At 46.1% G+C, this 122,006-nt stretch overlaps 1 protein-coding gene and 3 non-coding genes across 7 annotated transcripts; 2 read left to right on the forward strand and 2 right to left on the reverse strand.

Annotated features, from left to right (window-relative positions):
- Positions 1 to 12,710: 12,710 nt before the first annotated feature.
- ATE1 (arginyltransferase 1) lies at positions 12,711 to 108,377 on the forward strand. Of its 4 annotated transcripts, none has more exons than XM_061556362.1 (13): positions 12,711 to 12,822; positions 13,024 to 13,175; positions 16,847 to 16,910; positions 17,636 to 17,698; positions 19,390 to 19,475; positions 20,526 to 20,702; positions 22,154 to 22,512; positions 32,680 to 32,808; positions 43,776 to 43,808; positions 62,990 to 63,171; positions 66,692 to 66,791; positions 85,789 to 85,909; positions 106,702 to 108,377. In XM_061556362.1, the coding sequence occupies exons 1-13, from the start codon at positions 12,803 to 12,805 to the stop codon at positions 106,887 to 106,889; spliced, it is 1,674 nt and encodes a 557-aa protein (XP_061412346.1). In that variant the 5' UTR covers positions 12,711 to 12,802; the 3' UTR covers positions 106,890 to 108,377. The 4 variants fall into 4 exon arrangements, with proteins under 4 accessions (XP_061412346.1, XP_061412348.1, XP_061412345.1 ...); XM_061556361.1 differs by lacking the exon at positions 32,680 to 32,808 and adding an exon at positions 31,931 to 32,059 and having other exon boundaries at positions 12,713 to 12,822; XM_061556364.1 differs by lacking the exon at positions 32,680 to 32,808 and having other exon boundaries at positions 12,712 to 12,822.
- A 2,892-nt stretch (positions 108,378 to 111,269) lies between these two features.
- On the reverse strand, positions 111,270 to 111,341 carry TRNAA-UGC (transfer RNA alanine (anticodon UGC)). The gene has a single exon. It is a non-coding gene; the product is annotated as a tRNA-Ala (tRNA).
- Positions 111,342 to 111,576: 235 nt separating this feature from the next.
- Positions 111,577 to 111,649, forward strand: TRNAR-CCG (transfer RNA arginine (anticodon CCG)). The gene has a single exon. It is a non-coding gene; the product is annotated as a tRNA-Arg (tRNA).
- Positions 111,650 to 112,134: 485 nt separating this feature from the next.
- TRNAA-CGC (transfer RNA alanine (anticodon CGC)) lies at positions 112,135 to 112,206 on the reverse strand. Its single transcript has one exon. It is a non-coding gene; the product is annotated as a tRNA-Ala (tRNA).
- Between the last annotated feature and the right edge of the window lie 9,800 nt (positions 112,207 to 122,006).

Raw genomic sequence — 122,006 nt, forward strand, 5'->3', positions numbered from 1 at the left:
TATATCCAACATCGACGTTTAAAAAAAAAATGTACGGTTCATCACATTGTGGATATGTTTTTGAAAAAAGCTAGATGTATGTATATGAATGTAAGGCATATACCCACCTGAGTTATATTCATGATATTTTATTTTTTTGTGCCTAACTTTTATAAAACTATATTCTTAGTTATTTCGGTAAAGTCATGTAGAAGGGAAATAATAAAATAATAAAATAATATTAATATAAAACAATAAAAAATCTCACGACGTTTCGACTGCAACACAAGCAATGATCATCAGGTGTGAAATCCACAGCAAGACAATTTTCTTGATGATGATTGCTTGTGTTGCAGTCGAAACGTCGTGAGAATTTGTATTGTTTAATATTTATATTATTTTATTAGTTTATTATTTCTCTTCTACGCGACTTTACCGAAAGAACCAAGAATATGAATCTCTGCAGTCACGAAAGCTTTAAATCAAAATGTTATAAAACTACCAATTCTTTTTTTAATAATTCACAGGCCGAGCAAGTGCCTTTCCTTTCCTATCTCCCCCACCAAGGCCTCAATGGGCCGCCATTGAGTTCAATGCTCATTTACGACGAGTTGCACTTTAAAAGGGAAGCAACACGTTTAGAGTGGTTTTACATGAACGATTGTCCAACATTTGAAAAGTGTACAGTACGTTGCATTTTAAATGGAAAATAACAAAGTTTGCAATCATACTGTGCGGAAAACATGGGGACGGTCGTCTTTCCAAACGCACATACATTTTCGCGAATTTCAAAACGAGTCATTTGTCAATTTATTTCCTCCCTATACTTTCCATTGCAGTGGAAATGGCATCAGCGGGCAGTTTTCCGAACGGAGCACTGTTTGTGTCTCTGCTGGTGATGAATGCAAAGTTCTATCGACAGCTGTCTGTGTATTTTTCAGTTTATCTGCCGAGTGTGTTGCATGAGGTTCGACTTTTCGACACACATCCTAGCAGTTTTGTTTCGGGAACTGATATACATTTTTTTATAAGACATGACAGAGTGGATATGTTTAAACTAAGACTAGATCCATCAATTGAATGATCATATATAATGTAAATTTTCTGATAGATCTCCAAGCACATGGACCAAAACGTCGGACATGAACCCAAACATTTACCGGAGAGTTACACGGCATGACCGCCCAAACTCTACGCAGTAGTAATTTCTTTCTTGTCATTATAAATGTCAGAAATTGAGTTGCATATTGCCGAAACAGCGCAATCAGAACATTTGATTTGGGTGGCTTTGACCAAGTGGGGCTGAGTTCTCTTCGTATGGGTGAACGACAACGTATAACTCCACCGGATTCAAGCAGCCACCCGCTGGGTTTCCATGAAGAAGTAGGAAAATCAGGTCAGCTTAAGTATTTCAAAAATTAGAGTTGTTTCACTCGATGGGCATCGTATGCTCTGATTTGTTCGTTGTTTTCACAGCAAAGGGTGACGGTGCAACCCTGCATTTGCTTCCTCGCACCATTGGTGGCAGAAGGGCCTCAAACTAGAGGGGGGTCTGGAGAGCCGCTTCTAGAACAGTGGATGTCTGCCAACGGCTCACAAAATATTCACAGACAATTGTGTTGTCATTCTATTGATTTTCCAAATCAATGGCGGATCGTTAAATGGTACGAAGTAGTCGACCAGCAGGTCACGTGTGGTGTGGTAAAGTGTGAGTGCTGCCTCATCTTCGAAGACGTCTGACCAGCATAGAAGAGGAGAAAATAAAAAAAAACGATTTAAAGGGACGGCTTTCTAGAGCTCCCAACAGTGGAGGTCCATATAGCAGCAGTGGCGAGAGCTAGAAATTACAGGGCTTCACTCGAACAAGAAAGTGAATTGTCTACCTCGTAACTGCCGTGAAAAGTGGACTCTTCCATAACAAATCTAGATTGAAAACTTATTTCTTAGAGCCGCTCTTTGAATGTCTTTCCTCCGCACCTTCGATGAGCATGGTTGGTTAACGTACATACATACAAGAAAACTGTTCCCTGAGGCACATCTGTCCCCCGTCGGTCGAATGGAACGTGCTGGCAAGTCACGAGCCCTGGTGGTTATAGCCGAGTGCCTTAACGAAGGACAGGATGGAGTGGCTCGTCTCGAGGTGTTACTAAGGTGCGACAACAATCCACAGCAACACGACCGTCATCATAATCAACGTCGCTTTAACGAGACAATTGCACAGAAAGAAAGAAGAATACTTCGTTCAGCCCACCTATATATAGAAATCAATCAATGGGGTACAAGAATGTGCCATTAAATAGCTATTCGGATATAAAGCCCGCTGTAGCCATGGAAGATTCTGTGCACCAAAGCACCACTTTTAGATCACACATTTTTCAAACGCATTTCTGCTAAATGAGATATACTCCCTTTTCTATGTCTCATCATGGAGAGACATTCACGATACATGCAAACATGTAAGAATCTATTCAGACCGACTCGCCTGTAACGTGTAGTTCTATTTTAAATTCAGGAATGCTTCTTTATTTATAAAACGTGAAACAAAGTGCAGTGTTTTTGGGGGTGGGAAATTCTGGAACGTGATTGGTTTATTTTCCAAAAAGAGTGCACATTACTGTTTTTGGAAAGTGCGATTTGAAGTAATGTTTTTAATCGACTCTTAAAAAATATATCTTCTGTTAGCCTTTTATATTAATTCAGCTCTCTTAACAAACGAGGTTGTACATTTCTCGCCAACATCATCAGAGCTGGGATCCAAGGCTGAGTGTTTGGAATGGTTTGTTTTCCCAAGACTTTCAGGGAGATGCTGTTACATAAACTGCGGCACAAAAAAACGTACGTCATAAATTTCCCAACGTGCTCTTGGCAATTTCATTACTTAAGCTCGTCTCATTTTCGCTACCATATTGCATTACTGCTCGATGCAAAGGGCAGAAAAGAAATAAAAGAAGCAAGCAAAGTTGCGTCTCGACGTCGGCCGATTAGCACGGGCATAGAGATACAAATCTAGTTGCAGCTTTCATTCTTGTAATCATGATCATATCATCATCATTTTCACTATCGTCGAAATCATCATCATTTTGAAAACTGCATTCCTCCTAAACCAGATGTCACGGTAAGTGACAGTGGCTAACAAATGCATAGAGAAGATCAAAGTTATTTTAAGAGATGACTTTATGATAATCGTTATAAATATTGCAGACTTTTGAAAAGAGATAAACGAATTTCCCACTGTTATAATTTTCCGCTGTAATAGATTGTTCGGACCTGCAGTCTATCTAAATGGCATCTCTGATTTTAATTAATTCACAACTCATTCTGATGATCTAATTACCCAAACAGACCTTGTAGTTGTGATATATGATATGTTGCGCATAAGAACAGTTAATTAAATTAATTGAATTAATTGCTTTGTTCAGCTCTTTTGTCAGTGGTGGATTAAGTATGATAGCACCCGGGGCTGTTGTAGTTTTATGGGCCCTTCTTAGCAATTAATTAATTTCACCGTTTTACCACTGCCGATACCAACTACCCCATTGCTATTCACCTTGGATGTTTCAGTTCTGTTTTTTTTTACATGTCAATCAAATTGTAAAGTTAACATACATTTCGGTACGCAAATCGTAAGTAATACACACAAAGTGATGCTATTATTTTAAATGACCAAAATAACTCTCGGATTGATCACAGTATTACTTTTCAACCATTATAAATCAATAGATATATATAATTTTTTGGAAGGGTGGGGGGGGTTAGCGGTCTGGAGTCCATAAAGCCATCGCGAAAATCCAGCGCGCTGTTTATTGGTGTTGACTCGGCACAAAGACGAACCGGCGGGTGTCCCTTGTAATAAAATAGCTTCGGAACTTGCGAAACGGCACTGCCCGTACGCTTAACTCACCAAAGTCGATGTTAAATCTCGTGCCCAGTGGTTTTATGTTGCCAGCTGGCGGGGGGCAGGGGATAGGGCATGTGCCGGTAAAGTTGATGCTTATCAGCGATGGTGTACAGTTATATTCTTTCCTGCGAGCAAATGAGAAGTTCTTAAACATTTAAATTCAAACTAAATTAAACAGTCGGCGATTTGCAGATTCACCTTAAATAAGGCATACGGAATTAAAATAAAGTGTTATCTTCAATCACGTGCTATTTTGTATTTGCAAATTCGACTGCACATTGTACATTGCGTCATGTGTTCGATTCTTTGCCGCAACTATCATCAGCGGTGAGTGAAATCTGGACTCATCAAGGCCCTCTCCGTTCACCGACGTAGCGAAATGAAGTATCGTCACACAACTCCTATGGCACCATGGGGAAGCCTTAAACCAGCAGTAATTTGACAAGGGGCTGAGCAATTTCATTCGCTTCACGGTGGACAATTTCTGTTGTTTTACCCATTAGAATACAGTACTGTCAATGTGTTTTTGTTGTTGCAGTTTTCTGAGAAAAATAAACTTTACTAAATTTTGATTTAAAGCTTTCGTGACTGCAGGGATTCATCTTCTTGGTTCTTTCGGTAAAGTCACGTAGAATGGAAATAATAAAATAATAAAAATAAAACATAATAAAATAATTCTCACGACGTTTCGGCCACAACGCAAGCAGCCGTCCTCAGGTGGAGAACAGGTCTGTCAGACTCTGTCTTCTCGACAGACCTGTTCTCCACCTGAGGACGGCTGCTTGCGTTGTGGCCGAAACGTCGTGAGAATTATTTTATTATGTTTTATTTTTATTATTTTATTATTTCCATTCTACGTGACTTTACCGAAAGAACCAAGAAGATAAACTTTACTACATCGTGACGAGTAATCGTGAGATAATTTATTCATAACGCACATCCAATTCGGAACATGTCTCGCGTCGATTCAAACGTAATGGAAATCCAGTTGCCCAGGAAAACGCACCCAGCATGTTCTTTGCGTGCAATGACTTCGTGTTAGACGACAAGAAGGCTTTGTAGGGGATTTGTTGTTGTAAACGTGTTGCCGTGCACCAGCCGTTCCTTTGCTCCCGGGCAAGAGCAAAACATGAAGTCCCGAAGCAACATTGAGCAAGCGTCCTGTTACACGGGGCACGGCCGATGACCCCTCGGTGCCACCGTTCTCCACTTCACTCCTCTCGCTTGCACAGTAGCGACGGCGAATTCGTGAGCCGTTTGCGGTGAAGCAGCACGTTCCCGTGGGCGTAGTTGCCGTGGGCGTCAGACGTAAATCGTTTCCAACAGACGGACTGTGAAGGGGATGGGGTTCGGGGACATCGCCGAGGCACGAGACCTCGGCTCGGAAGCACCCTCCGCGTCGCATCAGTCAGCCCGCATAGGCTGAAATCCGTGACCAAATTGGGGGGTCCCCTGGGTGATTCGCTAGGCGCGGTTTAATTAATGTGCAGTCCGTTCGTAGGCAATTTCGTTTCTCAGTTTTATTTGCGAGTTTCTCCAACAGTTAAACTAAAAGTTGTATACAATACTGTAATGGGTTTCGTCAGTGCTTAACTTCTCGTGGCATACTTTTTGGGGTCACTGGTAAGACTGGCATTGGCACTTACAAAAAATTGTCATTATTTACCTAAGTAATAGTTGCAACAGCCACGACCAGAGGTTTGTTTGTTGACAATATATCTTCATTCCGTGCTCTCTTTCCATATTTTGTCTGTATCCATGACTCTCCAGTACTGTGACCTCTTGTTCAGGGTCTCCATGATACTTTCACACATGACATGGTTGACGCATCTTTGTTTTTTCCATGCATCCCTGATGCAAAAACCCATTCTGGCAATGGTTTTCCTCTACCCGCTTCGAGTGACTCTACCAAATTAGTCTGTTCTCTCCTTTCAAGTAGTTATCTTTATCCTACCATGTCTCTTTTGCTTGTTCCTCATCCTATTCCATCCGTAACTTTCCTAGGTATGGTTTTGTTGCAAACTAAACTATGTTTTATTTTACCAGGTATGGCCAACTTAACTATATATAGAAACCTGGCCACAAATGATAGCTCAACGAAGTGGCTTATCATGTGCAAATGTATAGCCGCCAAATACTCTAAATGCATGTTTATAAATGTGGAGGGAAACACCAGAAGACCCGGAGAAAAATCCACGTGACCACGGGGAGAACATGCAAACACAAACTATACACGCATCAGGGTTGGGATCGAATCTACGACCTCCTGTATACCAGGTGAGGTTGTTAACATCTCGCCACTGTGGCACCTTGCCATTGGAAAAAAGGAATTATTCAGTCTGTACAATCGATAGTAAGTCACGGGATCTGGACTCCAAGCAAGGTCTCAAAGCACCCATAACAGCTTGTGCTATGACATTTTTTATTGAATAAAATTGCATGTATTCTAAAAAATGCTTATGTCGCTCGTAAACCAAAAAAAAATTGGTTAATCTCAACGACTAAATAAAAAGAACAAAAAAGTCACGCGTCTCGCATGCCATTAAAAAAAACAGTTGAGGTAAAAAAAGAAGTCGGAACATTCGTTGTGCTGCAGAGCAAATTACAAGTCGCAGTGAGAGGAAATCAATGAAAGCTGAGCACAGAGTTTCTTCATCAGGAGACCCAGGTGACATTGACCAGCCAACACTTCCCCTGGCTCAGATGACTCCACGACTTGCACACTCCGTGAGCCAGCCCTGCTGATAAAACACAATTAATACAACCCAAAGCTGAACGGCAATTAGGCTGCACTGGTCGATGTATTTGTTACGACGTATTTTTGCCTTCTCAATTAGACCTGTGCTTGAAGTGTTGCACCAAGCTCATTGTTTCGTGCATTCTTAAACCTTACCTGATTACAGTACAGTAAATTATTTATCCGCTCTCCAAATGTTGGCGGTTAGTGACTCACACACTTGTGTGGAAGTACATTGATTACTTAAAAAGCTATTAAAACAGAAGACACATTCAACATATTTCACTAAATACAAGAAACGTTTTCACACTTTTTCAGCATGTGCATATGTTGGTCTATTTATTTATAAATTACCCATAATTCTCTGCAACAGCGGTTGTGTTGTTTGCTTATGGTTACTGGAGCCTAAATGAATGGCTCTGCCGATGACATTTGGCAACAGGAGAGCAAATACTTAATTTGGAGCTTTCGTGACTGCAGGAATTAGAACCAAAGAGTAGGACAGCAAATACATACTCTTTGGTTCTTTTGGTAAAGTCACGTAGTTAAAAATAAAATTAAATTAAACAAATCACGACGTTTCGCAACACAAGCAATCGTCATCAGGTGGGACAACCACAGCAAGAAACAATTGCTGAAAAAGGCGAGAGAGCTGTCGTGGCACGAGGTTATAGAGACTATCTAGGTAGGATACAAGCAAATACATGTTTTAAACAAGTTACCCTCTCCTGATGAGACCTTGAAAGCCAAAACCGGTTGACAGTTTGCCTCTTTAAACAAACGAATGTTGCGAAGCATTGGACTGGAAGGCTGATTGACTCGAAAAAATATACTTTTCAAATTTTTAGACAGATGTTTGTTTATTTATTTTAAACAAATGTTGTGCACTGGGCAGGTGTCTAAACATTCAGGCACTCAGATGCCACTGGCCATACGAAGTCATTGTATTTGTTTGTAACAGGAGGATGTGCACCCTCGCAGCTGGTACATCGCTTTAGATTTTTTTTCTTCTTCACCTTAGATCCCCCCTGACAATTTTTTCGAGAGTTTTTTGTTACTTTTTGTATAATTGCAAATGTTCCCATTGAGCCCAGTTTTATCGGCCGCGTTCCTATAAGCTACCTGGCTTCACCCACGCGTGTACTTAGAATGCCATCCATGTCGCATGTGCCGGTGTGGGAACGGCTGGAGCACAGCATCGTACAGCGCTACCTGATTTCCTTTTCCCTAACCACGAAAAATGTTCTTGAGCTGTAAAAAAATTTGTTCGAATATCGCATTATTCTATCTTTATAACACTTTAACTATGGGAGACAAACGTATGTGTAGTGTACTTACATTTGGGTAATATATTAAATGCATGCAATCGTGCTGTATTTGGACATGACTGATGACGGAAGGTTACAGGAGGTTACTCTGTTCTACCTCGAAATAAAAAAAAAGAGTAAAGACCCGAATTTTAACAGAAAATGGGAAAATAATCCATCGCATATTCTATAAATTCATTTAACCTCCACACCATAAAGGCTTTGCCAACCAAAGTCAAACATGAATGTCCCCATTTTGATTCGTGACCAAGTGTCTGCTGATAGAATAGAACTCAATTACTGGGAATTAAGAGCTCTCCTTGTATCCAAGATCGGAGTTTTTTTTTATAATGCCCAAACGCTTCCATTTTTAACAACGCTTAGGTTTCTTTCAAAGTGGGCTGCACACCATATTTGTATTGGTATCCACGCATACATTTGAAGCAATCACAATGCGCTTGGGAGCATTAAACTGCTACGATTTACTGCATGAATTTGATTCACTCCTTTGAACATGATGAGGATATTTGTGGCGTACAATTTCCTTTCGACCATAATTGTTGTTGAAATGTCTACCGCTGCATTAAGTTAACGTGTTATTTTCTCAGTATGTAGCACATCATTATGCCATGTGTTTATGTTTTAAATTATTGGACACCAGTTTCTCAATGTGTCCCTTCAAGGCAGCCTCCCAGTGCCTTTAATATTGTTTCCTCACAACATCTCAGAACATGCAACGGTAATGCATGCTTGATTGCGTTAAATGAATTCCCTGAGGGGAAGAAAATATAATGGTGAAAAATGAGGCTTTTTTTTTTTACATAAATGTACGTTAAAGAAAGACATTAGTTCATGTGCTGGGTGGATTGTTACATCATGGAATCATTCGAAGTGGCAGCAGCTTGGGGAGGTCTTCAAACAGCAGTGGATTGACGTTGGATGATGGTCATTATTATTATTTTTTCAATCAGAAATTATACGTATAGATTTTTTAAAATTTGCTTTGTGTTAAGGAACAACTTTTTTCTTCCGTCGAAAATCATGAGCATCATCTTCATCCATGATTAATCCACTGTTGAATGAAGTCGTTGCCATCTCTCACAATCCGGTGAGGAAAAAATTAACATATCACCTGCATACGAGCTGATTAGAAAAAAAAACAGCTCCATTCAGCTTTCTTAAATGTTGTTTATATTTTTTTCAGTATTATTTTAAAACCAAAATCTAAGTGATTGTACAATAATGCTTGTCTATTATTTATGCGGGATATATAAATTGAGTACATGTTAATTGAAAGTTAATTTTGTTAAGTCTAGAAATAAAATCAGTGTAGTATAATGGCTGATGATGATGATGAGTAATAACGCCAATTGTTAAGCAAGAAAAGCCTCACTCAGTGTCAAAATCTTCTTAGGAGGGTTCTGCATTGGGATCCCTGGATACTTCCATGAATCGTTGTTAGACTTAATTAATGTGCACAGCAATATATAAATAACTTGCTTTGAAGGTATTCTATCACACGTGTTAGGGCAGTAATTTTCAGCTTTAAACCTCACGACCCACCATTAAATACACTTTTTTAGTCTGGGATTTTTCATTTCATTCACGTGTACGTACACCTAAAACCATTGTCTCTGTGAGTTGGGTAACATTGTCATAGATTGTATGTGACATTGCATTTGAAATACATGGAAAACTGGATGGGTCTGAATTTCAGAACCCATCTTCTTGGTTCTTTCGGTAAAGTCACGTAGAAGGGAAGTAATAAAATAATAAAATTAAAACATAATAATTACTTTAGTATGTTTTATTGTTTATTATTAATGATGTTATTATTGATTATTTTATTATGTTTTATTTGTATTATTTTATTACTTCCCTTCTACGTGACTTTACCGAAAGAACCAAGAAGATGAATCCCTGCAGTCACGAAAGCTTTAAATCGAAATTTCAGAACCCTTCATCCCACGGCCATAATCCTCCGTTGGTCAAGCATTGAAGATGATCGGCTCCTGGAGAGGTGACAATTTGGTAACAGCAGCACTGTAGACCCACCTAGCGGATATGAGTTTGAACTACAGCAACTCAAGCAAGTAAAGTACTGTTTTGGAATGAACAAAAACATTGTAAACATTTGTATGTAGCGCTGCCTCTAAAACGATGGCCTTTCTTTCGAGCATATGCATGTGCTATGTTGCGTTTTTGTTATTTAATTGTGCCTGTATCACCAATGCAGCATCACCAAATCTACTGTTTTGGAATGCATGATTCCTCACTTAACCACCAAACCACTTTGCTATCAGTGTAAGCAATCCCTATAATTCATATCACACACACACAGATATACATATATCCGCGTGTGGGATAATCAACTAGAGCTAAAATAAGCATGGTTGACTTTAACCTCAAAAAGGCAGCGTTCGTGGGGAATGTAACATTAACCAGATTTTAGATTGTGCTCACTGCTCTGCATTGCATTTGATAATGATTTTGGGGTCAGGAACCGAGAAATGCAAATACTGCAACCAGCATGGGTTGGGAATTTGGCAGGCATGGACAACGTTATTCGTGACATCTCACACAATACAGGCCACGGTTGGACATTATTGCATATTGCGCACCGTGTTTTGACAATTACGGCTGCAATTTATCATGAAATGCAATGCATGAGTGTGTGAATGTACACACTTTGTGTTTTCATAGTCTATATTTAATTGTGGCAATTTGTGTAAAATCGTAAATAAAATGGCGACACGTTTACAAGGCAAAGGCCTGCTCCCCAGATAGCATCGTTACCATTAGTGGAAGCACAAAAAAAACTTGGTAAGGACTACAAAAAGCTCGGTTGTTTGGGCCAGAACGATGTCAAACATCTGGAGTCTCATTTGTAAAAAAAGGAGTGAGACTCGCCAGAAAACACAGAGCTATGCGATCATGGTTGAACAGTTTCTGCTAGGAGCTACGGTGCCAGGTCGAAATACATCACTTCAAATACAACCCCATTCCACACTATCAAAGGCTGGCAATGGGCACGCACATAGCGATGTCAATTGGACATCCTTCGGGAGACGTTAATGTGAGCCGTAGCATGCCTGATCGCTCCCTGCACATTGCTTCCACGTAGTCTTGGCTAGGGGTGGCAGAACTGGCCTGTGGTTAAAAGGTCAGGGTTAGGAACTCAATATTTCAACAGTGACTGGCGCAGAACTATGCATCCGTGTCTGTCGCTGTGAATGCACGAGGTTACTAAGCATGAGCAATGATAAATCCTTGAGGACTCGTTTATGGAAAGCGCGACAACTCACCAGATTGCAGCCAGGGGGTTCATTTCTCACGACTGTCTTTCCTGCGGGGGATTAGGTTCTCGGGTCAAGAATTTAGAATTGCAAAGAGCGACCTGGCTTAGGTTGACCGTAATTGTCCAGCAATTCCCTTGCAACATTCAAGGATGCTCACATATTTGGGGAAATATTTTCGGAGTGTGAAATTCTTCACAGCGTGATCTGAATTGACCTATTAAGAGTGCGTTATTATTCAGTGTATATTTTTAATGCAGTGTTTTTGTGTTGTTAGTCACGAGTATTTCAAATGCTGTACTCATTTAAACAATTGGGCTATATACACGTATCACTGGTATCAATTATGCGGACTTTCCGGTGGATGTAATTTCCTGTAGGCATCAAAACATGCCACAAGCGTGGTCTTTATGCATCATGAAACTGATTTAACTCAACGTAAATTATTTAAAAGACAATTTAGTATAAAATGTTTAAGATATATTTTAACCTTTGAAGATACTGCTAGTGGGATGAGAGTAATTTCATGGTCTCTTGAGTTTTTCGCATTATGCTATTTAAAATACTCAACATACCCAGGCTCGCAAGTCTTTCTTGTGAGAGATGATTCAATTTGGGCCCGACTTAGGGGCCGTCCATAAATGACGTCACGCACTTGGGGGGGGGGGGGGGGGGGGGGTCAGACATTTGTGACGATGTGTGACAAGGGGGGAGGGGGGTGGTTGAGAAATGTGACGTCACATCAAAATGCGCAACTTTAAATACATACAGACAACACGTTCTACTTAATTAAATAGACTTTTGAATAAATGTTTTCTCATCTGCTTGGTTCTTTCGGTAAAGTCACGTAGAAGGGAAGTAATAAAATAATAAAAATAAAACATAATAGTGAGAATTATTTTATTATGTTTTATTTTTATTATTTTATTACTTCCCTTCTACGTGACTTTACCGAAAGAACCAAGAAGATGAATCCCTGCAGTCACGAAAGCTTTAAATCGAAATGTTTTCTCCTACAAACATCAGAGTGCAGCGGCACATTAAATACTCACTACAATGACAATAGTTTAAATCGATTTGAAGCATGGTTTTTTGGGGGGGGGGGGCAGAGCTTTGTGACGTCATATTTGAAGGGGGGGGGGGTCTGACTTTTTGTGACGCCGTGTGACGAAGGGGGAGGGGGGTAAAAAATCGTCCAAAATCGCGTGACGTCATTTATGGACGGCCCCTTAGCCCATAGAGGCCCCGGAGCAGAAATTACGTTTTGGGGCCCCCACTTTCAACACACACACAGGCAAGCGATAGCGATGATGTGAAATAACAGAAACATTGTATTGATTAAAAAAACGGAGTGGCAAGATAGATGCAGACGATATTTACCACGAGGTGAATTGCCTTTCACTTAACTAGCTTTTATTTTGGGATTTAATTGAACTTTTTGATGCACCGCACAATCCATGGGGGGGGGGGGGTGTCTCTTGAGCTACTTGGGGGTTCTACACTTTGCCCTTTGCTTCATCTGCTCGTGCCCCCCCCCACCACGTCACTCACTAGGGCAGCGAAACCGCCCAACAGGAATTGTTCAATGAGTAACTTCTTCGCAAAGTGAGACATTTTTTCTTTTTACACATCACTGGAAAAAGAGACATCAACCAAGCCACAGCACCAATGCTTAGCGGACGCGTCGCATCACACTCACGCACACACAAAAAGGCAAAACACGGCGGCTAAAGCGATTGCTTCTCCCGGCACTTTTACTGAGGATCGTGTTGGTGTGTAGTCGTGGCTCTTTGTATGTTTTTGTAGCTCGTTTCATATTCGAAGTCTTCGCAAGCGGCGAGGGACATTTGCGATGGCGCGGGAGGTCGGGGCCTGGGAGGTTTTGGTGCAATTCTCGAGGTGCGTCTCGGGATCCTACTGCGGCTACTGCGGCGGCGACACGGGCAAGTGGAGCAGCGGTAAGTTTGGTTTATATTAGTGGTATTGGGGGTTTTAACAATAGCGTCATAAATTACTTTTTAAAAAAACCCGATCGCAATAACTATAATTTGTGATGAAACACAACGGGCTTTGCATTTCGTAGCGCTGTTGCGCAGCACGTGCGGAATCCAGAGCTCCCATTGGTTGAGACTATGGCGACGCGTGCGAGTGAATGGCACGGCCGCTCTGATTGGTCGAGCGCCTACGCGAGGCGCCGCCCTTGCGGAGTGGGAAATGTAATTGCGGTGCCGCGGGTGGGATCGTAATCGGCAATCTAGCGCGACCGCGAGCGCTTTGTTGGCCTTGGGGGCTTAGAGGGAGAATCCGGCCCTAAAGAAGGATTTAGGGCCGTCCATAAATGACGTCACGCACCTGGGGGGGGGGGGGGGTCAGACATTTGTGACGTCGTGTGACGAAGGGAGGGGCGGGGGGAGTTAGACGTATTTTCAAGTGAATGTTATGCTAAATTTCAGCTTTCCAATAAATGTTTTCTTCTACAACATCAGAGTGCAGCTCCACATTTTAATAAATACCAACTACAATGACAATAGTTTTAGTTTAAAGTGATTTGAAGCACGTTTTATTTTCAAAATGGAAATTTGGTTTGGGGTGGGGGCGGGGGCAGAGCTTTGTGACGTCATATTTGAGAGTGGGGTGGGGTGGAGGGGGTTCAGACTTTTTGTGACGCCGTGTGACAAGGAAGAGGGGGGGGGGTCAAAAATCCTCCAAAATCGTCCAAAATCCTCCAAAATCGCGTGACGTCATTTATGGACGGTCCCAAAAGAGCCCTCTCGCCCTTGCCCAGTTCAGGGCGCTCTCGAGCCCCGCGCTTGAAAGCCGATTACGACCCCGGGCCCCGTTCCGCCTCCTCCTCCTCCTCGTCCGCTTCGTCCGGAAGGGGAAACTCGCACAGAGCCTCGCGTGTGTAGAGAGCACAGAGGGTGGTAGGGTGGTGGTGGTGGAGGTGGTGGTGGTGGTGGAGAGAAACCACCGCGAAGGGAGACAATGTCGACGATAGGGATGCGCAGCGTGGTCGAGTACCTGTCTGACAGCGGCGGAAACTCGTGTGGCTACTGTGGCGGAGAAACCTCGAGTGTATCGCATGGTATACTATTATCTGTTGTGCCCCCCCACACACACACACCAGCCCTCCCTCCGTCTGTCATGCTTGTCTGTCGCCTGTCTTCTCGGTTGTCTGTCTTGTGTGTGTGTGTGCTTTGACCGACCGTCGGCTAATTGTGCTTTAGCCTTTGTGCCGGCATCGGCTACAGCGATAGGGAATATTCATTCATTCATGCTGTTGCTGCTGCTGAATCTGGTGTTAGTAGCAGTAGCAGCATCGTTATCATCCCGAGACGGGCATTTGTCATCAACTTCTGGCACGTTCATACTCACTGCTGTTGCTGTTTTCAGCATCGTCTTCACAATCACTCCAAACATCATCATCATCTCTGAGATGTCATTGAGAGCAGCTGATAACACCCCTGCATCGCCATCAGCATCATCAGCAATACTTAAGGTCATCCTCACACGGGGTTCATGTCCTCGTGGAATTTGGGAATTGGGGAATTGGGGAACGCTTCTCGTGTTATTGCTTACATTGTAAATGTGATACTGTACGAATTGTGTGCTGTTTGTGTGCTGTACTCTGCTAAGTGATAAAGGGTTTTAGTCGTGGGGTTTCAATGGCTTTAAGGTTTGAATAGTTTGTGTCAGGGTTTATAGGGTAAGGGATTATTGGGGTAGAGTTTATATCACCATGTTTTTGGTTTATTGGGGAGCTTGCAGAGATTTGGTTTATAGAGCTTGAACTTGTAGAATTGTGGAAGTGAATTTGAGTGTTTTGGTTCCTGTAGATATTTTTAACTTACTGTGTATGGCTATGAATAGGGCTTATAAGGTCAAGGAGTTAGGGTAAGGGGCCGTTCATAAATGACGTCACGCACCGAGGAGGGATGGGGTCAGACATTTGTGAGGATGTGTGACGTCACATCAAAATACGCAACTTTAAATAAATATGAATTAAATAGAATTGTTATAACAACACTAATTTTTATTAATTTTCATTATTAACTATTTGATTATTTACATTTACTAAGGTCACCTTTTATTTACTTCATGAAGGAGCATTTTGCTTCTCCATGGGAGAATGGAGAAGCATACATTTTGTAATTTTTTTGAATGATATTTATTAAACATTTTGATTCTCATGATTCTACCAGGGCTTTTCATTCTGTGAAATGAATATGTGATTGTTATAATTGTACTCTCCATTATGCTTCGTTTTACTACAAAGTTTCAAGAATTTTTTATAGTTATGTGTGTCTGTTCGAAATGTTTTAGCATACTTTCCAACATGCTACAATCTTGAAATTTGCCATGTTGGGTAGTTTCCAGACTGTACACAATGCAAAACGTATAAAAATAGACTTTTGTATTGGGGGGGGGGGGGGGGGGGCGCAATAATTGATATATTTTGCATGGCAAGTGAGTATTAATCCAAGACAAAAATCCAAGTCCCGGGCGAAGCCGGGTAATAAAGCTAGTATTTAATAATTATAAGATAATTTCAATGTAATATTCTAACATCTGCAGTTTTAGTGAGATGTTTAATATTTTCAGGTGAATTTTATGCTAAATTTCAGCTTTCCAACGCCATTTTAATACATGTTTTCTTCTACAACATCAGAGTGCAGCGCCACATTAAATACCCACTACAATGACAATAGTTTTAGTTTAAAGTGATTTGAAGCATGCTTTATTTTCAAAATGGGAATATGGTTTTTTGGGGGGGGGGGGGGGGCAGAGCTTTGTGACGTCAAATTTGAGGGGGGTCTGACTTTTGTGACGTCGTGTGACGAGGGGGGGAGGGGGGGTCAAAAATCGGCCAAAATCGCGTGACGTCATTTATGGACGGCCCCTTACTATGTATAGGGCTATGAATTTAGGTTGTAGGAGTTAGAGTTGATGAGATGGTAATTATATACTTAGACTTGTAATATGATAATGGATTAAAAAATGGTATCTAAAGGTTTCGGTATGGTTCGGGTTTAATTGTTTATACTGTTCTGTATTCAATGTTAATATGGCTATATATTTTGGCATACTGACTATACCATTATTGCCTTACAGTACTGTAGCTTTTTAGGAATGCGTTGATTGTGTGGTAAGGTTCGTAAGGTTCTTAAGGTTACAACAGCATCAGTGGCGAGTGATAACCAAACCGGTCCCTGCACCCATCCCCACTCGTTTCACCAAAACAACTTGCTTGGCCGAGATGGTACAGGGATGTGTGGAGGCCTTCATCCAGCAGTGGATTGACAAAGGCCTGTAATTATTAATAGTTCAAGGGGCATGCGGTGCAAACCTGTTTGCTCTCCTTACGATCGGATGGTGCTTGATAAATTAATGCAACTGTTGCATTCGCAATTGTATTATTACTCACAACTTATTGTGAAACAATCTTCTGGTTATGATGTTACATTTACCTTCCATGATTTTGCCCTTTCCAGTCTATATAATTGGCGCACTGACACATTTTCGTTTGCTTTGGACATTATTACTGATTGAATCTTGCGTGGTTTTGCAGGTCATGTTTGGTCCGTAATTTGCATGTCTCTAATTGTAATCTGTGTGTCATGTTTCCAAGGGATGTGGGCCCATGCCTTAACAGTACATGATTACCAGGATCTCATAGACCGGGGCTGGAGGAGGTAAGTAAGCTGCTTACTTTTCACTTTGACCTCTGGGAAGGTTCAATCTTAATTAGATGTTGTAATTCAGGGGGTTTATTCTTAGACAAAGTTCATACGAGACGTGACATGTGACCGCTTGTGGAAATGATATTGGGTTAAATGAATTGCCATGACAGACGCAGTCTTAATAGTCTCAAATCCGTGTAATAATTTATGCCTTGATGAGTATCAATGATTAAACTCATCATGCATGCCGTTTCATATGTTGTATATGTTATTACCAACGAAAACATCAGTTAAGCATATCTCAAAGTGGAACCTTGCAAGCACTTGATTGGATTCCCATAATGAATGCCAGGTTGTCAGAGGCAGCACGTGGTTACCCTGCGCACATGCTGGTCCATCAGAGGACGGTGCAGAAAAGTAAATTGTTCTACTGTACTTCTATACAACCATATTTCTGCTCCCCGTCAAATAACCACCACGATCCACGCATTGCAGGGAGGCTCCCATCCAGCAGTGGATTGACAAGAAAAGGCTGTACATGCACAAATGAAATGTGTTAACATCATCGCCGTAGCCACATGGAGTCGCTACATTCACGGCAATATAAAACAAAGCTTAAATATCTTGAATCGAATCACAACTCTAAATGGCTGGAGAGCTGGTGATGTGCTTTCTGATACTAGATCATGCTGATTTTCATTAGTTTATGGTGATATGAAATGTCATCTTTTTTTAAGGAGTGGCGAGTACTTGTACAAGCCCATCATGGATAAGACCTGCTGTCCTCAGTATACCATACGGTAAGTTCTTTGGACATGGCCATGGACTGAAGTGGCAGAAAATAGTGTTATTCCTTGCCTTTTCTTTTATTATGAGCCATTTTTGTCCAATGTTGGATGAAGACCTCCCCCATATGGTTGTTATCGCTCACACTTCTGCGTGTGCGCTGATCTCATCTCGCCATCTATGCAGTGGTCATCCTGTCTGGTGTACTCTCCTTTGGCCGCCTTTCTATCGGCAGACTAGTCATCAGCCATCATCCTTTCTAAATTACACGTCCTGCCCAAGTTCACTTAACTTTCTTAACGGTCAATATGACTTATTTTTGTTTGTTTCCTGATCCTTTGTAGGAAACTGAATTGTATAAATAAGTAGGCATTGCAGTGTGTTTGGCAGTTGGGTGATGATATTGGCAAACAAAAGCCTGGGTTTATTCATGATTTCTCAACGGTTCTGTCATGTCCACTTGCAGTAGATGACATGTTTGTAATTTCCTACACTATTGGCTTTGGAAATCAAACTGTTGAGTTTTATTTTGTCAAATCAAATCCTTGGCTTTACAAAATAACTTAACTTGTCCTTAGTGATTTAAATCGCGTTTTTGTTGACTCCAAAAGGCATTTCATTGAATACTTGCAACACACACAGCCTTAGTTTTTTGTAAACAGATTTGTACCATTGTTCATTTGCTGCAAAGATATGAGAACCGTGATTTAAAATTACTGGTCCTTTGGTGAACTTTGAAAGAATAACACGTTTTTGTAGCAGCAGTGGGATTAGACCAGAGGCTCAGAAAGACAGGCATTGCAGGAATTCCCACGACTCTCCACTTCTATAATTACGAATCGGTTCCCTTGGTACTGATGTTGCTGAACAAATATCACCGTAATTGGGTGCTGACAAGTAAATTTAATTCCAACTACCAGTTTTAACAGCAGCATATTCTCTCGGGTTTGCCTGCATGGAGAATGGCAGTTACGTGGTGTTTGGCTTGCGCTAATAATGTACGTTGGGGCTGACCACTTTCAATTTGCGTATCCTGTATATTTGCATTTGGTAAGCTGCGGCTCTGGAGCTGCGTGCGGCTCTTTTAGGGACTGCTTCGTGACGTTATTCACACTCAAAATATCGATTTTGTTTGACTGAATTCGAAGAAAATGGCGCTTCTTATCTTCTTCTTGGTTCTTTCGGTAAAGTCACGTAGAAGGGAAGTAATAAAATAATAAAATAAAATAATAAAATAATTCTCGCGACGTTTCGGCCACAACGCAAGCAGCCGTCCTCAGGTGAAGAACAGGTCTGTCGAGGCGAGCAGCCGTCCTCAGGTGAAAACCAGGTCTGTCGAGGCGACAGACCTGGTTTTCACCTGAGGACGGCTGCTTGCGTTGTGGCCGAAACGTCGTGAGAATTATTTTATTATTTTTATTTGTATTATTTTATTACTTCCCTTCTACGTGACTTTACCGAAAGAACCAAGAAGATGAATCCCTGCAGTCACGAAAGTTTTGAATCGAAGCTTCTTATCTTGTTTTCCGTCCCCTAGTTTAGGCAGTAATGGGGGGAATATATGCTTTGTGTACAGGGGTAATGTGATGGTGTATCATTGTTGTAGAATTTTTATTTGACTTATATTATGAAAATTGAGTTAAGGAATGATCTGGCAGCGAAAAGACAGCATGGCTAAGAAATGTCCAAACTTATTTCTTCACAGGTGTCAAGTTCTGGATTACCGACTCTCCAAGTCCCAAAAGAAGATTCTGAAGCGAATGACCATGTACCTTACGAATGGAGACATCTGTAAGGAAAATGACAGTGAATAGTTATTTGGATTGCAATATTTTAAGGTGTTTGCTTGAAAATGTTTGCTCTGTTAGATTTCAAAGTGGCACGGTGATGTAATGGTTGACTGATCACAACGGCTCGTCCATTGTCTTGTATCATTGGAATATTACTCTTTGGTTTTTTTTCCGGTAAAGTCACGTAGGTGAAAAATCAAATCAAATAAATGAAAACAATTAGATTAAATCATGACGTTTCGGGCGCAACACAAGCGTCCTTCTTCAGGTGGGGACAACGTAGCGAAAGCACAACCGCTTAAGTGTGTCTAAGAGATGGCTGTGACGAGGAATTATATAGTCGCGGGGGATGGAGGGAGGGGAGGGGCCATGGTGAGTGTGGGCGATGTGAGGAACGGGGTGGGCGCAACGTACGGAGTTCAAACTGAAGCTTTGTGATGCCGGGGGCAGAAGTAGATAAAGAAGCTAAGATTAAGCAGCCTTTTGTTATGCTGCCGGGGGGTAAATTGCGCAAGCTGAAGACACCGTGTATATATAATATTGTCAGATCCCCTCAATTCAGCTGGGGAAAACATGATTTACATTTAAAAACAAGTATTTTCCCCCCAGTGTTATCCCGATGTTGATATCATCACGTTATGAGATGACGTATACGTTCTGATCTGTTGCAGTGCAGTGCAACTCTTAGATTTTTAGAGAATGGGCAAGAGAAGAAAATATTACAGAGCCATCAAGTAACCTGTTATGTACAATAGCGGCAGCACCTTCACACTCTGTCAAAGAGAGCAATGGTCACCACACGACAGTCAAACCGATATGTTGGATGATCAGAACTGGAATTTAGCTGATTTTAAGTGCAGAACCATATTGAACGGGATGTTTTTGTTGTGTGTTGTCATTGGTCACTGGGTTTAGATCATCACCTGGGTGCTTATCTATGGGCACCCAGGATGGATCTCAGTGGTGGCAGCTCAGCGCTCGGACCTCTGAGCCACCCGGTCAGTTCTGTCTTTAATATTTTGAGTGAGGTTTTGTTTGTTGGTTTCCACAGTACCCACTGAGGTGCCCATGGACGAGCACCCTTCTGCGTGCCACGTGCCACATCCGGTGGAAAAGCCATGCCAACTGGACACGGTGATTGTGGGAGAAGTCGACCAATCTGACGGGGCTTTGCCGAAGATATCTGGTTCATCGTCCGAAGAGAGGGCAAAGAGGCCCCCCAAACCTGGTAAACTCTAACCTGAGACATGGTTTCATAGCTTTTTTTGTTGTTTTTCCAGTAACACGCTGCGTTAATATTTACCTTTCATGTAAAAAAAACAACAAAAGGTGGGTTACAACATTACAAAACAACCCGTGATGACAAGTATGTAAACATGCTCTTGTTTTTCAAGGGTGACCGGCTTACATCAAAATATGGAAAATTGCGACACCGATTTTAAGCTAAACTGGTAGTCATCTTCTTGGTTCTTTCGGTAAAGTCACGTAGAAGGGAAATTTTTTTTTATTTTCTTATTATTGTGACTTTACCGAAAGAACCAAGAAGATGAATCCCTGCAGTCACGAAAGCTTTAAATCGAAATTTAAACTGGTAGTGTTAAACTCTGTTGCCTTGCTACATCGTGGGCAGCAGGGGGCAGTGCAGCAAATCCTTTTATCTCATCCAGCTTTAACCTGCCACTTGGAGGCATTAGGGAGGCCAACATCCATCAGTGCCTTGACAACAGCACCGTACTTGTACGCTGCAACATTTGTTTGCTGTTGGTGCATTTGTAGAGGTAATTTTATGAATTCTTAAAAAATTTGTCCACGTCATTTGCAAGATGAACATTTATCCAAACGAATTCCTTTTGAATTTGTTCAATTTTAACACGTAGGCTTTCACGACTAATATCATCCATAATCCATCATACAGGTTTTTTGGGTTAGATCAAACCCGCCCCCACCTGACACAGCAAATTAGTAAGGTTTGTCATGTAAACAGAACATGGCAATTGGTATCTCGTACAGCAAACCAGTGTGTTGGAAAGCAAAGCCACAACATTTACAATCTGAGTACGACGTTTCGCCGGTAGTTACAACTAGCTTCAACAGGCGACCGCCACATTTATATATTTACGCGATCTAACCCAAAAAAAAATCTGTATTATGGATGATATTTTTCGCGAAAGCCTACGTGTTAAATAATTCATAATGCAGGTTTTTTCTGGGTAGATTGCGAAAATATTGACGCGATCTAAACCCCCAAAAAAACCTCGTGTGTTTCGTATGTATTTAGTTTTTAGATTTACTCATCAGTTGCCTTGCTAGCCAGTAGGTGGCAGATTTGGACTGTTTCTGCCACTTGAGGGCATCTTATACCACAATCATGAGTATCATACATTCTGGAGTAAATTATTTGAATGTGAATGTATAACGACTTGCAATGTCATATTGTTGAGTTCATGGTGCTTTGGGACAAGAAACATAACGTTCTATTTTTCTATTGCACGTAAACAGCATCTAATTAATTGTTGGCTTAACATTGTCACAAATGACACCATCATAAAACCATCCCGCCACTGATAAAAACAATTTTTACGTTTGTAAATAAAATTAGTCGTGGCACAACGAAGATCCATGTGGTAATTATCAACAGCAGTTTTGAGTTTTGGTCACCGTTTTGATCCGTGGGTACAGGTGTGGGCGCTGACCCAAGCCGCCCAATGGCTCGTAAGGCCAAGGACCTGCGCAGGGAAAGGAGGATGCTGAAACAGCAGAAGCAGGACGGCATGGAGAGTGGAGACCAAGCATCGGGCAGCTCTCAGCCGGAGTCCTCCTCTGCTCAACGTCTTTCTGCATCGCCTGCTCCGTTTCCATCCGACGGCCTTGCGTCCGACGCTGGGGCACTCAGCAACGTGGAGAAGGGAATGCGTTTGGCCGGCCTGTCGCACCGGCAGGCCGGGCAGCACCCTGAGCAACAAGCACCAAATCAGCCAAAGACCTTGGAGGACTTTGTCACTAAGCACAAGGCGAGAGATGGCAAGCACAAGCTGGAGGTGAGCGAGAGGAACCGTTCGGTTGTTTGATCGTGGCAAGCCCTTGTTGGCGATGGCAGTGTGGTGGCCTTATCGTCTGCTTGGTTGATTTAATGTAATTAATGCCTTTCAGCCAGGAGGTGTGAGTATTTCATCTGTTTCTGACATTTTAGCACCATTGCCATGCATGTGTTGCTACAACTGAGTGCAAAAATATACAGTGTTTACATGGTATCCACTTGCAAACTACTTACATGAATAATTAAAGCGTTTAGTTTCTTGTCAGTTGGAGAAGAGGTCAGAGTATAGTTTACGCAATTGGAATATTAAAAAAAAAAAAGTGATCAACTCAAGCCTGTAGCCAAATTAGCTCTGGAAATGTGTCTGATCTCAAAAGCTAAGTAGGGTTGAGCGTGGATAGTCGACGTTACAAGAAACAAAAGTGACAGTCTTTCCCAAGAACATTTCCGGAATTAAATCTCACAGCCATTCAAGAGATAATGAGGCCTTTTAAAATAATTCTCATTGGACATTAACATCCCTCTTCTGTGTGAAATCCCCAAAAGTGTTATCTGTAAAAAAAGAAGGTAAAATTGCAGCCCTGTAACTTCTTGCTCATGCCACTGCTGGCAGAAGCACCTCCAGAGAGTATTTGACGTATTTTTCCACGCAGGCCAGACGTCTTATAAAAGGCGTGAATACCCGCACTTTATCCCAGCACAACCGAGCGTCCTGCCGATCCTACTAACCATGGTAAACCCATTTATACTTCATGGAGGATTGAGGCTGGGGGATTCAAGAAACGGGCTCATCGTTTCAACTCTCGCGCAAGGAAATCGAATTGAACCGGCGACCTGTGGAAATAAAATCCCAGCGTGCCACCATGGCAGCAGTCCGATAGAGCCAAACTGGGTTTACATTGAATTTGCCTCGAGTAAAAAAACACACCAATACAATATTGTTTTTGTTATTTTGCGTCCGCTAACGTTGCGCTCACCAGGGTCACGTTGCGGCTTCCTTCGTGAACCTTCCGCCCCGCGTGGCGTAACGCGGCCTTGCAAAAATACGTATGAAAGAGGATATTTGTCCGTACAGTGAGCTATGTGTTTTCTCCTACCGCTCCACAAGCACACGCACTTTTATATTTTGCAAACCCGGTGCTTGCCACACTCATGCTGTCGGGGATAATTCGTAAGTGACTTGCGTGTCGCTTGTGGGTGGCATTGCTTCCCCGGTGGGGGGGGGGGGGGGGGGGCTGACACAGGGAGTCTAGGGTCTGAAGTAAACAGCTCATTTGGAGTGTTGGGCAAAATGGAATTTATTCCCCCCCCCCCCCCCCCGTTTTTGTTTCCTGCGCAGGGGACAGCTCTGGGGATTTCTTATTGCTGTTTTTAATGACCACAAGCGTGTAAGCAAATACAACTGAACTGTGGTTAGTTGTTAGTGGAAACATGCCTGACCGCTCGCCGATTGGTTTCTGCGCAAGGGGGTAGAGCGTTTCAGAATGAACATTGTATAAACACAATCAATGTAATTGTTAATGGCTGCAAAGTTTTGTTATGGAAGTGCAGAGGTTTTATATAGGAAGCATTCAAAAATGCTTCCGCCCATGCATTTTTTAAGTCTAGTGTGATTCATTGTTTTAAACGTAAGTTTTTTTTATAATCGGTCTATATTTGCTGCATTCATGTATGGATCAGCAACCTGGACATTGTTGAATAAAGTGGAATATAAAACTGAAAAGTGCGCTAAGAAGCATGAAAAAGTGAACGCTCGGAATTACACTGGCAGAAAGACGATTTAGAGAACAAATAAAACCTACAGAAATTCATTATTGACTGCAAAGAAAACTTAAGTAAACTTGGGCAGGACACATCGTTACAAAGGATGACGCTGCTGAGACGGCCAAGGGAGTGTACGTGTCTGCAAGGACTTCTAGCAGAGCTGCGAGTTGAGCAACTGCGCAGGTGCCAGGTGGATCTTTGCATTGTGGGACCGTGAGAGATGGCGTTGGCTGAGGGTGGAGGCCTTCATCTAGCAATGGACAGATCACGGCTGAATAATAACTGCCGAGTATGTGCTAACGGCGTTTGGCGAACTGTCGAACAAAGACGGTAACTGCATCGCGCGTTTTCAGATGCGCTTCTGCGGCCATCTGGAATGCTCTTTTTTCCGACATTTCGAAGCCACCAGAGCTTTGCACTTTGAAATCATCATGATTAAAAACTAACTTCATTAGAACTGCTTTTTGTGTTTAGGTCGTTAACCTTCCCCCGCACCTCCGATTAGCACGGTTGGCTACGTACGGTGCAAAAGAAGTTCATCATACATACAACGTGCATCTTACGCATGACGTGTTCTGCTCTGGCTTATGGAATGGCCGGTCCCAGCGCCATGCGCGCTGCGTGTGTGCTTGCTTGCTGCATGCGTTGCGTGCTTGCGTGCTTGCGCCGAGGAAAGCGAACGGTAGCTCCGCGGGAGGTGCTGCGCGTGACGGGCGCCACAAGAGAGCGTTGTTGTTGCCGCGATTGCAAGTGACTGGGGTAATTGTTCAAAGTGGCGAGCCCCGAGGAGCGGCGGCACTCGCATTACCCGGAGACTGTGGGTCTCGTTGGGAAGGTTTTAACGTCTTACTTCAGAGCGGGTTGACGCCAGCGCTTTGACTGGTGAGGCCCACTGCCCTGATAATTACCCCAAATTACTTGGCGAGTTATGGCCGGGCTAATTCATGTTGTACGCAAAACCGTCCGATTTGCACGTAATATATGTCGTGAGTATGAGGTGGAGGCGTTGAGCAGGATGCCCGTGTGCGGCAGTGCGGCGCAGGAACACGATATTGCAATGAAATGTCTGCAGGGACTTTACGACTTGCGAGGAATCTCTCTGTGTCGAGAGGGTCACATCCATCACCTGGTCACCGCCGGCTTGCCGAAGGTGCATTCACTGCTTAAGCCCCGCCGTGCTTTGTGCTGACGCACTCAATCCATAGTGTCACCGACTTGTCCTGTAACCAGCAAGCGGATTATAGATCCTCGATGTGTTTTCGGGTCCTGCCGCGTGTCGTTTGGCACGATGTCCGACGTTTCGCTCCACGTGATGGGAGCTCCTTCAAGCAATTGAATCTAGGCGGTAACAAGTGGCTTCTCAATCAACTACGCCGACTCATCCGCTTCCTTTGAGCATGAGTCTCTTTCATGCGACTTTGGCACGTGTAGTCATGATCAAGAAGTCGTATGTATTTTCAGAGTTGTTGCTTGTCCGGTTTAGTCTCACCATCTGCTTGTGAATCTCTTGGTCAGTCGCTCCCAGTCTGGCCGGCAGTCCTTCTGGCTATAAATCTCTCCATCTCTCTGCCCTTCTGTTCCCTCCATCTGCCAGTCCTGGCATCTGTGGTCCATTTGTTGGTCAATTTGTCCATCGTGGTCTCTGCCAGCTAAGCCATGAGATTTTAAATACTTGGAAGTAGGCACGTATAGATTCTCACCCTCAGAAATAACATACATTGTCGTCACGTTTTAGACTGGTCATTTGATTATTTAATCAAATCACAGAGATCACGTGAAACCTCCTTAACATATAACACACGGGAATCTCAGAACGGTGATCTTTACACGCGCGATACGATGCCTGCATCGTCAGCTTAAGAATCGATATTTATCGATGCATTGTTACGTCTCATTTTGTTAAATCTCAGTGCTTCTCCACCTTTTTCTTTATCGAGCAGATACACAGATCTCCCTTACGAGGCCCCTTGTTCTACAGCAATGTGGCGCTGGGCCAGGCATGTGTGTGCGTGCAGTGTGATGGTGCTGGCCACGTTACCCCCTTGTGTGCTGCTCCGGCCTTAATAGGTGCTCGCTAACAGCACTTACCCCTTGAGTCTGACCAGGTTATACGGTGGGGGGGGGGGGGGAGGATCTTTGTCTATCTCATCATTGCATGATTTTGTTGAGAAATGCCAGCGGAAGCGAGGCCATGGGGGCGTGCATTATTAAGCTGAAATGTAATTTATTGCCAAACTCGTAATTGGAGCGCAGCCGGACTTGCACAATTAAATACATAAAACATTTCATTGCACTGTGGGACATCTAAAGTCATGCGCATTGAAACTTGGCCGGATGAAGTCTTGCTCTCTAACTGGTCGGGTTAAGTCATAAAGAACGGGGAGAGACCAAATTGAGCTTTGGAAGTTTATTGTCGTTCAGGGGACTGCATCATGCTAAACAGTTAAATCTCATGTTTGTGTACCGGGTAAGTAAGGAGCCCACTTTCTACATTGCGATTGCTTTACGTGGTCGTTTAATGTGGATGCACTTAGTCAGGTTGGTGGTAGGGGGGTGGTTGTTAACATAACTGGCTGAGTGTTCATTTACTTACATTGCATAAGGGGTGAAGCAGTGGCATAGTGATGAGCGCACTCCGACATGGATACCCGGCAACATAAGTTCTATTCCCGGCCACTTCTAATGCCACCCTTTCGAACCGGATTGACCAGTGTGGTGAAATATGGTCAGACATTTCACGGGGAGGACTTCATGAAGCAGTCGTTTAGCAAAGGGCTGTAAAATTACTATTATTATTATTATTTCTAAGTGTTCTTGTACCATATTGAGGGCACTAGGGTAATATTTTGACCCAGGGCAAGGCAGGTTGGTAATCGTTGGGGTACTGTGTAGCAATACTTCGTGATTCTCTGAAATATAGCACTCAGGGACTCCTTGCCCAGTAAATGCAGTCTGAGACTACCCTTTAAGAGAAACCTAAAACGTAAACTATGCTATCAAAGTATTAACCATGCAGTTTTTTTTTTACAGTAAAGTTTGAACATGTGCAATGCATTAGGGCCATGATGTATTGTGTGCTTTTAATATTGAATAATGCCACGATAAATATTGAGCCAGTGCACTGTTATTTACTGTCTTCCTGTAGGTTATGAAAGGCAAAAATAAGTGTGATCGGAGATCCAGCCCCAAAGGAGCCCAATGGCTTTTAAGGGGGAGAAAGAAAGAGGCCATGCGACATAAACAATGCTTAGTGTGCGGCTATTGTGGCTGAGAGATGTAATGATCGCTTTTCATACGAGTGCTCATTGTGAGCCATTAGTGGTGAACCTGTCTCGACGGAACCCGTCTGTCTGGGCATGTCTCTTCTGGCAGGATGCTGGCTTTATTTAAAAAAAAAAATCTCAACAATATTTTCAGATTTTATATTTTTTAAGATGTCACAAGGGGAAATGTTTTTATTATTCGCTTTCTAAATTGTTATTTTTCTCCTCCCATGTTGCATTTTGTGTACCGGTAATTATTTTTTAGCACTAATTATTCTTTGTGTGTGCGTGTGCGACTATCTGATTTTACCGTCTCAAACCTCTTGAAAGGAAAGAGTATAATTGTCGCGGCGGCGTCTCGCCGCCCATTCGCCGCGCTCGGCGGTTAAACAAAGCGACAAACAAACAAAACGTGGCCCCCTCACATTAACTTGTTCCTGGCGGTAATGTTTTGTTGTTGGCTTTGTGAGCCATGCGTGCTGCACGTCCGCCCGCGTTCGTGTGGAGACTCACGGCTGCCACTTGAGCGACCGTCGGGACGGCTTTGGGGAGACTGGATTTGCCGTCGCGGAGTGGGCTGGCGAGCGCAGTGCTAATGTGTTGTGTATAATTTCATTGATTTCACGGGGGCCTTGCCCGCCTTAGGCATGGAAATGTTGTCGGTGTTTGATATCACAAGCGCACTGCCGGCTCTTTGTTTTGGGGGCAATTTGGCTGGCGTATTTTTTCAAAAACAAACATGTTTTTAAGAAAGCCGACGCTTATTTACCAATGTTGGAATGTTTATGACTTTACTAGCACTTCGCTTGCACAGTTTCAGATCCGTTTTTTTTATCTGCTGCCAAAATTGCTTCATTTTGCTATTAATGTTTTTTTTTACTTCTTGGATTCTAATCATTTCCTTGAACTATAATATCGCGTTTTGGCAGCTTATTTTTCTTAACTAGAAAATCACATGTGGCCATTAACCATATAAATGAATAAATATATATATATTTTAAAACTGAATAAACAGGAAGAAAAATACAAAAGTAGCCAATGTTCATTAGGGATAATTAACATTTGAATATGAATAAAGCAAGTCTTTCACTTAAGGTTATGCTGCAATTACGTGTACTCTGGTGTAATTGCGATCATTGTTAGTTTATGTTTGTTTCGCTCAGTCGAATTTACCAACACATCCGAAACATTGACTCGCACTGCGTCGCCTGCTATCCTGCTTTTTAAATCCTTTATATTACGTACGCTTGCTTGCTTGCTTGCGTGCTTGCTTGCTTGCTTATGACCGTGCAAATCTTTCGGTCGTTTTTTAACCCACTTCCCGTGATCCAATCGAGCTGACATTTTGCACACAGACTCGTTGTGCGAGACAATTAATGTTCGTGAAAAAAAAATATCCAAAATTTTACACTGTTTAGGGAAAACAAATTAAATATTTAATTACCAATTGCTTAATACTGGCAGACAATCATCTGACTCATATGTGGCAGCCATCTCAAGCCAGAAGACGAGAGAACTCTAGCCGCCACGCATATAAAGGATTTATAGTAAAAAACTTTGTTTTTACGGGTTATACTTGTTACTCCATGCGCCAATGCACCTCCCTTGTTGGTCTCCACAGCAGTGGTTGTAGGTTCATAGATGCTCACTCGCAGCACTTGCCCCGAAAAGTCTGCAAAAGGCTATGTGGGAGTCTTTGTTGTAGATTCTCAAAGTGTTGATTACCCCCTTGCGTGTCAACGCGAGGTTAAGGTGCAGCCCTGCAATTGCTCACTCAACGCTACTGCTCCCGTTAGCACGGTTGGCTACGTACGGCGCAAAAGAAGTTCAAAATACGTACATACTGTTGGCAGAAGGGCCTCCACTTACATGGGCCCCCTTTGGAGAATATTTGGCCTTCTCTGGCAGGCTGGCCAGTTGTCTTTGAAGAGGCTTAAAGCAAACGATTCGATTGATTTTGGCGATTCGAGGGCTGTTTTGTAACGTTATTTCTTGTCATGTTCGTATTGTTTCTCATTCTTTCATGCTTGTCTCGTTTTGTTCGCTCTATTGGCGCAAATGTAACATTAACATATTGCTTGTGTAAAATTGCGTGCAATTTGTAAATCACAAGATTATTGCGTGTGGGATTGGAGTCATGTATTGCGAGCGTAAGAATAGATTTACATCTGCACCAGTGCATCTTCACATATTCATGCTATATATGTGGTGTACAGGTATAATGGCCCTTTTGTCAGTCCACCACTGTGTCGGTCTTGGGGCTTATTTGACCCTACTTCACCATGCTGGTAAGTACAGGTTGGTGACGGCGGTGAGCATGGCCATGGGAACGTAGTACAATACAACAATGGATTCATGCTGCTCTCAACGGCGGCTTATATCACTCATATTTTATGCACGGTGGTCACCCATCCAAACACTTTCCTTGTTCATTCGGAGGGGATTTGGCAATTGGCCTACGCACCGTTACACCCTTTATGCAGGGCGCTTCAAAAAAATGTTAACATATGGGACTTGTTTTTAATGGAAATAGAACGGATAATGCAGAGTAACATGATACCAAACGTATGTTAATCGCCACCGTTGTCAACGCATGTCTGGAATCTTCTCCAGGTGGTCTCCAGAGCCCGGAGGCACATCTCTTGTGGTATTATTACAAATTCTCAGAAGTGTTAACATTTTTTGAAGCACCCTGTATTTATACCTAAAATAAATCCACTTCACCCTTTGTCGTGCGTATACAGGGTGGGCGGCGGGGGGGGATCTTTTTCCATGACTCCTCATTCCGACGCCTTGGGTCTAACTCAATGAAGCCGCATCAGACGGGACGCTTGCTTCTTGATACCAGCTCCCGCGCGTCGTAAGGCTTCACGGTGCGGGTTCACAGCTCAAGGTGGCGGGGAGCGTGCTCTGTTTGTCCAGCTGATTCGTGGCCCACTCGCCCACCTGCTTGTCCGCTCGACCACCCGCTAGGCCGCTCGCCGACCCGCTCGCTCGTCCGCTCGCTCACCCGCTAAGCCGCTCGCCGACCCGCTCGTCCACTCGCTCACCCACCCGCTCGCCCCGCTCGCTCGGCCGCCTGCCTCCATCCGCCCTCCATTCCTTCACCAGCCACTACCACCAAAGACAAAGATCCCACCGTATAGCCTTAACAGACTGTTGTGGCAAGTGCTGTTAGCGTGGATGACCTATGAGGGCCAGCACAGCACACGAGGGGGTGGGTGGCCAGCACCACGCCCGGCCGCCTTTGTCTTTCGAGTGGCGATGTTTACACACCGGACCGGGTTACTCATTTGAGGCTGAGTCAACCTAGCGGAGGCCCAGGACCGGTTAAGACAATTGTCACTGGTGTTGGCCGTGAGCGGGAATCGAACTCGGGTCGCCGGGTTCGTAGCGCAGACCGCTAACCGCTACGCCACCGCTCCCCTCCGCCACAGCCGCTGCTGCTGGCGCGCACCGTGCTGGCGTGAACAATGCGCCCTTCAGTACTCCCTCACTGGGGCTGCCTGCGGGAAGTTCCCTCTCTCTGGTAAATTTAGCGACCCCGTGTGTGTGTTTAGGCGCCTGACCAAAAAGGGAAGATTTGCGGTTCGTTTGGCTTTCGCAGAGACTGGAGGCCGCAGCCTGCGCCACTGTTGCTGTTTGTGTGATGGGTGTCACTCATGAAGAATGCGATTTTTGACAGTGGCATTGTAACAGAAATGGCCAATTCACTTTTGATGTGGTGGGATTTATCTTCCTAAGCATGCTCGTACAGTATTCCGTGTCTTTCAACGCTGGAGGTGAGTCGTCAGCAAGTCAGCACTTAGCTAACGTGCTTTTCGCAGCCGCAGATTTTTTTTGTTTGTACCATTGAGTCATGATGAAAAGGAAACGATCAAACCAGTCCCGTATTATTTTGCACTCAGTTCTACTCCACGTGTATCTGAATGGTCACCACCTATTTCCTGCTATGCTCGTTAACATTGTCACAACCAAGAATTATTACGGAACCCAAAAAATTGTCATTTCAAACCAATGCCCTCAAATAATGCCGCCGTTCGTATGATGCTAAACGGAGAAAATGGCCTCTTTTTGATCAGATGGTTCGAGTCACTTTTCGAGTCATTCCTGCAGATATCCAAGACATTGCACACATAGTGGAAAATGGTGGTTTATACATTAAGATGGGTTAAGTTTTTCCCATCACTGAAATTATGATTTGTTTGCTCTTACGATGTTTTTTGTGCCGAGTTACAGTGACCTGGTAAGTACGCGTTGGCCCCGTGACAGTCTGTGTTTTTTGCGTTTAAACGTTATGTTGCCTTGTGTTCCCCCCTCCCCACTCCCTACACCCTCTTGAACCGTGTGGCCCTTCCGCTGCATGCTCCTATCGGTGGCCCCTTGCTTCAGGTGAGGCTAGTGAGGTCGTCTCCGCCCAGCTCTGAGTTCCTGGCCAGCTTCCAGGTGTCCTACCTCCTCTACAAGCGCTACCAGGTGGTCGTACACAAGGACCCCCCCAGCAAACCCTCGCAGGAGCAGGTTAGAGGCCTAGCGCGCGTCGTGGGCGCTCGGGTGACGAACCGTCGCATGCGCGCTTATCGGGACAGGGGTTATGGAGGAGGCTATGGTAGGCCCCAAGTGGAGCCCAATTCTAAATCTTGACTTCAACAAAAAAATATCCGCAAATTTGTTCCTTGGCCTGGTTGAAAGAGAGACGATCTTACTGACTCACCTCGAGTATGGAAATCCACTCATGAGCAAAACAGCTGGCTTTTGAATTAACATAAAAATACAAAAAAAACAATTAATCTACTTCCTGCGTGAACATTCTTTTGAAACAAAATCTTCCATAATACTCGATGGCCCGTATGCTTTTGCCATTGGACAAATTCCCAACGACAAGCTTGTGGAAATAAGTTGCGAATTGAAAATTCGAGATCAGGTTGATTTAACTCGATCCCAGCTGTTCGTGCTTATTGTCGTGTGGGTCCATTCAGAGTCACCGACACACCGCTCTGATTTCTTGTGACGGACTCTACTCTGAGCAGGTGTGAAAGATTGGTTGGGCTTCACAGTCGTTGAGCCACGCTGCCTTAAACTCCATCCTTGTGTGCCTCCTCCCCTGCCCCTGCCTCGCTGTGGCCCGGCGCCGTTCAAAGTTGAGGCTGGTGCCATGCTCGCTAGAGAATGACTCGTTTAGGGCCTCGTTTGACGCGTCGGCGGCTCTCTATGCCAAGTACCAGGCGGCCGTGCACAACGACGCTCCGGAGCAGTGCTGCTCTGAGGAGGTGCGTTTCTTTTCCTTCATCATCGTCATCATCATTGCCAGCGACCACATCGTTTAAAGCAAAAAATACATGTATAAAAAAATGTTGCGTTGTTTATAAATTTTGCTCATTGGATGCTTGCATTTTATGGGTTGGAGTGGTAATCTGGGGGTTTGTGCCACTGTGCTTTGAACCTGGCGGCCTGAGTTTGAATCTCAGCCACGGCTAATATCACTGGCGTGTGATGGTCTCAACCAGTCATTGGCTAGACCCCCCCCCCACCTTTTTGTTAACCCTCATTGACCACCATGGTGAAGTATGGTCAAATGAAGCCCTCATGATGAAAATAGCATGGGGAGACCTTCCAATAGTGAATCCAGAAAGGGCTGTAAAATATAATAATTATCCCCTGCTTTTTAACATCTTTCCTCATTATTATACTGCATATATATTTAAACAGTTTCGAGTAGCAGCGATATTTTTTGTTGCCAGTTTTATAAAAAAACTACATTTACTGCCCATTAGCCATATTGATGGCAAGCGAGTTCTAAAGCAGTACAGCTGCCACCAGTTACTTTGATAATGCCCCATAAAAATGAAATGGACGATGTCAAAATTAATAATTGTGTATTTAATGTGACGGCATTCAATAATTTGCAATGACATTGGGTAAAACCTCCCAATTCAAACTGCTGCCTACACTGGGAATGAGACAGAGCAGCACGTGGATCACGGGGACACAAATCGGTCAAAATGTTGACCATGGAGCAAAGTAAGTGGACGGAATGATGATGGGCAATTGTAAACATTACCGACAAAGTGGCGGCTAAGGAATGGAGCGTGGAGAAGGAGCAGCGAAGTCGGCTCGTGTGCAGGGTGCAAGGTGTGTTGCCAAAGGCTCATGACAGATGGCAGAGCCTTTGGGAGGCCTTAATCCAGCAGTGGATTGATAATGGCCAATGTCTCATTTTGAAAAACGTATTTCAAATATTGTGAAATTTTAACATTCCGTAAAGAAGTCTCGTGGTAGTGGTTTAACAGTGATTGGATTTAAGCTCCTTGCATGTGTCTTGTGCGCGGCAATTTATTATTTGTTGTTCGTGCGTTTTAAAAACCTGGCATGAATTCAGAACTATGGTGCCAGATCAATTGGCCGGCTTCCCACGCTGTGCCATGTCAGCGCAGAGCTTGTGGGCCAATTGGCAGCCTGTGTGACCCTTGCTATCCATCCCCATGTGCACCAAAGCATGCTCTTGTCACCTCCCTAAACAAATGATGTAGATGATGAAAATTATATTTGTTGTGTTATTGAACTGGATATTTTGTCGTGGTTGCATTTCCTGGAGCCTTTCTTCTGCAGGGATCATTTTATTGTGTTTTTTCGTTTGCAGCTTCCATTGTAGCACACAATAATAAACAAAGTATCTCATAAATAAACACCTTTCAGCTGAAAGACTAACAATGATCCAACATGGCTGTATGCATTCATAAATTAATATTAATATTAGATGCCTGTTCAGCAACTTCTTTTGGATTACTCTAATCTGTCATCATCATCATTAGCATTGAGGATCAATCCACGGCTGAATAAAAGCCACCATCATTTGCCGCGGTCCCCTGCGATGTAATAATACACCTAATTGTCAATCGACTATTTTCTTCATACGAACAACCGAATTTGACAGTTAAGCATCGATCGGCTCCGAATGAAGCGTGCCTAATGCGCTCAAATGTATAAGGAATATTAATAGTTTGTTCGTAATTGCCTATGAGTTTCTGTCAAAGCAGACTCGAGCATTCCTATCCCTTCCCTCGTGACCCGCTTAGTCTCTGCGCTAATTGTGCTCTTGCGCGTAAGTCCCTTGTCACGAGGCCTCGCGACTTCTGAGTCAACATGACCGGCGGCAGGTCGCTAGCGACAATGCAAATTATTTTCGGCGGTGTCTTTAAAAAAAAATAAAAACTCGCGCAGCTGGAAATACGTTTTTGTTGTAGAAAAGTGTAACAAAAATAAAACCGCTGCCAGATTTATGGATGATCTGATGCAACCCAGAAAAAAATTAAGCATTTGTAAGTTTGTTTTAGGGCAGAATAAAATGTTCGGCGCGCCGTTTTTCTCACGAGACTCCAGCAACTTTTTATATCCCTTCACCTCCATTAGCGCAACCCTCTGGCCAATGGCACTTGCCGAGGGCGTCTGGTCTTCCTGGCTACCTAAGCGTGTAATCGATATTGGTACGAAAGCATGGTCTCGACTCAATGCCCATTGCTTTAAAGAGAGATATACTGACTGGCCATTTACACCTGCAGAATCTGAGAATGGTCTGTTAGGGGTTAGCCTAACATGTCAAACATCGAGTGCCACACTCTGGTCTTTAAAAAAAAGATTTCCCCCAATTCTATTCCAATTGTTCTACCAATGTCGTGTCGTGAGAAGAGGCATCTATTTGGGATTCTCTCCGAGTTGTGCAAATCCTATTTTTTTTTCAGAACGATCCATTCAAATAATAATAATAGTTCAATTTGTAACGGTCACAAATTTGCAGACGTAGTGAAATTTCTTTGTCCCAAGTGAGGCATAAAGAGGTCCACTGCTGTGACCTTGCATATCACTCAGACACAGGGTGATACCCCACTAGCTGTGAGTTGTTCCAAAAGGATTTTGTCATCTTTTGTCATGCCGATATCACATTTGGAATGTAATGGTGGAAATGAATATGTAAATATTTAACAGAAGGGGAGACATTTTTTTAAATTTACAATTGTGTAGTCAGATCTGTGCGACATGGCTTTTTATTTTAAAAATGTAATTAGAGCAGTAGGTTCATCGTCATCTTCAGTTATGATCTCCCCACTACTGAATAAAGACCTCTCCCACATTGGTACCATTGCAGATGATCCTGCAATGCTGAAATCCATCTCTTGCACATTAGCAGATCTCATCACCTTTCTCTCCGCTGCAGTGATCATTCTGTTTTGCATGTGCTCTCCTTTCGATTCCATTCTGTCACCAACCTTGTCCATTGGTCATCATGGAAACAAGTTTTTTTCTTGATCGCATAGTTACTTTCAATCATCGTATATCTAATAAACCAATGAAAGCCATCGTGTCTCGCTTTTGTAGTCAGTTGAAATTGACACTGCCGACTCCTGACAAACACATTCAAAATGGGAACAGCTAATCTGAGATTACATTAAAGTAACGCTGCAAATCAGCAGAGGAGTCAGGCTCTCTTCAAGACTATTCACAGTGGAGATATAAAGAAGGTTCATAGCGTGCGTGCGTGCTTTAAACCCACCCTCGACGAGGGCTGCACGGAGAGATGAAGGATTATAAAAATAACCTGGCCTTCCTGTTCCCCATAAATAAAAAGGTGGAATTTAAGAGACACGCACTTTTCGGCATGCGTGTCATCATTTTATAGGCTGTAATGAATGCTTTCCTGTGTTCTCTGCTGGCTCGGTTCTTTATGTTTGTCTGAGCCTCTGGGGGCGTCTGTGGTGCATTTGTGTATTCCGCACAAGTTGCAGACGGCTGTGTGCACGTGTGAAGTCTGTACATTCAGACGCTGGGGCAGTCCCATACACAGTCCACAACTTAAATACTGCACTGTTGAATGCCTCTAGCCACTACAGACAGTGGCCAGCTTTTGTTTATCCACTGCTGGATGAGAGCATCACCATGTGGCTCATGGGAGATATTTTACCACACTTCACTTTACTGGTCGGTGCTGGTTGGTCAAGTCGCCCATATTTTATTCACTGCCACATGCATTTGCTGCACATTCCATGATTAACAATGTAACGATTTGCCCTCCTTGCAGTATGATCAATTCTCATGATCCAGGGACTCGATTCAGTTCCAGATTTCATTATTTTTGCCATTGTGGTACATGCAGAGCCTCCATTGGCTCAGGGCTCATGTGGTCCACATCGGCAAGACGCGTCGCTCAAAGGGATGACGTCCGGTGGCCGAGACTAACGACGGCGTGGCAGTCAATGCGGAGATGGAGCAATGAAATCAGCTCATTTGCAATTACTGGATGGATTTTTGCATAGCAAGACTGAGAGATGCTGATGGCTTGTCGAGGCCTTAATGCAGCAGCGGATTGAGCACGGACTCGTATCATTAATTAAATAATCAGTGCTTTATTGCATGCCTAGTTTTATTTATTTGTTGATATATGCTGAAAAGAATCAGCAGGTACTACACCAATAAACATTAGGATTTGTGTATTTTTCTGGGTTTGAATTGTACATTAATCAAAGCCATATTTTTACAGAACCAATTATTGAACAAGCCTTCATATGGGTTATTTAGTTTGGACCAATACACAGCCATAGTCTAGCCAATTAACAAATCTTATTCTCCACTTTACATCTTGTGCTATTTATCGACCTGCACAGGAGTGTGTGGATCTTTGTGTAATTGCAAGGCATATGCTAAAGCTACGAGGTAATTCTCATTTTTCGTCAGCCTGTGGCTTCTGGGCCCATTTTTTGTTGCTGCTGCTGCTGCTTTTAAAGTGTTGGGACATTTTCCGAAATGGCCTGTGAAAACTGCACGGCACTGCGAAATTTTTCTGCAGTGAAGCTTTAGGATTTTTATTTTTAAATTGATAAAAAAACGTGAAGCCTACCCCCCCTTCCGCTTTCGATTGGCACTCTGAAGATGGGTGCTGAATTCAGATTGGAGGACTGCAAAAAAATGGGATAGGATTATTGGGCAATAGATTCCCATTTCCTGACTTGCAATCTTGTAAATATTTCATTCATGCGACCTTTGCAAATTACCATTTAAACTGGCATTTCTCCCGGTTTAATCGCTGTGCAGCAGATTCAAAGTAAGACCACCTCTCTCCCTCCTCCCCCTTTACTTTAAATTGCATTTTTCTGGCCAATTTTTTTTACTCGCCATGCACTCACCAAACAAAGTGTTATATACCCTGTTGAAATGGGCCAAGAATAGTTAGTATGCAAACAAATTGATCTGGATGCATGCTTCGTCATGTCATATATTTTTTTGTTGGTGGATTTTTGTGTGCACCCACCGGAATTCACACTAACTTGCTTTTAAAGAGCCTACCTGGCATTGAATCTGCAGAGGCCATACCGACATTTTATGCACATGTTAGTATTACGTTTACATATGAGGAAAACAATTATCTAAATAGTTAAAAGAAATGTAACTACTCCGGGGCCTGGTGTCGTGCCACAACTGTGAAGATGGATTTACATCTTGGTTGCAGCCGGTTGGTTCAGAGGTCCAAGCACCGCGCTGGCGCTGCTGAGTGGTGGTGCCGCGGTCAGCGCGCTGCGCTGCTGCGCTGCTGCGCTACGAACCCAAGTTTCGATTCCCGCTCACGGCCAACACCAGTGACGATTATCTGAACCGGTCCTGGGCCTCCCCTAACTCGACTCGTCTTCAAATGAGTAGCTGGTGCGGTGTGTAAACATCACCACTGGGGAGACAAAGGCAGCTGACCGTGGTGCTGGCCACCCACCCCCTCTTGTGCCATGCTGGCCTACATAGGTACTCGCTAACAGCATGTGCCCCAACAGTCTGTTAAGCTATATCCAGCTTGACAGACTCTTATATGGTTTCAGCTCAGTTACCAATGACTGTACAAAAATCCCCATCACATTAAATTAAGTTTTTAACATAATTTGGCAAATTCGTTATGGGATTGATTGTCATATGACGAACAACCGTTGCACAGCATGTAAAAGGTGTGCCGCGGGTGTAGATAAAGAGACCTGTTTATGACCTCGGAAAAGTTATTTGATATCATCTTCGAGGGCCATCCTCCGATATTAGGGGGCGCGCTGCAAACTGCAGACTTACGAATGGAAATATCTATGGCTCGTGACATGCCGCTGATATCACAGTTGGAATGTAAGTTGGTTAAACAGCAATAACAATATGGATCTGCACCTCAACGTTTACATTTATACTTCTGTCATCATCACGAAGCCCCTTTGTCATTGTAAACACGTCTAGTTTCAATTCTCTTGGCTGATGAACTGAACGACCCTTTGTACTCGATGGCTTGCATGCCTAGACACATTGATGCTATGAAAGTGTTTTATATAGTCGAGCTCGTGTAAGGCCATCTGGCAAGAACTTGGCAAGAAGGACTTAGCGTCCTTTGATAGTCTGGCACGGATTTTAGTACTCACGGGAACAAAGATGGCCCCACCAAGTGGGTGTTTAATTTGATTAAAAACATGTTTCTTTCTCAAATCTGTGATAACGAAAAAATGCGTTAATGTGTTGGCCCGTGCATTGTGTTCCACATTCTCAGCCTGATGTATCTCACAAAACACATAAAATAATGAATACAAAGTGATATTTTTTTCAGGAAAGCCACTGAATGTAATGATTGTCTTTGCATTTCCATGACCGACTACTTTAACCATAGAACATGTTCAGCAGCAATGAGTTAAAAATGTAGCGATGTCATTGACAGGAAATTATACATGCTTCCAGTCATCTCATCTTGCCTATTGTTGGATATGCCTTAAAAGATTCACCTAATCCGTATGAGAGGATCATGTGAACAGTATTTTTACGAGCCCATGGGTATCATTATTAGCACAAAATATATAAACATTCACTTGGCTGCTTATTGTGCCCCGGGCTACATTCTGCATATGTGAATAAGTTTCTGCTTTGCCTGGCATGTTGTGATGATGGTCTGTAGGTTTAACAGAGCCAGTTGTGCCATGCCCTGCCAGGCACGTGATTCCCCAAAGCAAATCCTCCCGAGTCTCGCTTGCCGCAACGGGAGTCGGGCTACATTTGCAGGATTAATAAGGCAGGATGATGATGATGATGTGGCGCCAGCCATGTTGGGCTGCAAAACCAAAGCAAAACAACCGTATTCTACGTGACCCGCCAGCCCACTTGGCAGCCAGATTTATGCAATCCTAATGCCGGAACTCTAATTTATATCTGAGCACGTCCTGGCTAAAGCTACGGCAGAGAAATACAAATTACCTTTTTAGTTTTTTCCAGCCACCTCTCTTATGGGTGTCGGTGCCTTTTGTCTGCCAAATTCAGAAAAGAAGGGCAGTCTCTCTACATCGGGATCATGAGCATGCTGATAATGTAGTGCCCAATGAAATTTAGCCAGTGCCGGGTAATCCATCCTTGCTGCAGATAGTTTCATGGCTTCGTGCTGCCGTTGGCTCGGAGTGCTGTTGCCCGTCTGTTCCAAGCCATGTGCTGCTGCTCGTAGGAGTGAAGGCCATCCTCGATCTTCATTAATCACGCCGGTGGCCTGTCATCGATTTGTTAATCTGGGACAAAATGTAGAATTTGGAATGGGCCCAGCTTGCTTAGATTTCCAGTGTTGCTGCGAACCTTAGCACTCGTTTTTTGTGCACTTTGTTCTTGCTGGCTATGTACTGCATAAATCAAGCAAGAGAACAAAGAAAATTTACCCACGCGAAAACCATGGCGGAAATAAAAACATTCCACTTTGGAAATTGTGTGCGTAAAATAGGGCTGGGGTTAAACGGACTTGAGATGTGGCAGCGAGGGAAAGAGGGTAACATGGAACATTGTGTAAAAGCAACAAAAATAAATAGATGCCAAAGTGTTGATAATTCTTGTGCATTGCAAACTAAGCAGTTGCACTGCCCAGCATTTATATTAACTGCATATTCTCACGTGATTCCCTCCCAGATGACTGCAACAGCGCATGCCCTCCCTGCAGAGTAGTGCTAGCAGCACGTTAGTAATCCACCAGGCCTGTGAATCTTCAAATAACTCCACTTCCGTCATGGCCTAAATTTTAAATTTAAGGTACCTAAAATTCCATGAAGGCAAACTTGCCATTGTGAAGATGACACGGATGTATTTTTGCAAAAACATGCCCCACACGCCATTGTGGCAAGTGTCCTCTTTTGTGCAAAACCCAGGAAAATGTTTAAGTAACGATGCAAGTATATCATTAGACCTCCTTTGCCAGTACCAAAATATAATAATAGGGTTTTTCCCCTTTTTTTCTGGCAACAAAACTGAAACCTTTTTACAAGGAATCATGTCTGCATTAACCACAATACCTGTGGTCAAAATGCAAACCAAAAAACACACTAATAATATATGCATTGTCCTTGAAACTGATTGGTCCACACCAGACGGCTTTCTTTTGAGCCTCGTCTCAATTGGTGCTAGACCAGAGGACGCAAAAAGGCGTACAGCTCAAAGACGATGCACTATCAAAATAATGAGGGCTCGGGGTAAGCATCTACATCATTAGACCTCCTTTGCCCCTCCAATCAAGACCAAAATACGCAGAAAGATCATATGTCCAAGGCTTTAGTCAACATGATGTTCGTAAGGCATTTTATTTTTTGTTGTATATTAGTTTGTCTTCTAATCTACATCATGGTGCTGATTTCCACCATACACAGTAAAATGTCTCCTGCATAGTATTCATGCCACAGCCTGCGCCCCTCTTGAAAGGCTCTAGCACCTCCCTGGGTAAGGGGGTGGAGGTGGAGCGAGACCCACGGATTGAGAACCGCTGGATTTGGGCCCTTACTGAGACGCAAGCGAGATTTTAAAAGAAGCAGGCTGGAGTAGGGTCTCTTCTTATGGGAGTTCGTGACAGAGGTTGACTTGGGGCGTTGGTGTGGCTTTAATTCTGGCTTGGCTGGAGGTGGTCCTTGTGATGCATCAATTCTGTTAACATTGTGCCATCGGTGTTACGTCATGAGACACTGTCCAGCTGGAACGCTCGTGGAACCATTGCAGCACGCTGTGAGTTGGCAGATATTCTAGAACTACGTACTTGTGACCTGTTTTCACTTGACTTTCTTTTTTAATCCGCACACTAAGCGGGCGCATTTTCCCACGTGCCCTGCTACGGAGAAATGTTTGCAACATGGCGCTCGTATTGATATTTTCATATGAATTGTCAGAGCTGAAATGTAGTAAATATCATGAATGCAGCACGTAATTGGGTTTTTCTTTTGCCGTCATTGGTGACTGGACTGTGAGGCCGTCAAACCAACTAATCGAGAACTCAGTTCAAGCAATGGTGGCTCACACCCAGATTGAGACCCTAGTTCTCAGAAGTGCCATGTCAGTTCTCTGACTCCTGAACCACCCAGCTTCCTGGTTCACTGTGTTTTGAAATGCCACGTTTTGTATTATACACAGAGAATGTGATAAAGAGATTTTAAGCTCATCGGATATCTCCGATATAGAAACCTATTCTGATCTGATTCTGAATGTGCATTGTTTCAATATAAAGATCATAATTTCCTCTAAATTGTTTTTTTATCTTTCCTTTAATATACCTATGAAGTACGTCATCTCAAAGGTTGTTTGATGTATTTAGTAGCCTTTATTACGTGGTTTCAATTGAGACTATTAGCGAATACTGTGGGATGGAGCAATGGTGCAGTGGTTAGCGCACTGCGCTATGAACCCAACGATGGGTTCAAACTCGGCCACAGCTCTAATGTCAGTGGCGAGTGGTATCTGAAGAAACCCGCACTGACCAACATGGTGAAGTATGGTCATACAACCTCCATGACCGCCATAGCTTGGGCAAGGTTTCATGCAACAATGGATTGATAAGGTTTAAATAATGTTATTTAATTGAATATCAAATACAGTAAAAAAAAAAAATCTAATTTTTAAATCCTTTATATTAAGTTCGCGTGCTTGCTTGCTTGCTTAGGACCGTGCAAATCTTTCGGTCGTTTTTTAACCCACTTCCCGTGATCCAATCGAGCTGACATTTTCCACACAGACTCGTTGTGCCAGACAATTATTGTTCGTGAAAAAAAATTCCCAAAATTGTACACTTTTTAGACAAAATTTTTTTATTTTACATATATTCAAATAGAACGCATTGATAGCTTTGGCTGAACATCACAGTGCAAGAGCCCAGAGCGTAACCCCTCCACAGGCCGTGGTGGAGTAGCGCAGTTGGTAGCGCCCTCGCTTCCCATGCCAAAGGTCGCGGGATCGATCCCCGCGTCCTCCACAGGCGAATATATTTTTAAATCCTTTATATTAAGTTCACTTGCTTGCTTAGGACCGTGCAAATCTTTCGCTCGTTTTTTAACCCACTTCCCGTGATCCAATCGAGCTGACATTTTCCACACAGACTCGTTGTGTGTGACAATTAATTTTCGTGAAATTTTTTTTCCAAAATTTTACACTGTTTAGGGGAAAATAATTAAATATTTAATTACCAATTGCTTAATACTGGCAGACAATCATCTGACCCATAGATTGCAGCCATCTCAAGCCAGAGGACGAGAGAACTCTAGCCGCCACGCATATAAAGGATTTAGAGTGAAAAACTTAGTTTTTACGGGTTTACTTGTTTACATGCTGAGTTAATGTATGTGTTACCTTATTGTTTTAACATTACAGTTGTGTTTGGTTTAAATTGAACGAAATAAAAAAAATGAAGTGAATGTGGGCTAGACACCATGACAGAGGCTTGCCTTACTGCAAATAAATGTCACGAAGCTGCATGCATTCAGGTCTTTATGCCATCTGGCTGCCAACCGTGCTTGGTGGAATGGAAATAAAAATACCGATCCAACAGAAAAATATAAACAAGCAATGCCATTGGGGGAATTTCTCTGGTGAAATCTTTCTGCGGCACTTCAGCTGAGTGTCTTGTTTGACAGTTGTCAAAGGCAATAATGAGGTTTGAATTGCCAAGGCGCGGGACAGCAGGGGGTAGTTCTGAGACGGGGTCAGGCCACCCGTAGGCCCACGCTGGTTAGGGTTTCAGCAGAGATTGCGTCTCGAATAACCTGCCTTGTTAGACGCCCGTTAGTACAGGGTTATTGACCCTATTAATCTTGTGGCATTTTTCTCCCGGCCACTTTTTCTCATTCGTCCCCCCCCACCCTTCTCCACCGCTACCTCCCCTCCGCCGCCGGCCGGCCGGCCGACCGACCGAACGCCCCACGCCTGCGCCGTCGTGCCAACGCCTGGGCCCTGTCAGTTCAAGCGGTTCCTGTGCAACTCTCCTTTCAAGGTAAGGCCGTGGCAAACGCGCTTTAACCCGCCTGCCGCCACCGCCGCTCACTTTTGTGGTGCGTAAAGATTAGCTCCCCCGCCTCCACCACCACCGCCACTGTGATTATATGAATTGTAATGAGTTGGGGGCTGTCATTTTGATTCAAGAATCGAGCCTTTAATGCCCCATTTGTTCAATCTTGTATTGCCTTGTTGGCGCAATTAACCCCAATCTCACCTGAGCATGGGATTTGCATAATCTGTCAATAACCGAAGTGCGTGGTTTGATGCGTGTGTCAATGAAATGATGCATCATTCTGTGTCTACTCAATTGCACCTAGTGTGGTACGGTGAGGCCACATGATTGGTCGGTTCCTGTAGGTTGGGGAAACTAAAGGAGGTGGGACTGATTGGTCAATATAGGTTGTCACATGACCTTGTGTGTAATTTTGCCACATTTTGACTAAATAAGTTATTTATTGCGGCTTAAAATAGATCTTTACCACAATGATATGTATAGTACAACAATTTTAATGAAAATATATATAAAACAGTTGTGGGAGGGACACAACTGGAAAACACATCAGAGTGTTTTATCTGTGTATGTTATTGATAAATGTGAGTTTTTATGTATATCTCAGTAAATTATTGGATATTTGAGAAGGATGAAACTTGTAAAATAGAGATGAGCTAGAGCAGGTTGGAGTGCTTTTGGAAAACATATTTCGATAAATAAAATGCAGTCTGCTAGTGTGCCGAGAGAGGAAAGTTTTCGATAGGTGCATATCACCAGCTGTGAAGTAATGGAGCACAAACGTGGACACCGACAGATAAATTGAACAAAAGCTCATACAAATATCCAACCAATCCTCATTCACAATGGTACATTGCATCAATCGTCATCATCAGAATCGATTTCAATCAATGAATCTTCTGAGCGGTCACGTGGCTCTTCATAATCCCACAGCTTTTAAATCCTTGTGCGCCCAATACAACTGAAGATAACTAATGCTGATTCATCGAGGGATTTGTTAACAACTTAAAAGTGTTGCTTAAAGGCGAGGGTCGGGCTCCAGGGCCATGAACCTTTGTAGTACAAGTGTTATGGAAGAAGACGCAATGGCAGTGAGCCCTTCTCACGTAAGTGGCCGTCTTCTGCTCTCTTGCGTGCGATCGAGTGTAGCGTAAGGCGGCCGCTCCCGAAAAGCCCGTCAGCCTTGCGGCTTTGAATTCTGAATCCACCCAGGGCTGTACGCGATGACCGCAGTGACCTCTTTGGTTTCTTCTCGTCCTGCGCTTGCCTTCCGAGAAGTGCATTGCTGACATCCCCACCCTCATTTGGACGAGCCATTGAATTTGAAGTGGCCTCTTTTGGATGCCACGTGGATTCATATTTTCGTGTTATCTGGCAGTGGACTTTCCCAAGTCCTTGTGATAAAACCCGGTCGAGTAAAGTAAGATTGCGTGTAACCAAATGGCTCGCAATGTGCCCGATTTGTCAGAACTCATAAATGAAGCGAGAGTGTAGACTGACTCGTGCTTGGATGGGCGACAGCCGTTCTGGGCCGCTGCGGGGGCTATATTCTGGGCAGCGCAGGAAAAAAAAAAAGACATTTGTTGCAATGTCCTTTTACACTCCCACGTCTGTGATCGCCATCTTCACCAGACTACGCTGAGCAGCGTTGTGATCTTCGGCCGAATAACCCCCGCGACTTGCACGGCGTGGGGGAGACGCTCATCCAGCAGTGGATTGACACCCAGGGCTGCACACGTACAATGAGTGACATCCTCATAACTGTTTTCCGGCCGTACATAGAGTTTTCAGATGGTGCCCGTCGGTGTGGGCTTCCACTCAGCTGCCCGGCGCGTTCAATGGGCTACTTGTGAAATGAAAGACAGGCGGCGTCAATATGCGTACGCGAGCGGGCATTACTGTTTAGCCAACAGAAGCTTTTGAGATTGAAAAGTGCCCGCGGGCCCCCGCCGTTTGGAAAATGCGCAGAAAGTAACACGACCCCCCCATCTCTTGCACTTAGCCGCACTGTGGTCCCGTAATGATCTCGACCCGGCCCAGCCAGGACCGTCGTCTCGCGATTGAATGTGAAGGGTTTGGCACTTAGTAACTGTACATTTCCCGGTCAGTTTTTTGGCCGTCGATTTAAGGGGTTTGATGTACGACTTCCTCAGCGGGACACTTCTCTTCGGCCGCGTTGACGCCGGTTTTCCCCCGGTGCTGTTTCCAATTTTCTCCCGCAGCGTTGCTCGCGCTCACCGTCCCTGCTTTGCCCCGTCTGCTCTGCCCGTCTGCTTAGTCGCAGGGTGTGACACTCTGTTTGAAGAGGTGGCAGAGCCTGCGCGTGTGTGCGTGTCTGCGAGTGCGCACGCACGCGCTTGGTGCGTACCGGCTACGTTGATCCCCACGCGCGGGGACATCGAACCCCGGCGAGCGTGAGCCAAGCGGATTATTCTCGGGGGGCACCTGGCGGTCGTAGGGACGGGCTTTAAGTAGGTAGGCGTAGGTGGCCAGGTGGGTTTAATTAAGGGAAGTCGGCTACTAAAGGAAACAGGAATGTGTGGGCCAGGAACTGCCTGCCTTCTCTTCAGACTTTCATCCCGGCCACTCTCGCCGGTTTAGCGCATATTACATGGCTTTGCCGTGTTGCCTTCAATCAGCCACTGCATTACTCCATTCTTCTCTGGGAAGCCGATACGGAGTCTGGCCCATTGAACACTATTTCATCAGAGTTGAACCTTCGGCTGATCAAGTCAAGATGCTCGCGATGTTCTTGCGCACTGTTACTAAGGGGTGCTGTAATTGCCTTATGTGTGTTTTCTAGAATAAAAAAAAACACACGTCGTCAATTAGAGATTGTGGTTTTTCTTGTGCATGGATTTAAGTGTAGCCGTCTCGATGGTTCATCACAGCAAGCCATTGTGTGCTGTTGGCAGTGCACTAACGCGTCGGTACCTTAGGCGTTTGGTTTTTTTGTGTAAATAGTGCACATTTGTCAATGAAAGGGGATTTTGTGCTTTTGACACTGCACTCATTATTAATGTTGCAATTATTAGGGCAATGTTTTAATTGGTGCGGGGAGCTCATAACTCACGTCAAATGGAAAAAAAACTGAAAATCTGTGCAATTATTGCCGGAGTCAGGCGAGGCTATGCGACTGTAAATCGCACATTTGTGCATCGTGGATGGTTCCTTGTGAATTGACACACGTGTGAATGTACCTCTTGTGGTGTAACGGACGTGGCTATTTGTGTTTTTTCACCTCGCCGCATTGCATTGGACTATGCAGAATTCACTTCCATATTCCACGACACGACCGTGCAGGCGTTGGCCTTCCTGTTACTCATTTACGCGTCTGTAATGACCAAGTACATGTTTCTCCCTCCCTCGAAGGAGTCACATGAAAAATGAGTTCATTTTGGCTCATTTAGAGCTTCCCGAAGAATTGGTAAAGAAAATAAGCAAGAATAAATAAAATGTGGCAGGTTGACTCAGGGATGAGGGGAAGGGGGGTGGAGGGGGGGAGGCTAGTGAGGGGGGGGGGTGGGGGGCTAATATGCATGTCAGAGCAGTGAGGCACCACTGCTCAGATCCTGGGTCTGAATCAGCAGAGCCACCCGACATGAAACTATAGTCATTGCGGTTTACAATGCCTGCAAAACATGTAAAACAGTTTTCCCGTGAACTCGTCGTTTGAATTGTGCAGTGGGTGTGGGCTTCTGTGCCTTGAAGCCGATTCGCAAAGCCCCAAAAAATCGACAAAATAGGTCTCGTAGAAATGAACGGTAAAATGTTTGAATACAGCATCACCCGACGCCTTAATACTGTTGCACGTAAAGAACACGCCGGCAAAATAACCGTCACCGGCACGAAATGAGAAGAGAAGAAAATGCTCGCCTGCCTGCCGTACTTCCGGCGCGCCACTTGTGGGCAGCCTCTCGCCGTTGCCGTCGCACTTGGGGCGACGTCGCCCTCAATGCGTCCGGTCGCGGCGGCTCGCGCAAGCCAAGCAGTTCTTGAGTCTGGCAAGCACTTGGAGGACGACTTGCCTGGGAATATAAGGTGTCGTCGGCCTGGGCTCTGCGGGAGCCAGGAGGTGGCAGTGCGGCCAATGTTAATTCTAGCCGTGCGGAGATTCGAGTGCTTTTTCGGGTTTCCTTCCGCGCGCGCGGCCAAAAAAACATCATGAGTGGAATTGGCCAAATATCCCAATGCAGGGACCCACCTAAAAATGTGCTTTTGGACTCATCGAGGCTTGCGAGATAAGTGAAGTGATTTATTGCACCGCTCCTGAGACAGTGGTGGAAGTTTGACATTTCTATGGTGGGAGTCGTCTTTATTCATCGGGACAACCTCCGCTGGTTGCTTTCCCACACACTGTTGCCCATTTTACCGACCCTGGAGGGACGCTTTTTCCTAGGACAATCCCCAACCAAGATTTATTGTTATTATTTGAACTCGCAACCTTTTGCGATTGCGAGCCGCTCTCTCTCTTCCACTGAGCCACCTGGCGGAAAAAATAAAGGGCGACGTTATTATGACCGTACGCCACTTTGGCAACCTGGAATAGAGTGCAGCGCACACGGGCAAGGCGAGAGATAAGACAGAAACGGCACAAGCGACACAAACACAGGGTCACACATGCGTTTCAGTGGAACGTAAATAAGAGAAACATGTTACCATGTTCACGCGCGTCACGGGCTTGCAAAGATACGCATCTGGTCTGTCACCCATTATCTTGAAATAAATAAGGCATGAGACTGCATGTGAAAATGAAAACAATATTAGCGCATTTTGTTGGCGCGCTGTTCATGGACTGATGGTGTTGCCTCTGTCACGCGGCTTGGCATTTCTTTTTCTCTCCCAGCTTTTTCCAGAGGGCGAGAGATATTTTTGCTGGCTCATACGTCTTTCAGATGTATGTATATGTGCTCTTTTAAAGGATATTTTAATGAGAGTTATTCCGTGAATAGTGCAAGCATTGCAGGAAATAAATTAAACAGCGGGAAAATAGTCATTGCTAGACCAAACGAAAACTCTCGGCATGCTGATACAATTTCTTTCGGGCGCCATATTCTTAGTGCATTGCAAAAGGTTTTCATTAAAACTCCCAAACAAGAAAACTGTTATCGTGTATGACTTCAAAGTCAGTGACCTCAATCTAATTCATTACCTTTCCTGTAACCAGGTGAGAGCCCATTGTGTGTTTATTTATTTTTCAATCATTATAGGTTATTTAAAATGTCAGGAATCTTGAGAAATGCCACTTACACTGCTCAACATTTACAAATAAATATGGAATTAATTTTGTATTTTTTCCCATACTGACATAGGAAGTGTGCTGTCGGCACCAGGTAGACAATCGGAACTCTCGCAGAGCCGTGCATCACCCCTCGTGCCAGACATTGGCCCACAAAAGCAAATATTGGATGATTGTTTTTACTTGTTGATGTGGATAAAACACATTCAGCTGTAAGCTGTTTTACAAGATACATCAGAAAGTACTTGTGAGATGCCTTCAGATGACCTTTTTTTTTCCACATGGGTTATGGTGCCATTTCGCCAGTTGCCCGGTTATTTTGCACGAGAGGTCCGTGGGGCAGCATGAGCACAAGCAAGCAACAACAAGAAAAGACAAAACCATCAATATTGCGGAGAAGACCACTGAAGAACACCACTTCGTGCCCATTATGACCATTGGATTACTCAACCAAGAAGTGTAAAATCATTCATTGTCGATGCACGCTGCATTTTGGGCTGTGAGCCGCACGTTGGAACTTCTGTTCACGTTGGATTCCTGAACACACGAGTGCGAAGAAGCAGGGTCGGGGTTATAAACGGCATCGCTTGTTTCAGTAGCCGTTAACCTACAAAAGAGCGACATTCACCACATCTCTCGTGAACTCCCTGGCAAGAGCCCAAGGTATCGGCGTAGGTTGTGCAACTGTAACGCCATCTTTTACAATATTCCACGCGATCTGTTAGGTTTCATTTTTCTGCAGCGAGTGTCAATGATGATTAGTTTCTGGGCCAGTTGCTAGCACCTAGGTTTTAATGCATCCGCGACGTATGTAGCACCTCTGTGTTTTTACTCGAACAAAGGTGCCTTGTAAAGGTTGCTTAAAGTATTTTTCTGGAGAATCAAAAAAAAAGAATCGACTGTCCAAACCATTTTTCATGTGGCTTGATCGTTCCAGCAAATGCTGGTGGCGCATGATGAAGTTCGTGCTCTGAAAAGTAAGTTCCTTTTGGTCACGCTGTTATTAAAATTTTCAACAAATATACAGATATTTTTTAATAATACTAAGATGAATGCGTGATTGAAAAAAAAAGTTAAATTCATCGTATTATTTTAGGTGCAGGCTTTTCACACAGTTTTTGAAGGCTACAGTACTTTCATAATAATTCAGAAAAACTATACTTGCCGCAGTAGTTATTAACGCTATCCCGAAAAGAAGCACAATTTCTTTCAGAAGTTTTCTTTTTTAAGATTCCAATGTATTATCTGCGAACAGTAATTCATTCCCAGGGGAGGCCTCTTACTTAAAAGCGGGCTGAGAAAAAAAAACGCCAGACTACGCAGTGCACAAGGGTCGTGCTGGGCTGAGCCTCCTCGCAGAGAGAGAGAGGCGCTTAAAACGGTGCCGATTCTTTATTTTTTTTTCCTATGTAACGAAATCGCACCTTTCCCTGCACCCGCCTGGCTCCGGGCTTGACCCCGCTGTTTGCTTAACAGGCTGCACACTTGGTCTGCATTAAGGAAGGCCTTGGCCACGTTGACCTCGCACATGAAAGATGGCTTCACATCGACCGGGCGAATCTGGCAGCGCCAGCTCCCATTGTGCGAGCGCGCGCTGGCGTCACGGGTGGGGCCTGCCGGACGGAGCGACCCTCGGCAAACACCCTCACCGTGCGGTCCCACCTCACGGTCACGCTGTGGCGGTGGCGGTGACGCGACCCCGGCGCTATATGCATTGGTGGAGGCCGATCGTTGCAGAGAGTCGCGGTCCGGGCCCGGCAGCTGCTCGTGGTTAATGATGCGTGTCTTATTAATCGTAAAATACGCACCGTCGAATTCACAGTGGTTGTTATAGAACCTCGTGAAAAAGACTAGGCCGTGTTTGCCGGTGTCCAAATTGGCAACATTTTATGGGCTACTCGCAAATTACTTGATTGGGAAAAATCCACTTCGCAACATGGCCCCCTACTGGCAGACTAATGCCCATATGCAGGCCGGTTCCGTGTTTATGTTGTGCTGGACAAGGACATCTGCTAGCAGGGGGGTCTCCCTTGGCTAGACTGCCGCAGCGCTTCTCGAGATGTACTGCGTGGGAAGTGCGGTATAAATATGATGACAACGATGACAACGGGGACGATGGAGACGCCGTTTAACGTTACCAAAGCATGGCGACGCGTGACGCGTCGGGATATTGAATCAACCTTTCGCGTTCGCGGTTCACGCTCGTGGGGGGGGGGGGGGGGGGGGCGGGTGCTGGCGTGGCTACGGCTTGCAGCGAGCGAGCGCGCCGTTTGATGTTCACCGGAAACCGTGTGTGCCCTGCATCGGGTTCCTTCGGGGACGAAATTACAACTGACAAAAAAGTCCTCAGTGCCTCTGCGGGCCGAGCGGGGCTCGCGCCGGCCCCGACCCCCCCGCCGCGGCACGCGGACTGAGGCCCATTGACCGCGCGCGCACGCGGGGTAATGGCACCCTCGTGGAGCCAGCAGCGAGAAGAAGGAGGCCCATTGAAAACACGCGCGGGCGGCGGCGGGCCGCCGACCAGACCGCAGTGGCGGCGTCCGCAGGGCGCGCAGAGGGGGGGATGGGGGCTGGGGCGCGGGGAGGGGCCGTGGACAACGCTAGCGCCAGAGCGGCTGCCCTCGGCCTGGGTCCGTTTTTCACGCGAGTTCGCGCGTACACCGTTTTAAACCATCGCGCGAACTCCCGGTCATCCTCTCACAGCCAGGGGCTTTTGGCTCGCCATCGAACAACGACGATCATCGCACCGTGCGCTTTCCAGGTGCGCTTCTGCAGGCCGTCCGCAACACTCTTCCCTCCGATGAGTGGAAACCAGTGGAGCGATGCACTTTAAAATCTTTATTTAAAACAAATTTTCTTTCGAACTTGTCCCTTTGTGTTTAGTTTGTTGTCCTTCCCCCAGCGCCTCCAATTAGCACGGTCAGCTATGTACGGTGCGAAAGAAGTTGAACGTGCGCACGACGTAGGTACGCTGTGAACGAAGGCGCGTGCGCGTGCACGGGCGCGCGCCGCCACTGCCCGGCCGGCTGGCTGCGCGCCAGCGTTGTTGTGGCGGTCGCACGGGGCCTCCTCACGTGCGTCAAGGCAATTTGGCCCGGAGAGCTGGCAGCCCCTGACTGGCTTATCTGTGCTCGAGCAGAGCGAGGCGTCATGCTGCTCCGCTCGAGCTGTAGCCGCTGTGGCTACGCGCGTACGCTCGGCAAATATTATTATTTATGTGACGCCGGCCGGTCGGCCTGCTCTGAATAGCGCAACGTGTGTGTGTGTGCGCGTGTGTGTGTATGTGTGTGGGTTTTTTCCTTCTTTTCCAGAATCTCATTACCTATTGCTTTACGAGAGCCAGTTAAAACAAGTCAAACAGAACCAATGTCAGCATTTAAAATGTAATTATTGCGAGGAGCCATTAGGCTGCAGACCGTTTAACAGAACGTTTTTGTGTATATACATGCGGCATTTGAGAATTACACAAACTAGCAAGGTAGTTTATCTTTAAATTGATGCCTGCAACAAATTGTTGACAGTGAATGATAGCCTTGAAACTTTGCATGGAGCATCAACACTGCTTGTACGTACGTGTACTTGTCAAACGTTGACCTCTCCGCTCTGGGTCAATTAATGCACCTATGCCTACTTTTCAACATTGGAGGTCATAAATGTCGCGGGAAGTGAAAATGTTTCGGGTGCCGCCACTGGCACCGGAGGAAAAACAGACAGGGAATAAATCTGGGCTCTCATAGCAATTGATTAAAGACAAGTTTTGTATGGGGTGATGTGTGTGAATGCTTCACAGGAATACAATTTATGAGGCCCCGTCCACCCATATGCCAAGTCCCCAGATGAATGTCCAAACAGTGCCAGTTCCCTCAAACCGGTCTTTGATTTTCCTGGCCCCGGCGTTTTTTGCGTGGGCTACTGTGAGCCGGCCGCTGACAGACCACCAAAATGGTGTCTGGCTCGTGGGGTTTGTTTGAATTGTGACGTCTCTATTTGCTTGACCTCACCTTATCCCCCAGTTCAATTCAGACGGGCTCTCCGCAGCACACCCGCGTTTCCCCCTTTTTCCATCGCCACACATCACGCGGCCCTGAAAGCCGAGCGTAGCCCCGAGTGAATGCCGTCCGGCGGTATCGGCGTTTACACAAGGCAGGGCAACGTTGAATGTTGCAGATATGCCATGCCAGGCGGCCGTATCGGAAAAACACATCAAAAGTGCTCGGCTTTCATTTTACAAGATTGTTCGTGAGAGAGACTGAGCGAGTGGGAGAGAGCGAAGTGAGGGGTGGTGGGGGGGGGGAAGAGAGGGCCCGTCACATTAAGCTAATCTTACGTGCCGCTCCAGCTCCGCTCTAATGCAAACAGGATGTGAGAGGAAGATGAAAGTTTAGGGCAACGGGACGGATTCAAAGGCCTGAGTGTTGCGTGGACGGGCAGATGGAAAGGTGCCTTAAAAGCTCCGCACGAGGGACGGTGCTTCCACGAACCGCGTCCGAAGGATGCGTCACGCGGCGCGGACAGCTTTTCGCATGTATAAACCCGGGCTGCATTGGCACGCATCCCCGTGATTCATCAGAGTACACCGCGGTGATCATTGGCATCGCCGTACTTTGAAGGATGGCATTCAGTGGCTGTTATGCTGACTGCCATCGTCACGTCACGTATTTCAGAGATTATTATTTTTCTGCGTGAGTATGGGGCACGTCGGTGCCGTAAGTGAATTGTTCACATCAGATGTATTTCTTTAAAACCAAATGAGACCTGAGACCTGAATAACTGAACATTTATTAAAGGACTGCTACATTTATCAGAGCACTCTACCAAGAATCCAACAACTTGCATTCCATTCCCAGTTACGTATAACATCAGTGATGAGTGATACCTGAACCGGTCATGGGTTTCCACTTCAACCTTTGCTAAGCAGCGTGGTGCGGTGTGGTCAAACAACTCAGAATGACCTACATGCCATCGAGAGGCTTTCATCCACGAGTGGTTTGACAAACAACTGTAGAGTTATTAAGTTGATGCATTTGTGTATTTTGCATGCGGTCATTGTTCTTAAGTGTAGGATTTAGGCACAAATACGGCCACTGAATGGGCCTACTCTTTACCAATGACGTTACAGAATCTCGAATGTCCCCGACCAGGTAGGGGATTAAAGACATCCGACCGTGACCTCGAAGACAAGTGAATCCACGTGTGTTCCCGTGTCGTTTTCCTGCAGTAATTTTTTTTAAAACACTAGAATTCTCGTTGACGATGGTGCAGACGCTTGCACACCCGCTTGTGGACCCTGTGGACCCCGTGGCCACGCTTGCCCCACGCGCGTTGTGCGTGTAAGCGGGCGCTTGTGTGTGCACCCGGGCGTGTCAGTGGTCTGGCGTCAAATCCGCGCGGTTACATAAAATGTGATTTGGCTGCCGCCTTTCAGCTTTTTAATGTTCATTAATATGACCGCGTGTTTGATTCCCTGAAGTAACCTTCCAGTGGTTGTGGCCAGCCTATGACAAATATAAGCCGCTAGTTTTGAGCCCATTCAAGGATAACAGCTTTTTCACAAGTGCGACAGGATTCGTGGGCAATTGGGATTGGCCCGGGTGGCCGCCTGACTCTTGGCGATTGGTCACCTCGAGTGATATTCTGCTTGTAGCAGCGGTGGCACAGAACGGTGTCTCCCGGTCACAAAGTCGTATTCATTAATTTCAGCAATACGAATGTATTCCGTTGTGTGTGGTAGAAATGTATTTCTGTTCCCTTGTGGGGTATTCAGCTACACTGCGGAGAGCGAGCACGCCCTGAATGAAGCAAACCTGAGTTTGATTCCCAGCCACGATTAACATCAGTGGCAAGCGATATCGGAACTGATCCTGGATTCTCCATTCACCAGCGTGCACAAACAAGCGTGGCGAAGTTTTTACGCAAGCACAACCCCCGTGGCCAATATGGTATTGGGATGCCTTCATCCAGCAGTGGACCGACAAAAGTTACGTGCATAGTAACAGTTTAGGGATGAAGTGTAGAGCATCCCTTTTTCCAAGTATTGAATTTCACAAAGAGCTGTAAATTATTATGCATTATTCTTTTATTGCCCAGCACTGCGTACCATCAAGTTAATGGCTCCAGGCTTCGGGTGCGAGGTTTCTGTGAGCCGGGAGCGAGTGGAAGGGTGGGTTCTTCGTGCAAGCCCGATGTTATTCTTATTCTCTCTCCGGCGAGCGACCAGACACAGCCATTGCAGGATGGTGAACTTCAAACAACGCTGTCAATCCTTTATTTTTTATTAATTTGAAGTTTGTGTTGTTTGAAGACGACCATCCGGCCTTTTGTCTCGTCGCCGCAGTGCCTTGCCCCTGTTTCCGATGGAGCTGCCCTCACTTTGTCAGGGCACGCTAAGCACTTGGTGTGGGTGACGGTTTCCTGCTCCCAGACTAAGCGTCGAGACAGAATTACGACCAATGTCGCTCTCAAAAAAGTTATTTTTTTTTTTGCAACAGAAACATGGAATTAACTCGTGTTGTGCAAAGGAGTACTGTATCGGATATCTCCAATTCACTTGTGTAAATTCCCTTGCTTACCTATTTGTTTACAAGCGCATATGCTAAATACATTCTATGATTGGCTCTCTCCAGAGCTCCTTCTGCTGGGGGTCTTTCCCCCCGGCAGTGATGTGAGCACACGATTGCAGGGATGCACCTTGAACTGTTTATACACGTACAGCTCTTTTGTCAATCCAACAACCTCCCTGTGCCACGCTATTCGTGGGGGTTATTTAGCCCACACTTGACATTGGAGCATAGAAGTAGCATTCTTCACCTGAAGACGGCTGCTTGCGTTGTAGCCGAAACGTCGTGAGAATTATTTTATTTTGTTATGTTTTATTTTTATTATTTTATTACTTCCCTTCTACGTGACTTTACCGAAAGAACCAAGAAGATAGCATAGACAATTGATTAATATGCACTTGTGATCACTTGCGCTTGCATATTTAGACTGGCTCTCAGTTTTGTATCTTGCACTCATTACAGTATTGATTGCATTGTGTGATGATGATGATGATGAAAAAATTTGATTCAACTATGAACATAGATTGTTACACACAACGAACAAGTGTGTAATAATAATAATTTCGTTTGTATTTATTTTTTCTTGTATGTGATGTGAGATAGGTTCACGTGGCCCTTCCAGTCACTGTGAGTGGCCACTACAACAACCACAATGCCAAAAAAAAAAATCCGCTATTTGAATTGAATCGCCACCCTGAATCAGGGGGATTATAATCATTACACCTCTTCCATTGTGTATACGTGTTCACGTAGCACAAATATGCAGAGCGCATTTGCAGAATATAAACACAACATTGAAATAAGTACTGATGTTTCCAACGGTATTCGTGATAGCGTTAATGACAAACATTTATGCCATTATACTTTAAAGCAAACACGATTTAATTGTATGGCCCTGTGTATTTACATGGCCGAATTTTTTTGTTGTTCAAGTGCTTGTTTGTCCAGTTTAAATATTTAAGCTTTTTTTATGGAACATTTAAAGCCAATTTCTGGGAACTGGTGATCTTTTTCAAAAGTAGTAATTTTCTTGGGAGTCAGGGTGTTATTTTTGGATCTCTGATGCACTTGTGTACCCGAGAATTATTGCAGGGCTTTTTGAGAGTATTACACTGATGAACTTTTAACCATCTCTCATAGATGCTTACAAAGTATTCGTAAATCAATAGTATTATTTCCAGCAGATTTAAACTTACTTCAAATCCCGCCCCCCCGCCCCCCCCCAATTAAACCAAAACATCATTGGCATTTAAACGTCTCTTTAAAGCATTGGTTAATAATGCTTTCTAAGGTGAAGTTGAAAGCGTTTGTGCATTCGCTGTGTCCTTCCATCCGTCTGTCCTTACTACTGTCTGCCTGCAACTGGGAGGCACGATAAACCCGTAAAAGACGATCCCACATGAATGAGACTTCAGTGTAAAGTTGTGTTGCTGTCGGAGGCGAACGCTGTAGAAAAACTGGCCACGTTGGTCAAAGGGTCGCCCAAAACCAGGAGACCTAAAGCTGAAGCGTGCGTGCTCTCTCTGGGCAGAACCGCTATCCCAGCACCGCTGTCTGATTGCGACCTACGGACGTACTGCTTCCTGTGCTCCCTGGCTCGAGTCCTTCCTACGATTTGTTATTCGCAACTGTCTTAATTGGCAAATAGAAGTTATTTATTGACACCTGCTCATGTGCAGTCGCAGCAGCACGGCCCTTTTTCTCAATCCGCTGCTGGATGAAGTGCCTCTCCCCACGGCATGTGGGTCATCGAGGTTGTTTTCACCGTACTTCACCACTGTTCGGTGCCAGCCTGTGAATATGGGGGCAGAGAAGCATGGTACGGCAATGTATTTTGCCTCGCTGCCCTACGCTGACCTCTGCTAGACTCCCAGTGTAGCCCCACAGCAGCCTATGCATGGTGGTCACCCATCTACGCACTATCTCGGCTAGATCCTGCTTAACTTCTGAGTTCTGAAGAGATCGGGTACAGTCTGGGTGATTTGGTCATCGGACCCCTTATGTATACATTACGCACCTTCGAATGCCTTTGTATTTTTCCAGCTTATTAAAGCCTTGATTTTAAGCAAAAGCACCCAGATTAAGTAAAAGTCGTTCATACAGAGGGCTCATTCAAGGCCAAAAGCAAAGGAAACGTTTCCACACTTGTGGCATAGGTTATCAAAATATTTATCCCACACTGAGAAACTGTTTCTAATATTTTCCAGGTTCCTGCATGGTTTTTTAAAAGTATTAAACAGGTTATAAAGTGTAAATAACACTGATCGCCACATGTGCTGCGCTATTTAAAATCCGGATAAGTTGCCGGAGTTGGGAATTAAACTCGGCATTAAGTGAATTTAATTTTGTGCAAAAACAATACACATCACAGCACAAGATATACCTTTCTCCGTGAAAGCCGGCAAAAAATTATACGCAGAAATAAAAATATTCTCGAATTTAAGCAAAAAGCTAACTGTAGGCGTAATTCAAACAAGCACTTCAAAACGGCCATTGTTGTTCTTGGTGGTGGAGGAACGGGCTGCTCCAATGCCACGCTCCCCCTTATACTTTTATTACTGGTAACGATCCTTTAAATCACTTGCACATGTGCGAGTCAATTACTGCCAGCAATCAACATACCAAAACACATCAGCGTGGCATAATGCGCAATTGTGTCAGCTTTTACAATTTGCCATCAATTTGTTTCCAGATTGGCCCCTTAAAGATGAAAATGCATTCGCGCTCGTGGACGTTTCCCCGCACCGCCGTGAAAATGCGGCCCTGAATCGGCTTTAGGCTAGCCGTCCAGCAAAGACGGTCACCGCATCGCGCGCTTTCAGATGCGCTCCTGCGGCCGTCTGGAACGCTCTTCCTTCCGATAATAGGAAGCCACCGAAGCTATGCACTTTTAAATCATCATCTAGATTGAAGACTTTATAACTGCTTTTTTGCATTTAGTTTGTTGTCCTTCCCCCGGACCTCCGATTAGCACGGTTGGCAACGTACGGTGTGAAAGAAGTTCAACGTACATATATACATACAAGCGGCGGTGGTGGAGGAGGCTCCCGCTTGCCAGCCGGGGATGGCACCTTTTCAAATGCGCGGCGCGGTTTATGAGATGCGCCTCGCCTGGTATGCAGGAGGTCGTTGGTTCCATCCCAATCCTGACACTTGCATGTTTGGAGTTTGCATGTTCTCGCTGTCTCTCCTCGTGGTCGCGTGGATTTCTCTCCAGTTGCTGCTATCCGGCTGCTATAAATTTACACACGATGATAAGCCACCTCGTTGAGCGTTCATTTGCAGCCAGGCGGCTTCTGAAGAAGAGCTGTATAGCTCAGTGGGCCTTGCCTGGTCAAATAAAAAGTTTACTTTTAGTTTCTAATTTGAGAGATAAACGGCTGGTAATGATTTTTCAGGAGCCGCGTCTTCCTTGATCGGCGGAGGCTCATTGATAGTTGACAATGGCTTGTTTGTTATGAATAAGCTTCAAGCGCTTTTACGTTTTTTGTTACTTGTTGTGGCATTTCGTTCTCTAAAAAAAACCTACTTTCCGTAGAGCTTACATAATTGCGTTTTTATGTGTGTGCTTAATGGACGCATAATGTGTTGTTTGGCCTTTTCAATGAGACGTTTTCCATTCCTCTTTGCACTAATCGTGACTCCTGCTGTTGAAATTTAGTGGGAAAAAAGCTGGAAATGTTTCTTGTTTGCTGCATCCAGTCAAACTATGGCTTTATTGAAACTGCAATTGAAGGTGGAAACAAACACACGCACACACACACGTATTTTCGTTTTGAGTCTTCATGCACCATTTAGATTTCTCAACGGGAGAGGTGCATTCCATGAAATACATGCATGGCCAGCATATACATATAAATATACACTGCGAGCTGCATTCACATGTTTACTTTTCGTAACATTTCATAAACCCCTGCCAAGAAGCACAGCCTACCCCCCCCCCCCCACTTCTGGTAACCATGGGAACCGTACAGATGGTTAATTGATCCGCCGTAGGGGTTCCGTGTAGGGTAATGTGCCCTAAGTAGAGAGTTGCTGTAGTTTTTACGCTTTTGTGAGGGATGGAGCAGTGGCACGGTGGGTAGTGCAGTGCACTATGAGCCTGCTGTCCTGAATTCAATCGCCTGTCACGTCTAACAATCAGCGGGGTGTCAAATCTCCACTGGTCCTGGGCCTTCCCCTCCACCAGCTTGGAGAAGTGTGGTCAAATAACCCCCGCTACCGGCAATGGCGTGGGGAGTTTTACATCGTGGTGAATCTACAAAGGGTTGTGAATATACATTATTTTGGGTCGTGTATACGGTCATATTCAGCCATGATCTGTCCACTGCTTGATGAAGGCCTCCAAAAGCAGGCGGCGTCCCTCAGGGTTGCGCTGTGAAGCAGCATTCCACCTCTCAGTGAATTGGGAAAAGGCTGTAAATTAAAAGCCCTCATCAGTTGACTCATCTAGATACAAACTGTTTCTTCCTGTGTCCAGGGACCAGTTAAATATTTCGCCAAGACCTCTGCGCTTGCTCTCTCTCTCCGAGACACATTGCAGTCGCATAAGCGCATATTGAGAGATTTATTTTGGGGCATGTAAAAAAATGCAAGTTCTCGGTGACTTGAAGCCAGAGATGGTAGAACACCACATTGTTCCACGCTGACTCTGCTAGCGTGCCCTGTTTGAGTTGGCTGAGTGTCTCGCCTTCCTTAACAAAACTTCCCTTCCATATGAATCGGGGAAGTCACATCTGGAGGGGTCGGGTTTCAGTGCTCGGTAGCCGAGAAAGCCACACAAGCCATGAAATTGTATTAGGCTGTTGCTTGCTTGCCACCTGTCATTAGGTCTGCTGTGAGATAAGTTGTGCTCGAGTGACCTCACTCGTAAGTAGTGAAATGTTTTGAACAAAAGTGGATTGTTCACGCTTTTCGACCAAGGTTGACAGCGTTGATGCATTAGTTCTGTCCGTCTGTCCGTCTGTCCTTCTGCCTGTGTCTCTGTCATGGGGTTGCTGGGGTGTGACGAGGTGGTGGGGTGATTATAACCTACCAATGTTGGTACTATTTGAGTCAAATGAATTTAATGCCAACTTACGTGGTATACATTAACTGGAGCCTTACATTTGAACTTAAATTATACTTTGAACTACCGTGCAAATATTTGCTCTTACAAACCCTGAAAACTTTTCTGAGTAAGAATATTTCAAGAAACAGTTTAAGTCTTTCAGAACCTAATAAAAATAAAAATTATATCACAAAGCATATTTCCTAGTGTTCAGCGGTACACATTTCAAAACACAACCCCTAATGGGCCCCAAAGATCACGTGACAACTCCTTCACCGTGCTTGCGAACTCTAGCCATTCGACAATATTTGCCACGTATTACCGTGCGTTCATTTGAAACGTCTTGCGCAAATCACATTTTTAATGCGCAACAAACGGCCCCATCGCTGTGATTATCTGGAGCGCTGTGGCCCTCCTGTTTACAAAATGCTCACTTGACCGGTCTTGCTCGATGGGGTGCAAGACCAAATAAAACAGTCCCCTCTGTGAGCTCCTAACAGCAAACCTGGCTGACATTTTAAAAAGTGGGAAAGCATACAGTTAATAAAGTCACGTTGCAAGTCGAGAATTCTGAGTTGATGGTAGCAGGTAAATATTTACGCCCAAGATGTTGGGAAAGCTGTCCCATTTTTACAACGGTCGTCACTTTAAGGACGCGTGGCAGCTCTGGCTAATCGTGAGGTAGCGCCGCTCACGCACGGTTGTTTGTGGCGCCGTCCTCACCGCCCGTCCTTCACCTTGTGAGAGGTTCCTGCATCTTTTGTTTTGTTTAGCGCATGAAAACAAACTATTAAGTTACACCAATTAATTATACGAGTGTATTTTTTGCCAGGTTACAGATTGCCTACATGTGTTCAGTTTTTTTCCAAATACATATACACTTTAGTTCTATGTACTCAAGTGTTTTGCCCGGGTTTCTGATGACGCTTAATGGGTCTGACTTGGCCGGGAACCTACACTAAACAGTAACACAATGCGAGCATTGTAATGCTTGCCGGCCTGTGGAACGCGGGACCGCGAGCAACGTAACGTGCGGCTTTGCTACGAACTCGCAGAACGATCATCCATCATTCGCCGGAAGGACCACCTTTTTCGCGAAGGGCGCGCATCGCATGTAACGATTGTGCTGAGGGGGGCCCCCGTAACCCCTGAACAGAGGGTCACTTGGGGTGAATGCTCATTTGTGGCTCGTACGGGGATTAAGGTCGTTAAAAATCCACGGGTGCGCCCCCCTGCTTGGAGTTGCATTGAAAGAGGAGCGTTGTGGATTATAGAAGATACGCAGGTAAAGTTGACCACTTTGAGTTTTAAGAATAGTAAGTGGGGTCGGGTAGGACACTTCGCTGGAAGGTGTGATGGATGGTGGGCGAGAATAACAACAGAATGCCAGCCAAAAGGTAGCATCCTCCCCCCCCCCCTTTGTATTAGTATGTCCACCGCAGTGATGTAGATGATGAAAATTAACTCGTGTGCAGGTGAAAGGTGGATTGTTGCGCCGCATTGTGGAGAGCGGTAGTTGTGGCGGTTAGCGCGCTGCGCTATAAACCTGGCGGCCCGAGTTCGATTGTCGCTCACGGCCACCGCCAGTGACGATTATCTAGACTGGTCCTAGGCCTCCCATAGGTTAACTCAGCCTCAAATGAGTACCTGGTGCGGTGTGTAGTAAACATCGCCACTGGAGAGACAAAGGCGGTCAGACATGGCGCTGGCCATCCACCCCCGGGGGTCTTAGTTACACCGCATGACCGTGAGAGATGATGACCACTCAAGGAGGCCTTCATCCCTCTTCACTTACCAGCGTGATTTGCGCACGCCAGTCACGGGGAATTTACCACCAAGCCGCTCGATTGTGGCCAAGAGGCAAACGACCCAGAATGTTTCCCGACCTCATCTTCAGATCTGAAGAGCTAAATAGGATTGAGATTTGCATGGGTGATGACCATTTCCAAATAGGTTGCTTATAGGGATGCGGGGCCATGTGGTAGGGAGGAGAGGGCAGTAAATAATAAAATCCATTGTTGTCTTATATTGTACTTCTCTGATGCATTAATTTGTGCTACCCGCCTTTACCATCCCATCCCCTTTCCCCCCAGCTTTTGTTGTGATTCAGAGTCATGATTCGATTTATAAATAAATTTCGTTAGTGTCAGCCGGGCCACGTGATCTGATCATATACAATGTACACCGCATGTATTGCTGTATCGTGAGTGAGAGACTACACACGAATCGATGAACCGACCACACTGGGGCTCTGGAATAATGTGTATACCTCCGATATATATATATGTGCCTGTGTGCGTGTGCGTGTTTGCGCACGCAGGACGAGTACGCGACAGATGGCCCTGACGTGGGCTATGGCTCGTTCCACCAGCAGTACTGGGTGGACGGGCGTCTGATCGCCGTGGGTGTCTTGGACATTCTCCCACGCTGCCTGTCCTCCGTGTACCTCTACTACGACCCCGACTTTGCCTTCCTCTCCATGGGCATCTACTCCGCGCTCAGGTGCGCTGGCGCGGCCCCCACACCCCCGATGTTACACAGCCTCCTTTCTACCGCAGTGGTAGTCCCCTGTCTTCTGCTCCCTTTAGAACTGCTTGTTGTGTTTAGTTTGTTGTCCTTCACCCGCACCTGCGATTAGCATGGTTTGCTACGTACGGTGCGAAAGAAGTTCAGCACACATACATATGTGGATGATCGGTTGTGTGTCCACTCAGCCTTACGCAAATAGTCATTATAAGTGCTTTCGATATGGGTTGAGGAGCGGTGGCACAGTGGTTTGCGTGCAGCGCTATGAATCTGGCGACCTGGCCACGGCTAACATCGGTGCCGATTGATATGTGAACTGATCCTGGGCCATCGCGTCTTCACCAAGCTGTATTGAAGAGTGTGGTGAAGTATGGTCGAGCAACCCGTATGACCGAGACAAGGCATGGGGGGGCCTTCATCCAGCAGTGGATTGACAAAGGGCCGCAAGTAAGTGTAAACATAGGTCATACATTAACCCTACTACCACTTCACGTGGAGTATCAGAGTTTGTTGCGTCTTTGCGGCGCTTTATCACTTTAGTTTATCTGACTGCAATGCCTGCCAAGTGTTCACAATCATTGCGTCTTAATGGTGCAATGCACAATGCATTATTCATACACCTAAAGTGTATTCCGCTGTGGACTAGTATTGATTGCCTTGCCTATTTATTGCAACACTTTGTGAACATAGTCGGTGCTTGGATTCTTGCGATAAAAGTCATTTGTTTGCACGGGTTTCTTGCGCTCAAAGTATACTGTGCGGGCTCACAACAGAATTATCGTGAAATTGATGTGAACAGCACAAAATGATGAAGTATCAAATTACGTTCGCATCTGATTTCAATAATGAGAAGCTGGAAGTTAATTGCGTGCGTTTACCCTGGAGACTGGTTCACCACAGTGTTTGGTAGCTCCCTACGCATGCATTGGAACATTTCGTCATTCCCTGATTGATCTATTTGCTTCAGATTTCCCCAGTGCAATTAACTAACGAGGCTCTTGCAGTGTATTAAAGGGGTTCCCTAATTTAACATTTCCTTTGCTTAAGATTCTCGATGATTTTTAACGACTAAACTAAAAAAATCCACCCAAAGGGATGTCTTTATAATTCTGCTCTGAAAAACCCAACACTTATCAAACAGGTATTTTGGAGATCTGTAAAGCTGTGGCCACAACACTGCTGCATCTGTGACTTATATTCGGGTCCCTGTATGTCACCCCTGTAGGACTTTCTGAGTATTCACACGCCATGATTGAAAGCTCTGCTGAGAGCAATTCATACAACTGAAACCGATACGGAGTTTGCCATTATTTGCCAATGCTCCTGGAAAACATTGGTTCGGAAGGCGAATTATTCTACTCTGTTATAACCCACAGTGGAACGGTGGTGCAGCGCGTTGAACCATAAACTCACCGACCCAAGTTCATTTCCCGCTCACGGCTAACCTCAGTGGCAAGTCGTATATCTGAACCGGTCCTGGGGCTTCCTGCCCCACCCTTCACTATCCCAGCTGAGCAGTGTGATGAGGTGTAGTAAAACAATGCTGACGACTAGAAATGGCATGGGCAGGCTCTAATCCAGCAGTGGAATGACAAAAAGCTGCTCATTATTACCCACAGTCTACCACGACAGTATGTAATACTTGATTAAGTGTTTGAATGCACGCACAAATACTTTTTAATTTCGCGTACTGCTTAACTTTGAACACTATCGCAAGGATTTGAATAGCCACCCGTCTGTCCGTGTGTTAACGTCCTCAAAATCACGTAATCAAACGGAGCACATGCGGCGTGGACAACCTGGAATATTAAGCCGAGCGGTGTCCGTATAGCAGTGTACCAGATGGCACAGCCGCTTGTCTGCTCGTGCTGTGGAGTGGCCCAGCTGTGCCGCTCACTGCTTTTACATTAACCCTCAAGTGCCACCAACCGGCTAATGGAGACACTCGAGTTGTTTTAGTGTCCTTTTGTTTGTCCACATTCCAGAGCCGCTGTGCGGTGGCTTGATAGCAGGCGCGCCGCCCTGCCCATCGCTCGCTCGCCCGCTTTGGCGCGTGCGGGAGATGCCCTTCCGAGCATAACACTGGTCAACAAAAAAAAATTCTGGCCTGGACTTTTGCAGCTGTTTTAGACTAATTTCAGGGTGCTGATTCCAAATCTGATTTCAGATTTGCTCGATCACATCTCATTTTTATGCTATCGGCATACCCCATTTTCATTGATTTTACCCGAAATTAACTCTGTCGCTTATGATTGCAAGTTGTTGCGAGTCAGTGACTGCTTTATTTATAAAATATGGTGCTGTATTTTTAGGATGGTGTGTTTATAATATCATTTTATGTAGATATCCACATTTATTTAATATTTTTCTTCTGCAGTTTTTATTGAAAATGTAATATTTGATATGCCAGATTTGGAATCAGCACCCCAAAATTACCTTAAAACCGTTGGAATACCTTATGCCAGAAAAAGTGTGTTGACCAGTGTTATCGGAGGCCGTGGCACATAGCAACGCGCTCCCCAGAGCTTCGTTGAGAAGATGCCGTGGTCAATATAGGATTTAAATAATTAAGCATATGATTAGGTTATGGTGTCTCTAAATGGGAAAACAAATTAGTTCTGGAGGAAATGTGTGAAATGTTATTTTTCTGTCCCATCAGCCAGCTCGCTAACTGAAATTTACATGAAATATTAAAAATGTTTAACGGCTCTGGTTTATTAAATCTACTGTCATCTGTCCGGTACAATGTGTTTATTCCCGGCAAGATGTTCTCTGGAAAAAGGCGTGTTTATGATTTAGCTATTCCCTGTTATAAGTAATCGTTATTTATCAACGTTATTTAAAAAAAATCCCTGAGTACTGGGCATCTAATAATTTCCCTTCGACCTCCCCCCACACTAGCGTGCTGTGTATCTCTCCGATGTGTATTCTGCTTTTACCGCTTATCATTCAGCGTGATGTGCGGTCGTGTTCCCGGTGAGCGCGCTGCGTGACGAACCTGGCACCCTGCGTTCGATTCCCGCTCAAGGCCAACAGAAGACGATTATCTGAACTGTTCCCGGGCCTCCCCTAGGTTAATATTTGCGTCCGTGGTTAAATCAGGAGCCTACGTGCTTATATTAGGTTTCAGAATCGCGTGAGTTATTTACTTGCTTGCTTTATAAGTGTAAATTATTCTTCAAATGAGTACTCATGTGTAAACCGTAACTATGGAGACAAAGGCAGTCGTGCGTGCTGCTGGCCACCCACCCCCTCGTGTGCCGTGTCGCCCTTTATAGATACTCACTAGCAGCACTTGCCCCAAAATTCTGTTAAGTCTATACGGCGGGGTGGGAAGCTTTGTCTTGTCTTTGTTCGACACACTACACTCGGTGTAACTCGAAAACTAACCGGAGCGCTGTAGCGCACGGCCAACCGACCCCGGAGACCTTTGCAGAGTTTGCTTGCTTCACCCAAACTTCTCTTGTTGTTGTCGGTCTTGTTTTGTTCGATGCAGAGAGGTGGCGTTCACACGGCAGCTGTACACGCAGGCGCCGGCACTCCGCTACTACTACATGGGCTTTTACATCCATTCCTGCCCCAAGATGAGATACAAGGTGAACTCAGCTCTTTGTCTGTTGTTGAATCCGCAATTCTGCAACGTCAACAAATTATACAAGGGGCGCAAAATTGCAGAGGAGAGGCGGTAAGCGGCTCAAAAAAGCGTGCATATTATCCATCATTGACATCATCGTCATCACTATTCAGTTATTTAAATGTGCCTAGCTTTCAGATTACGTCTCGAGAACATGAACGTTAAATTTCGATTGAAAGCTTTCGTGACGGCAGGGATTCATATTGTTGGTTCTTTCGGTAAAGTCACATAGAAGGGAAAAAAAAATTATCACGACGTTTCGAATGCAACACAAGCAATCATCAGGTGTGAAAACCACAGCAAAACATTTATTTGCTTTGGTTTTCACACCTGATGATGATTGCCTGTGTTGCAATCGAAACGTCGTGAGAATTGTATTGTTTTATTTTTATTATTTTATTGTTTCCCTTCTACGTGACTTTACCGAAAGAACCAAGAATAACATGAACGTTGTACAGGGATGAGCAATGCGGGGCGTGAACCTTGACTGGTGAGAGCGGGGGAAAATAGTTCTCTCGCCTTGGAGTTGGAAAGAATTTCCCACCGTGTTAGATTTTACTGTTCGTCACCACTAGGGGTCGCTTGGTGCATCCGATCGTAAATCAAACCCGCAGATTTGGCCCTATATGGATGCGGTGGGGTAGCCGTTCCGCATTTAACTCGAGAATCAACAGTAGTAGTCCGAGGCGATCACTCCCTGTGTGCAAGGCCTCAGTGTCGTCTCGCCACCGAATGCATTGTATTCGGCGTTCAATGTTAAGGAAATACAGATGTGTGAGTTTATTGAATGGAATCAAAGATGGCCTTTTGCACGTCCCGGACGTTCACAACGCCTTAGTTGGAGTGTTTAAAACTCTACAGTAGGTCCGCCTAAAAAAGGTCAGGCCTGTTTATCCAAGTTGGAGTGGATCAGAGTGTGTTTGTTCTCGCTAAGCAAGCATATTTTTAACTTGAAGAAATTGAATCTCCGGCAAGTCATGAACTCTGGCTTTAAATAGGTTATTTATCCTTTCCTTTACCGAGAGGATATTGCAGCTACTCGCGCCGATTTTTATCTCGAAAGCTTTTAAAGGATTTAATTATTTTTACACTTTCTCCACTGTGTACTGCGGAATACAGTGTATTACATTGTGTGTGCGGTAAAAAAAAAACGCGGCGCCTTTACGAGCAGGGAGACGTTTTCGCTGTTTAACGTGTGGGCTGCAGAGCACAGACGAACAAATAAAAAATTTTACCCGTAAAAACAAAGTTTTTCACTCTAAATCCTTTATATGCGTGGCGACTTGAGTCCTCTCGTCCTCTGGCTTGAGATGGCTGCCACCTATGGGTCAGATGATTGTCTGCAGTATTAAACAATTGGTAATTAAATATTTAATTTGTTTTCCCTAAACAGTGTAAAATTTAGGAAATTTTTTTTCACGAACATTCATTGTCTCGCACAACGAGTCTGTGTGCAAAATGTCAGCTCGATTGGATCACGGGAAGTGGGTTAAAAACGACCGAAAGATTTGCACGGTCGTAAGCAAGCAAGCAAGCACGCAAGCACGCAAGCAAGCAAGCAAGCGAACTTAATATAAAGGATTTAAAAATAGTGCAAATGTGAGCTCGGGCATCACTCGGCCACCCTCCATGGTACACGCTGCACGCCACATCGCCCGACCGCCTTCTGTGGCCACACGCTGCCCACCACATTGCCCGGCCACTTTCCGTGGCACACTCTGTGCCCACCACATTGCCCGGCCACCTTCTGTGGCACACTCTGTGCCCGCCACATCGCCCAGCTGCCTTCAGTAGCACACCTTGACCGTCACATCGCCCGGCAGCCTTCCGTGGCACACTCTCCCCGCCACATCGCCTGGCCGCCTTCCGTGGCACACACTGACCGCCACATCGAACGGTCCCTACGCTTGAATATTCGCTCGTAATTCCGCAGCGGTACGCGGCAGGCTCCGGCGCAACCCTAAAGTGCAAGGCAAATATGAAGTAAGATGCAGCTCTCATGCGTGGACATGTGGCTTTGGCGTGAGAGCTTGACTGTATGCCTGCCACGTGCTACAAAGGGGGCCATTGTACCTAGGCCTTTGCGTATTTTGGCGAGCAAGTGGCGCATTTTGAGTAATTGCCACCTGCCCATCAAGCATGAAGGCTGTGAGGATGTGTGCACAGCACGGATTCACGGGCGGGGGGGGGGGGGGTGCTGATTTGTTCAGTGTGAAAATCATACGCGCTTATTGTATCATGAATATATGGTTTCAGGGTGGTATTCATTTGTTTTAACTCGCCGATGGTGATTATTATTATTAATGATCATCAAAATTCACGATCACAGATGAAAGGATGCGCTTTAGCCGTAGAGAATATTAGAATTTTCTTTCATACAAATTAATTTTTTGGAGCGACAAAAAATATTTTCCAAATAGTTGAAGAACAAATGCCAGCGGCAATGCAATTTTGAGGGACGGATTTGTGGAGATTGCGTGTTCTGTTTGAGCTGTGGCAATCTCTGTGGCCTTAAAAAAAAACCCAGAGGCCGGTTCCGTGGTGTATAGGGTCGGGTCAATGACCCGAGCACCGGGGGAGAACCCAGGAATGCCGACCTGGTTGCCCGGCAAACCTTGACATTGCCACGTCTGGCCAGCTAATGGGACGAGGGTCAGCTACTTTCACTCGGCGGTCAGTGTCTGCGTGTCTGCGAGCCATCTCCGGAGCTGCAACCTGATTAGCCCTGGCACGGAGGCGGCACTCGCCGTGGCATCTGTGGCGACGCAGTGAAAGGGCAGCGGTGGATTTTCTGCGAGGATGGGTGGGTGGCTGGGGGGCCGGCTCGGATGAGCTTAGCTCACTCGATCCATCCACTCCGTCTTGTCTATGACATCGCCGCTTGACAAGCAAATGGGCGATCGCCTTGTTTACATTTTCTGTTTTTTTGGGTGTAATCTTGTATGGGTGTGATAAAGGGCTTTTTTTTATATAAGTTAGGCTTTGTTTTGGAATGTTTACATTGAACACAGGGGTGCGACGTGCTTTGCCCATAAAATAATTTTTGATTGCATCTGTCTTGTGAAAAAATTAGCCGCCAGCATGTTTAATTGCAAGCTGTGCAGAGATTTCATTAAATTGTCTTTCAAAATAATGTTCACATTGAATTTGAAACACACGTCAATGTAAATTTCAGTATTACTGTACAAAGTTGTATCAAATGCTTAATTATTTAGTTATACCGTTGAGCTCTCCACCAGCCGCGGGTGGGTGTTTAATTTATAATCCAACGTTGGATGCGAAACGTGTCGAACCCTGCTTCTACAAAAGGGGCAGCACGTCAGACAAACACAGCCCCGGGCCATTGAAATATATATTCCTTCAGCGTAAAGCCAACTGATTCTGATAACCTCATCTCATATCACTCTGCCGCTTCACCCGAGCTACCGGTCTCTTTCATGTCCCCATATCACCCGTGAAGCCGGTCCACCGCTCGCGCTGTTCCCTCACCGTTCTGCTGGAAACGTTCACACTGCCCCCGGACCGGCCGTCCATTGTGCAGGGCGATGAGATTTATAAACAGAGACGGAAGATTATGCCCTTGTCGCGGCACAGCTGGATGGCTTTAAGGAACGGGGCAGGGTGAAATTAGGTGGCGAGCGGTTCTGCTGCACCTGGGTTTTTTTTGTCTTGGCTATGTGGGCTACCTCTCGTCCGCTGACCCTTTTGGCGATCGTGTGATGGAATTCAGGCTACAAGGTTGTCTGCGCTGTCCTCCCCGGTTGGTTCTGCCCCGCTGTGCGTTTGCGTTGCGTACGTGACCAGACTGCACAGCCGCACGCGGATGTTTGTCCAGAACGCTGGTCCATTTGGATTGCTCTATTAGTGGACACCTTGGTAATGGTATTTCAGTCAATGTCTGAAAAGGGTCTGCTCTCTTAATACATCCCAAGGAACCCAATTAACTTGGCTTATCAGTCTTCAGCCATAGTTTCAGGATGGGCGGACTGAGTTTAATGGGTTTTTTTGTTTTCAGGTTATTTTTGGGTACATGTATTGCGCAGTCATTTAGCAAACTGCCCTATGAACCCGACGACCCGAGTTCAATTCCCCGCGATGGTTAACATCAGCGGCGAGTGATATCTGAACCGGTCCTGGGTTCCCTCTTCGCTGGCCTGCATTGACCAACCCGACAAAGGATGGTAAGACAACCTCTATAATCAACAAGGTGTGGGAAGGTCTTCATCAAGCAGTGTTATAACAAAAGGCAGAAGTTTATGACAACTATATATTTTTATCGCATCCTTGGAATTACATTGAGAGGCGGAAAGATGAACACATGGATTAGAGAACATGCGTGTGTTAAAGACATCAATCAAACTGTTAAGAAAACTAAGTGGGCTTTTTGCAGGAGGTGTCTCGTAGGGACGATGGATTAATGGTCAAAATCGTGATGGAGTGGCAGCCAAGGAATGGAATGCGTCCGAGTGGACGTGCATTGAGGGGATGGAGCGATGAGATCGGCTCGTGTGCAGGTGCGAGGTGGATTGTCACATCGCGTGATCGTGGGGGTGACGGTGCCTTGGGGGAGGCCTTCATCCAGCAGTGGATTGACCATGACTGATGATGAAGAGTATTATGTTTCTCCTTGGCTAACTTAGCATTTCCACATTCTAAAAGTTTAAACGCAAAACTTTGTCCGGCAGCGAGTAAAAAAAAAAAATCAAAGGCGACAAAACACTTTGTGCACCTAATTGGGTGTTCTCGACGACTTGAATCGCCTGTGACTCGGCTTTAGCCACCGGAACCGAGCGCCACGTTGTTAATCTTTGGTTGTGCGGCTACAAAATTGGAGATGGCGTCGGGTGCAGAAGGCACATGTGCCAGGTGCTCAGGAAGCATGACCCGGCAGCCCCGCAGGATGTGAACCGTTGTGCCAAGAGATCACGGCTTGAAGTCCCGCACGCCAACGCCTGTACCAAAAAACCTGGTCAAATGAGAAGCAGCCTCGCGGTACAAGGGATGCCTCCACGGTGTAATGGTTAGCACATTGGATGCTTAGCACTTTGGATTCGCAAAGCCACGGGGCGCCGGTTGGATTCAATCTCCTGGCGTGGCAGTGGATAAACCGGTGCAGGTTTCTTAACCCCCCCCCCCCACCCCCCCGCAATATAAAATGGGTTCGCAATAGTTAGTCGATCGGCAGGTTTTGTGCGGCGGGTCAAAGAGTGGTTACTCCCAGCTCTTCCGAGGCATTTGGTCAGCATGGCAGAGTTAGGCGAAACACTATCTAGAGGAGGCCTGTCTCCCACTGGTGGCGTGGGCAAGCTTTTTTCTGTGGCTACACCTGCCCCCTCTGCCCAGTGATACACCAGCCAGACAAAGCTACAGATCGTCCAGCACTCAGTCTCCATCGACGCTGAGCCGCAGCTTGCCCGTCCGTGGCCTGCGTGTGCAGTTTTATGAATGGGGTGTTGTGCGCACGACCCAACAATTGGAAAAAAAGCTATCGATTCAGGTTTGCTCGGTTGGCCCCTGGAATTAGATTGCATGCTAGATTGCAGGGGTGAGCTAATTTTGCGTGAAAATCTGCTGTGGGTTGGTGGGTGGAGGGGTGGGCGTGTGCGGGGGGGGGGGTTGAGAGCAGCCCGCAATTTTTGCCAGGTACGTGTGTGCCCTTTGACCTCGGCTCTCTGCTGACGGGCCAGAGTTGAGACCCAGAAATGTGGCAGGCCTGGGCGAAGGGTGATGCCCTCGGTGTCTGGCTGCCTTGGTCGCGTCTCTCAGGAGGTAGCCCACGTGCACGCAGATGCCTTCTCGGCGAAATTGCTTCCTCGTTTTATTTCTTATTTCTTCTGGATTTGTGTCAAAACCGAACATTTCAGACTGCAAGTCTAGCTTTGGAATTTGAAATCACTGCAGTTAATATTTATATATGAGTATTTACAACTAACCTTTGTGGGGGCGGGGTGGGGTGGAGGTCTTCATCCAGTAGTGAGTAAATCATTACTGTTGCTGCTGCAGCAGCTCATGATGATGATGAGTATTTACAGTGGCAATTACCGGGGAAATCCACGTTCCCTCCGTTGACTTCTATTTATTTCAACATTTCTGTTAACCCAAATGGCTGTCGCAAATGGTTCGCGTAATTTAGACTAAGACATTTTATTATTTGGAGAGGCTGCGGAATCGGTACAATGCTTCCATTATGAATTCAAATTGCAATTTGTGGCCGGAGCTAAAACTTGAGCGCTGCCATTCATTTTTTGCACCTGGCATTGCTTCCACGGTAGAGTTTACAGGACTTCTGCAAATCTGGCATCGCCTGGCACTGTCTCTCGACTCCGGTGTCAGGTCTCGTGAACCCCAGTTGGGAGGTTGTCGTACAATACACTACAATTGGATTCATCATCAGCAGTAGTTGATATGGTCAATCTGGATTAATGTCTCCCCAAGTTTCCGCCACCTATTCACGATCGTGCGATGTATTAATCCACCCAGCACCTTCACGCGGGCTGATTTATCTAGTTAGTGCGGATTCGTATATCGTCTAAATACCAACCGCATCTCGCGACGAACTTGTGAGTGCGAACGTGTCCGTGTGATGAAAGGTTTTGCCGAATTGCCCTTTTCCGTTGTTCCTCTTTTCCCCTTTGAAGCACGGGCATTTTCATCAACTCTATGAGATGTCCATAATAGAGGACTATGAGATGTGTTGTGCGTAACAAGTGGCAATATCTGAATGTGTGGCTTAAAGTGAAAGTTCTCTTGGGCACGGAGAAAGGATTACTATCTTTAGGATCTCAGAAGAGCTTGTAATGCCCAGCTGCTTTGCACCGTCCAGGGCTGTGGGAACATTGCCAAGTAGTGGTCAGCCCTTTGTGCGCTTTCAAAAAAAAACATTTTTTTTTATCAGAGCGGTTGTTATTATTTCAGAGATAACACAGAGCCGGCAACGTTGTTGTTCCGATAAGCTGATCGCCGAGTAATGAGATTTAGAGAGCCCCGGCAGAGATGTTTGGTGACAGCTTCTTGTGTTCGCTTGATAAGCTGTTTTTTTGTTGTTGTTTTAGTCAATATTTAAACTTAGTAGATTTGGTGAACAGACCCTCTCTTCTCGCAGGTGTGCGTCAAGCTTATTTGCATGATAATTTGAAGACGCAATTCTTCTTCAACCTCCTTTTTGGTCTCTGACAGTTGGGCGCCTGGTGAATCTGTCAGAGACGTCGTTACGAAAACAGACGCCAGTTACAACATTTCTCTTTGGGCTTTTATATCTGAATAAGAGGCTATGAGCAACGTTACGTGCCTCTTATCCTGCGCGCGGGAAAACGCGCCCGCACTTGTTTGTTTATAAAACAACAAAAGCCAAATTGTGTTCGTGTGAAATGAATATTGTTTGCAATATGAGTAATGTGAAACGCGTGTGTTTTTCCAATACCTTTTCCAATGCTCACTCGCGCGCGCGCGTGTGCGTGCTCGCGCGTGCGAAGTGCATGCACAAACAGCCGTGCATTCAAGTTTCAGGGTGTTTTGAAAGCTGTGTTTTATTTTGTGCCACTCGCGTTCTTTTTGAACATAATATTAATAATATACCTGGGGCCATATCGACTCATTTTGCACTGCGCCCAAATGTAGACCGGCTAGGGGTGGGCACTTTGCGTCGCTGGCAAATGTGTTTCTTAATAATTTTATTCGCGACCGGGTTTTGACAACTTCCTTTATTCCACTTGACTTGAGTATTTATGTACCATTTATTTATTTAAATGAATACCAGTAGCATTTGGTTTCCCTTTATTTGATATAAAAAAACGAAGCCGCACAGTGAAACGAAACGTGCACTTCGCGTCCACGTTTAAGGGATTATTGTTTGTTTTGTAACACGTGTGCTTTGTTTTTTTGTCTTGTACAGAAGCCAGTTAATGTCACATTACAAAATGACAAATGAAGGTAGAAACACCGAAAGTTATTTCATCACACCAACAGACCGATTGTAAAAAAAAAATCAATATAAAAGAACCTGCCCATTCGGCAAATTCAGACCTGTAATCTTGGCCATGTGTGCGTCAGCTCAACGATTTATCAGCGTTGTCAGTGCGAGTGCATGTGGGTCCCGGCAGTTCTCTACGCGTAACGCAATTCGCAATAAGAGAAGCATAACGAGAAGAATAATTTGAAATACAAAGGGTAGCATTGAGTTTTCATTCTACATGCACAAACCAGATACGTTATATTGGCTGAAGAGGAGTAAGTTATGCTCGGGCTAAACAGATCGCTGGAAAGAGTGGCTGATGATGGGCAATGGATAAGATTGGTCAACGCAATGGTAGCCAAAGGAGAGCAAACACGTCACAGAGAACACCCCATCACACAGATAGAGCACTGAGATCAGTTCATGTGCGGCTGTGGGATGGACTGTGGCATCGTACGACTGGGAGTACGACAGTGGCGAGATGTTAACTCCCTTGGCTGGTATGCAGCAGGCACCGTGGGTTCGATCCTGACCCTGTGAGGCCTGCTGTACATGTGGAGTTTGCGTGTCTCTCTCCCTGTGGTCGCGTGGATTTTTCTCCGGGTCGTCCTGGATTTTCCCCTCCACGTTTAGGAACAGGCGTTTAGAGTATTTAGCTGATATATGTTTACAAATGATAAGTCACTTCGTTGAGCTATCATTTGTGGCCAGGTCGTTTGTGAAAACGAGCTTTATCGCTCAGTGAGCCTTACCTGGTAAAAAAAAAAAGTTGTTAAAAGTTTAGTTGAGTGAGGGTTGATGCCTGCATGGGAAGTACTTGATAGGGCACTGTGTATACATTGGCTGGTCCTGGTGATTTAATTTGTAATCGAATAAACATAATATTACAAAAACATTCAAACTGACAACAAATATGACCCTCGTTTGCCCTCTCTGTGAAACTAATGCCTTGCTGACCTCGTGATTTACAACAAAAAAGCAGCATATTTTAAACCCCAACCGTGCTTGGCTTAGACAGGGAATTATCGTTCTCCATGTATCAGCAGGAGACCAAAACACACAGTATGCGCCGATCACATCAGATCCCCGGAAGCTAAGCAGGCTTAAGCCTGGATAGTTCTTGTGTAAGTGGGACAGTTTGGTCGGCGGGTTATAAGGCAGTGCAGCAAAATTCGTCGTTGTAGTGTCCTCCGTTTTCACGGTGATGGCTCCCGTGCCTTCACCAAACCCACGCAGATCAATTTTGGCGAATTGTTGCCAAGTAACCCCCAAGTGTCTCACACGGCATGGGGAGGCCCCCGTCCAGCAGCGGACGGACACAGAGGCTGTGTGAACACATCGGCATTTGCCGTTTCGATGAAGGCAACTCAACTCGACTCTGCGGCGGTGGCTGTACGCGGTGTGCGCGTGGTTCGACGCTGCCGCTGCAGGTCGTGCGTCGTGCACCTGCAGCAGCTTTTGCAGCGGAGCACGTTATACGGCCGCGCGCCGTCACGCAGGCAAAAATACCAAGCGTCGGTGCGCGGGCCAATAAAACGACATTCTCACGACGATTACTTGCCTACATCGCGCGCGCACCGCTCTCGCGAGGTCGCTCGTGCAGACCTGCTCTCTCTTTGCGCGTTGGCCAGTGCTCCTGAATCGTGGCATCGCATTAAGTGGCACAGAGGTCAGCCCCGAGTGGTAAAGGTGCACTACGCGCAGCTCCAGGGAGCCCACCTCCAGAGGGGATTTTGGCCGAATCTTTCACGCTGGCACACACAATCTTGACAGAGGTGGGAGTACCCACACTTTACCCCAGCACACCACGTGACCTTCCCATCGACCGTAAGGTACCCATCTATTTATACTGCTGGCGGCACAGAGGCAGGAGATCGAACCGGCGACCTCTGCAGTGCAACTCTGGTGTGCCAACTATGGCACCATGGCAGCACCCACCATAAACAAGTCCCGCATCTACTACGATAGTAGTGTGCGCATTTGTTTGCAGGTCGATAATTTCACGGTTAATGTTAGTGCGTTTGATTAGGTTAAAATGACAGTCTTCTTGTTAATGTTTACTGCAGTTGGGTTTTATTCCTAGCCAAAGGCTGACATCAGTGGCAAGCGATATCTGGACCGATCTTGGGCCTCCACTCCTTCACAAACTTCGGACTGACCACCATGGTGAAGTATGGTCAAATAATTCCCATGACCGAAAGGTGTGGTGGCGACTTGCATTCAGCAGTGCATTGATGGAAGGGCCGTACATTGATGATACAGGAGCACGCATCTTCCCTGGAAAGTAATGCATTGACCTTATGTGCGACATTCCCCAGATGAGAAAGGCTCAATTGTTACAATTTGAGGTCCTATCTTTTCCCCTCCACAAAAAAAACTGATTTGCTCCTCATGACCCCATCCTCTCCGCATTTGTAAACACTTATGCAACAAGCGAGCAGTCTAGCGTAGTACCGACCACCCATGCTGCGTTTGTGCTTCAGACCTAGGAACAAGTGCCAGGCCGCAGCATCATCAAGGGTATGTTTTTTTCTTCCTCCGAATCCTTTGACTTAGCGCGACGCTCGGTTTGGATTTTCATGGAAACGTTCGTTATTAAACCGCGCGTGCGTGCATGGAAGGAACTCTTTAACTCCACGGCGAATTTCGTCTCAGATGTTAAAACCTTGCGACCGTCGTTGACCGGCAGCCTCGGGCTCTCGGCGTGTGTCCGCGGTAGCTTCACGCGAACGCTCGCGCTACGCAACCTCGGAGCGCCTCGGCTGCTCCTGCGGCGATTCCACCGTGGATATATTTAACCAACGGCGGTGGAGAACGCAGTGCTCGCTGAGGAAGGCTGCTGGCGACACGCCGAATTGCACGCTCGTCTGCGAGCGAGCACCTTTTTCATCTTTGCCACGCGCCTTGGCTGAACCATCACGAGGCTGTCCCACGCGCGGTGCAAATTTTACTGAAGTATCCGTACGTCTACCCACGTTGGAGCAATTACCATACAATGTTTCTTTTGCCCATGGGGAGCTGGCGGCTAGCAGATGAGACAAAGGGGGGCATTTGTCAATATTGCACAAGATGTGGATTTTTTTTTCTTTCTCCGATTTTTGCATTTGCACGAGAACACTGTGGCACACCCGTGCAATGATGTCACGGGTCTTCGCTTTAAATTTTCATACAATTGCACGTGCGTGTTCTCATCTCGTGTTGCCAAGACCGTTTCCTTTGCGCACTGACAGGTCTCATCACGTGGAGTGTTTCATTATACAGATAGACTTCTCCCTGTGTGCCACATCCCGTTGAAGGCTCTCCTTTAATTGTTTGTCAGTCCCTCCTGGACTGGGACATTTCTCCAAGCCTTTATCAGTATCCCACAGTCAATTCTCAACCACTGCCGCAGCACCTTCAGTGCGAGATGCTTGTCATGTCGGGTTTAAGGTTTTTTTTTATTACTATTTTTATTTTTCGATTTAAAGCTTTCGTGACTGCAGGGATTAATCTTCTTGGTTCTTTCGGTAAGGTCACGTAGAAGGGAAATAATAAAAATGAAACATAATAAAATACATTTTATCTTACCAGATAACCTCCCCCCCTGAGCTGTATGGCCACAGATAATAGCTCAACGAAGTGACTAATCGAATGTTAATTTATAGCAGCTAAAAACTCTGAACGCATGTTTCTAAATCTGGAGGGAAAAACCAGAGGGCTCGGAGAAAAATCTACATATACAAGCGTCAGGGTCAGGATCAAACCCACAACCTCCTGCATACCGGACGAGGTAGTTAACATCTCGCCACCGTGGCACCCTTCACTGTGCCTATGATATTTCAAGGACATTTCAAGGGCACGCCTTCACGCGACAGTATAAAGTGGAAACTGCGCAGCGCGTAGGGAGAGAACGGCAGTCTCCCTTAGCCCGTAGCGTCTGGCTATTACGCATGACGTAATGTCTTTGTGAAATCGCACGAGAAAAGTGGGAATGCCGGCTTGCCTGCCTTTGGGATTATTTCACAATTCCAGTAACCTTTGTGACTGGTGCAGAAAAAAAAAATATTTGCGGTATGTCTGAGTCATTATTGCCCTGCTAATTACCCACAGAAATGCTTATAAGGTCAAAGAAGGAGGTCAGATAATTTTAAGTCCATTAAATTAATATATATTTTCATTTTCTGCATTTAATCTCTGAAAATATTCACTATGTCTATCCTGCTTGTTCATGGCATACCTAAATAACTAAGCAAATGTGCTTGATATAAGATGAGCTTTTTCAAATTGATTTTTTTAAGCTCCTTCATAGGCGTTCTGCGATGGTACAGACTTTATACAATGCCTATCTTATTTATCATCGTGCTTGCATAGGCCGTGACGCAAACAGCAAAGTAATATTGTGGTCATTGAATAATTAATACGTGGCCCATTCGAATGTTACCATGAGGGTCGCGTTGAATGCAATTGATGGGTTTAGGAAGACCGCACAATCAAGCATACCTGTGTGTGGCTTTGGGCGCACGTTCAGGAATCGTTCAACGCTGAACGAGCCTTTAGGGAAACATTGCCAGAACACCTTCCTCCTATTACCGCCTAAGGTCTCGGGAGGACTGGTGAATTCCTGAGTGCCTCTAAATTTACGTCTCTTTGGTGTGGTCGGTCCTTTTTCTCTCCTTTCAATTATATATTCGATCCTGCCAAATTTCTCGGTTTGCGGTGCAGTCGCACGTTCTGTTTGGGTGGCAAGCAATTTTCTCAAGGCTGTTCTCATCATTTTTTTCCTGATTGGGTTGTAATAAAAAATTGGTTCCCATTTGGCACCATTAACGGTGCATTGCCCTGTGTGTCTGGGAATCTGCGAGGGAGTGAGTGTTTTGCCGACGATTTGGCGACGGTCACGTATGCGAACGGAAGACAAAAATTTTGACGGATAAATGACACCAGGAGGAACGTGCAAATTTGGCTAATCGATTTTTATCCGATTTTAAAACCTGAAATTCACCCAATTTCCTCCAATTAGCATGGTTGGCTACGTACGGTGCAAAATAAGTTCTACATGCATGCATACATTTCGGAAGCTGCAAACTCCATGTGCATGAGTGGTGAAAAAAAACCACAACCATCTCCTGACATCATCCGCCAAAGCCTCATGCAGTCGTGGGTGTAATGTAGGTGGATGTAATGCAGTCTCTCTGTGGCAGAGTGACCGGTCTGCCTAACACCTGTCCCATTTACACAGCCCCATCGTCATGGAAGGCACCTGTAGATTACGCCAGCGTAAGCCCACAAGGGGCCTGCAATTACATCACTCGTGACTTGCGGTCTCGCAGAGGCTCGTGCATGCAAATACTAGATCGCGCATGCACGCGCACGCGTAACCACGCGGTGGTATGACACACGCGCGGGCTGCGCAAACACGCACGCGTGATTACCCACGTGTTTGCGCGTACTGCCGCTCACACGCTGGGCACATGCGTAAGCGCTCGCAGACAGACGTGCGCGCCGCCGTCAGACACTGGCGGCAAAGCCGGGGCAAAGTAAATAAACCCTGCGTGGCCAGGCTGACCTGGGTAACTTTACAAGCAAACACGGTGTGGCTGGAGAGGTGGGCGGCAGATAGACACTCATCTTCGGTTTCAAAGATTTTAAATTAAAACGTCTTGGTGAAAGCAAAACACAGTTTTAAAGAGGTGGCGGGCAACTGTCACGCTCTCGTGTAATTGCCGACCAATTTTTGTTGCGATGCATTGCGAGTAATGTGTACCGCGTGCATAATGCAAACATTACATTGTAATGCTTTGTTTTCAACAAAGCGTTGAAAAAAACCATAGCCCCTTATGCGATGCAGTTATTTCCACACTTCAAAAAAAAGGAATTTTTTTTTACGGATGAATAAATTAATGAATGCTGTCTAATCTGGGCACTCATTCTGTTGCTGAGCCATGTAAAAGCTTTATTTCTGTATTGTTCAACATGCTTTTGTTCCGCGTTTTTTTTCATTCATATTTAAAAATGTCATCCTTGTCTTCTTTTTATACTTTTCATGTCAATTGCGTTTTCAATTTTTTTTAAAGTGCATCTGATTTGGAGAGGAGACCATCGTGGTTTGTGGTCTCAGTGGACGCGTTTATTGTTGTCTGCGTGCAGGTATGAGCCTCGCATACCTTTGCGCGCGTGAGGACGAGTCTGCGGGCCCATGCCGCGTGTGTTGACTCAAGCGTAATGTGGGCCCATGTGGACAGGATGCTTTGTGCTCAAATTGTATTTTGAGCAAACACAATCGGATTATTTTTTGTTGAACGCAGCGCGCCGCAGCGCACGTGCCTGGAAAGTTTTTTCCCCATTTTCTTTGAGTGCGGCGAGCGTCGGAAGGACATGAATAGTGAAACGAAAGCCATAAAGTTGCCCGATCTGCAACCCATTGAGGCGTTATGCCTCCTAGGCTGCTCACAGCCGTGATAATGCCTCATAGGCCCCCGTACAGCTGTTTCTCTAAACGTCTGGCTGTGTGGACAAAGGTGGCGTTTCATCATTGAATGAGATGCCATTGGACAGTTCCACGATTTCAAACGCTTATTTCAGACACTTCAACTGATGTTCACGTGCAAGATTAAGTACGCACATCACGCGTGTAGGATTTTATTAACGATGGACTCCTCAATTGTTGTATGGCCCTAGTAGCCTGCCAACCCATTTTTTGGGATGCCCACAGTGGGGAGCTGATCCAGCTCATCGGAGATTGCGTCCAAAAAGCTGGGGGGGGGGGGGGGGGGCAAAACTTGTGGCAAAATACCGTAGGTTCCACAGTATTACAAGGGAATCGCGTAAGCGCCGATTACGATGGTCACAGCTTAGTCACCAATTCACTGGGCACAAAGCAAAAGTAAATTTGGCGTGCGCGTTGGACCCTCGCTCACGCTTCGGGCGGTGACGTGGCAGCCCAGCGGCAGCGCCCTTCGCCGTTTGTTGCAGAAGTTCACAGTTCGAAGCCAGTGGCTGCCCTGATTAACAATGCCAATGCATTGCCATAATAATAATAACAACGAGCCATCTGCTTCACAGCGGACGGTAAAGATCCCCGACGACATTCTCAAGAGCGAGCGTCGGGGTACAAATTTGCCGAATTTGAAATTGCACACAAATTGGTCAATTGGGATTACACGTAGCAATCACCACCCCCTAGTGGAAGACGAATGCCCCAGGTGATTCTAGCAAATTGCACTATTATGGTCTCTTGAGTTTTCAGCTGGTTAAACAAAATAAACGTGGTGTTAATTGAGAGGTTACATGTATAAAGTGGGCAAAGGAGGGTAATTCCTCTCAAGTATTGCCTCCTTTTACCTCAAGCAGGGCAATTATTTGCAAAAAATATCAACTTTGTTGAGAGAAATGTTTATAATATTTGCGTCGTTTATACAAGTTAATATTTTTTTATTGTGCCCCCCCCCCACCCCCCCTTAAATGTCGCTGCTCGTTAGCTCGACCAGAGTGCCGTGACTGAGAACTAATGCGTTCACTAACACCTGGCAGACATTAAGGCAAATTTAACTTGGCAAATGTTAACAGTGACAGAGTCCATTGTGGATTGCAAGCAACAGGATTTTAGGCGAGCGAACAGGCCTTGGTTGCGCCGTTTGTTTTGCTTAGTGTCACTCCGATGCGGCACGCGCCGTTTTTTCTTTTTTGGGAAATGTGCAATACGAGCGCTCGGGTTGTGGCGTTGAATGGCGCGACACCGTGCGTGTGGCTCCGTGAGGTTGTCCGCCATTTGTGTGTTTTAAAATAAACACCGCTAATGGCCTGGTTTCTGTGTTTGTCAGAGGCTGAGTAAAACCACGCGAGAACGCAATTGACAGTTGTGTCCCTGGTACAGGAAATTTGGTGTAAATCACGCAGGCAGCATTTATTTAGTTATTTACCTTGCTGAGCGGGTGAGATCTGCGGGCATAACGGAAGAACGAACGTTTTTCTTTTCTCTCGGCATCACCGCGCAGTTTTCGCCGTGAGGGTCGGTCATATGCGGAAGCTTCTCAGTTATGGAATGCTGGAGCGAGTTTGGCAACACAGCTCTATTGTTGAGCTACGATATCTCAAGTTGGTCTTCGCAGCCCCAGAATATTTACACTGAAAACCCCCCCCCCGCCCCTTGAGTAGTCCACCCATAAGAACCACTGTGAGCTAAACATCGTAATTATCTGCATCGTCCTGATCCTTGGTAGATCCAGATGACTTTATGAGGCCATTGCTCACTCAGTTGCTATACACAGCTCATTTATGTCGGTTGCTTTGCTTATCTTTGGCAAACGATTGTTTGCATCATCATTCACCAGCATGGACCAGTTCAAGAGTACACGTCGGGTGGGCAGAGCCGACACGCACACACACACACGCAAATGCACAAATGCCCGACGTTATGTTTTATATGTGTATAAGTTTGGCGCGAAAGAATCACTTCATGCGCATGAGCCAATGATGAATTACACGCCGGTGTTTGACACTTCGGGTAGTGAAGAGTTATGTCCCGCGTGTGAGAGGCCCGCCACAGGACTTTTAATATTGTTGTGCTGCGAGCGCGGACTGAGGCGTCTCGTCCGGGTAACCTGAAACTAACTTCATTAAAAGTGGCTGAAGTGGCAGAAGGATGAGGGAGGGTTTGGGCGCAGAGCGTGGGGGGACATGGGAGGCTGGAGGGGAGTGGGGGGGTAGTGCGGGGAGGATTTGGATTGCATGGGAACCCCTGGTTGACTGGCAGGTCCACTGCGGCTGTTGAGCCACGGGGCAGGTTTGAGTGCGACTGCTTAAGCCAGTGGCAGCTCTGTATGCCCTGCTCGCCCATAGGGCAGATCAGTGTTCTCGCTCGCCCTTAGGGCTTGTCTGCATTATATAATTGCTTGCACGTGGGATATGGCTATGCGTGACTGATTTTTTAAAATTATATATTTTGTTCTGCAATTACATCCCGATGGAGCCATCCCCCTGTCACGACATGAGACGAATCATCACTGTGATCTCTTGCAGTCACAGCAGTGTTAGACAATTGGCCCATGCATGGCGGATATCACACATGCTACCTCTGGCCAGAACATTTAAGGGGCAGCATTTTCTCACGTGCCCTGCCACGCAGAGAAATGCATATGACAGTCAAACCAATATATTTAATTTCGAGAGCTGGATATTAGGCAATTTAAATGCAGAACAAAATAAAATGTGATTGGTTTTCGTGCAATCATTGGTGACCATGCTGAGTCCGCCAGCTCACTCCGCTTGAGGCTCGTGACTGCCTGTGCCGTTACGACTATGCAGGTTTGTGCGGTTGTTGCTATATAACTCTCTGATTTGTTTACGGGCTGCTACATCAGCTGCTCCATCCAACTCCAGCAGCAGCAGCAGCAGGCAGTGCTGTCTAATCGAGGGAGAAGCGGCTGAGGTCGTGGTGGTTTTCTTTCTTCATTCCTTTTGCTCTATGCCCCCCTGTACTGCTCCCATTGTTCTGCAATGTGCACTGTTGTCTCCTTTGTTGAGGGCGATATTGCCGCGTGAAATCAAGACTGATTCGATCGATTATGGTTCATTCATTTCCTGAAGAAGCTGCCAGCGCGTGGAGCGAAAACGTCGCATATCGTGCCGACGCACAGTAAAAACCCGATAACACATCCGAGAGCTGCCCGCGTTGCGATCTATGTCTCGGTTGTGGAGGGGAAGCCTGTGAACGGTGAGCGTGACCCCTGGGTGAGCGTGACCCCCGGGGGAAAGGCGGGCGAGGGTCCTCCCCTGCCTGCGTGCCCATGCAAGCCCGCCCACTCAATCACGCCGCCCACGATTGCGCTGACTCCCTCTGATGAGTCAATCATTAAACCCCACTGCAGTTCACACGCCGTCATCGTCTTCGTCTCGCTACGTGGGAATTCATTATGGGTGGGAGAGGAGAACAAGTCACCGCAGGCCCACGCATTACGGCCTTCGAGGCTGCCTCTAGTTCTGCAAATTGGAGCCTTTTTATTTATGCGCCCTGTGTCAGATCCTTGTCGTGGTCGTCGCGGCCAGTGTGAAGAAAGTTTGACGAATTGATTTCCGGCACGGTCGTTTCGTGTAGCGAGCGCAACGAAGTCTGTTTTGGCTTCACATGAGAAACGCTTTGTTGCTGTCCTTGGGCTATTTTGCGTGGACTGCGGAAGGGTACCCAGTCCTTGCTTGATACATTACTACTGCATTAGGGCATAATGACATTCCGCTTGTTGACACAATGCACCGTGGATGTTTATCTTTTTTGCTATGGAAACTTGCAATGTGTTGGTGTGGAGGAGACCGGTGCGGTGGGCACAACAAAGTTGATGAAAATTGCAATGCTGTGGATTTCAGTACCATGTTTGGGCAGGGCAGCAAGTGGCCCAAGATATTAAAGTTGAGTCTGAAAGACGCATGAATCAATATAAAAAATGTAATTACAGTTTTTAAAAATGTATTTCACATTACCCCCCTCGCCACCATCCCCACCCTTAACAAACAAACGCCGCTGGAGTGAACACGCCCAGGGTGAAGCTCATTCAATTTTCTGGTGCAAATAAGTTTTCCGACAAGAAATAAAACATTGCTTAAAAACGTATTAAATAAAATGCCTCGATGTGCTTGAGGCTGCCACCATGAATATATTGATGAACAGTGGCGCTTTTCCCGACGACATGCCTGATGAAGGTAACTGTTTAGCTCTCCTTGGGAACTGAAGAAGCTCCGAGCTCATGGAGCAAAACGTCGGACAACACGTGGTACATTGTAAAAACGCATCAGTGCAATCGAAAAAAAACCTACGCAGTAATCAAGGACATCATCATCATCATCCATGGTCAATCCACTGCTGGACAAAGGCCTCTCCAATCCGGCGCCACCTCTCACGATCCTGCGACGCAATAATTTACTTCGCCTCTACACGCGAACTGATTTAGTAGCAGCAACGGTAAACGTTGTAAATAGGATGATGATGGGCCGTCAGGTTTTGTTTATAAACGTTTGTTTGTCTCGCGATGTTTCGCAGGCCCAATATGGCCCAGCTGACCTGCTGTGCCCGGAGACGTACTCCTGGGTCTCTGCGCCGCAATGCCTGCCCAAGCTCGACGTCAATAAATACTCGCGGCTCAACGCGGACGCCAGCGCAGGTACGCACGCGCACACGTACGTACACACACGCAAGCAACTGAGTAGCACCACGCACGGGGCGGTAAGATCCTCGGTGGCAATCGTGCCTCGATCGCAACTGAGGATACGTGCCAAGACAGATGTTCGATATCTGGCCCTCGTGTGTCGTCACAGGCTGATTGACGAATGTGGTAGAATAACCATCTCTCTCCCACTCTGCTTACAAGGGCCCCAACTCCTCTGAGTCTGCCTGGATATCTTATCGGGCCTATCATTCTCTTTATTTATGCATGTATATATGCTCTGTGTATTTATATTTCTTGACTTTAAATATGTCTGCGTGTTTGTATTTTTGCTGGATCGAAGGCTTCACACCATTAGCCTACATCAGAATCACCCAGAATGCACCTGATCTCAGCTGTTCTCAGAAGCTAAGCAGAGGTTGAGCCTCGATAGTGCTGGAGTGGGCGACCATCATGTGTAGCAGCTGTTATAGGCTGTGGAGCTACATGGTGAGCATCTGAGCGAAATGCATGAAAATAAATGTTTGTATTGTACTGCTATGTGGGGAGCGGTAGTGTAGCGGCTAGCGCGCTGTGCTATAAATCCGGCGACCCGGGTTCGATTCCCGTTCACGGCCAACACCAGTGACGATTATCTGAACCGGTCCTGGGCCTCCCCTAGGTCGACTCGGCCTCAAATGAGTACCTGGTGCGGTGTGTAAACATCGCCACTGGGGAGACAAAGGCGGCCGGGCGTGGTGCTGGCCACCCACCCCCTCGTGTACCGTTCCGGCCTTCATAGGTGCTCGCTAACAGCACTTGCCTCTACAGTCTGTTAAGGCTTTGACAAATGTCTGTAGATGTAGAGGCTCGCCTATTTAACGGCCTGCCAAACCCCATCGCAAAGATTCGTATATGACACCTCATTTACAATGCGTGTCAGTTTTATTTTGCTGAGGTTATACAAATTTGCGCGCAGGGAAACATGTGACGGAAGCCGCACCCTTTTGATGTTGCAGTAAAAAAAAAAGCATTTTAAGCTTTCACACTAATAGTTTTCTTCCAATTGATGAATACATTTTAAAATAGTATCTTGAATATATATTAGGAGGGGTCGTGTGTGTGTATGTGTATATATATATATATGTAAAGAACATTTTTCAAGTTTCTTGTGTCTGTGTGCGCGAGCAAAACCTGTACTTTGTGAGTGCGGAATGCGCGATACTTGCTGGATCCCGTTGCCCCCTGGCAGCAAATTCTCCATCGATAATTGATAACGTACGCCCATTACATCTGCCTTGACTTCAATTAGTTCTAGCTTTCGTTCTGCCAAACTTCCGATGGCGAATAAAGGCATCTCGGGGCCCGTTGTGCGACGGGGAGCCCCGCGATTGAACGCGCGACCGTGTGTGTGCGCTTAACGGAATAATCGGAGTGGCACTCGGGGGCATGGGAGTGCGCGGCGGCCCAGGTCGGAGCTCCCCTTTGGCTCTCTGGAGATTACGGAGCTTTGGGAGCCGGGCGAGCTGTGGGCGTAATCGGGATCAGTGCTTCACACGCGCGCGTGAATGCGCCCGCCGCTGCCCCGGTAATGTGGGAATCGGTGTGAACTGAAGGTGGCGTGGGGGGGGGGGAGAGGACCGGCTTAGGCGTTGAGAAATTAAGTCGGCTATTTGGAGAAAACTCACGGAGCTGGAAAGCCCTGGCACCACTTCATTCTCTGTTTGCTTTAATCCCGCCAGGCATGCATTCGGGTAATTATTGGCTTCATTTACATAAAGGCTCATCCGTCCCCCGTCTGCTGTTTGAGTAAGAGCCAAACCCGGGTTTTGGTTTCGCCCTCCGCCAGCATCGCCCTCCGCCCCTTTGCTCTCCCCTCATTGTGCGGTCTCATAGTTGCACATTTCTTCCGTCCATCCGCTCGCGAGCGTGCGCCGCCGCCAAATTAAAGCCCCCCCCCCCCTTCCGCCGCGTACCCCCTCGAAAAGGAGTGGTTATTTATTTATATGTTTATTAGCTCGCTCAATTTATTTGTGGATCTTTTGTGCCCGAAGGCTGGCTCAATTTGGCCCGTGGAGAGTTGGGGACGCTTACAATGACGGCCCCTGTGTCACGTCAGCTCCGGCGAGACGGCGCGGCCCTAATGAGAGCGGCTCAAACGAGCGGCGGCGGCGGCGGCGGTGGCGACGCCCTCCTCCTGTCGCCTCCTTTGAGGGCCCCGTTCATCGCGCCGGCTTCGCCGCCTAAAAAAAAAAAGGCGACAACTTTATTCACCTTTTTTTAAATGAGAGAGAGAGGAAAAAAACGAATCGGCGCTTCGTTTGCGAATTCGTCGTCCTCCGCTCCATAGAAGCCATCGTGAGCATCGTCCTCTGCCACCGGACGAATTGATGTAAGGAAGCGTGTCTTAGGGGGGGGATAAAACGACGAGAAGTCCTTGAATGGGATTCTGCGGGAGGAGGACCAGGGGAATGTTCTTTTTATCTGCACAGCCGGCAAAGGCCCCCCCCCCCCCCCCCCCCGTACAATAGAACAACACGAATGTGAGATGTGCAACTGTGGCGGTGTTCCACCCTGGGCTGGGCCTCCTGTGGGCTCCATTTTTAAGGGTCAGGAGTTCAGGTCTGTTTTTTGTTTTGTTTTGAATACACAGTAGCACTTCACCGTACTCTTTAAGGTCTCGTATCGCACGGAAAGTATTGGCCTTTTTTGTTTTGTTTCAAGTGCGTAATAGCCGGCGGAGAGTAACGACGGGCAGGGAAAGTTCGGCGTTGAGGAAACGTGGCAACGTCGAAATATACGGCAGTTAATGAAGCAAAGCGTGGAACATATACGAATCAACATTTTTCCGACCGAGCCTTCATCACTCTTCATTTTTATTGTTGTTGTTATGTTTTTTTCATGTATCTTTGCCCTCGCAACGCCTCCAAAAAAAAAGTGGAAAAAGGAATACCAAGGCGCCTGTAAATTGCGATCGCTTGCGTACCTTGCCTGGCTTCCCGTAGGGAGCAATCGCAAGAGCCGGGGTATACAGAGCGCCTCCCCATAGTAACAGTGCACAGCTTCTCTGTCACACGTGCCAATCTACTGCTGGATGAAGGCCCTCCCACCCCGCACCTAGTGGGTCAAGAGGGGTATCCGTGACCGTATTTTGCCACGCTGGTCGTTGCGGGTTGGTGAACACGGAGATTATAGATACGGGAGCATAGAAGTACAGCACTGCATTGCATTTTGCTGGGCTGTTCTCTACTGCCCACCGTTTATTCCATGCTTGGTGGTCATTTTTTTTTATTCACTAAAAAAAAACCCTCAATATTTCAAGAGCTGCAATGGACAGCGCATACGAGAGATGGTGGTCTTTAATAAATAACGTGTGACGAAGCAAGTCTTCAGTGAAGTGCCGCAGGTTGATGACCGCTGGACCAGACACCATCCAGGCTCAAGCTTGCTTAGCTTCCGAGACCTGTCGAAGCCACAGATCCGCTCAGCTGCGCTCGAAAAAAACTTGTTAACCCCCCACGCCTCCCCTCCCCCCACATCTCTCTATTGGGACACATTTTTTGCTTAAGTTATAAATGTGCCCAGTGTGTTCTCTCATTGTGATTCAAGTGCAATCGACATTTTTTGTTTGGCGTTAAACAAAGCGACCGCAGATAACTTGGTGAAACGTTATCGCAGAGAGTGCCGTGCGTCGTTAAAGTGTGCAGGATAAAAAACAATTATTCGAACTGTCTGTTTTATAGAAAACGTGTCAGAGATAAATAGAGAGATACAGTAATACGCGTTGGTCCGTTTTTGTTCTGGCCTCTGTTAAATAATAGCTTTAACCACTGCTATAATAACAATGCCATCACCGTTGGCTACTTTCTCCCAGCTTTTAACAGAAAATCCACTTCTTGTGAATGCCCCGCAATAATAAATCTGCTGAAAAGGCAACAACAACAAAAAAGTTTTGGTGAACCGAAGAAGAAATATTTCTACCATTAAGCTGAAATACGTATAGCTGCACACAATAGAACAAGTTAAAATATAATTTCAAGTAAATAGATGGATTGATTCCATTTACTTAAAACTAGGTTAAGAGCGCGCAAGAGACCACGGCTCTCATTTTGAAAGGAGTTCTGGGTAACTTCGAATTATATCAGCGCTGGCTTTGGGTAGGCAGGGTGGCGTGCCTCACAGCAAGAAGGTGCTGGGTGCGATTCCCAACTCGGGCACTTTTCTGTGTTGGGTTTGTATGGGTCTCCGCCTTTCTGCACGGGTTTTTACCGGGTTCTCTGGTTTCCTTACAATGCAACTGGAATTGCCCAAATATTCCAATGCTGAAAACTTACCTTCGAGTATTTGTCTGCGATACATTTCCACATGATAAGCTATCATTTGTGGCCAGGTTGCGTCTGAAAAAGAGCTACATAGCTTAGTGGGCCTTACCTGGTAAAATAAAAAAAGTAGTTAAAAGTTTAGTTGAGTGAGGGTTGATGCCTGCATGGGAAGTACTTGATAGAGCACTGGATATACATTGGCTGGTCCTGGTGATTTAATTTGTAATCAAATAAAGGGAATAATTGAATGCTTGAATGACCCCCGAGATATAGCCTCATTGACGCCACCTTTGTCCATCGCACACCTCCGATTAGCACAGTTGGCTACGTACGGTGCGAAAGAAGTTCAACCTGCATGCACGCATTGCGGAGTGCTCTTGCGTGTGCATACGTTGCCCATGCTCGTACGTTGCCTGCACTCTCGCCTCTGTTTATTTGCGAGTGAGCTGGTCGCGCTCAATTCAGCAGATTCTTATCAGGCTTATTGCGCCTTGATGGGCTTGTTTTGGCTTCAGCAAGTACGAATCCGGCAAATTTGTACAAATTATACCGTGGGTCTTATTTATGACTTGCTTTTGGGAATGTTACGGATTTGTTTTTTCTCTCGAGTCACACGCCCAGCTCTGCGATCCTTCACAACGCCACGGAGTGCGCGTGAAGAACCGTGCATGCTGCGCACATGGCAACAATGTTTAGCTTTGCAGTGGCAACAAACATAACAGGACAATCATTTTACTGTTGAAGATTTTTTTTTCGTTTAATGCACTAACGCTAGATCTAGTCAAACGCAAAAAAAACCGACTGGAAACTGCATTTTTTGTTACGTTTTATTTTACACTTTTACGAGCAAAAACTTACGAAAATTAATGAGGGTATATACCGGGACCACAATTTCATGGCTAAAAAGGTGGGTGCTTTTGGAAAACTGAACTCGTTAATGGAAGCTATGCACCCAATGTGGTTAAAGAAAGTTTTCTTGTTTTCTTGAGAGCATATTAAAAGCTCTGACATGTGGCTCAGAAACATGACCATTGACAAATACAATGGCACAAAAGCAGAAAGGTTTACGGAAAAGCACGGAGAGCGGCACATGCTCGGAATTACACCAAGTTTGTTGTCCTTTCTGATTAGTACGGTTGGCTACGTACGGTGCGAAAGAAGTTCAACATACATACAAGAGCAACACGTGGATCAGAGAACAAATGCAAGCTTGAGACATCATATTGACGGTTAAGATATAATTACGTGCGCCTGGGCAAAACACGTTTCTGGAAGGGATGAATGGTGGCTGGAGGTGGAGACGAATTATGCAATGGCAGCCAAAGAAGGGAATGGGCCTGAGAAGATGTTCACCACAACGATGGGGGGGAAGAGATGAGCTGGCGTGCGGGAGCTACATGGATTTGTGCATCACAGTTCCCAATGGATAGACCATGCACGTTCGATTTTTATTTTCTGGGATTAATTGTTTTTTCTAGATTTGAAGCTTTCGTGACTGCAAGGATTCATACTCTTAGTTCTTTCGGTAAAGTCACGTAGGTAAAAAATGAAATGAAAATTAATAAAAAATAAAATAAAAATCACGACGTTTCGGAGGCAACACAAGTCTCCGTCATCAGGTGGGACCGTCACAGCCAGATTTGCTGCAAATCTGGCTGTGATGGTCCCATGCAGCAAATCTAGCTGTGACGGTCCCACCTGATGACGGAGACTTGTGTTGCCTCCGAAACGTCGTGATTTTTATTTTATGTCAATTAATTTTAATTTCATTTTTTACCTACGTGACTTTACCGAAAGAACTAAGAGTATTAATTGTTCTTGTTTTTTAGGTTTTCTTAAAAAAAAATATCCAAAGATGCCTACACGTAAAAAAAACCCGTAAAATCTTAACAAGATGAGCTGAGCCACGAACCCCATCTAAAAGGAAAAGAAACAGAAAGTTGACACTAATTGGGTTTAGGAAAGGATAGCGAGTTGAGAGATAAGTTTTTTTTTGTTAAGACGGTATCTCTTTCAATTGGATATACTCGGCCGCGCCTCGCTGCCCTTTATCTTGTCGGTGTCAGAGAGGACGAATTGCCTCTTTGCAATTGTGTTTATTTTCACTTAGCCTGCGCATGCCATGCATCACCGGCTATCAAGGCCCCTCCGCGCTCGGGAGCGGCGTCATCAGCGAGCATCAAACGGCAGGCGTAATTAAATGCGCGGCGGATGCCCTGCAAGGATTTCTAACAATTAAATGCAGGGCCGGCTCGGATGTCCCTAAGGGGATGAGGACCCGGGCTCTGGACTCGGGTTGAGGGACCGGCGAGTGAATGTGGAATGCAGTTCGGTTGCTTTGCCATCTCCACACCAGATCCTTTTGCCCTTTGGGATTCATCCGTATGCATTTTGGCTTGTTGGTGTTAAAATCCGTGCAAAATTATTGGGGCTTTTATACGCACAATCTTGTTCGTTATTTGGTTGATCTTTGGACAGTATGTATGTGTATGTACGTTGAACTTCTTTCGCACCGTACGTGGCCAACCGTGCTAACCGGAATTGCGGGGTCTCTGCCTTGGTGCCTTAGCACGCTGACGCCGGTCTGATTCGAGCTCCCGGTCGTCGCAGTTGTAGCAACGACCCAAGTTTCCTTACTTTCCCGGTTCCCGTCCACCCAGCTGTCTGTATAGGCGGGTACAGCACAGTAGATTGGCGTGTCGCGTACGGTGGGGTGACATGTGGGTACTTTCACCGCTTCCAATAGGTCTCGCCCCGCAGTGAAAGAGAAGGATGACTCTCCTATCGAGGGGGGCTGCCTGAAGTTCCCCCAAGTGGAGGTCCCACTGCCAGCAGTGAAGCTCCTTCAAAATTGCGTGGCTGCACCTCTTCCCTTTAGCTTTTTTTTGCCGAGAAATAGCAATAAAATATGGAAAATGTTATTGGGGTGTAGAAATAGCCAAAAAATGAACATATTAAATGAATAAATGAACCAAATAACTGTATATATATATACACACAAAAAACTAAGCCGGCTGTATTTCGTTTGTTCAGCTGCACGCACAGACTAACGTCGCGTTATTGCCAACATTCATTAGCATTCGGCAAAACTACGAGGCAGAATTGAGTAGGTCGTCGAATGAAAATGCAATGTGAGAATTCCGTCAGCCGGTCCTTGTGCGTGTCCTGCCGTAACCCGAATATTCCGCCGAAGCTCCAGTTATGATTTGTACTCTTGCTCTTGGCATTTCGTGGCTTGGGTGTTTGAAGAGGGGGGGGAGCGGGGGGGGGGAGCGGGAGGGGGGAGCGGGGGGTGGGATCCCGTTCCCGGCTGAGCGCAAGGTTTCTGCCATGTCGTTGACGCTCCGCCGCATGTGATGGGCGGCGGTGTGTAGGAGCTCGGGGTGGTGTGGGAGGCAGTGAGAAACACGCATGGCCACACTTCCCACAAAGCCGTCTAATTAATGCTGCCTCTCACAGCGGCAAGTCTGTCGCTTGCCAGTTTTGACGGCACGAGCCTGGGAAAGATGAAAACGTGGGAGAGACGCCGTGGGGAATGTGCCAGCGTGTGCGTGTTAATGCAGGGCTCGCAACATAATTTCATCCCGCGTCAGAACGCCCAGTGTGTGATGCGTGCATTCTTAATTGCGTTGAGAGGGAAGCGGGGCACCGTGTTTTCACCGCGCGTTGGATCTTTGCGATCCGACAACCGCGTGTCTGTGTGTGAGCTGTACAGCTTGATGCTAGAGAGCGCATGCTATTGATGCCGGTGCTGTGGTTTAAAAGGCAGGCATCGTCTGAAGATAGTTTTGTTGTGTGTGCTTTGTTTTTTTTTTATGTGGAGTAATGTCGTCCTCTTATTCCAGTTGTACAATTCGCGTCCATTCGGAACTCTAGCTGAGCAGGGCCATACCCTGTGCATTAGAGAATATCTCACAGATCGATATTTCAGAGAACTTCTGAGTATCTTTCAAATACATTTTTTTGTATCTACACGCTCGGGGTGCACTTTCCAACATAACCTGCTACAGGAAAATGTTCATCGCATGGGCAGTCGAGCTGATATTATTTTCAATCTCCAACTTAGAAATTAGCCAAAAGTTAACCTGGATAGCCAAATTTTAATGCGGTTTTTGGTAACCTTTATTTGCTCAGGCCATCAACTAAGTACACTTATGAACTCAGATTAATCATAGGTGGCTGCCCAGATCTGAACCCAGGCCCCCAGCTGTTCTGGCTCATGACTGTGACCCCTGAACCACCCAGCCATGCTTCATCTTCAAAATATCTACAATGTTGATTGCTAATGAACTATGGGGAGTATATACATACGTTACAGAAACCAACGGGATCATTTTTGTGAAGGGCATATCTCCGTGAGTGGATACATTTTTTTATAAAATGTAGAAATATTGTAACATATTGTCCCGCTAGAAATGATATTGCCCTTTGTGATGTGTAATAAAAAGTAAGTTTACATATTTAGTTGAGGCGGTGAGTGCTTTACTTTAACATCAGTGAACGTCCCAGTTCTCCTGTGTTGGGGCCACGTCCATTGCATCACTCTAGATTGAGCCTTTTAAATATGGATTGAAAACGAATTTCTTCAGAACTGCTTTTTGTGTTGAGTTGGTTGTCCTTCCCCCGCACCTCCCATTAGCACGGTTGGCTGCATATGGTGCAAAAGAAGTTCAACGTGCATCATAGATACATGAGTCGAGTTCAAAATGCATGCCTACGTACATACGAGCCGAGTTTGACCCATGGAATCTCAAAAGCTCTGGTCCCTGGGTAACCGTGCCAGCCTTGTGGACCACCCAGCCACACGTCCGCACAAGGAATTTCGGTTTTCCCAGAATTAATGGTCGTCTCTCAAGGTGCTCATAACCCGAATAAACCTGGGAGAAAATATTGTTGCAGTTGAATGCTTTTATTTTTACCACCCCCCCCCCCCTCCAAAAAGTTGAACTTTGTCGACCCACTCATAACTTAACGGAGTAAAGCACTTTGGTCATGCAAGCTTTATTCTGAAAACAATGCTGAATTGGCCGCCGTGTGTGTGTGTGGATAATGGTTGCATTCACGCGCCACGAGCTACGGAGACCTTTGTGAAAACTTTCCACGGCCACCGTTTTAGGCTCCCTCCACAACGCGTGTTTTATTTTTTGTGGAAACGAAACGTGGAATTATTGACTGGGGGGGGGGGAGGGAGCTTTGTCCTCTAGTTTGGCACGTTACCGGTATGGGATTATAAGGTTCGGTAAGACATTGTCTACCTGGGTGGCCATGAGGCCTCTTCAGCGTTCCAATAAAAACCCCTGGCAGCGCACAACAATCTTAGGCAACGATGACTCGATGAAATTGGACCAAAAAATAAGTAAACTGTGCAATTGCTGTTTTCCTCAGGTTGGGATTTAATACGAGAGGCCTCTCTCTCACTCTCCGAGCTTGAGGCTCACCTCCTCGTCATGTCCTCCGCCACCACCCGCTACCACCACCCCCGGAATTTCCCTTCTCACGTTTTGTCACGCTAACTGGGCCGTAATTTGGGTCGGCATATTCCAGTAACGCGTATTGATCTGGCGTCTTGTGGGACGCATGAGCGTGAGGCTTGTGTGAAGAGCACTTGGCAATAATTACTCCGGGTACGCCCGTGTTCGTGCACGCGTTTGGGGCTCACGTGGGCACAGGCTGGCACGCTCGGACGCCAAGATTCAGCGGTCCTTCCCGGATCCCAATGCATTAATAGGCAAACATTACTGGACACAGAATTAGCCGATTGATCGCTGCCTGTCATGCAAACTTTGCTTCGTGAGATAGTGCTTTTGTAAAGGCGTCCGTTCAAGGTCACAAAATAGATATCGATTGCGGTCCTTTGTTGTTCGTCATGTTAGGGTTTAATGTGCAGATTTAATATATGTGTGTATCGATGTGACAAATGGCCTAAGCGCCAGCGCACGGGGAGCGGCTGTCTCCCAATTGTTTAATTCATCAGTCACACAGGCACATTACGCAAATATACGAACATTTTCCTGGGTTCATTGCCCCCATGATCTTCAGTACAAAATGTTTCCGCGAGTCCTTAGCAGTCGTGCTCGATAACTGAAAAAATGACAGTTTCACACTTTTGTGGATTGAAAAATAAATGTGCGTTTCCGTTTTTGCCGCATAGCTTACATCGCAGTGTGCGTACGTTTCCCGCATGCCTACGCAGCAGGTACACTCGATCAACACTTGGCAAGGGTGCCTGTACAATGTTGAACGTTTCTAACGCTGTTGACCGAGTTAAAGACGTGCGATGCACGACAGCACTTTCGCTTGGGTCGTTTTTGGCGGAAGATATCACGGCAGTTGCATGCATATAAACTCGTACTTCTGTTATCACTCGTAGCAACAGTGCACATTTTCATGACTCAACTGTCAATTGTATATCGGTGCAGATTCTTTGCAGTTGGTGCAGCTGGTGTGCTCAAACAAAGTGACCGCTAATCCTGGCCTGTTTGACAAGTTTCTGAAATTTATCGATATAACGCGAACATGTTTTTACACCCGTTCATTATTCATAAACAGGGTCACCCATTTATAGATAACCTCCCCCTCCCTTCTGATTTATAATGACCCTCTTGCTGTCTTCCAAAAGCTCGCTGAAAATTGTGAAAGCAATGGCTCTGAAACCTCCGGCGGAGGGTGTTCAAAGTTTTCCACGGTGTGTTGAGATTTGTAGGAGACGTGTAAATGCTTCGAAACGGTGTTATTTCTTTCTATAATCTCTCCCTATTATTTCATTGGGGGTATCTATAACTGGATCACCCGGTATGCCTGCCACCCACGGGTATAATTCGGGTGACCTGGAACCCACTTTAGGGATAGGCGCACCTTGAGCTGTGCAGCTTTAGCGTGCAGCCCACATTCACCTTGCATGCAGGTAGCTATCGACCGCGATACGTGGTGGCATCATCGCGTGTGCCACATTTGAGAAGAACGTTGCCAGCTCGTCGGATTATTGTGCAGTCTCTGCGGCACTCGCCCTTTTGGCATCGTGCCTCCACCGCACAAAATATTCGGTTGTTCCCTGGCAAGCCGTGACAACCGCATTGCCGCGGATGTGCACACACGCACGTGCGCTTGGCGCAGGTGAGGTTACGCTGAGGGCATCGAGGCTGCTCCTGCGTACCAATCGCGTCATCCCGTATCACCCCGGCCAGGTTTACTGCGTTCCAAACGAGTGGCTCTGCCAGGAAGGGCAGGCATGACAGTCGTCCGACCCCTGTGGGTTTGTTTCCACCGACCGTCAGGAAATAATAAATACTTGGCTTGAGATGCGTGCGTAGGTTATCGAGCTTCTGCCTGTCATTTTCAAATAAGAGATCTTCCTTGTGCTGGCCTCATTTAATATTCCATCTGCAGAGTAAATCTGTACTGACCTTTCTGAAAGACCCAAACTTTTACGTTGTGCTCTGTATTGAATTATGGCACACCCCGAGCGCACCCTGAATTATTGACGTTAATACTGTTTTACTTATTTATTTGCTTTAACATGTCTACTTGCAAGGGAAAAATAGCTTTGAACAATGGTGTGCGTTAACATTTTTACGAATCTTCAAACATGCTATGTTCATGATAGACGAATAGGCTACTTATTGCTATGCCCAGAAAATGTTGTGTGTCCCTCCGAGGACACTATACGTTACGCCATGACAACTACACAAATTCCCAAAACCAATAGTTATGAATCATAGCACAGCCCCACCAATATGAGTGCCCGGATCGCTGTGGCTCTTGGGTAATGTGAACAATGAAATGATGATAACATAGCATTGAAAAAGAAGATCAATGCTGTGTACCAGCAGGAATAGCATGGGAGCATTCGAATGTTGTGTAAGCTCCCGCCCTTAACAAAATGTACGCTGTTGTCAATTCACTGGCTTTGCCAGATCGTAATGTACATTTCTGCATGTTATGGCAGGTATTATCACGAAGCGTATTGATTCATTTATTGAGGTATATGTGAGCTCGATGGAAGTTATTAATGAGCTTCACGTCCTGCAAGGCGTGCATTTACAGAAATCATTGGCAAAGGCAAATGACCACTGAGGGTCTTGTGTCCAGAAGAAGAACGATCTTGAAACCACATCTGTTGTGTTAAAAAAAATGCATTTCATTGTAAGTCCGCAATGCTTGGAGAGAGTTCCTGCCCATTTGTGAAGGTGTTTGGAATTTTAATCTCGCCAAATCAGAGCGAACGGAATGCATGTATTCTGAATATCGGCACTTGTGCAAATAATTTTAGAGAGTGAATATGGCTCGGTGGCATTCCAACTAATTTTCTGATAAATCCTTTAATTTAGCATTAAAAATTTTTACGTGAAAAAATCTTTGCTTTCTGTTTGAAGTCAAGAATTATAAGAAGTTGAATAGAAATATTGTCCCATACTTAAAAAGTGAAGGAAAGTTCTTGCTTCATCTGTCAGGCAGTGAAGTCTGGAATGTAAACGCAAAGCCAAATTCATCTGAAACCTTAGACATATGTTTTATTTTTTATTGAACACAAAAATATAAAAACATTTTTTTTCCCACTCGGCACTTTATCATGGTTTTTTTTGCGCTAGCGGCGATTTTTACGTATGTACGTTTAACTTCTTGCACACCGTGCGTAGCCAACCGTGCTCATCAGCGGTGCGGGGGAAGGACAACAAACTAACCACACAAAGAGCAGTTCTAAATAAAAAAAAATGTTTCGATTTAAAGCTTTCGTGACTGCAGGGATTCATCTTCTTGGTTCTTTCGGTAAAGTCACGTAGAAGGGAAATAATACAATAATAAAAATAAAACATAAAATACAATTCTAGCGACGTTTTGGCCACAACGCAGGCAGCTGTCCTCAAGTGCAGAACAGGGTTGTCGGAAAGACAGCATCTGAAAGCCCTGTTCTTCACCTGAGGACGGCTGTTCACACGAAGGTACAGCACTCGTGTGTACAGTTGCACCTATGATACTGTGTTTGGGGTTCATACTGCGATTTAAAGGATCGCACCACTGGACTTACAATCCAGGGGGGGTCGCCGGTTAAGTTCATTCTCCCGGAGTGGTAGTTGCAACAATGGGAACGTTTATTAAATCCACCCCCTGTCACCTCTGCCCACAGTGAGTCGATTGGGAGGTCGCGTGGCGGTGCAAAGTGTGAGTACTTCCACCCTTTCCAAAATGTCTGGCCAACTTCGAACGGAAGGACGAATACAATCCAGAGGGCCTGTCGTGCTGCCTCCAGTTGCAAGCCCTTCCGCCTGGAGTGGCATGAGCAAGCAATTACAAGGCTTCACCTTTACACCGTGATGAGGCCTGGTTATTTTATTTGTTCGCTAATGCGACAGAGGCATTCAGAGCGGGAGCGCAACACGCCAGCAGAAAAGTACAGAAAAACCAATCGTGCCTCGCGCCGTTTCAGTCGGAATGCGATTCCTTCAAACTTCACTTGACCACTCTTACCAACTGCAATAAGAAGCCACAACAGGAAAACCAGGTTTTGAGCCACGTTCTTGATATTACAATACATGTAACCTACAGGCACAAGTTAAAGACATCATATTGATGGTTAAGAAAAGTAAGTGGCTTGGAGGAGAGGACCCGTTGCTAGAAGGGATGACGGCCGGTGCATCAGACCAACGACAAAGTGGCAGCCAAAAGAGGGAATTAGCCCCCCTCTTCCCCCCACTTACTCCAACGACCGCGTCCATCGTGGAGATGGAGCAATGAAATTGGCTCGCGCAAGTGCTAATTGGATCGTGGCATTACAGGACCATCAGTAAATGGGAATCGCAACTTGGGGGTGGCCTTCATTCAACAATGGACTGAATATGGTTGATAATCATATGAGGATGCCAAAGCAAATTTGGATTCAGAGATACGGTGTAGTGAAGCCAAAAGCTTTCACCCTATTTATGTATTTTACCAGACCTCTGTATATACTGTATGGGCACCTAGAAATGGCAGTTTATTTATTGCCGCGAAATATAATGTTTCTTTATGCAGCCACTCAGAATAAATATCTGTGGATTAGACCATGCTGTGTCTTTTAAGTAGGAGCCCTGCATCCGCCAAGTGCAGGCAGACTCAGATTCGTGTGGAGCCCTCGACTATGCCCTGTCCCGCCCCTGCTCTGCCGTCTGAACATCTAAACGTCTAAACGTCTTAGCAGGAGGCTGCCCTTTGACCCATCGAGGCAGGCTATTACCCGTGCCCCCTATACAGGTCCACAGAGAGCCAGGAAGGGCAAGGCGTCTGGATTCTTGCAAAACATCTCAAGTCCCTGCGTCTGTGGTGACTTATTTCAATGATTGCTGCTTAACTGATATATGTCGTCTGTCTCCTTCCTGGTAAACACCCCTTGGCTCTGCACCAGCGTCATGGTTCTGAATGACCCTTTATTGTTTGTGATATATTTTCTCCCATGTGGCTAGCGCCCCGTGCAGTGGAGATGGTGCTATCTTTGACCCTTCAATCGAATAAAGGGCTCTTAAGACATTTGTCCATGGCTTGCACAAATGTTTCCGAGCTAAGATGAATTAAATTAGAGTGCTAGAGATTACTTTTTTGTTGCGCATGAAAGGCACTTTTTTTTTAGGCTTTTTTTTTTGTCTGGTTCAAATTTTCTGAGACTCGTCCAAAAGTTTAAATGCCATACTTTTGTGCACATCCTTGGAATACCAAATGTAATTGACATTAAAATATATGTGAAAATCAATTTCACGTTCGCCCTCAATGTTTACGTTTAAAGTATACATGAATACGTTACTGTATGAATAGGTTAATGTATACATTATATTGACATTAATCATACGTTTGTGGCATATTTTTTTTAGTGATTGGCGCTTGTGTAAGTTATCTGTTAGAATCCGATGAACTTTTACAAATCCCGCATACACAAAGGGCCTTTTTTGGGGTGGGGGGGGGGGGGAGTGATTTTCTTTTTTTGCGGTAATAAGCTGCACGCTGCTGCCAGTGAATCTGACCCTTTGCACAGCAAGGGTGTTCTGGTCTCCGTAAATTCGCCCCACAGGAAATGAAATCCACGCTCCCCGTGCCTTGCCGTTGAGAGCGGCAGAGATTGTGGGGGTCGCTGGCACGGGGCAGCAGTGCGCCTCACACCCAAACATCGCACCCATCTCCCTGCCCGGGGCACAGGAAGTTGCTTCATCTGAGCAGCAATTTTCCCGGCAGCTTGTTTAAAAGGCTGCCTCAGTCCCGGGATTATATTTACGTTTTAGTTTCCTTTGCTTCGCGAGGCGCTCCAGAAAGCAGAACCCAAAAGAGATTAATGGGAAAGGCCTTATCGTAATGTCCAAATCCCAACGACGATTCTTCTTCGAACGCTGTGACGGTTGACGAAGCGAGAATGTACGTGCGTTGTACTTCTTTCACATCGTACGCAGCCAATCGTGCAAATCGGACATGAGGATGACCATCTTTACGAGCCGTTTTATTCCTGATGCACTAGCCGCAGTAATGCTGCTTCACCAAAAGACATAATTAAACCCTGTTATTTTATTTCGACGGGTGGCTGCGGTGTGTGGTGGTGGTGGGGCAGTGGGAAGGGAGACATCACCGCATCTTCTCGATCTCGGGGGTCCTCGACCGACTGTCAAGCCCCCCCTTCTGCTGTTGACGTAGATGTCAGGTGGCCTCGAGTGTGTCGGCACGCAGCCCAACGTGGCTCCGGGAGAGACACCGTTCATTCTCTCTGCCGCCGGGCGTCTCGTGGCCTGGTACTACATGTCGGTTGCGTGTCCTGCCAAGTGCTCGAGGCAAAGCCGAGTGGGTCTCTGGCTGACGCAATTCGTCTTGGCAAGCGGTGTCCAAACCTGTGCAGAGTCCGCGAGCCATGTGTAGGTTAATAAAGTGCCGCTGCCCCCCCACCCCACCTTTTCAGAATTTGGCCGTTCGTGTTCGAAGGGAACTTGTGGAGACGTCAGAATGCCTTGTCCCCATCGGAAAGGGCCGTTAAAGGTTCCAGCCCGTAGAGCATTTTTGAGTGGTTCGCGACGTTTTGAAAATGCTTCGGGTCGATTTTGTCACGTGAAAGTTATCCGTTCGCAGACAAATGTTGTATTACAAAGATCGGTGTGTTAAGAGAGGCCTTTTATTCCTCTTAAATTGTCCTGTGTAACTGTCCAAATCCCCCCCATACAAGCAGCAAACCGCAATTTTCAGAGAGTAATTTAATTCAGACCTGATGGAAATTACTTTCATATGTTTATGAAATTGCTTGAAGATGTAGATCTGGGCCTAGCGGGAAGTAATGTTATTTTTTCTTTGTATCTATCCCTTTTCCTCCGAGCATTTATCTGTAGAGGAGATTGTCAACGGATCTCCCGGCCTTTGGCTTCACGTGGACTTCGGTGGCCGGGCACAACGAGTTTTGCCTTAGCGCTTTGTGAATTCTTCCCGGACGGTTTTTGGCCGCGGATGTGCTCGGCACCCTCGCACTTAGGCAGCTAGAGACAATGTGGGCTTCGCACGTGCACGCCAGGCGAACACGTGCGTCGCGTTTGCCGCGCGGAGAGAGCGAGAGAGAGAGCCCTGTGCTGGACGTTTGCTTATCTCCCGCGCTGGTGATTTTGTACGACCGCGGAGATTTCGTCAGATTATTTAAAGCCTCGCCGTGTCATGATTCTTATGACTTATTGATTTTTCAGTGTCTTATGAGCATCTTGGCCATCGCAAGTGTTTTAATTGGCCACATAAATCAATGCTCGGTTATCCGCTCTGCCAGAGTGTGTGATCGTTATGATGAGGAAGCGTAACGATAAATGGACACGACAGCAGACTTCACAGCACTTTTTGAAGTTTTCCCCCCCCCCCCCCCCCCTTAGTAGCTGTAGATCCTTCCTCCTCTGAGATACTAATGAGGCTCCTGCAATTAGAAAATAAATGTATACATACATATAAACATATATCCGCGCATTATACCACCACAATCAGTACACTACCAAAAACTACTCATAGAATGATAAGTAGGTTGTTTTTTTAAAGATTGTTTTAAATATAATTTCATACAACAAAAATATATAATGCGTCATTGAGGCTCATCCATTAACATGACTTACACTCAGTCATGCATGCGCTACGACAGAGTTGATTTTGTTAATCCATATTGAGGAATACTAACGGGTGTCATGTGCGGTGCATACATGCATAATTACGGATATTCAATATGAATCAAAGTAGCTTTCTTTCATATTTTTTGCACGTAAGCTTTGCAGTGCCTTTCCGCTTTAAAAGGTACCCTATACACACGTACCTTTGTTCCTGCTTAACACAAATAATTTAACGAAGTGTATAACGCACTGCTCACTCACTGCTCAATTTTTTACTCGCTGCTCGCTCGCGCTCACTCACTGCTTACTCGATCGCTTAATTGCTCACTCACTGCTCACTCACAGCTTCACGCATTCACTGCTCACTCGATCGCTAACCCCACCCTCTGACACGCACTTCCCACCATCCCTCCAGCCATGTCCGGCGAAGTTGAAAGCGAGTCTCCGGCAACGGAGAGAGATTCTCATCGCCCGCCGTTTCTCACTCAACCATTGCCGCGTCTCGTGCGGCAGGATCCCAGAGGTCGCAACCGGGTACCCGATACCCGTACCCTACCCGATACCCGGCTACCCGTACCCGGCCGGGTACGGGTACGGGTACCCATTTGCGACCCTGGTGTGGCCGGGTACGGGTACGGGTAGGCCGTGAGTCACTGGTGAGTAACCGTTTGTCACTCATTTCCCAACGTCTTGTCTCTTCTCACAATTCAAGTTCCTATAATCAACCCACCCGCGCCTGCAACGTGGCTTCATTCCAGAGGTCGCAATCAGGTACCCGATACCCGTACCCTACTCGTACCCGGCCGGGTACGGGTACCCGTTTGCGACCCTGGTGCGGCCGGGTACGGGTAAGGAATCAAAACCCGTTTGCGACCTCTGCAGGAGCCTCCCGCGATCACCGCGATCGGCGTTTGTGCCCTGGGGGGTCCCGGCGAACGAGCGGCACAGTCGTGTTAGCGGCGCAGGCTCCGCCGGCTGCCGGGATTCAACATCTCTCAACAAAGGGCCCCATTGTGTTTGATGCCGACTGTTATTTTTGTGTGCGTGTGTTTTTTTGAGTCGGAGGCAACGGTAACCGTAGCCTGTCCATAAATTAAATGCAGGATGTTTTTTCTCGCGGCTCGCATCCAAAGTCAGCGTCAAGGGTAGACACCTAAAGCGGCAGGAGCTGAATTTTTAAAGCAAAAAAAAAATGGCAATGGAAAAAGGTTCTCGGAATATCTGGCACAGGAAGTGCAACTGGGTGGGTGGGGGGTGGGGGGCGTTTATAATAAGTCTGGATGCAGGGGCACAGTGCAGGGCAGGTGTCAGCATCGCGCTCCTCGTGCCAAGTGTGAATCCCTGTGTTTCTCGCGTATATTTTTGCTGCCCGGACAAAGCTGAATTCAGCACTTTCGCCTTATTCCATTCCACCGTCCGGACGGGGCTGCAGATTCTTCAAATAAAAACGAATGGCTCCCGTTTGATGTTTTTCCATAACGTTGTCCAACACTCGTTGGCACTTCCTGTCGAAAGGTGATTGGAATCTACAAATGACATGTAACAGTGTCGATGTGTAACGATGTGAATTCAATTAAACACGCAAACACATTTATTGTGACGATGTCTGCATTGAGTATCGAATGATTCGCTCCCCAGAGATTCGATGGGGTGTCACAATTTTGGGATCACAATTCGACTCGAGAGTTCATTATTTCTTTTATTCTCGTTTTTACCATTAAGTTTGTATATTATAGTTATGTTCACGCCATTAGCCTCACTGTAAAATGTGCATATAATGTACATATAATGTGCATACGATTTGCTACCGGGCAAGTGTTGACTTCACAAATGTATGATTCCGGACATATATTATTAATAAATACATTAAAAAAATTACGCGTGATTTTCAAAACAAATATAGTTTAACAAATGTAAACATATGTAAAATATAGTCACCCCAAGCTGTAATAGTTTAATTCTTACATCAATCCATTGCTGGGTGAAGGCTTATCAATGCTATGGTCATGCAGCGTGCTTGATCATACTTCACCGCTATGGCTGGCAATGTAAACCAGGCCTCCTGGTTTCAGAGTGCAATGCAATGCTAACGACCGTGCCCACCGCTCCTCCATCCACCAAGACATAACACTGCTGATAATGACCTCACGAAGCAGTGTTGCGCCCTCGGAACTCGGCTTTACTTTGCATGCGTTCCCATTTAAGGTCCGTGACCTCCGTTGGTAGCGCAAGCGGAAGCCCGTAGCTGCTGCGCGCGCTGGCAGGCGTGCGTGCGCGTGGGTGCGTGCGTGCGCGTGGGTGCATGCAAGCCTGCGAGCGTGCGTGATCGAGAGAGTGTGGATTTAAGGCGCGAGCAGACAGGGGCTCAGGCCGGACGTAAAACCCGCGTCTTGCTTTTCATGACTTGGTAACCGTGCGCCGCGCGGGAAGACTGAGCGATGCACTCCGTGTTGCAGGAATTTATTAAAGGGATACGTGGAGGAAATGAGCCCAGTGGGACGGATGATCCCCGAAGCCTGGATTTAGTTTAGCGCAGTTGTAAGCGGCCCCTTTCGACTGGGCAGGTTGGCGCGGTGCATATTTCTACGCGCAAAAAGTTGCCGTTAATAAAATAGCATAAATGACCTCACTGCTGTAAAGTAAATTTAGATCGCGTTTCATCGTCTTGGACAGAAGAGTGCTGACAGGCAAATGGGTCTGCGCTAACGAGCGTGTCTGCGGGGACGTTTGGACTCTGCTTGCCGCTGCCTACAAGGCCGAATGTCCGCCGCAGGACCCTTCGGGGCAACGCGGCCCCGCGTCATTGCGAGCGTGTTTACGTACTCGCTGAATGTGCGTACTGGCTGGATTTGCTGCGTGTTCCCGCTCCTGGCGAATCCGGTTTATGGCGGCAAAGTTGGCATCGCTGCCCCGCTCGCTCCGCCGCGTTGCTCCGCGCACGTGGGCGACGTGCGCCCAGCTGATGGAGGAAATTGAGAATTCTCGGTATTTGTGGTTTTATGAGGGAGCAGGAAGTAGCTTTGTATGATTGGTAGCAAAAACAGTGAATAGCAGGCCCATCGGGACAGCTGCCTGTGTTTATATCCGTTTGGTCTTTATCATGTCACACCTGTGCCTCTTGTGTTTATATGCGTGCCTTAATGTATATACACGTGCGTGTGACTGCATACACAGCGGAGGTAGAGGCGGAACCCTGCAATTGCTCGCTCGTGCCGGCTTTGGCGAGAGTGCCATCACCAGAGGGAACTCTAGAGATGCCCTCTTGGAGGGTATTTTGGCCTGCTCCTCCGCTCTTGCCAAACTTCGCACGGCGCGTACACAGTACGAGGCTTTTTGCCGGACAAGTAAGTTAAATTATTATCTTTGCCACGCATCCCATCTGCTCCTCGCCCTCCCTCCACCGCCCCGCAAACAGTGGACGAGAACCACCCTGGGGATGACCTGGCCCGCCTGCTGGTGCTCTACAACATGCACCCCATGCTGTACGGGCGCTACCAGCGGCTTGGCGGCGAGGCGGGCCGCGACGACGACGGGGAGGTGCGCGAGTTCGCCGGGCTCGTGGGCCGCGCCTGCGCCCAGCGCATGCTGCTCTACCGCCATTGACGGCGCTGCCACCGACGCCGCCGTCACCGGCGCCGCCGGTCACGGCGGCGCCGGTGCGCCTCGGGAGAGAACGGACGTGCGGTTTTGGGGAGAATCGCGGGCTCCGGGCCTGAAGGAGAGGGGGGGGGGGACGGCAGCGATGGCGCGGCAAGCGGCGAGACGTTACGGGCTCGGTGCAGGCGGCCAATTCGCCGTTGCCCCATTGGCCAAAACGGGCCAACGCTGTCGGCTCGTCGTCCTCCAGGGGGGGGCCGGTGCTGGAACGGCACGAGGTCGCAAGTCACGGGCACTCCGACCAACATGCATGCCAACAGTTGCGGCAGTAGATGCACGCCATTGCCTTAGTTACAAACCGGTGTTTATTTTGTGTGTGATTGATGGGTCGGGTGAGGCTGGAACCTGAGGGATTTGATGAAAAATAGAGAAAGAGGTGACAGTGATCTAGTAGGATTGTTCCATCATGATCCATTTGTTTCTGCTGTGCTGGCCACCGGCATGTTGTTAGACCAGAGCCTCCCGATTCGTTTGCCTTGACCATGTAACCGTTGGGATTATGCGATTGCCGATGTTCTCTTGGCACCTTGCCGTTACGTTGTGATAATTCCGCACGTCTGTGTAGGTTTCTGCAAGTGGTAATCCAGGGGTACGTTCAAGGGGACAATTGCATGCCGGCCGTGAGTGAGTAGAGGCGGTTAAGTAATCAACATGCGGGGAATGTGCTTTGTTTGTGTCTAATGTATACGCATAAACACCTGCACGTTCAGACAATTCTCGATTATCTGGGAAAATGGGGAGGGGTGCCCCAGAAAAAACATAACGAGGGACATGCAAAAACCTGTCAATTTGGCCGTGAAAATGTATTGAGGATGTGTCGTCTGGTTTTATCGCTCCGATAAATAATCGGTTCATTTGGCGACGCGGTCGAGATCGGGCACCGAGTCACCATCCTGCGAGGAGCGAGGAGAGGAGCAAATTGAACGAAGCGCGATTGATCCACATCCCAAATAATACGCCAACGGAATAATCGAGAATTGACTGTGTGCTTATTAAGTCTGAATTTTTTTTATTGAATTACATATATAGATATGAACAGTGACCGCTTATCTTACTCCATTATTCAATTGTCATGAATAACATAAAGCAGATGACACTATCTTTCCTTTTTACATTTTATTTTTGTGGCATCGAAAAGATTCACGTTTTGCCATATGTCTTAAGGTTAATATTTTACGGAGTATGTGTGTGGGCACAGTGGGAGTAAGCAAAACAAATTCAAAATGAAAATGCTGTGGAGAAAGTTTATTGTGAATGTGGGTTACATTCTGGCCAACGTGCTGAGAAGACATATCTAAAAGAAAAAGGAATTGGCCTTAAAAGAGTGTATCGACTGCGGTTTTCATTTAAGTTCATGGCAAATGGTTGATCTTTTTTCCCGTGTGATTCTCTTTCATTTAATTCCAGAGATTTACCAATAAAAGGTTTCATTCAGCCACATTGTCTTTTTGTTTTTTAACTATTTTTTTTATTCACTAAATAAATCTCACCGAGTATTACAGTTCTCTTTCAGAAGCGACCTGGACAAAAGTGATAGCTCAACGAAGTGGCTTATCGCGTGGAAATGTATCACCGCCATATACTCAAAACGCACCCTTCCAAACGTGGAGGGAAAAACCGGAGGACTCCGAAGAAAAATCCACGCGACCGCAGGGAAGAACGCGCAAACTCCAATAGAAAGCAGGCGTCAGGGTCTGGATCGAACTCACGACCTCATGTATACCAGGCGAGGTAGTTAACATCTCGTCCCCGTCATTTTCTCGAGGATGCGCGAGCCATCCCCGTGCCTCCCGGCTCGCACAGGCGATGCTTGTGGTGCTCCTGAGGACAACTCGTGGCCCACAAATCGCTATGGCCATCTGCACACGGACGTCACGGTGTGGCAGAGGTCGCAACCGGGTACCCGATACCCGTACCCTACTCACTCACAGCTTCACGCATTCACTGCTCACCTGATGGCTCACCCCACCCTCTGACACGCACTCCCCACCGTCGCCTCCAGCCATGTCCGGCGACGTTGAACGCGAGTCTCCGGCAACGGAGAGAGATTCTCATCGCCCGCCGTTTCTCACTCAACCGTCGCCGCGTCTCTTGTGGCAGGAGCCCAGAGGCCGCAACCGGGTACCCGATACCCGTACCCTACCCGATACCCGGCTACCCGTACCCGGCCAGGTACGGGTACCCGTTTGTGACCCTGGTGCGGCCGGGTACGGGTACGGGCAGGCCGTGAGTCACTGGTGAGTAACCGTTTGTCACTCATTTCCCAACGTCTTGTCTCTTCTCACAATTCAAGTTCCTAGAATCAACCCACCCGCGCCTGCAACATGGCTTCATCCCAGAGGTCGCAATCGGGTACCCGATTCCCGTACCCGTACCCAGCCAGGTACGGGTACCCGTTTGCAACCCTGGTGCGGCCGGGTACGGGTAAGGAATCAGAACCCGTTTGCGACCTCTGCGGTGTGGTACGTGCGTCGTACGTGCGTCACAGTGGGGTACGTGCGTCACCCGTCCGGTGACGTCTCTCAGTCATCGGAGCGAACGGAGATCGACGCAGTCGAATTACGCTGCACTTCGAGACAAAACCAATCGATTTGTTTGAAGGTGAAGGTGCAGCGACCGCAATTGCTTGCCCACACCACTGCTGGCAGAACGACCTCCAACAGAGGGTGGCTTTTGATTGTCCCCGTTATAGAGGGTATTTGGCCTCCTCTTCAACGCCGGTAAATGTATACATTGCATACATTAGACTAGTTCCTGCTCTGTTGTGCGAGGGTTAACGTCACACGTGAAATAAACAATTGCCTTTGATGCATTTCATAGTTTTCTGTGTGAAAGACCTGTGCGCGCGTGCACACGCATGCTGTTAACATTTTTTTTATGACATAAATGGAACTCGCCGCAAGAGATGTTTCATCACAGCTGTGTGGCAAGGCTACAGATTTTTTTTTTATCATGTGAATACATAAATAACCGATTGACGATCGCTATTAATCTCAGGGCCAGTGAATAGTGCCAATATGCGGTGTTTATTTTTGCTGTAACTTTGGATATGTGGGGTTATTAAATGTAAACAAGATTTGTACATTGTTGCTGCACTCCATCTGTCTTGTGTCCCAGAGGCCAATCGACCGGGATGGTGATGTCAGTGGACCACAACTCCTTGCAGCTCTCTTCATGCCAGCCCAAACCAGAGCAGGGGGAACTGCCATGTGTCGCGGGGGTTGTGATGTTTATCTGCAATTTCCTATATCAGCAAATGTAACTTTTTTTAACGAGCAGTCCAGATTGCTGCAAACGGTTTGAAATCGGTGGCTTGAAATTAAATGTCAGTTGGCGTGCCAGCGATGGAGGCTGCTTTGGCAGCCTTCCTGTTTGGAGATAAATGTTTGGAATTAAACGCGCTCGTTATGCGCAGGAATCTGAGAAATTAACTCGTGAAATAGAACGACGCGGAGTGTTTGGACCAAGATGGTGCTCGCGTTCATAACGCCGTCCCAAGAGTTTGGAAGAGCATACTTGGGCTTGGTTACTAGTTTAGTAAAATTTGGTGGCTTTCTCGACGTGAAAACAAACCTTTAATTTGACGAGCAGGTGTTTGTGGTGAGGCATTCGGAGGCAGGGGCACAGAGCTGCCAGAGAATGTGCAGAAAATGTTAATCGCAAATTCGGTTTGTCCACAATAAGATAAAAACAATATTTGTTAGTCGGAAATTAGACGGGTGCATATTTATTTCGTAGTTGGCATGTCCAGCAGCTATGTGACAGGGGGGGGGGGGAATGAATGCTTGTGAAAGGCTTGCGATGTATTGCGTGTGTGTTCACGTTCATTTATTAGGTAGAGCCCTGTGAGCCATTCGGCTCTTGAATCGGGTGCAACCGCAACAAACAAAAAGCAAAACATGAACAAGAAAACATCTTAAAGTGACTATGTGACGATGTGCAAACAGAAAATCCAAGAACAGACAGCAAAATATTGCAAAAAAAGCACCGTACACCAACGCTATGTGCAAAATCCCAGTGGGATGCAAGTCAAACAACAACAACCACAAGACAAATGAGATTAAGGCCATCTGTCTAACTGTACTACAACAAACAAACATGGCCAAACCAAAAAACTTTTCGAAAAATCACCTAAATAAAGCCATAAAAGCAATGAAACAATGATCATAGGAACTGTGACCGAATTTTCACAATAAACGTAAACAACATGTACCGTCCGAGGACGGGCAAAATGCGAGTATGGTAATTTTTACGAGAGTTAATAGTGCACCCCAATGACAGGGACATGGGCACAGCCAATGGATTTTAAAATAAAAGCTTCGGACATGGAGATGCCGGGGATTGAACCCGGGGCCTCACACATGCAAAGCGTGCGCTGTACCACTGAGCTACATCCCCACCACACTGGCTCAGTCTGAACCCAGTAACGTGACCTCGTTGTGTAAGGGGGCTATCGGGGTCATGGCCTGAGTTGAAGAATCTACTCGGAAATCTCGCAGATCGATTCCTTTTCCCGTTTGTTAGATAGCGGCACTTGGAAGCAAGCATTACCTGGGCTACGTCCGAGTACCTTGAAAGCGACATCTCATCCACATTAGGGGTCATCACAAAGAACACACAGCTTGATGAATGTGGCCCAGTGGCCTAATGGATAAGGCACCAGCTTCCGGAGCTGGGGATTGTGGGTTCGAGTCCCATCTGGGTCTTTAGTGTTTTGGTAAAAATTCAACGATCATATTTCTTCAAATCACAAGTTGATTTCTCATTCAATTACCTCGGCAAGTTTTACCTCTACTCCTATAAATACAATTTCACAAGTATCCTGATATAATCTCACTCGTTGAGTTAGCCTTCAGCGATGAGGACTCCAGACTGATTTTCGTCTCACCCACTCCGTTCGACCACCACTCGGCAGGTCACAACACTTTTTTATCGGCTTCTTCCACGCACTGCTCGAATTTGGAAGCCCATCCTGCGGTATCACGTCTAATAAACTTGATAATTTCCATAAATATGTTGACTCTTATCGACGACAATTTTGATTGTAGTGCTGTTCAATGCTGACCGTATGACATGTTGGGCTTCTGGATCTGTGCTCAGCAACCATAACGAATGAAAACAAGTAGGCGTTTTTGTCCAGGCCACGCATATTCCTTCGAGTAAAATTGGCCACTGGCAAAATGTCACTTCGTGGAGATGCCGGGGATTGAACCCGGGGCCTCACACATGCGAAGCGTGCGCTCTACCACTGAGCTACATCCCCATTCCGGTTCTACCTGGGTGCAGTTCCACCTAGGTACGGGGTGAAACTTCATCATCAGCTTCTTTCTCTCCCTTGTCACCGCACTCACTCTCCTGTTGGCCCTGCTGAGGCAGGAATAAATATAGCGGGAGAGCTCTGACTTTGGCTGCAGTAGCTCTCTCGCTAAATTTATTCCTGCCTCAGAAGTCCGCCTGCTGTATTTTTAAATCCTTTATATTAAGTTCACTTGCGTGCTTGCTTACGACCGTGCAAATCTTTCGGTCGTTTTTTAACCCACTTCCCGTGATCCAATCGAGCTGACATTTTCCACACAGACTCGTTGTGCGTGACAATGCATTTTCCTGAAAAAAATTCCAAAATTTTACACTGTTTAGGGGAATTTTTTAAAATATTTAATTACCAATTGTTTAATGCTGCCAGACAATCATCTGATCCATAGGTGGCAGCCATCTCAAGCCAGAGGACGAGAGGACTCTAGCCGCCCCGATGCCACGCATATAAAGGATTTATAGTGAAAAACTTTGTTTTTACGGGTTAATTTTTTCACCTGACGACGATTGCTCGTGTTGCGATCGAAACGTCGTGATTTAAAAAAAAATACATCTGCGTGAGTTCACCGAAACACCCAAAGAATAAGTCGAGGTTCTGGAAATCGATTCGAGTCAGGAAGTGATTTGTCTTCATGTTGTGGTAAAAGTAGCGGCCATGAGAAACTGTGGAGGTGGCGTCATACGAATCGCAAAACATTGATTCTTAACATACACGATTCGACGTGTGTATTGCCGACTGACGAATCGGTATTTACATATTGATGCATCGGTGCACCGCTCTATACTTCGAAGGCTGTCCCTGCTTATCTTGAATTTTATTACAGATATTGTCCTAATAAAAAAAAACATGCTCATGGTAACGAGTTTCACCGTGGTGGTGAGATGTTAACTATCTCGCAAGCTATACCAGGGGTCGTGGGTTCGATCTCGAGCCTGACGCCTGTATATTTTGAGTTTGCATGTTCTCCCCGTGGTCGCGTGGATTTTTCTCTGAAAAAAATAGCTGTATAGCTCAGTGGGTCTTACCTGGTAAAATAAAAAAAACAGTTGAAATAGTTTTTAAAATCGTTTCCGCCGATTGGAAGTGACAATTTTCTGCATGGTTATTGGGTGCCGACAGCTTCACACGATTTGATAACGTTGCCTATTTGTGGGACATGATTATGAGCGCGTTCCACATTGCGTGAGGGAGTGACCGACAGCTCTGTGCCATAAAACCCGCGGTGAAAATAAAGTAGTTGATTTTATAAAAATTTTCCCTAAAAACGAACGCGAGATTGCAACCCATGGCTTTTTAAATTTCGCATTTTGCAAACGTGGCCCCTACAGTGTGGTCGGTAACTGCTTTAATTAGTAATGCTCAAGATTTACTCAACTGCATGGTGCACGTGAAGAATTTACATTACGAGCCTACTCTGTGGGCCTAATGGTACACAAGAGACGCCGAAAGAGATTGAAAGCACAAAACGACGTGTTTTTCTTTTAGATTGTGGCTCAAAGTTTCCACTCTGCACCGGCAGTGATGTGTCATTTTTATTTTCTGGAGCTGCCATGGAGGTTGGCCCAGTGTGGTGCAAAGTGTGTCTCTATAATGGCGAGCACGAGATGATGAATCGACGCATTCCTTAGCATCGATTCGCAAAGCTCACGGACGAATGCATTGACTCTCTCCGTTGAGAATCATCTCCGTTTGTCATGTTGTGTGTGTCGTACGCAATGCGGAGCGGTGCCTGTGTCGAGTGCGCTTTGCCAACACCAGTGACGATTATGTGAACCAGTCCTGGGCCTGCCTTACGTCTACTCAGCCTCAAATGAGTACCTGGTGTATAAACATCGCCACTTGGGAGACAAAGGCGGCCAGGCGTGTTTTTGGCCACCCAAACTCCTCGTGTGCCTAATTTTCGATTTAAAGCTTTCGTGACTGCAGGGATTCATCTTTTTGGTTCTTTCGGTAAAGTCACGTAGAAGGGAAATAATTAAATAAAAAATAAAACATAATAAAATACAATTCTCACGACGTTTCGGCCACAACGCAAGCAGCCGTCCTCAGGTGAATAACAGGTCTGTCAGAAATACAGCCGACACGTCGTGAGAATTGTATTTTATTATGTTTTATTTTTATTATTGTATTATTTTATTATTTCCCTTCTATGTGACTTTACCGAAAGAACCAAGAAGATCCTCGCGTGCCGTTCCGGCCTTCATAGGTGCTTGCTAACAGCACTTTCCCCAACAGTCTATTAAGGCTATGCTGGTGATCTTTGTCTTTGTTGTACGCAATGGGTTCGCCTGACCCCTTCAGACACTATAAGTCAGAACATTCGACATAGTCCAATTCGGATTTGCTGCACAGTATATAAATCGCATCTAAATGTGACCGCATCTCAAGATTCTGTTTAGAAACTCAGCATATTTATTTTTGTTTTTTTAGAGAGAGAGGGAGGCAGTCAGTCATGAACGAAAAAGAGTAGGCCTTGAAGTTGGACTTGGCCAGGGGCAGAGAGTCTACAGCACGTTTGGCTGGGGCAAGAGAGCTCTAGACCATCTGAGCAGCAGAAGAGAATGGACGCCCTCTCACCGAGTGAATGTTGACATTTGCAACCCATTTAAAAAAAAAGTATTATTTATAATTGTTTTGAATAGTGACACAGAATCACATCGGGGGTGAATTTTTACACCCCGAGTAAGCAGTGCTCCATAACCTTCCCAGGCTGGATGGAAAAGAATCCCCCAAGGGGTGACTGATATCTATATTCATCCCCTTGTCCCAGAGGCCTTCAGCGTGGATGAGCTCATGTAGCAACACGAGGTTTAGTGTGCACCGCTCATACATTGGGAGAACCGGTGATTGCAGGCAACTCTCATCTTGCCAATAACAAAAAATATTCCCCTATGACGAGACTCGCGTCCCGTGATTTTATGTTTGGCAAAATATGACGAAAAATGCCAGTGTTTTATTTCTGTGCTGCCCAGCTACGTGGAATTCCGCTCGCTACAATCAAGCACGATATTTACAATTACACCCCAAGCGTTCCCACGCCGTCTTGGCACACTCTTGACTTCGTTTTTTTGGTGACTCCAATGGACGGAATCTCTGACCTTTGCCCGTGTCTCGTTTGAGTTGACACTCGCCAATTGGAGGTCCTCTGGAGACCGATTGGGACGGCGGTGCGGGACGAGGCCGGCCGGTGATGGCACTGCAGAGGGTCCATGCGCTCCTCTGGGTCACTCATTTCCTTAGAGGGGGGGGGAGGGGGGGGGACGTTCTTCGTCTACGCCGCTGGAGCCGAGAGCCGTCGGCGTGGGTCAGCGATGGAACCGCAAGCGCCGTGTCTGCTTTTGTTCCAGCGCCTTCGTGTGCAGCCGCCCGATGGATTGACTGGCGTGTTTTGTACACAGACTAACCTAACCCCCCCCCCCCTTCTGTGACAAAGGGCAGCAGAGAGGCGCGCTGGCTGAACCCGGCCACGACTTTGTGTGAGCCTGCGCGCCGTGAGTGAGTTACCCTGCCGAGGCTGCGGCAGAAAATTAATAAATCCGCGTGCGGCGGTCGCGCTACGCCGCCGTCACGGGGGGGGGGCGCCGGCGTTGCCAACATTTTTTTTCGACTTTTGCCGCTAGATCTTTGGCGACAACTTTTTTTTTTCAAAACGCGAGCGGCGGTGACAACGTTTGTCGACTTTCTGGGATGATACGTGACTTTACCGAAAGAACCAAAGAGTTATTTTTGCAGTCACGAAAGCTCCAAATTAAGAATGATGGGAGGGCATTGCGCTGTCGTCGGTGTTTATTCCCACTCGCGTGTCCGTTACGGGTCACCCCTGTGCCGGGTTTATCCGTGTAATTGTGAAACAGTGTTATTGACATTTTTTGTTTGTCGATTTTAGAACGTCTGCCCTGGCGACTCGTTTGAGGTTCCCTTACGGAGTTGGCAACGACGAGCCCCCACTGCGAGCGGCAACTCCTCGCTGCTGCTCGAGATCGAGAAACGCCTGACCCGAGTCGGTTGGCGTCAAAAGGCTCCGCTGTGCCGGTTGAGTGAGAACAAAAAAATGTAGAAAGTAATACGTTAGAACAATTTGTTGTGCCCTACTCTATTCTGGGGGTGTGGAGCGGCGGGGGAGGGGGGTGGAAGCGGGGGAGTCGTGCGATTTGGAAGATAAGTGGCCTTTAAAGTTTGGCGATCACCGCAACTCTTCTGGGAGCGAAGGAAACTGGAGGAACATCGGCCAAAAACGAGCCGCGCGACTGGACGTGCGAGCGGTGTTGAGGATTGCAGCTCGTTGGCAGGGCACACTTAATATCGCACGCGTGTGGAATGCAATCACGTGGTAATGACAAAAACACTTGGCTTTTTTGTTGTTGTTGTTTTGCACCAAACTAACGCACACATTTTTAAAGCCGGCATCTGACCAAAAGTTTCAGGTCAGGGCGAAAAACACAAGCATGGTTGTGCGTGTGTTTGCGAAGATTATAGATAAAAATCTGTTATGGCGATCCTCTTCATTCCACATTGCAAGGCACCTTATTGGGCGAACATTGGCCTCTCTTGATTCGGAATTTTCTGCAAAAGATTTCTTGTAGAAATCTTGACAAGTATGAATAGTCGGGCATTATTGTGAGCCTCACATTGCTGCAGTTGGATGAATGGTTGAACTGATTCCTGCAAGCCCGTGGTTTGCCAGCCAACCTTTTAATTTACTTACAGATAGATTTTTTTTATGTGAAAGTATGAATTGGCATTGTGCAACTGTGGTTTAGTGCCGCATTTATTTTCTTTAACAGTTAGATGATTTTTTTTGGGAGAAAAAAATAAGCTCAGTCGTGTCAAGGCATTCAGTAACACAACACTAAATCGATACGAACATCTCTGTGCCACGTTCCATCTTCGTTGTGGGCGAAATCAGAACCAATCGGTGCGTTTCTCAATTCCTCCAACGCGTCGCGTCTAATTCCAAAATAATACCGTTTAGTAATCGATGTTAACCTCATTAGAAAACATTTAACGTCCTCATGTTGCTGTGCTAGCCCTTGAGGGAGTGACCAAGGAGTTGCCGGCCACTAATAAACGTGGACTTTTAAATCTGAGCGACTGCGAGAATGAAAACAACTTCATCTTCTTGTCGTGGTGCAGGAGTCACAACGGATTTAAGGTTTAGACCTCGGGACCAAACGCGATTTGATCTCTCCAGTGGCTGCCAGTGAAACAGATGCCCGCCACGTATATCGCCGAATTTACGAATGAACGATGCTCCCAAATTATATTCGTCTGACAGCATTGGCACGCGTGCACGAAAACCAAGAAGGGCAGGTCCCCAGCGGAATGACTGGAAAGCATCGTACGTAGCCCTCTCGTTCGTCACGTTCGCCATTGTGCGGAGTGAGAATCAGAATCAGAATGTTTATTTAGACTGCAAGAGGAATCCGATGAGCTCCGAAGCTCTTTTTCACAAATGTTCAGCATGGACTGGTCAGCAAGTTACAACAGCAAACGATGCAAAAAAAACCGATAGGGAGTACAAAATAAATGTGCAAATGCAGAGGCAATGTAAACATTTCAAGGTAAAGGTGCAGCCCTGCAAGTACTTGCTCACGCTACTGCTAGCGGAAAGATGTGTGGAGAGTCCCGATCTATAGGGTCTCGATGGCAAGTGTCCTACTCCTCCACGCTCGCTAGATGTCTTGGAAGACATGGCAGTACCCACACTTTATAGATTGAAAACTAATTTATTTGATTTCTACCTACGTGACTTTACCGAAAGAACCAAAGAGTATTGAAAACCAATTTATCTAGACCTGCTTGTTGTTGTGTTTAGTTTGTTGTCCTTCCCCCGCACCTCCGATTAGCACGGTTGGCTACGTACGGTGCGAAAGAAGTTCAACATGCATATAATAACGCTAATGAGCGTGAAACTTATCTTGTCTTGCTATTGTCTAAAATGGAGTGGTAAATGTTTTCCTCTCCTCTGAGTAGGTGTCTAATCACTGACTGCGTGCGTTATAAATGCAGGAACGGCGATGTCATCTTCACATGCAAAACATACGCGCACTATACCACGCGTGAGCAATTAATTGCAGGGCTGCCGAATCCGCTCACTGTGGTGTACCCATGCATTCTGCTGGGTAAGGAGAGCCGGAGGGGCATGTAAGAAACCAGCCCATTTGTACTCTTTGGTTCTTTCGGTAAAGTCACGTAGGTGAAAAAATAAAAGTAAAAAATAAGATTAAAAAAATAACTCAATTAAATCACAACGATAATAATTTCTAGCTGTGATTTTCACACCTGATGATTATTGCTTGTGTTGCAATCGAAACGTCGTTATTTAATTTAGTTATTTCAATTTTAATTTTTTTATTTCTTATTTTTATTCTTTTTATTTTTTATTTTCACCTACGTGACTTTACCGAAAGAACCAAAAAAATGGATCATTGCAGTCACGAAAACTTCAAATCTAGAACAGCCCATCGTTATCACTGCCGTGCCGGGAGAGATCCAACCGGCGACCACTGGGTCGCAAGTGTCCAGTGGACAATGAAGGTTTTGTTTGTGGGTTATATCGCATGAATATAAATGCGTCGTTAAACTCGCCACCACCCGACGCAGCTCATTAATAAGGGTTGTCACGTAAACAAAACAAACCAATTAGCTACCACTTCAGCACACGGGTGTGTTGGAGAGTAAACCCACAACATTTACAATTCGAGTACGACGTTTCGCTGGTGATTTCCACCATCCTCAGGCGATGAGTCAGAATTGTGAAGAAATTCAAGTTCATTGATTAGGTATAGCCCTGTGAGCCATTCGGCTCTTGAATCGGGTGCAACCGCAACAAACAAAAAACTAAAACATGAACAAAAAACATCTTAAAGTGACTATGTTACGACAGAGCAGTGGTGGTGGCATCACTGTGAGCCTATCAGGTGCGATGATGGCCAGAGGGGGCTCAATGTAGTCATATAAATTACAACGGATCATGTTAATGTGACAAGATGCAGGACCTATTGTTGCTGAGGTTATTCGCAGTATAAACACAACCACATTTACAATGGTCGCGATAGTCTAGGTGCTAAGCTCAGTGCGTCAAAGCATTAACCACCACCGCGGCGCGGTTGGGATACAATGCAGCAGTTGTTGGAGCTGGTTCTGAATGGGAGTGCGGAGAATATGACTTCAGATCAAGTGCGAAGCTTTGTGAGACACGTTCAACAACGTTTGCCTTGAGCCCTTTCAGATGTGCAATGTTCACGATCGTTATAATCGGGTATGAATGAATCCCTCTTCTGTCGGTATGTTGAATAAAGTGGAACCTGTGTTGTTTGTTTAGTGTAACACAGTACAAAGTGTAAGTGATAATTTGGCGATTTTCAGAAGAAATAAAATTCAAGTGCAGCAGATCTTTTTTTTGATGAACAGTTCTTTGACCTCGACAGGTCAAAAAGTTAAGGAATATTTGGCTTCGTGGCGTCACTGCTCAAAACTAAACAGGTCATTGATTTGCCGACGAAGACCTGAAAAGGAGCGGTCACGAATGTGAGCCAAACGTGGGGTCATATGCGCGTCGTAGACTGTAAGCCCTGTGCTGAGTTATTAAAGTAAGGCTATACCACCCTCGGTACCCAGGCCGCAGTCCGGATAAATTAGCTGCGCGGTAACGAGGCGAGCCGAGAAAAAATTTCAACCCGACGTGAGCCGGTCATGGGGGGGGGGGGGGGGGGTCCAGCCACCCCCCCTCGCCCCTTCCTTTCTCCCCCACCACACCGGCTACCTCCCCACCTCACGGACCACGTGTTTGCGTTTGCGTGTTGCTCTCCGTTCCTCGGAACAACATCTCTTTGTGTGCCTCCCCTCCGTCACCCATATCCCCACCACCTTTCTCTCGAAGCCCCTTTCTCCTCCCTCCTCCCCACTTGCACTGCTCTCTCCCCCCTCCCTCCGCGCTCTCCTTCAACCTGGGCACACAGCCCCCGTCTCACCGGCGGGAGGCGGGCGGGGGCGAGGATCCCTGAATGGAGCCGTCTGTGGAGTGGAAACGTGTGGCGCTGTTCCCCTCCCCTCCTCCTTCCCCACTCCCCCCTACAGCCAGCCCACCTCCCGACCACCACCACCACCACCGTTATGCCTCCCCCCCTCCCATTCCACCCGACAAAATGAAAAAAAAATCACACACACGACCCTTTTTTTTGCTTCTCCTACCGCCTGTGCTCACGGCCCCCACCCCCCCCCCCCGGGGGCAGTCCCAGCGCCGAGCCCACAAAAACAAGCCGGCGGGGGCAGAGGCAAGGGGCCTCTCACGGCGCCACACGCGTGGAACGTGCCAAGCAGAATGTGCGCTTTGTTATTTGTTGCTTAAGACGAAGGTTTCGTATTATTGGGGGTGGTGTTTTTTTATTTGGAGGGGAGGAGAAAGGTGGTGGCGGTGGTGTGGAGGTGCCACTGGCGCCGTCTAGACGACGTTGTGAGCCCCTTGAAATGTCTGAGTTCCCGTGAGGCTCCGGGTGGTGATGGTGGTGGCTTAATTCTAGATTTGAAGCTTTCGTGACTGCAAGGATTCATACTCTTAGTTTTTTCGGTAAAGTCACGTAGGTAAAAAAATGAAATTAAAAATAATAAATTACCAAGGCTTAATTTCTCACTCGTTCGGCCAAAGTCAACGTTATGTCCTGCTGTTCAAACGGTGCTCATCTATTAGCCCCATATATATGTATCCAGTCAAAGCAAGTCTGACTGCTGATGAAACATTGAATGGCAAAACCGGGCAAGAGTGTTGTCGCATTAGATCAACGCTGATGAAATTCTACGTGTACTCCCACAAAGCTGTGCGGCTGATGGGGTGTTTAAAACGCTTCAATTGTTTATGTGCAGCGACGAAGATAGGGAGGACGTGTTACAGGTTTTTGGGTGAGACCGCGTAAATATAAATGCGTCGTTAAATGTGTCGGATTTACTCTCCAACACACCGGTGTGCTGTACTATGAACAAATTGGCATGTTCTGTTTTCCTGACAAACATTACTAATTGGCTGTGTCGGGTGGTGGCGGGCTTAATGACACATTTATATTGACGCGATATAACCCCCAAAAAACTCGTGTTATGGATAATATTGGTCGCGAAAGCCTACGTGTTAAAGAAATGACGTGTATTGCCTGCTTATTTATTTTGTTACTTATGTAGTGTTCAACACGGAGGCACACACACTGGACTGGGAGGCAATACCTTTATTTAAAAACTTCTCTAGCGAGTAACACTGAACGTAACTCGGGTTCTCTAGTAGGTGATGTGGCTAACGAAGTGAGTAGCGAGTTAACTCGAGACGAAGACCAGGAGACGACGTGACGCGGGACCCAGGCTTGATTCCACAGACGAGCCAAGAACACTACCGAGACTGCCCCTTGATGCTCCTGGGCGTGGCCTCGCTCCGCCTTCGGCCACGCCTCCTTCGAGACCTTTCCCGAAGGATCTCGACCGAGCATCACGTGCCAGGCGACCACGTGCTCACTTGCCCTCTCTCTCAGGCCATCGCCAGGACTATGCCCTCTATGGCTGGCTGACATGCCGCACTTACTCTGGTGCTGGAGAGAGGCTCCAGACGCACAGTTGCACTCCTCGAACAGTAGCTGGCACGAACACCCTAGTGACACCATTTACGTCACTACACTTATATTCTCCATAATGACACTCAATTATTGCACACGTGATGACGAGTAGACACAGCCATAGCAACAGGTATACCAGATGTGGTGTGCTGGGTG

This window comes from Lethenteron reissneri, chromosome 22 (genome assembly GCF_015708825.2).
Source record: "Lethenteron reissneri isolate LAM-NWPU_2019-01 chromosome 22, ASM1570882v1, whole genome shotgun sequence".
Classification (NCBI taxonomy): Eukaryota; Metazoa; Chordata; class Hyperoartia; order Petromyzontiformes; family Petromyzontidae; genus Lethenteron; species Lethenteron reissneri.

Bases quoted from the DNA above. Each gene is read 5' to 3' on its own strand.
- ATE1 (XM_061556362.1), top strand. From the start codon at position 12,803: ATGAGTAACTTCTTCGCAAA. The intron at 19,476-20,525 runs GTAAGGAAAATG...TGGTTTCCACAG, and splicing joins CCTTACGAATGGAGACATCT to TACCCACTGAGGTGCCCATG. The intron at 20,703-22,153 runs GTAAACTCTAAC...CCGTGGGTACAG, and splicing joins AAAGAGGCCCCCCAAACCTG to GTGTGGGCGCTGACCCAAGC.